Raw genomic sequence first — 144179 nt, forward strand, 5'->3', positions numbered from 1 at the left:
AAGAAGCTGAAAATGCAGAAAAGAAACAAGACAAGAATGCAGACAAGAACCGAGCTATGACAGTGCATGTTTATGCAAGAAGTACTGTTCCATTAAGCATCGTGCAGGATGTAGCAAGAAGTAACGTTCCACTAAACAATACAATGTTATTGACCAATGAACATTCTGCAAAAGATGCTGAACTTATCAACTAGGCAGAGGATATTGTTACATCAAAAGAAGCAGCAGAAGCACATGATCAAGTTAACCACGCAGAACTTAAAGGTGGAGACATGGATGAGGAATCCACTGCACAATATTTTCTTAATATTGCCAAGCAGGGAGATCTGTCGCCAAGGCTTATTGAACTAGTAAAATCTACAGCAAAGGGAAAAAAGAAACAGTCAAAAGAGACTTCTACTGTCCCAGTTAGTGGAGTACAAACAAGGAGAACACTGTCCAAATCCCAAAACATTTAATGGATGCCATTTTATGGAATGTCAGGTCAGTAAACACAATGCAAGCATTTGAAAGGCTGATTACAATGCACAGAGAACATTATTTTGAGTTCATAGGAATCTTTGAGCCTATGCAACAGTCTCACAAAATGGAGAGGTATAGAGCAAGAATTGGTTTGGCACAGGCTGTGGTGAATGTGTCGAACAAGATTTGGGCTTTTATTGATGAAATTTTTGAGGTTACTATTTTATATAACATGACTCAACAGCTGACTTTGAGATTAATGCACTCTGAAACACATGTTGAGCTCATCCTTACACTAGTCTATGCCAAATGTGATCGCACTGAAAGAATAGAACTATGGGATACGTTGTATGCAATGACATCAGATATGACAACACCTTGGCTAGTTGGAGGCGACTTTAATGTGATATGGGATGAGGAAGAGAAATATGGGGGATTGCTAGTTTCCCTCATTGAAGTAGATGACTTCAGACACTGCATTAATACCTGCAACTTGACAGACTTGGGTTTTAAAGGAAATATATTTACATGGTGGAATGGAAGATCAGAGGAGGACTGCATTTTTAAAAGATTGGACAGATGTTTTGGCAATAATGAATTGCAACAGACCTTTCCTGGATTGGAGATAACTCACCTATCCAAAATCGGGTCTGATCATTGCCTAATGCTGTTGAAATGTGATATAGAAACTCCTCCAATTAAGAAGTCATTCAGATTTCTTAACTTCTGGACAAAGCATAAAGACTTCAAAGATGTAGTAAAAGAGAATTGGAATGCTGATTTTAGTGCTAACCCTTTCTGCATTTTTAACTACAAGTTAAAGAAGCTTAAACAAGCACTATCTACCTGGAGAAGAGCTACATATGGGGATATATTCCAGAAGATTGCAAGCCTTGAGGAGGTGGTCTTGGTTCATGAAAGACAATTTGAAGTCAATCCTACAAAGATGAATAGACAAAGATTACAACAGGTCCAAGCTGAAATGATTAAATATCTTGCAATAGAAGAAGAATTCTGGAAACAAAAAGCAGGCATGTTATGGTTCAAAGATGGCGATAGAAATACTAAATTCTTCCATGCTCAAGTTAATGGGAGAAGGAAGAGACTGAAATTATTAAGGATCCAGAATAGCCTTGGTAACTGGATTGAAGAAGATCACTTAATAGAAGAAGAAGCAGTAAAGTTCTACAAGGATCAATTTACAGAGAGTGCAGTTCCAAATGATTTTGATATTCTAAATCATGTACCTTCAGTGGTAGATAGTGATCAACATGAAATACTGATGGCTTTGCCTTCCAATGAAGAAGTGAAGAGAGCAATTATGGGGTTGAATGGGGACTCAACTGGTGGACCGGATGGATTCACTGGAGCCTTTTACCAAACATGCTGGGAAATTATTGAAGAAGATGTAGTCCGCATGGTCAAGGATTTCTTTTGCAGTCAGCAGTTGCCAAAGAGTGTGACACACACAAACCTGGTTTTATTACCAAAGAAAAAAGAAGTTACGACCTTTGCGGACATGAGACTAATCAGTCTTAGCAACTTTGCTCACAAGATTTTCTCTAGGGTTATTCATGAGAGGTTGGTTGAATTTACCAAACATAATCTCAGAGGAACATGCAGGTTTTGTGAAGGGCAGAAGCATAGTTGAGAACGTGCTGCTAACTCAAGAAATCATTAAGGATGTCAGGTTGAGAACAAAAGCAGGTCCAAACGTTGTGATTAAGCTTGATATGACAAAAGCTTACGATAGGTTTTCATGGCTATTCCTGACCAAAATACTAAGGAAAATGGGATTTCCTGAAGCTTTTATTGGCTTGATCTTTGATTTGATTGGGAACAATTGGTACTCTATTCTTATAAATGGTCAGCCTAATGGATTTCTTCAAATCATCGAGGGGAGTTAAACAGGGTGACCCTTTGTCACCAACTCTATTCATTCTAGCAGCAGAAGCACTTTCTCGGGGATTGAATTCACTACACACTAACCTGTATTTCTGTGGATTTGGAATGCCAAAATGGAGCCCGAAAATAAATCATCTATCATACGCTGATGATACGATCATTTTCTGCTCATCTGATGAAATTTCATTGAGACTTGTCATGGAGGTTTTGCAAGCTTATGAATCATCATCTGGTCAACTGGTGAATAAAGCCAAATCTATACCTGCATCATTTAATGGATAATGAGGTGATTAACAAGGTGGAAAGGATTACATGCATAAGAAGACAAGGTTTCCCTATGACCTATCTCGGATGTCCTATTTTTTATGCAAGAAGAAGGGGAAACTATTACCAGGGATTAATCACCAAGGTTATGGACAAACTGCAGTCATGGAAAGGCAAACTCCTATCTGTAGGAGGCAGAGCGGTTTTGATCGCAAATGTCCTGCAGAGTATCCTAATTCATATGTTGTCAGCAGTTAATCCACCAAGTTATGTGATCAACAAATTACATAGCATTTTTGTCAAGTTTGACTGGAACAGCAATGTGGGAGGAAGCACTAGACATTGGGCGTCTTGGACTAACCTTTGTATGCCTTATGAGGATGGAGGCATAGGTTTCAGGTCCCTACAAGATGTATCCAAGGCACTGTTCTGCAAATTGTGGTGGAATTCCAGGACAAAGCCCATTTTGTGGAGTGCATTTATTAGTCAAAAGTACTGCAAGAAACTAAATGCAGTAATTGTACCTTGGAAAGGTGGATCCCATGCATGGAGAAAAATGCTAGAATGTAGGGACTTGATTGAGCATCAAATCGACTGGAAACTGAGAATGGGATCAGCTCTATTCTGGTTCGACAATTGGACTGAGATGGAGCCTTATATTTTCAAGTACCTGCAGAGTTTGGTATCGATGAGGATATTCATAATGTCAATGATATGGTTGAAAATGGTATGTGGAATGTGGATAAAATGTTTGAGAGCCTACCTAAAGATTTGGCACACCACATTGTGCAGAATATTAGACCACCAACTGATAGTTCATAGTTAGATACTCCTTTCTGGATGCTTGAAACAAGGGGACATTTTACAGTAAAGTCTGCATGGGATTACGTGCGAAGAAGAGCCAACCCAAGATTAGCTTACAAGATGATATGGGTAAAAGGTTTACCTTTCAAGATATCCTTCTTCCTGTGGAAGGTGTGGAAAGCCAAACTGCCACTTGATGATTTCTTGCGTAAACTAGGATACTCTATGCCATCTAAATGTTGGTGTTGTGCTGATCCTAAGGAAGAGTCATTACTACATCTGTTCTTCACATCCAATGCAACTAGAAGTGTTTGGACTTACTTCCTGAGGAGAGCAGGAATTGCATTAGATGGGTTGCCATTACATCAAGCAATTACAAAGTGTTGGACAGCACCAGTTGTACCTAGATTGAAGCTCGTATTACAAGCTTTACCTGCATGCATTGTATGGGAACTTTGGAAGAGAAGAAATAGTTTGAAATATGGAGAAGCAGTGTCAGTGAGCAGAGTTATTTACCAGGTGTCGTCTACTGTGCAAGCACTAGTCCAACTGAAAAAGCCTGGACTACGTGTGCCTTAGAAGTGGCTGGACTTACTAACAATGATGGAGCAATACACACCTCGACTGAAATATGATAAATTTTTATGGGAATTTCCTTCAAGAGGATGGATCAAAGTGAATACGGATGGAGCATGTAGAGGGAACCCAGGCAGGAGTTCAATTGGTTTCTGCATAAGGGATGAGGTAGGTGATTTGATATATGTAGAAGGAAGAGAGATTTCTGAAGGAACCAACAATGAATCAGAAGCGGTAGCTATTGTGGAGGCATTGAAGATGTGCAATTTTTTTAATTATTTCCAGATATGGCTGCAGACAGATTCTATGCTATTAAAGAACATTATAGAGGAATCATGGAAGCCTCCTTGGTATATTACTGAACATGTAGAGGAGATTTTAAGATTGAAGGAACAAAGTATCATCAAGGTCACACACATATTCAGATAAGGGAATACATTAGCGGAACACCTTGCCAATTATGCTCTATATGAAGGAAATACTGAATGCCATGGTTTCTGGGATATGGACTCAAAAGGAAGGAGGATTATTAACGAAGATAAGATGCAATATCCTTACATAAGAGTGAAGGTTGCAAGGAATTAGGAGGAAAAAGGGAAGGATCAAAGCCAAAAAGGAGATAAATATGGAGTGGAACAAAGGCAAAATGAGGAGGAGAAACGGACTGGACTTAACTGATCAGCAGGGTCGAATCCTATGGGAAGAGATCTTGATGATCTTCTGTTATACTAACATTTGGTGTTTTTGTGCAGGAAATGGTAATGTGGAAATGACTTATCATGATTGTCAATTTCAATGGGTGGTATTAGTACATGGTACTCAATCCCTTGAAAGAGATATCATGATATACACAAGCAGGGAACAAAGGAACAGAATGCCCAACTCTTTTACATGGGGCAGTGAAGTTGAGTCTAATGCACAAGTTGTGATACCCCCTCAAGTATCACAATGCTTATGGCATTCACTTTTGCAACATTTAGAGACAACATCTAATAAAGAACAAAAGCACTACAATAATCGAGCACAAAAGGAATGGCCTAAGGCATTGGAAACAAATTCAGCATAGGGTGCAAGCGTGCATTCAATTCCTTGGATATACAACAACCTTGGTGTAAAAATGTTTAATTTCGAGGATAATTTGAACATTAAACAAAAACAAATGCAGCGTTTATTAGATTGGAGTGATGCTGAGCTTAAGCTTTTGACAAGATGCTAAAGGCATTGGAAACACAACAAGCATGTGGAGCTCGCATGAATTCGAGAAAAACTGGAAACAAAGGCCGATGCAGTTTTTGATTTTTAAATGCACGAATGGTTCATCCGAGAGATGGAATGCACGCATGCTTCTATCATTTTTAAATGAAAGAATGCTTCTAGCTGATTGGATATCTAGTGTCTTATGCACGCCTGTTTCCTTGGAAAATGCAGATTACATATGCAAATGTCACGACACTCTATGCATATTTTTTAATGAACTTTCAATTGGTGGTATTAATGCCATGCATTCATTCCAATGGAAGGGATTTAAAAATAGGCAAAAACAGTACAATGCATCGTGTGCTTCACTGTTTAATACATTGCACGATGCATCATGGGCAACAACAATACTGTGCGTCGTGGGTATTTTTAATACAGTGCACAATTTAGCTTTTCATTCGAAGTGCTATTGTCCAATTTTTAATTCTTTTTTACAAGCCTGCGATTTGGAGCTTGCCTATGGAAGGAAACACGAGGCACGTATGGATGCTGGCAGTTTTCAAAACCAAAGCAGCGGGGCAGTGCTTTCTTTGGAGGACATTTTAATTTCCAACAGGGATGCACGCCTGTTTTCACATGGAAATGCACGCTGGAAATGTAAAACATGCTAAACAAGAATGCTTTGGACATTTGAGCATGCACTTGATTTGCACAATTCGAGAAAAGCTGGATTACAGCATGTGCGACCACAGGGATGCAATTTAAGGCAGATTATGTCCAACAGTTACTACTGAAAGTAACTCGAGTGTAGTCATACACGTAGATGAAATGCAGTATACTATGACTGGATGCACGCCTGCAACGTTTGCGACTAACTTGGGAATAGGATTACGCCTGTTAATGGCTGCAATTGTTCTTTTGAATGCAGGCATGATTTCGAGAAGCAGGATCTTGAGAAAATTTCAGCTCTGTTTTCGACAAAAGCTGTAATTAAATAAGGGCCAGTGATTAAACAATGGTCAGTGCTCACATTTTCAGCGCAGGAACAGGAAGGGGATCGAAGGAAAATAGTATACGCGTGGGATGTGGTGCTGGAGCAAAGTGCTAGAGAATACACATGCTCATTGCTACTGTGACAGTGAGCATTAGAGGAGATTTGGGGAATGGGGCATCACATGGTAATCTTCAGTTTGTAAGCACTAACGAAGGCCTGGAGATTCGACACTGGATTAGCGTCTTCTACTGACAAAGCTCCGATGGGATGGCAATCAAAACAAAGGTTTCTATCAACCTGGGAAGAATTTGTTGAGCAAAGTGGTTGCGGAGATACTAATCAGTGGACTAGCTTTTAATTTGGCAAATTTTATCAGTAATAGGTTTAATTCATGGGCTAATTTTACTATACAATGATTAGTAATACTTGTGATATCAATTTTGAGTGATCTACTCAATTTTGATAATAGGGTACATGTATTTTACAAAGATTATGTTTTACATTTCGTAGGACATCAAGACATTTGTATTTCTTATTTTTATATATATAAAATCTAGCCCTAGGTGCATGCCTAGCAGATTGCCAAAAAAAATAAAAAAATAATAAGACATATGAAAATTCAAGAACATAGGTACTTCTATTCATATATGGAATTTGTGCATTTGCACGTTTCGTTCGTGTCGTATGGATCGTGTCAAAAGAAACAAGAGATAGCCTTAACATACCTGAAGTAGGGAAAATCTATATGATATTCTTGAGAAAAATTGTATCGGGATTTCTTTGAATTAGCATATCACGTTGGACCATCTTTATAACTTGAGTGATCCTTGCAAGGGTACACTGCCCAGGTAGGTAATTTCCACCCAAATACACCATGTAGTTGGCCAAAAGTTCCCATGACCATCGTAATTAAAAGGACTTCAAGTACATTGCCTTTGTTAACCAATTAATGGCTAACGCCCCTTTCATTTCTGATTTTGCAAATATTTGAGTGCCAAGGTTTTATTCGCAAGCTTTTGTGACAAATTTAAGCAATTTTCTCTTGGTTTACATAATTATCCTTGTAAGCCACCAATTCCTCTACACATGCCACATGTATATATAAGTGAATAGTCATCAAGTGGGCTTTATGTGGCTGCCACATCATGTTTAATTATCCAAAAGATTATCTACTTATTAGTTAACTGGGTAATGTCCTGTTACCCAATAATTAATCAATTACCCGCATAATTTAAAAATTATCTCAACTTAATTAAATATTACTCTCTTTTAACATATCTTGTACACCTTACTATCATGGCCATGTAGTACCTTGTATGCCACTAGTCCATAAATATCAAATATTTTAGCTCGTGCCGTATTTTATTCCAAAATGCCAAACTTTGACAAAATTCGTTTTCTTAGACTTGATCCCCCTTTCACCTTCATGAATGTATTAATCACTTGTGAAATAGCATAATCTTTATAATCCCCAAATAATCTTTTCCTTGGACTGATATCAATTACCTTACAACAAATTCTACGTAAAATACTGCAGGATGCAACATCGTCGTTACTTATTACTGCGAAGCGTAACATCACCATAATGTAATACTACAGGGTGCAACACTGTCGTAACTTATTACTGTGATGCGTAATATCACCGTAATGTAATACTATCAGGTACAACACTGTTTTAACTTAATACTGTAGGATGTAACATCAATCGTAATATATTACTGCAGAGGGTAACACCATCGTAACATATTACTGCAGAGCATAACATCGTCGTTATATAATACTGCAGGACGTAATATGGACGTAATATTGCACGGCATAACAGTATCGTATGGATCATGCCAAAAAGAAGAAGAGATAGCCTTAACATATCTGAATCACAAAACCCAAGTTATTCTTATTTTGGAGTACTTGACATAGCCCAGACCTAGCATCCTCCATGCCGTTTTGAATAGTTCTGCTACTAAAACATCTTTGCTTTTAGGATAAGCAGTACTATTTTACTTCTAGTTTGTCGGTTTATTTTCCATCAAGTCTGAGCTTAGTGCTGGAATAATTGGGGAGGTTCCTAATGAAGCTGCATCGGCATATATAGTTGCTACTTGTGGGCGGTATTAAGTTTCAGATAGTTTGATTTTCTGTTACATATACGTATAAAAAGAGATGGAGACTCATTCATATCTTTGTGGTTACTGTTCACATATGTTTTCCTTTCGGTTTCGAGTACTCTGTAATTGCAGAGCTTCATAAATGTTGATTTTTGTTGGTTACCTTTTGATGTCTTAAGCAAGTCATCAGACTGATGTGTTTCAAATGTCCATAAGAAAGATAGAAGATAGATACATGATAGAGGTCTTAAATGTGCCACTTTTTAAAATGATTCAAGAGTCACATAATTGGGCTTTGAGCTCTTCCACCTTGCTGTCACATATTTTTTTTGGGGGGGGGGGGGAATTAGCTTATCCACTTATTAGGTAATTAGGTAATGTCCCATTACCCGTTAATTAGCCAATTATCCGCATAATTACGAATTGTTTCAAATTACTTAAATTCTACTTATTTTTAATACACTTTATACATTCTACTATCATGGTCATATGGTACCACATAAAATAAATATATTTACTATTACTTTTATTAAAATATCCATGTAAAAATACATATATTTTCTCAACTTATAATTTTCCTAATCTTATATAAAGAATAGAAATTCTCGTACGCTTAATTCTTAAAATGGTAAAAAAGATAGTCTTCTTTTCTTGTGAGAAAATAATTTCTATCTTTACAATAAAGAAAATCGTATAAACTTTCTTATATTATGTGTAGAATTCATCATATCCGGAAATAGTAATAATGGTAACTATCTAAAATTATAGTTATAAAACTTTTAGAAAAAATGTTCCACTCAATATAAATACTATATCAAAATGTATCTAATGGTATCAAGGTTGTTATACTTACGGGGTCTTATAATAACATAGTGACAAATCCTCTATAATCTCATGGATGGTCTTAATTCTTTGAAGCTCATATGGAGTACTACGACTTATCCTAATATTTAAGTACGGGATGTAAAAGAACGTGCTAAGAGGAGGTTCCGCCGTTGGTTCCTCGCCGGCCGGCTGTGATGTAGAAATAGTTTCTTTTTTTGGGGAACTGTTTTTGAAGTTTTCGTCATTTTCTTTTAAATAGAAGGTAAAAGATGAAATAGGGGAAGTTAAAGGGATTCACTTGATGGTTTGGAATGAAGACGAGCAAAAGTTCTTACAAAGATCTCAAGAAGTCGGGATACAAGTGCTAGAAAATGTAGAGATTTCTAAGGAACAAGAGTAGAGAAGGTTTGGATAAAAAGTTTAAATGAATGAAGAAGGGGGTATTTATGGTTTCCACACGACGGTTCAAATCCAGAAGTGGCCGAGCAACAACTGACAAGCATTTAATGTCATTAAAACGTGATTGACGAGACGTTTCGTTCATTTTGTCGTTTCTGACGCGGAGTATCAAGGTGAGAATCGGAAACTCATACCGTTTCTCGTCGTTTTCTCTCCGAATAATGAGGAGACTATGTGCATATGGTCAAAATCGGGCTCGTCCACTACATGACAGATCGAGCTCGGAATGTGAGGGATTGAAGATCGACCCCGAGTCCCATCGAACCAGAACATGAGGTCAGGATGTCCGTCCTCGAGAACAATGAGTCTATGATCCCGAAATCGAAATGACAGAAGGCCAAAATATCTGTGACCAGTCGAATATTACGGCAGGAATCTCGGCACGTATCAATAAATAATCGGTAAATCAGCAAATCAGGAAATTTTTACCTTTCATAGAATTGTACATAAAGTAGGACTCCCCTACTATATAAAGGGAGTCTGATTACTTGTAAAACACGTTGAAACAATCATTCAGAAGCAATATACTGTTATTTTCTCTTTAAGTTCTTATTCAACTGTGTCTTGACATTGATGGTAGTGCATTCTGTTCAAGGGTGGCCCGCCCCAAGGCTGTATCTGTTCAATTCGTGTGGTTTGAATTTACTTGATCATAGTTTGTTTCAGTTGCAATTTAACTTATCGTTTTGTGTCAATTTAATCCACGTATCCTTAAAACCACCTATAAATTTAATTGTTATCCGATTTTGAGGGTAAACAATATATATTTAATTAATTTATTTTATTTTATCATTACAAAGGATTGAAAATTTATAGACTTCAATTTTGTTCGGGACTTATGCTATTTAAATAAAGACTCAACGAATCAAGAGCACATGTCTTTTGATTTTTTTGTTTGAGATTAACGCACGAGTCAATTTCACGAAATAAACGGGCCAAAATGAAATTTTTTATTTGGAATTTTTTTATTCCTACACACTATTTGAAACCTTATTACGAAAAATATTCATGTTTTGGTATTTACCCGACCTAAACATATTTTAGTTACAAAATATATACAATCCACCTTAAAAGACTCCCAATCTATTATTTGTGCCTTCAATCAAGGTATTTAGTTACACACTTTTTCTTTTTTCTCTCCTCTCTTCTCTATCCCCTATTCTCTCCAAATTAAACTTATATTTAGGGATTTAGAGAATCTAATCCCTCATATCTTCCTCCCATATATTCTAGGTTAAAAATATTTGTTTTATAGAAAATATGCTTGTCTTTCTCCTTTTATTCCGTCTCCATCGTAGCCTGAGTAAAACGTGATTAGTTAAGCCAAAGGACGAACAAACATATACGATTGCTTGAGCTGAATTAAATTTTTCTGGGAATAGAAAGAAACCATTTACATTGGAACTAAATACCACGGAGAGATGGAACTCTCCATTGTGAATGTTTCCTAGCAAACATATGTATTGAGACAGACAACTGAACGGCATATAACATTGCTTCGTCATTAGTTTTTTGTTTTTTTAAAAAAATAAATTAAAATTGCAATTCAAAAATCAACTTAGAGTAATATCAAACGTATTTTTTTGTCATATAAAAAGATGAATGAATACAATTGAAAATGTTGGTCAGGGACTGCACAGATTAAACTAAAAGTGACAAATAACTTAATAGAGGAAGTAGAGAAAAATATATAGTGGGCGCTTGGACATAAAAATTGTAAAACTCCAGAAAAAAATGATTTTTTTTTCAAGCAATGTATCTACAACTTATCTCAACTTTCATACATTATTTCTATTCAGTTATACTACAATATCATACAATTTAAATATAATTTTTATACAATTTTTATACAATATGTTTTTTGTATCTAATTTATACATAGTAAAAATAAATTTCATACAACAAATTATATATTATACAACTTATCTACAACTTATCTACAACTTTCATACATTATTTCTACCAAGTTATATACAACTACAATATTATACAACTTAAATATAATTTTTATACAATATTATTCAACTTTCATACAATATTTAAATAAAAAATTTATATTATAAATAACAGAATACAATTTTTCTATAATTTTACTACAACTTTACTATAATTTCTGCAGTATAATGTATGTCATGTCGTCGTCTTCTTCTTCTTCTTCTTTTAATATGAAATTCAGCCAAAATCAGGTTTAATCTTCACCAAAACACCCTCAAAATTGAGATATAAACTTCAAACCATATTCTCAATTGTTTGCAACAACATCCAATCCGAACAAATAATGATTTTTGAAAACCCAAATTCGAATTCAAAGCTTTAAAGCTTTTTAATGGCTGTCAATGGTGGAATTACTACTGTCTTTTCCTTGGCTTTACATTACTGGAATTATGGATTGAGAGATAGAGAGACATAAAGAGAATTCCTAATTATTTGCAACAACACCCAATTCAAATAAATAATATTTTTTGAAAACCCAAATTCGAATTCAAAGCTTCAAAGTTTTTTAATGACTATCAATGGTGGAATTGCTGCTCTCTTGTGCAAGATACGTGGAGAAGGGGGTAAGATGTGAAGAGAGAAACATGGAGGGGAGAGTGAGATACAGAGAGAGAGAAACGTGGGGGAGTGAGAGTGATTGTAGGAATTGATTAATTATCCTTAAATCCTAAAAATGTATATAATTGGTAATTTTGTATATAGGAGGTAATTAAAGTGAAACTTAAGCAGGGAGGATAATAAAATTTCCAATAGAATATAAGTATATAAAAATTTCTTTTTTATTTTGTCTCGTACAAGTAATACTAATTGTAAAAGTCATCTTTTTTGTATTACAATTTTATGGACCCAAATTTTTATGAACAAAAAAATGTAAGATTGGGCAGTGGACAGCGCAGCAATCTGGTAAGAACACTCTAAACGACGGCGTTCTCTCCTAGCAAAATGCTACTGTCCCAACGATCCAGCCTCGCCGTCGAACTCTATATAAACTCCTCCTTTTTCTTGTCAACCTTTTCCCCTGTTTTCTCAACCGTTGTAACCGATCCAATTCGCCATGAAATATCTCCAGAAGAATCTTTGAGAAAAATCCTACCTCAAAAACCCTAATCTTCTCTATCTCATCTCAATTCCTCTATTTGCTTATCACATGAATCGACTTATACAAGTACGCGTTTGACTGTGTAACTTTTAACTATGGAAGACAAAGACACAGAGCTGCTGTGTAAAGTCAGCGCGAACCATCTTTTCTTAGCTCAATTCGAGCCATTCCGAGCCACTCTACGGAGTCTTCGTGCTCGGAATCCTGAACTCTCTAGAGCAATTCTTCAAACAATTGTTGCGCATGGCGGAAGATTAGATTCGATTATCTGGTCCCGCTCTTGCTCTTCTCCTGCACTCCTCGCTTTCCTCTGCACCATTGAGCTCCTCCATTTTAATGAACCTACTTCCCAACTTTGGTCTTTTGATGCCGCTACTCTTAAATTAAGGGCTGAATTCTGTTTGTACTTACAAACTGTGATTTCAAGGGTTTCAGAAAGCATCTCGAGTTCAAAATTGGACGAAGAAGCTGTTGAAAATGTAGATTTAAATGGAGATGGTTCGGGTATTAATGAAGATTTGAAGGGTTTAAGTGAAAGTTTGAGGGTTTTGGTGAAAATTGCTGATGTTGGTTTGAGGCGCTTGAGGCCGGATTTGATTGAAATGGATGACACGGTAGAAAGTGAGGGAAATTCAGGGGGAGATATTATAGTGGAAGAAGAGGAAATGACGTGTTTGAGGAAGCTATTTTTGGAAAATGCAGATATCTTTGATGTTTTGTCTCTAAATATAGAGAAACAAGTTGGTTGGGTTGAGAATGAGGATTCGGGTATGGCAATCACAGTCAGGACAGTAGTGAAGCATAAGGAGGTTGAGGATAGGGTGCTTAAATCACTGCAAAAGTCCATTCAAATTGCACATTTGGATGCTATGAGGGACTGCCTAATGAATAATGATGTGGATGGAGCTGTTTCTCATATTCGATTTCTACATTTGGATTATGGGGTCGATGAGGAGGAGTATCGGTATGTAGAATCATGGTTTTACATCCTTATCAAAAAGTTCATAACTTAAATTTATTTGCTTAATATCATTGTAAATAAATTGTTAAGTGACTCTTACCTGTGATTTGTAAGTTCATTGTTCCATGGATTGCTGAAATATGAAATATGTAGTTGGGTATTAGGAGTTACTCCGCACGAAAGTGAAGCATAAATTTCTCGATAAAGTAATAATTTTCACTAAAAGTAGGGCAATACACGCCCATGTTTGAAAAGTATATCAAACAAGTAGAAAACCTTACAAAAAGCTACAATTTTCTACAATAGACACCCAATCTTCTTTACATATGGGAACCTCATGGGTGCACCAAAAAGAAATAAGGGATAAGAGATTATACTTCATCAGAAGCATTCCTATTATGCTCTTTCCATACGGTCCACATAAGTGCTAGAGGAGCTCATCCCATGCTCTGTCACGTCCTTATGAAAGTGAAGCATAATTTTAATAGATTTGTGGGAAGTTATTACTATCTTAGACCCTAGGCCGACTTTCACTGGGATCAAGGAGTAAAATGTTTGCATGGATTATTGTTTTCAGTTTGACTGATAGAACTTATTATAATAATAGTTTGTATCTGTTATCATTCTAAAAAAAAGAGGTTAAAATAAAAGTTAATATTGACATGTCAATAATTTGGACGAAAACCTTGGAAGACTAGGGTTCCAATCCTACAAGTAGCAAGGTTGTCTCATAGTCACCACTTGTCAATCGTTTCAAGCTTCCAAAACAAGCAGAAAAAAAGAGGTGAAAATGTTGCGTGATTTCTTCCTATCTACCGAAGTCTTGGTAGGCCAGGCTACCCGATACCTGAGCTTGTGGGAGGTAGCAAGTACCTGGTGAAATAGTGGAGGTGCATACATGTTTTCTAGGACAACATAGTTGTAACAAGAAAAAAGGTAACGACATCAAATTTGAAATTAGTACATAGTGGTACACTTTATATTAATTTGCATTGTTAAGGAGAATATTCATTCTTAAATTTCTTTTTTAAGAGAATACAGTTTTCCATTTTAAGGCAAAAGTCATATTTTTGAATTGGTCTAAAGTAGAAAGCTGGTCCAATAAAATGAGAAGAAGGGAGTTTCCATTTCCAAATAATGAGAAGAAGGGAGTTATACTTACAGTCAAAATGAAACAAGAGAGGTGGAGACTTTGCATATGCTTTATGAAGCTACTTACCTTATTGAAGGGCAGTAGGGCGTGGAAATATTAGTTTGATTAAGATTACTTCATTACTGCGGATTGTTTTGTAAAGGCTGCCTTCAGACAAAGGAGTTTTCTATTTACGATGACGGTAGTTTCTAAACCGATCGCGGACCTTAACTATTCCAAAGGACAGCTTGCTCACATTTTAATATGAAGAGTTCCTAAGAGTTCCATTTTTATTACAACTACGGTTCTTTTTAATGTTTTCTGTCATGCCACTGAATTTTAGGATTGAGTAGGTGATTCATATTGGTTAATGGACATGACCATATGTTTTTTCTCGAATATTATTAGTTCTGTCCTCAGCTAATGCAGATCAACATGTTGCTTTTTCCTGATGGATGGTCAACTTTCTTTTCATGTACCAGAATAAAATGCAAATATGCAATATATTCTATTTCTGCCATCATGTGGATGGAGAACATTGGAAAAGTTAATTTTTTGACCACCTTACAAAATGACTGAATGGGCAGTGTTGGACGTGCTTGTGATATAGGAAGGAGCAAAATGTGTTACTTTTTGGTGTTCAATTTATATCCTGTGCTGTTCTTGTCTCTGTTTCGTTATTCTATTCTTGTTCTCTGTTATCTAGCATGGTTTCAAGAGATCTACTCAGGAGGGTGTTACCTGGGAAGGACGATTATGGAGATGCTTGGTTCGAGATGCGAGACAAATTCTTATCAGTTTATGGGGAAGCACTTTCATCTCGTTGTACACCTCTTGTTAAGATGATACAGGTGGAGATGATATTTCTTACTGAAAGTACAGTCGATTCTGAATATTGATTTTTCATGTGGAATTCTCACATAATTTTTTTACAGCCTGCAATATCTGAGATAGTGTAGTTAAATGTTGTTTTGCTTTTGATAGTTGCTTAGTAAAGTGCTTCCTTTTTAAATCTTTGCTTGATTGCGCCCAAGGGTGTCACATAGCGGTCAATGAAGCTGGAATGGACCACGGGAGACTGAGGTTCAAATTTTCAACAGAGACAGAAAATACTAGTTGTTTTATCCTCATCTTCCTAACTTTGGCGGACAGACGTTTCCCAATGCATGTGTTGGTGGGAGGTAACATGCAACCAGTGGATTAGCCGATATGTGCGAAAGCTGGCCGAACACCACCGGAAAAAAATAATCTTTGCTTGGTTATGTCCCCATAATTACTCTTTTCCTAAAAAGTTGACCTTGCCCCCATTTTAGGTTGTTCCAAAAAATTGACATCTTTCCTTAGATGAAAATTTTGTCTCTTTCTACCAGTTCGATTTAATAGAAGCTAACTACTAATTATATTTTTTCAACCCTATCAACTAACTGTTCTACTATGTTTACATTTGAAACCATTGCTTTATATACTTTCAAGATTAAATATAGGAGTGATAGTTATTCAAATTTTAACTCTTATACATGCATTGTTCATTAGATTGGAGGAGTAATTTAGACGGCTTGCAATGTTTTAGAAGGATTAAATGCTCTTTCTTGAATTTGGGAAGAGGGTATTATAATTTTCGCAGGAAAAGGTGATTCTTTCTACTAGCAAATAGAAAGGTTTACAGAAAAAAAGACAACATATCGTCAATAACAAAATCTAGAACCCATAATCAGGTGAATGACTGTGCTGTGTTTTGGCCAGAAATGTTGAAACTGAAGCTTTACGCAAATCTTTGTTTCCAAAAATTGATTGTATCACCATTGCTTGCTTTAAATCTCTTTTTCCAAAAATTGATTCTAGCACCATTGCATGCATTACCTCTAAAATTCCTGAAAAAATCTTCCTACACTTTTGTTATAATACCTCAGAAATGCGACAAAGTGATCTGACTGGTCTCCCACTACTATTTGAACTCCATACTTTTTCAATTTCCCGTGTAGAGCTTTATCGAAAATCCTAAAAGCTCTAGTCCCTAGGATCCCAAATTTCATAGCTGATGTTATTTTTTTCTAATTAGCACAAGCTTTGGGTGAGCGAGGAGGTCATGGGGTTCCCACATGTATGGATTTGGATTCCTAAGTGCCTTGAACGGCGTTCTTTCCTTGTTTGACAACAATGAGGGCGATTTGAATGTGGAAAACTTGAGGAATAGGATGATTACACATGTTAGCTAGTGCTTTATGTACATATATTCATGCAAAAATGTGGATCACCTCTTATTTCTTTATCAGGTGACTTCGCCATTGTGATGGGTTGTCTTGAACTGGTTTGGGGTGCAGTGAATGATGTCACATTTAGTGTTGGATGTGCTACCTATCTGAGCCTTTAGGAGAAAGCAGGGAAGACATAAGGCATGACATGTTTACCCACTAATCATCAAGTGGATCCTGTGGAAGGACAAAAATAGAACTTTTTGGGGAATCGAAGATGACTTTGAACCTATAAGGAATAACCTATTATTCTTAGTTAGCCTTTGGTGCACCCATGAAGTTCCTATTTGTATTGAAGATTGAGTGTCTTTTGTAGAGAATCATAATTTTGTGTAGGCCTCTAATTTTTTGGTATATTGCTTGTATTTTTTCAAGTCAATAAACTTGTTTGCCCTATCAAAAGATATGTTTTTTCCTCCTGATTAATGATATTGTACTCCTTTCACCTTCCCACTCGTGTTCAACATGAAATTCCCTTACAAAATTTCTATCTTTTTTGCTATTGAGATCACTATGCATTTTGAAGACATATAACGAGTAGAAATATAACATAGTTCTTCTAATTTGTGTCTCGTTCTCCCCTTATAATAAGTGTTTCGTTTGGCACCTTACTAACTTCTTGTCAATTCTTTCAACCATTGGATTCCATGCAACACAGTCCTTGGAAGTTGCACCTAAAGGTAGTCCTACATAAGTCAGTCGAAGGGAGCTAAGCTTACAATCGAGGAATTCTACTAATGGTTCCGTATTATCCACCTTGCTTGTTGGATTTATGTCAAATTTCTTCGTATTTATCCTAAAAGCCAAACTGGTTAAAAATCTCACACTATGCTTTTCAGATGATGGTGTTGATCTTCCTTGTCATCACGTAACACATATATCATCCACAATTCAAGTTGAGACACTTTTTCAACATCGGCCCCCAGATATGGCTTGTTGTTATTTCAGTTTCCCACTTCCGTAATAGCTAACTTCTGCAACTTCTGCAGAAATCCATATCTTAAATTAGCATAGAATTGGAATCTTGCCCCTATTTTAAGACTTAATATAAAGATTCTTGGGGGCCATGTTGATCTCCAGCTTTAGAATTCCTTACACAGATTCCCCACTTACCTTAATAGATCTAGACACCAAATCAAAGTAAATAGGTAGCCAACCAAGCTCACCAGCACTACCCCCTTCACAGTGAGGCTACTGATTCGCCATGCTTGAATGTGTATTCCAGCCTTTGTCCCTAACATAGAAGTCTGTTAGCTTCCGCTTCCGATGATAATTGTATAGCGAGACGGTATCACCAAACATTGGCATCCTCAGGTTGTCACCTTTCATTCTCACTCACCTATAGCTTTCGGTGACCCTGTTGAGGAAGTTCTTCCTCTTGTGTGATTCTCCTAGTATTGTCTGACCTTGCTTTCTTGCCTAAAACACTATGTTGCAGTGTTATTAAAAGCCATCAATTTGTTGCTTAAACTGATGCAGTATGGAAAGCAGAGAGTTATAGCCTCGTGGTTGAAGCGACGCACCTCATAGGTGAAGCGATGTGCTTTGGGGCGTAAGGTGCAAAATGATCCATAAAAGCAGTTGATTCTTTTGAATTTGATTTTCCGAAGATAAAGAAAGAAGGAAAAAGAGGAAAAAATGGGTCTTTTTCCATCTGAATACTAGGACTTTCCTCACATACTTCTTCTCATGTATGGTTGTGGTGTTCTTATTATCGTCATTGTCTTCTTCTTATTCTCGAGTTTATAATGCCTATTCTTTGCTGCTTCTGTTCTCTGGTTTCCCCCCCTTTTCTTTTAATTCATTTCTTTCTTCTTTTACTTCTCCTAGTGTGTGAGTCCTCTAGTACGGCTTGTGGTTCTAGCTTCTTTTTTGCGTCTCCTTCTATTACCTTAATACAGCATCAAAGTAATTTAGTAGCAAACAAAATGCTGTAAAACTAATTCTTTTATGTGGTTGATTTATTGGAAATCGAAAATTATTTTTTGACTGACGGTATGTTTTTTGGGCCTCATTGGAGTTACACTTGATTATGCTTAGATTAATATTGTTGTTATTAGTAATTTTTAATTGTATTTAATGTTATAACGTTACATTCATACATTTATACTAGTATTTTTGTATTTTCCATAAAATTAAGAAGTGTACCCTTTCTTGCTTTTCATTTAAAGCCCCATGAGTCTTTTCATTTTTTTGTGCTCTTCGTTTTTAAAACCACTGCTATGTTGGGAACTACCGTCTACAAACTTCTATATTTTTGTATGATCTCATCTTTGTCTGAGCGAAGATCTAAATCGAAGCTAGCTTTGGGCGGATAACCCACATACTTATTTTTGAGAATACACACTTATACGCCCTTAATAAGTGGAACTGAATGTTGATTTCTGGAGTATTTACAGGTCATTCATGATGAAATGCTCTTGGAAGAGATTGAGAGTCTCAAAGCTTCTGAAAGTGAGCAGATTCCTCTTCCTCTTCAGCGTCTCAAAGTTTTTGTCCGAGAACTGAATTCTGAGACGACTTTAAACAACAGAAATTCATTGCTGGAGACTGTTATTACTTCTTGTATGAGAGAAATGTACCATTATGCTCGTGTTCGTGGCTTGCATGTACTGGAATGTATCATGGATACTGCCCTGTCTGCTGTGAGAAAGGAGGAACTGCAAGAAGCCAGTGATGTACTGTTCACAATTACACCTTCTGCGTTTTATATGCAAAATCCCATATATAAGCTAGAGATTCATTTGCTTTGAGAATAAGAAGTCACATTCTGATACTTCTCTTTAAAAGAAAAAAAAGAATGGCACATTCTGATGTTAACTCACTTGTTACTTCATTTTTAATTGACAATGAATTGCATTACTAACTTCTATCCTTTTTACCTTTTTTTGAATAAAAAATTTGTTGTATCCTTTTCTATATAGATTCTTTTGCTGTTGCCCCGACTTCAGCCTCTTGTAGCCGTCCTCGGTTGGGATCTTTTGTCTGGTAAAACGGGTTTAAGAAGGAAACTGATGCAGCTTCTGTGGACAAGTAAATCACAAGCTCTTCGCCTGGAAGACTCTCCACATTATGGAAATAGATCAAATGAGGTAGTTCCCATGCTTCTGTCATGATAGAGATGGGGCAGACTGCATTTTTTTTCTTTTCCTTTCCTGTCTAATGTTATTCCTCTGCAAGTTATGTCATGTTCTTTCATGAGCAGATAGATTTGTAGGTTTTTACTTAAAACTACCTTTACTTTGGCAGGTGTCTTGCATCGAACATCTCTGTGATCTCCTGTGTTATCAGCTTGATCTTGCTTCTTTTGTAGCATGCGCGAATTCTGGCAAGTCATGGAGTTTGAAGTCCTCGCTACTGTTGTCTGGTAAAGAGTTTATGCAACAAGGAAATGAAGATGTGCAATGGGATCCCTTTGTTGAAAATTTTGTGCTAGAAAGATTATCTGTACAGAGTCCTTTGCGGGTAAACTCTATGCTGTCCTTCCACAGTAGAACATTACTGTTTGCACTGCTGATGTGTTTCGCGGATTTTTGGTTTCGTTTTATTTTTGGAAGAGAAGTATCTTTTGTAGAAAGAATTTTTAATACTAGTTGAAGGTAAGAAGCTTACTTTCATCCTTTCTCTAGCCGAGGGTTTATTGGAAACAACCTCTCTGCCCTTCCAGAGTAGGGGTAAGGCTGCGTACATCTTACCCTCTTCAGACCCCACTTGTGGGAAATCACTGGGTTTGTTGTTGTTTAGTTGAAGGTAAGTAGCTTATTTTATGTCCCACTTGTTTCTGATAAGGTATTTAATGTCCCACTTGTTCAGTGGTTCAATTCTATATAGTTTTCCTTTTCTTTTTTATAAATATGTTTTGATTACAAATTTGGCTTTAGTTTCATTGAAATGCATTTGCATTTACTCGGTACCTTACTTGCCTGCTCATTGAATCTGAGGTTGCATCTGCAGGTAGTGTGTATGGATTGTATGATACTATTACGAAAGAAGATGATCAAGTTAAGACGTCGCCTCTCTTCTTAATATAATATTATCCTCAAATTCTAAGATTCATTAAAAAAATTCTAAAGATTCATTAAAATTTGAGTGGTCATAGTCTGTCCACAGATGGGATAGAAGAGTGCTAACAACTGGTACATCTTCACATCCCCAATAAAAGGATCATCACATTGCCTAAATTCACCAGAAAAAAAAGAACTGCGAGTAGAACCAATCCAAGAGCCAGAAAATTTTAAGTTTAAGATCAGCAAACAATATTTTTGGTAGATTATTGCACAAATTACTTCTCTCCTCTCTCTCTCTCTCTCTCTCTCTCCCTCCCTCTCCCATCTCTTTGCTTCTGTTATGACTTTGCTTTTCATATATCTTAAAATGGTATCTTTCTTACACCTGCTACATATTTGGCTGATATAATTCTTTTCTTTTGCTTTGATAGTATTTGAGATTTGTAATTCTTTTCCATCTTCTAGGTATTATTTGATGTGGTTCCAAGCATTAAGTTTCAAGATGCTATTGAACTGATTAGCATGCAGCCAATTACTTCCAATCTAGCAGCCTGGAGGAGGTGTGGTGACTCATTCTTTTGCAATGTGTTGTATGACTTAGGTTCAGTTCTACGTTTACATCATGCATGTAGATACTTTAGATTCGGCTGAATAATAGGGCACCAAGCATAACTTTGAAGAGATAGCTGCTTCTTTATTCATTCATTTTTTTTATAAAGTAATTATAGAGCTGCTGTGCTTGTGTGTCGCTGCATTACTACTGGGCAGATGGAGCTTGTATTAATGTCCTTAATGTTACAACATGATTATTTTTTTTAAAAGGGTTACAACATGATTATTTAAAATGTTACATTTTGTTCTTAGTCTGGGATCGAACTTCTAATGGCTAAAATGTGTACGGAGAAAGTAGGTTAACTTACTGCATATGTTTTCCTTTTATTCCATTTGTACTTTGGTAGGATGGAGGACATTGAATTCATGCACATGCGTTATGCTTTGGAGTCTGCTGTCCTTGCACTTGGAGAGATGGAAAAGAATATCGGTGAGGGAGTAGGAAATGGCCAATTCAATTTTTGCTACCTGAAAGATCTGAAGAATCATCTTGATGCCATCAACAACATTTTCCGCAAGGTGTCTACTATCTGAAAATTTCTCATGTAGTTGTCTGTCTGTTCTTGTTCTTGCTCTGTCCTTGTCTTCTGTATTCTTAATTCAGTTAATGCAAGTTGACTTTATAGTTTGACTCACACATTACCTCGTCAGTAAAGTCCACATCAATAAGTTGGTATATAACTTTTAAACTTCAAAATCTCATTAAAAAAGTAAAGAAAAATGTGAAAATATAATGCTTATCTTTGATTTGTGCACAGTTCTGCTTTCCGATGTTCAAATGGTTCACTAGGACACTTGCTAACTGCTTACTGTCTCTATTAGGCTGTCATGTATACCAAATAGGTGATGTCAGCACATGTCAACAGGGGAGTGGCTATCACCCCTCAATCAAGAGCCCCTTATAAATTGAGCTAAGCTGAAACATGAATCATGTGATATCTTTTCGTTATCCTTTTGTCTGGCAGTACGCAAGTTTTGTAATTTAAAGAAGGTAAAGTGAAAGCTTTAGAAAACTTGGATTGCAAATGATAGAAGAAGAATGAGCTACAAATATGCTGGATTATCATGAACAGTGTCTGTATGGTTGGAAATGAGGACAAATGAGCAGTAGAAAGAGAAACCTCTGAAATTCCTTGGTCCTCTGCCTTTCTATGTTATGAACTCAGGAAAAACTAGACATTCCTAGGATATTTGACCAATCCAACAATTGGGAGGAGAATGAGGGGAATCCAATATAGTTGTGGGTTCTATAGGGAAAGAGGAGAAAAATGGTTCCACTGAAAAGCTGTGCCATTCTACCTCCTGAGGATTTGTTATGTATATTCGTTGATGTCATCCCCCAAAATCCCAAGGAGACCTGCCGGCACCCATTAATTCCCGTCGGACGAATCCATAATGCCTAGTATGTCAATAAGCTACATTTGCAAAAGGACATTCATTCACACATCACATTGTTCCATGCAATTGTTTTTTTCCGATCAATTAATAAATTTCATTAAAAAATGGCAAGAAAATAGTCTTTATACAAGAAGTGTACCAAAAAGCAAAAACCTTACAAAAAGAAATGGTTTTTTACGAATGACACTCACTTTTAAAAGAAATGGTTTTCTACGGATGACACTCATTCTTCTATACATATAAGAACCTCGCGAGTGATCCAAAAAGAAATAAAGGATAAGAACTATTCCTCAAGTGTACAAAATCCTTTTCTACTCCATCGGAAACTCTCCTATTTCTCTCTCTCTCCCTCTCTATACGGTTCAAGTAAGTGCTAGAGGAGCAACATCTAATGCCCTGCTTCTTCTCTTCTTCTAAAGGTCCAATTAAACATTATTTCTTTCACCGTGCCCGACATCACCCACTCAATTTTGAATTATCTCTGGATTTTACACCACAAGCAAGATGCAATTGACGATGTAAAAGGTGGTGATTCTCATCTCACCTGAGTTTTACACATGAAACACCAATTGACACAAGTAATATTCCTCTTCCTCAAATTTTCTGCCGTCAAAGATCACTCCTCGCAGCTAGCCAAGTGAAAAAACACACTTTCTTTGGTACCCTAGGATCCATACTGAGATATGTGGAAAAACTGACTCCTCCTTAAACAGAAGCCTCTCGTAATAGGATCATTTATAAGAAAACAATCTTTGAGGAAGAGTCCTTACTCCAGAGTCCAGACTTAAAAATATACATCATTCAACTATCCCATAATACATCACAGGATCATCATGGGCCTTTTAAGACTTTACTAATTTGGGGGCTCTCAACCACTTCCACCAACACTGCCATATGATCAAATCATGCAATGCTTCATTCATCGCACTAATTCCTAAGAAGAAAGGAGCTATGGAGTTGAGAGACTAGGCTAATTAGCCTCATAGGAAGTGTGTACAAAATTATCTCAAAGCTTCTAGCAGAGAGATTGAAGAAGATTATTGGCAAGGTGGTCTCTTCCCATCAAAATGCCTTCATAAAACACAGGCAAATCACAGATGCCTCACTGATTGCCAATGAAACCCTTGACTGGAGGATTAAAAGCCGTGAACCTGGTGTGATGTGCAAGCTTGACATAGAAAAGGCATTCGACCAGCTAAACTGGTCCTATCTCATCTCTATTCTTAGGAAAATGGGATTCAGAGACAGATGGATAAGATGGATTAGATTCAGCATCTCAACTCTGAAATACTCAGTGACAGTCAATAGGGGTCCAGTGGGTTTCTTCTCTCCTCAAAAAGGGATCAGGCAAGGAGATTCCCTCTCCCCTTTTTTGTTCATTATAGCAATGGAAGGACTGAGCAAAATGTTGGATAAGGCCAATCAATTGCAGTGGATTCAGGGCTTCAAAGTGGGTACTAACATCGGAAACTCGGTCACAGTGTCACATTTGCTATATGCTGATGATACACTCATCTTTTGTGAGCCTGCTACATCACAACTTCCGTATTTGAATTTGACACTTCTCCTCTTTGAAGCACTATCAGGTCTGCATATCAAAATGTCGAAAAGTGTCATGTACCTGGTCAATGATGTGCCTAACCTAGAAGAAATGTCCAACATTATGGGTTGTACAATTGGGTCATTTCCCACCACCTATCTAGGTCTCCCTCTTGGTGCCAAATACAAGAACGCTGAAATCTGGAATGGGATCATTGGAAAGTTTGAAAAGAGATTGGCAGCTTGGCAGATGCAGTATCTCTCCATGGGAGGGAGACTAACTCTCATCAATAGTGTCCTTGATAGCATCCCCACTTACTACATGTCATTATTTCCCATCCCTAGCAAGGTTCTTAAGAAACTAGAGAAGATCAGGCTAGACTTTCTCTGGGAAGGAAACAACAGCTCCCACAAATACCATCTCGTCAAGTGGTCCAAAGTCACACAATCAAAAAGCAATAGAGGGCTGGGTATTAGAGACTTGGCCTCGCACAACAAAAGTCTGCTCATGAAATGGCTATGGAGGTTCGGTACAGATGAGTCAAGCCTTTGGAAAGAAGTAATTCTTGCTAAACATGGTAGAAGGGACAACTGGAGAACAAAATACATCTACGTCATCTCATGGGGTTGGCCCTTGGCAGCACATCAGCAAGTTGGGAAATGAATTCTTTGAGCAAGTATCTTTCAGGGTTGGGAATGGTTTGAACATTAGTTTCTGGAAGGATAAATGGTTAAACAATATTCCCCTCATGGAGGTCTACCCAAATTTATCCCAGATTGCCCAAGATAAGAATTCCTCTATTGCTCAAAACAGATGTGGAAATAATTGGAATGTATTATTCAGAAGATGTGTTCAAGATTGGGAGTTAGATAGTGTGTTAGAATTACTAGCTAGTTTGGAGAGGTGCACCATTGATGAAACCAAAGCTGACAGACTAAGTTGGGGAGACAACAAACTTTTCACTGTGAAGGAATGCTACCAGTTTTTAAGTTCTCAGAGTCAGATAATTGATTCCTGGCCGTGGAAGCAAATCTGGAAGACCAAAATGCCTACAAAGGTCATCTGCTTCAGCTGGATTGCGCTTAAGAAAGCATGTTTAACACAAGACAATCTCAACAGACGGGGTTTTAAATTGGTAAATAGATGCTATATGTGTCAAAGCAGCTCCGAGTCGGTCAACCATCTGTTTTTGCATTGTAGAGTGGCCAACGAACTATGGAATATGTTCTATTCTCTCTTTGGCATTCAATGGGTCATGCCACGGCATGTTGGTGAAGCATATGCAAGCTGGAGCCTATGGAGAGTTGAAAAGACCATCAAGAAAATCTGGGTGATGATCCCTGCAGTTATTTTTTGGTGCTTATGGAATGAAAGGAATCATAGATGTTTTGATGGAATCTCAACTCCAACTCACTCTCTTAAAGCTAGATGTCTGATTAACCTTTTTTGCTGGACTAACTTAACTCATGTAATTAGCTTTGATCAATTTTTTGATTTTGTTAGTTCCCTGATGTTTTGATGTAAAGGGGCTAACAAACTAGTATTGTTTTGCTCTACTGCTTCTGTTCTTTTGTAACTTTGCATCTTCTTGATGCCTTTTATTAATGAAACACCTTACTTCATCCAAAGAAAAAAGGTTTTAAGTAATATTTCAATCAAATTAGAATTCCACTCATAATCACCTAGACCGGGTAGTGGGATTACCTCTTGACGACAAATTTTGAAATTTTCAACTTTTAAGCTTCTAGAGAGAGATGAAGATCCTAGGCAAAATCCTTGGATTTGGATGTTAGGGCTAGCATGTAGGAGCGCCAAATAACCCCAATACTCAGAAATGCACTTACCTTGGTGGTTGGTGCCCTGCGCTTTCTGAGGCTGGCCTTTCTCCAGCTTAGATGCAACAGGTTTTCAGCTCATTTGGGCTGAACATTAACATCAGTTACATGAGGTTGTGGCAAAATTAAGAATATTGGAGAATATTAGCGGAATACCAGGAACGCAGACTCGGTATTGTATTGCTTTTATGTTGAAATTAAGGTGAGGATGTGGTCATACAGAGGTAGAAGAGCAATATGCTAAGTTGAGGGAGCATATTATGTCACAGTGAGGTTGCTGACCCATTAGTTTCCTGTTCATTTTTTTAATTATATCTTAAATTGTTATTCTGGAGATTGCTAAGTTTGACAGAAGTATTTTGGAGAAGCTACATGCTAGCCTCAGAAATATTTTTCTCCCAGTTGAGTGAAGGTGGTACTGAAAACAAACAACTTCCATTGAATGATTTGTGATACTATTGCAATGACAGAAGTTTTCTTTTGTGTGGACTGTGGTTTGATTTTTGATCTCCAAAGTTGGAGGAATGATTTCTGAAGTTTGCTATTTCCGTCTTGCCCCTTGCATTTGTTTTATTAGTCTTTGTATTACTTACAGCAAAGGGCTTTTTTCCCCCATGCAATCACAGATACTGATGGTGAACATTATCATCTCTCTTCTGCATATGGATGGCCTTTCTCTCAATTTGACACCTTGTGCTTCATCAAGCAGCTCATCTGAATCATCGAATATATCGAGGGGGCAACAATTGGAGGATGCAACTCATGATGGGCGAAATAAGACCGTTGTAATGTTTATAGGGCAACTATTAGATATATTGCGGCAATATCTACCATCATCAAACTCAGAGAAGGAGAATAACGGGGAAGTAAATATGTCTGCTGGTATCAAAGAAGCCATAGAATGGAGAATTATGAATGCCAAAAGATTTATTGAGGATTGGGAATGGCGTTTGTCAATTTTGCAGTGCCTTCTGCCATTCTCTGAAAGACAGTGGAGATGGAGGGAGGCTCTTACGATATTACGTGCAGCCCCATCCAAACTGCTAAACCTGTAAGTACTAATGTTTCTACTTTGTCGTTTTAATGCATATAATTTAGAAATGCCCTTTTGTTTCCAGACAACTGAGTCAAAAACCTTAGAAAAAGTTTTGTTCTAGCTGTCCTCACTGTATGCCTTCTCTTATTTCATTTTTGATTATTGGGAATGCATTATAAAATTTTTCTCAGAAAGAGTGTACCTCTCTATCAATTTACTACTACCTAGAAATATTTAGGGTTGAAGGTAGCTCTTTCTAAATCTGTGTCTCTTGTTTACAGGCCAGTAGTTGTATCTCTTGTTGCCTTCAGAGTTCTTGGCGTGCCTGCATTATATCTAATCTTAAATGTTTTTCCTTTTAGATAATGGTTAAACATTTTAATTTTTATGCTGGAAAGATAATTTGAATCTTAGTTTTGATTTTACAGCAATGGGTTGAATTTATCCGTTTGATGCTCTGGCAGAATTGTCATGTCAATGTAGGGTTGTATCGCACTGGGATGATATCGTTACCATATTGCCTTAACCTTTTTCCTGTTTTTGGGGATATCTCTTATCCTCCACCTCAGTTAATTTCTATCCTTGCATTGTGAGTCCCCATCCCCTTAGTTTCCACTGTTGCCTTTCCTGCTGGGCCTCTAGTGTTAACCCTTACCTTTCAGCCCTTAGTTCAGTCGAACATCAACTTGCCTATCTCAGCTCTCTCCCTCCCATTGTAAGTCTCCTCCATTCTTTCCCATGTTATAATCATTAAGGAATTTAGCGTTCTAGAGATTTGGTCATATTCAGTTATATAGCGTCACACATTGGATATAACGTACAAAGTGGCCTATAATAGTCTTGTACTATATATTGCTTGTATGTAGGAACTTTTCGCATGATTAATGATATTAGCCTTATAACAAAAATAATCTTGTGCCTTTCCAACCATTGCCTTGAAGTTGCGGTTGGATTCTTAGAGTATTTCATACGATATCAGAGTCAAATATTTGACACACTTATATTTGACTGGGTTAATAGTATCTCGTATCTATTATGAAGAGGCATCCAAAGGGATTTATAGATGTCTTCAGCATCCCAATCATTGTTTTTTAAAGTTTTCATTTGGATATTTAGATTCTTCGACATGTCATTTTGCCATTATCATTACATTTAGAACCCAAGTTAAGTTTGTGTACCAAATTCGGGTTTGGACTAGTTTGCATCCTAAAATTCGTTATAGATATACCCGTCCTAGGAAAGAGTTGAGGAGTACAATCTGATGCCATTGCAACTTTGTTTCCATTGCTTTCCCTTGTACATATAAATCAGGACTACGGGGTTAAGTGCTAAATTAGGTTATCAAGCTGCTCCTTAACCTGCACTCTTATCACCTACAGATGTGAGGCCAATTTTTGGCTTAAGCAATATATTTTTAATTGTGTTGATGCAGCTGTATGCAAAGGGCAAAGTATGATATTGGAGAAGAGGCTGTCAACCGTTTCTCTTTGCCTCCAGAAGACAAAGCTACACTAGAGCTGGCTGAATGGGTAGATAGCGCCTTTGGAAGAGCATCTGTATGTTCCTTATCTGCTGATTGTATGTGTATCATATCCCGTGCTGGAACTTCTATGTATTTTACATATATTTTCTAGTTTGTCCCTAAAATTGGATATAGTTGGTGGCTAGTTTTTTCTTTTACAATAATTCTGTGATACTGTTAGCTACTGGTTTTCATGTTTTTGGACTGCTGTATTTTGATTTTGTGGGTCTTTAAATCTGGGCCAGAAATGATAAAATTAAGTCTCTTGGTTCTTCAATATCCTTTAGCTGGATTTGCATAAGAAAGAATCAAAGAGAAACTCAGAAAATATGGGAGCTTGAACTTCTGATATTTTGAAATAAGGGTAAGTGCTTATCATATAAGGGAATGGGGGCTGGCAAGTTGATGAAATGAATGTTATAAATCCATTGCTATTCTGATCTCCTTGAGTAGACAGGAATGCTTGTCTCTAAGCTGATTGGTTCTCCTTTCAAAAACTCTTAGCCCAGAGAAAAGCTCACGTAACGTGTAAATAGGTAAAGTGGGTGGCACAAGACTATTTGTATGTTGAAAGATCTAATCTCAGACCCATTCTAATATTATTGTACATATTCAAAGTTTTTATTAGAGCTCGGCATGGCTTAGTTGGAGTACTTGAGACAAGTGTTGACATGGTTCCACGTGGTGTCTGGTCTAAAAATCCTTCTTAGAGAGAATGCAAAATCATCCTAGTTGGTGAGGTGGAAAATATAGAGGCATTAGCACAAATTTGGAATTGCAAGGTGGGGGCGCTTCCTACTACTTTTCGAATTACCACTTGGAGCATCTTATAGCGACCAAACTGTTTGGAACCCGGTGATTGATAGCGTTGAAAGAAGACTTGCGGGTTGGCAAAGGAGATACCTATTCAAAGGAGGAAAGGAAGTGTTAATAAAGAATACCCTTTCGAGTATTCTTACATATTTCATGTCTTTGTTAAATGCTCCATTTCGTATGGGACACTTCTAGCGGGGAAAGGAAATTTAACTTGGTAAATGGGAGACTGTCACAACACCAAAGTGCTGGGGTGGGCTTGGGATCAAAGATTTGAAAGCCTTTAACAGGGCATTAATGGTTATTGGTTGCGTAGATTACGGATAGATGAGAATGCACTTTGAAGGCGGGTGATTGTGGAGAAATATGGGGTTTTTGATGGGGGTGGAGGGCTAAAGATATCACACTCCCTCATGGATGCGGGCTTTGGAAGAATACCTTGAAGGGGTGGGATGAGGCTTTTTGGGTTATGTATCATTCAGGGTAGGTGATGGGAGTAGGGTAAGTTTTTAGAGACACACAAAGGTGGCGTGGGAACAACAATTTGAGTATCACATTTCCAAATATGTACAGGATTTCATGCCAAAAGGAGATGTCAGTTCAACAAATACAATGGCTACAAGGTGGAGAAGTCCATGGGAGTTGAGGTCTCAGAGGAACTTGCTCTATTGGTAGGTCACAAAATTTCATAGTTTAATTGAGAAGCTTCACAAACAAAGTTTTCTGCTGGCTAGCCATGATGTATGGAAATGGGGAGCAGGGAATAATTGTGTCTTTTCTGTCAAGTCCTAAGCTTCTGGTCTGGGAGGAGTACACTTTTCAGTATCTTTTGGTATGGATTCCTAGGGTTCCGAGAAAGGTTGTTTCACCTGGCTAGCTATGAGGGGGCTGTTATTGTTGTTAACTGGCATTTAGTTGGATTTTCCATATCTGTGTGAATAATTGCTGTCTTTGAATGAAGAAATCGAACTAATGTTAGACGCGTAAGAAGAAACAGGAAGTTGGACGTTAGCTTTCTGAGCTTAGGCCTTAGTTGTGGCATGACTTATTACCAGTCTCCTTTTAGATTATTTAATAATGATCAGAGACTTAGGAGCAGTTTTGTGAGCTTAAGGTTCTTGATATGATACGCTCTTCCTGTGATGGACATCTTGTAAGCTCCTGTTGTTTAGATTTTAAAGGATTGACTATGTTTTCGTTTTGGATAATGGGAAAGAAGTATCCTGACTGGTGCTTCATATGGTTTCAGAATCAGCTGCAATATTAACTACAACAACACTTTGGTGAATACTGATTGATATGAACAGATTTTAATTAAACAGGATTCTCTACAATGCAGGCTTTCTTTTTTATCAAAGTGCAAAAATATTTGCTTTGATGCATTGCTCCTCTAAGATAATCCTAAATGTTGCTGCACGGTGTTAGTGTGTTTATAGAATGAGGATGGTTGTCTAGTAAGTGAACTCATTTTATGGGTAGCAGAGACAACTTTCAGATTGTAGACATTCTAAATATATTTGTCATTATCTTTTGTCAGGTTGAAGATGCTGTTTCCCGTGCTGCTGATGGGACTTCCCCGGTTCAAGAACTGGATTTCTCGTCTTTACGTGCTCAGTTAGGTCCTCTACCAGCTGTAAGACACCATGTTCATCCTCTCGGTGTCTTTTCCCTCATTTTGATGTTTCTATGCATGTCAGCATGGCCACTCGTTTTCTCATGGATGAATTTGTAGACTGACATGTTTACCTTTTCTTTTAAGATTCTCCTGTGCATTGATATAGCTGCAACTTCTGCAAAATCTTCAAACATATCCTGGAAGCTGTTAAGTCAGGTATGTGTCACAACTGTGCTTGGAATTGCATAGTACGATTCATCGCAATTCTATGATTGCTTTTATTCTAGTTCTATCATCATTTGTGTCTTTGCCATATCTTCTTTCTTGATTTGGATTGTCCTTCTTTCTAATCACAATATGATCATGGAGTGCCTTAACTAATGAACATTGAACATCCGGTTCACCAATTGCTCATAATGTCTGGTGATCCTTTGTCTTGACATTAAGTATTTGGATTTAACTGTTTTGTTGCATATTGCGGGTGTGATTGATTTAAATAGATCGTGGTATGCTGTTCAGTTTCTTTTTGATTGATGATTGTGAGAAGAACAAGATTTTGCTTCTACGAGTTCTTGAATCAAGGTGAAGGTTCGATCGGAAGGAAATTGAGTCCTTTTGCTAGCCTTCTGCACATGTAGAAGAAGTTGATGTATCATAAGTTGCTACAGGTCTACTCCTTGAAATTGAAGCTTATAAATCTGAAAGACCTACCTTTTGTTGTAGCTTTGGCTCTTGGATGACTATTTCCTTCACAAAGCGACGAAAAACACTTCCAGATGGCTCGTGTGAATTCCGAATAATCACCAAGCTTGAGCTTTTTCCAGAGAAACTTCTACGTGAACCACCCCCCACTTTCAACCACAAAAATTTTAGGAAAAGTGGCTAGTGATGCTTGAAAGTTCATAAAGCTGATAACAACAATGTGATAAGAAGAACATACAAGATTTCATAAAGTTGGTTATTACAGGACGTTTCAGGGAAGCCAAAATCAGGCTTTAGGTTTATGATCAGGAGCGGTATGTGCTGCTGATGATAATGACTAGATATCAGCTTTTCTTTTAGTTACTGATAGTTAATCTTAAGGCTGAATAATATTCATGAGTAATAAAAGGAGAGAGAAAGGAGGAGTGGAAGAAGATATGCTACTAACCTGGAAGAAGAGCTGTATTAGTATGGTATCCTAAGTTTTATTCATATCCCACCAATGTGCAATGTACAATAATGCCCTTAATGGAAAATTTTATACAGAAGAAAAAAAAAGAAAAAACCTCAGCGCACTCGGGTTCGGGTGTCCGATACGGGTGCAGATCTAGAGATTGGATAATTCATGATCTAAATTTTAAGATTGGGGGCACGAGTCGAGGTATGGATACGGGTGCGGGATTCATCTATATCAAAAAATAGAGCTATAAAAATATTCCTAAATTATGTGACATTACGTGGAGAACTTACATGTAGCTTGTAGAGTGCAGCAATTCAATCTTTTATTCTCAAGTTGTAGGTAGGCACTGAAATCTACAGTAGTTTTTGTCTTGAGAAATCAAAATGCCAATTCTAATATCTACTTTCTCCGTATTTGTGGTAAAAGAACCCAATGTTGATTGACCATATCCGGTACGTATCCCACATCCATACTAGTGTTGGTGTCGTGTCGACACGGGTGTTGCACCACAAATGAAGAGTCCGTGCAACTTTGTTAAGCACTCCTCAAGTTGGTGTCTTATGTGCCAAAGCTTTTCTGGAGTACTATGAAACAAGTAACTTGCTACTCTCATAGCTAGGACGCGACCAAGCTCTAGTTTTGATGAAGGGTCTGTGAAGTAATTCTGCAGCCTATTTCTCCTGTATAAAGTTTCATCAACTTCATGCTTTGTTCTTATCGTGTTGGACTGGAATCTGTGTATATCAATCGTTGCCTTTTTATCACTATTCTGTCCCATAGGATAATCAAATTTAAAGTGAAATCTTTTAACCCTCAATCACAACCATGGATGGCATGGCCCATTGTTTGAACTGCTTTAGCTCTTGACAGTCAATAGTAGCTTTTCCTTGCACCAGCATTACCAAATCCCCACTTACTATTGTAAGATATATGAGCTAGATTGCTATTAGTAAGAGAGGGCAGAGCTATATGGGTGTAAGCCACAGTCCTCATATGATCAAAATTAGATAACAATAGAACTTATTTGGGTGATCCTTTCAAACTAAGAATGCAATAAACTATTACCATGTAGAATTTTAAGATTGTGCATAAGAGGCTTCTGTCCCAACGGGAGATCAGGATGTGCGTGAGATAAATCAATCTCCAGCTTGTCTTTGATATCTACCTCTGTTGAAATAAATAAACATATATTTTCCTATGTTTTCCACATTCCTGTTCCTGAGCTGAAGTTTATAGCTTCAATATTGATGTTATTTATGGTTAAAGTTGAACTTTGGGGTATGCAGGCTCAAGTTATATTGTCCGAGATTTACCCTGGTAATTCCCCTAAAATTGGGTCAACCTACTGGGATCAGATTCGTGAAGTGGCAATGATATCTGTAATCAAGCGCGTTCTTAAGCGTCTGCAGGAACAACTGGAACAGGTGAGTGGAGTTGCATTAGTTGGTGAATTCTCGATTCCTTGATTTACTTGTACTGTAACTATAATCTTGGTTTAAGTATGGTGTGTGCGCTATATGGCTACGTTTCCCTTCTATTAAATGCCAAATGTCTCTTATTTAGCCAAATGTTTTTTCAGCACATGAAGATTAAGTATGGAGTAGCACTTAATATTTTTCTTCTTTCTCGATTTCTTTTACTTTTTTATAGATCTGTTTGCTATATGTTTGTCTCCGTGGTTTGATTTGGCGTAATTGGTAAAGTTGTTGTCATGTGACCAGGAGGTCACGGGTTCGAGCCGTGGAAACAACCTCTTGTAGAAATGCAGGGTAAACCGTGTACAATAGACCCTTGTGGTCCGATCCTTCCTGAACCCCGCGCATAGCGGGAGCTTAGTGCACCGAGTTGCCCTTGTTGTGTCTGTTTTTGAATTGATAACTTTTGTATATATTAATAACATCATCAGTACATAGGTTGTACTGAAAACCAAATTTACAAGTAGGTGGTAAGTAGATGTGCTGGTGTGCAACTAGCAAGATCCTAGTATGTCTACGATTGTCAATGTATCTTCTGTGTAAATCTGTTTACACCAAAAACAAAAAAGAAGAATACAATTGAGTTTGATCTTCTGTACTGGGTTGCTTCTATCTTCAAAACATCTAGCATTCCTTTCCCTCCAAACTGTCCACAAGATACAAGCCGGGACAGTCCTCCATCTATCTCTGTTAGTTACTTCAGCACCAACTTCTTCCCAACTATAAAGAACTTCATTAATCCTGCATGGCATTGTCCATGAAATACCCCTAAAACTAATAAAGATTTTCCATAGTTGGTCTGTTATCTTGCAATGTAGAAATAAATGGCTAACAGTCTCAGCGTTTTCCCCACATAGGAAACATCTTGAATACAGAGAAATTCCTCTTTTTATGAGATTATCCTGGGTTAATACAACCTCCTTTGCTAGTAGTCAAGAGAACATGCTACCTTATATGGAATCTTTGTTCTCCATATATGCTTTCATGGCCAAGCATCTATATGAAGATCATTTTGATTCAAAATCTTATATGCATCCTTCACCTGATAGGCCCCTCTGTTGTGCCTCTGCCACCAAAGTGAATCCACCCCTTCCTGTAATCCTTTAAATGCTTCCAACTCTTTGTAGAGGTCAGCTAATCTTGTTATCTCCCAGTCATTCAACTGTCTTCTAAGAGTGAGTTCCCATCCTTGATAACTCCACATATTAGCTACTGTCCTACGCTGGTTTTGTGCCAAACCAAACATATCGGGGTATCTTTCCTTTAGGCATCCATGTCCCAACAAATTATCATTCCAGAATGATGTGTTGCTTCCATTGTTCACTCTTATGGAAGAGTGAATCTTCATTATAGGCCAAAGTTCTCTGATGGATTTCCACACATTAACTCCATATGATGTGCTGACTTTGTTTGACACCCAGTTATTTTCCTCACCGTACTTAGCTTTGATCACTTTGCTCCATAAAGTTTGAGGTTCTTGAGAATATTTCCATAGCCATTTCATTCTAAGAGCCTTGCTTTGATTCTTCAAATTTCTTATTCCTAAACCACCTTGTTTTTTTTTGGCCATTATGAGGGTCTTCCATTTAACTAAATGGAAGACCTTTTCCTCCTTATTCCCTTGCCAAAGGAAGGATCTTCTGAGTTTGTCTAGTCTCTGTATGATTCCGGCAGGAATTGGGAACAAAGACATCGTGTAAGTAGGAAGTGAGTCTAATGCTGAGTTGATTAAAACTAGCCTACCCCCCATTGATAGGTATTGCGATTTCCATCTTGATAGCTTCTTCTCACACTTTTCAATAATTGAATTCCAGATCTCTTTTTATTGTATTTGTGAGAAGGCACGAGAGAAAATATAACATATTGATGTGTGTCTAATGCAATACAAGATGTGCTAATTTATAGCTACTCTATACAAAGGGCATACTACACCTATTCCAATGTGGGACAACTACATATCTATATCTAACACTTCCCCTCAAGCCGGAGCATACAAATCATATGTACCGAGCTTGTTACATATATAACCAATGCGAGGACCGGTGAGGGAATTGGTGAAAATATCTGCAAGTTGATCATTCGACCTCACAAATTTCGTAGTAATATCTCTTGAAAGTATCTCCTCTCTTACGAAGTGACAATCAATTTCAACGTGTTTAGTTCTCTCATGAAACACCAGATTTGATGCAATATGAAGGGCAGCTTGATTGTCGCACACAAGTTCCATCTGACTGATTTCACTAAATTTCAACTCCTTGAGCAATTGTTTGGTTTAGAATAGTTCACATGTTGCCATAGCCATTGCTCGATATTTTGCTTCTGCACTAGACCGAGCAACTACATTCTGTTTCTTGCTTTTCCAGGACACCAAATTCCTCCTACTAAAACACAATATCCAGACGTCGAACGTCTATCAGAAGGTGATCCTGCCCAATCAGCATCTGAGTACCCAACGATCTGCTCATGACCTCGATCCTTAAATAGTAATCCTTTGCCTGGAGCCGATTTTATATACCGGATAATGCGGACGACTGCATCCCAGTGACTATCACAGGGAGAATTCATAAACTGACTTACAACACTCACAGGATAAGAAATGTCGGGTCTAGTCACTGTGAGATAATTTAATTTACCAACCAGCCGCCTATAGCTTGTAGGATCGCTAAGCGGCTCCCCCTGTCCTGGCAGAAGTTTAGAATTCGGATCCATCAGAGTGTCAACATGTCTGCAACCTATCATCCCTGTCTCCTCAAGAATGTCTAAAGCATATTTCCTTTGAGAAATAACAATACCTGAGCTAGATTGAGCAACCTCAATACCTAGAAAGTACTTCAATCTGCCTAGATCCTTAGTTTGAAAATGCTGGAAGAGATGCTTCTTCAAATTAGTAATACCATCCTGATCATTGCCAGTAATAATAATATCATTAACATAGACTATCAGATAAATACATAGACTTGAAGCAGAGTTCTGATAAAACAGAGTGATCAACTTCACTACGAGTCATGCTAAACTCCTAGATAACCGCGCTGAACTTACTAAACCAGGCTCGAGGAGACTGCTTAAGACCATAAAGTGACCGACGCAAGCGACATACAAGGCTACGAGACTCCCTCTGAGCAACAAAACCAGGTGGTTGCTCCATATAAACCTCATCCACAAGATCACCGTGAAGAAAGGCATTCTTAATGTCCAGCTGGTAGAGGGGCTAATGACGAACCGCAGCCATGGATATAAAATGGCGGACTGATGCCACTTTAGCCACAGGAGAGAAGGTATCAGTGTAATCGAGCCCAAATATCTGAGTATATCCTTTGGCAACAAGACAGGCCTTAAGTCGATCAATCTGGCCATCGGGACCAACTTTGATTGCATAAACCCAACGACAACCAACAGTAGATTTACCTGAAGGAAGAAGAACAAGCTCCCAAGTACCACTTGTATGTAAAGCAGACATCTCGTCACTCATAGCCTGTCACCATCCTGGATGAGACAACGGTTCACCTGTAGACTTAGGGATGGAAACCGAGGACAAAGAAGATATAAAAGCATAATGGGGAGATGACAGACGATGATAACTCAAACCAACATAATGAGGATTAGGGTTAAGTGTGGTCCGTATACCTTTTCGAAGTGCAATCGGTGTACTAGGAGCAGGGTCCGCAGTAGAAGCAGGGTCAGGTGCAGGACGAGAACCAGTTGGGCCTGATGTAGGGCGCAGACGACGATGATAAGTCAAGAGTGGTGTTCCTGCAACTGGGGAACTAGGAGGAACAACACTAGACTCCTCAATGGTTAGTATGGGTGAAACCTCTATGTTCGAAGGTGGAGGAGGAGCTATAGGAAACTCCTCAAAGGTCGGTATAGGTAAGACCTCAGATATATCATGGTGGTCAGCAGAAGCAAAGAAAGGTTTAGACTCAAAAAATGTGACGTCAGCTGACATAAGGTACCTACGAAGATCAGGTGAATAACAATGATATCCCTTCTGAACACGAGAATAGCCAAGAAAGACACACTTGATAGCACGAGGAGCTAACTTATCTTTCCCAGGGGCTAAGTTATGAACAAAACATATGCTCCCAAAAACACGAGGTGGAAGAGGGTATAAGGCTGACTGGGGAAACAATACTGAATGCGGAATCTGATCCTTGATGGGAGATGAAGACATCCTATTAATCAAATAACAAGCTGTGAGAACTGCATCGCCCCAAAAACGCAATGGAACACGAGATTGAATTAGAAGTGTGCGAGCAGTCTCAATAAGGTGCCTATTCTTTCTCTCTGCAACCCCATTTTGCTGAGGGGTACAAGGACAAAATGTCTGATGAATAATTCCATGGGAAGTCATAAACTGCTGAAACTGAGAAGATACATATTCTAAGGCATTATCACTGCGAAAAATGCGAATAGAGACACCAAATTGATTTTTTATTTCAGCACAAAAACTCTTGGAATATAGAGAATAACTCAGAACGATCTTTCATTAAGAAAAACCAAGTACATATTGAGTAATCATCAATGAAACTAACAAAATAACGAAATCCCAAGGTTGAACTGACTCTACTAGGACCCCATATATCAGAATGAACTAAGGAGAAAACAGACTCTGCATGACTCTTAACACTACGCGGAAAGGAAGCTCGGGTATGTTTCCCAAGCTGACACGACTCACAATCTAATGTAGACAAACTGGATAAACTAGGCACCATCTTCTGAAGTTTGGATAAACTTGGATGTCCTAAAGGATAGTGGATTAGGTCCGGAATTGCAAGGGGAACAATTTGTCCCGAAGAGTCGTCGCCAAAAAATGGCCGGAAGGTGGCCCACGCGACGTCGGAACTTCGCCGGAAAATTTTCTTCCGGTGGCGAGTGGCGGCGCATGGAGGGTATTCTGACGGAGATTTTTTTATGGGTTGGTTGCCGGAGCCTGATCTACTTCGTGGTGGTGTTGGTTTTTGCACAACACTGACGAAAAATGGCTTTTTTTACTTGCGGCAGACCTGCCGGAAAAAGGCTTCCGGTCAACTGATTTTCCTTCCCGGAGTCGCTGGAATTTATGCACAGCGATAAATCTCTCACGATTGCTCTGATACCATGTGAGAAGGCACGGGAGAAAATATGATATATTGATATTGTGTGTCTAATGCAATACAAGATGTGCTAATTTATAGCTACTCTATACAAAGGGCATACTACACCTATTCCAATGTGGGACAACTACATATCTATATCTAACAGTATTGCGATGTAAGTAGGTATTGTGTCTGCCTCTTTTTCACTTTTACCTTTGAGCCGGGGGGTCTATCAGGCACAACCTCTCTACCTTCACAAGGTAGGGATAAGGTCTGCCTATACTCTACCTTCCCAGACCCGACTTTATGGGATTACACTAAGTTTGTTGTTGTAGTTGTTGTTGTAGTAGACCCCATAAACTTCACCACACCATTCATTGCAAACCTGGCAAACTACAAGTTTTCACTAGCTTGAGATATTGTAAATGGACGGAGAAGTTCCACAAAAGGGGCTAACTGCACCAATTTTTTTTGCTTCCAAAAGATGATTTTGGCTCAATTCCCTGCTCTCAATTTCATATTTCTTTAGAATTATTTCCACCCTTTTATTATACTCTTCCCTAGCGCCACCGTAATGGTTTTATGGTCTGGTTTGTTCCCCTAACTCTGTCTGCCTCCACAGTGCTTGCTCGTCCACCAAAACTTTGTCACCATTTTCCTAATAAGGCTTTATTAGAAACTCTTAAATCCCTAATCGCAAGACTTCTATCTTCATTGATCTAAATGATTGACAAGAAGGTACTTTTTCACGTCCAACCTGTCCGATCGTATTTGTATCTTCTCCAATCTTTGTGCCAGCTGATATGTGTAGTAGTGACATGTAGTATGCTAGAATACAGACAACATGCTCTTTATCAGTATCCTTTTCCTATCTTTGATAAATCTCTCTTTTATCATCCAGCAAGCCTCTTTTAAAACTTCTCAACTACCAGGTTTCATATTGTACTGCCCTTGTTTGTTGCACCCAAAAGGAAAACCCCATTAAATTACTGGAAGAGAGCCAACCTTACAGTTAAGAGCCTCTGCCTAATGATTTTCTTTTCCATTAGAATTATCTTTAATTTCTTAGATTTGTCCTCAATCTTGAAACCGCTTGAAACCTTAACAATTTGGCCTTAGATGGTGAAGCTGGTTCGTCTCTGCATCATTACAACACAGGTGTATCATCCACAAAGAGAAAACGAGTAAAAAATGAGACACCTGTAAACTATCTTGCAAATGGGACACCACTATCTTGTCTTTCTCTCCTTGCTGTGAATCCACTCAAATATCTTCCCATGCTGCTCCATCATTTGCTTAGTGCTTCTCTGACACAAATGAGCAACATGGGTGATGGAGGATCGCCTTGTCATAGGACCGTTGTTCTCTCGAAGAAAGTGGAATTTCCACTGACCTCAATTGAAAACTTCATTGTAGATATACAAATACAGATCCACTATCCACTCTTCTCCTTACCCTATTCTCTCCAGAAAAGTGTCTGGAAAGCCACATTCTAAAATAAAAAAGTGTCCGGAAAGCCACAGTTAACAGGTTGTAGGCCTTCTCCAGGTCTAATTTGCATTATAGATCCCATTCCCACCCCTTATCCTGGATGCAACTGACTTGTTCGCAACCAGTGCCTGCACCTAATATTTCTGCCTTCCACAAAAGTGTTCTGAAACGTTGACATCATGTTATCTAATTTTTAAATTTTAAAGGAGAGCAGCCACCTTATAGGTAAAGTCTTTGATGTTCACAACTCTTGCCTTCTTTAGTGACAACAAATGAAAGATGCGCTAAGGCTCTTTCAGATTTGCCAATATCAGTTTTTGCTCTTTTCTCATAAGTTTCTTGATAGCATTAAAGAAGGAATACACTTGAAAGTGCACAAAGCTCGAATTATGTAGTGCATTTACTTTTTGAGAAAGAGAATTGCTCCAGCATAAGTTTTGGACACTAGTTTTCGTGATTCTATATGTTGCATCGTTGTAGGATTATTTAGTAATAGCTTTAACCATTTTTAAAGAGATCCGCCGAGATTCATTTTATAGTTACTTTACTTTTCTTGTAACCTGAGGACACCTTGTCTCCACCTCTCTGTTGCTTTCCTCATTTTTTTATGCTACTAATTATTTCTCTTCCTTATACACAGCTTTTATCAAATTTGTGCTACGCCCGAGTAAAAAAATATCATCAGAATGCTTGATGTAGCATCTCTGGTTTGGGTCAATGGTAGTCCCCTTTTCCGTGCTTCAGAATACTAATATCGAGTTAATAATTGGAAAACCTGTCTGACAATTTCAGGATAAGCCTCCAGCTCTTCAAGACATTTTAACTGGAGAAATGATCCTTTTATCCTCAAAGGATTTTCACCGGCAAGGCCATAAGGAACGTGCACTAGCCATGCTGCATCAAATGATTGAAGATGCTCATATGGGGAAGAGACAGTTTCTTAGTGGTTAGTTTTTGCTTCTTTATCCTCTCTTTATGACATCTATTGTTGGTAGTTGCAAGTTTTGCGCTGTTAGAGATAACTATGTAATTGTCCCACATTGGAATAGGAGTAGTATCCCCTTTGTATAGAGTAGCTATAAATAGCACCTCTTGTATTGCATCACATACAATATCAATATATCATATTTTCTCCCGTGCCTTCTCACATGGTATCAGAGCTATCGTGAGAGATTTATCGCTGTGCATAAATTCCAGCGATTCCGGGAAGTAAAATCAGTCATCGAAACCCTTTTTTTCCGGCGACTTTCAAAGTTGTTTTGCGTCTGCTTTGTCTCGGTCAGTGTTGTGCACAAAATCCAACACTACCACAAGAGTAGTCACTGTCCGGCGACCAAATCCTAGTGAAAATCTCCGGCGGTACTGTAGCTGTCCAAAGAAAATTCTCCGGCGAAGTTCCAACGTTGCGTGGGCCACCTTCCGGCCATTTTTTGGCGACGACTCTTCAAGACAGATTGTTTCCCTTGCAATTCCGAGCCTACCCATCCAGGTTACACCAAATTCCGACCACTTTTTTATTTTTCCGGCGTGAATAGTGATTTCAAAAAGTTGACTTCCGGCCATTTTTTGAAAAAGTTCCTTCAGAACAGTTGGGTCTTCTGGTAATTCCGATCCTATCCCTACTGTTTTTATTTCATTCCGACCACTTTGAATATTTTCCGACTGCAACAGTAACTTTCCAACTGCTACAGTAGTTTACTATTCTGGTTCAGTGTTCCTTACTCTATTTTCAGTGGATTACAGTTGATTATTTCTCTTATTTGGTAATAATTTACAAGATGTCTTTGGGAATTGATGTTTTTGGGTCTAAAAGCATGAGTTCTGGAAACTCTAATGTTATGATTACCTCGGAACCTTTAATGGGAGGTTCAAACTACTTAGCTTGGGCTTCATCTGTCGAGTTGTGGTGTAAAGGTCAAGGTGTGCAAGATCATCTGATTAAACAGTCTAGCGAAGGAGATGAAAAGGCGATAGCGCTTTGGGCAAAAATTGATGCTCAATTATGTAGCATCTTGTGGCGTTCTATTGATTCTAAGTTGATGCCTTTGTTTCGGCCATTCCAGACATGTTATTTGGTTTGGGCAAAGGCTCGTACGTTATACACTAATGATATATCTCGCTTCTATGATGTGATATCACGGATGACAAACTTAAAGAAGCAAGAATTAGATATGTCTACTTACTTGGGTCAGGTACAGGCAGTCATGGAGGAATTTGAGACATTGATGCCAGTTTCTGCTAGTGTGTCAAAACAACAAGAGCAGCGACAGAAAATGTTTCTAGTTCTTACACTCGCTGGACTTCCTCATGATCTTGATTCAGTACGAGACCAGATTTTGGCGAGTCCGACTGTCCCTACAGTTGATGAATTATTCTCTCGATTACTTCGCCTTGCTGCAGCACCAAGTCACCCAGTGATTTCATCACAGATACTTGATTCCTCTGTTCTTGCATCCCAGACAGTGGATGTTCGAGCATCTCAAGCTATGGAGAATAGACGAGGAGGCGGTCGTTTTGGGAGATCTAGACCCAAGTGTTCTTATTGTCACAAACTTGGACACACTCGCGAAATGTGTTATTCCTTAAATGGCCGTCCACCCAAAAATGCCTACGTTGCTCAGAGCGAGACTACAGGTAACCAGGGCTTTTCTGTATCTAAAGAAGAATATAATGAGCTCCTTCAGTATCGAGCAAGTAAGCAAACATCTCCACAAGTAGCCTCAGTTGCCCAGACTGACACTCCTATTGCTGGTAATTCTTTTGCTTGTGTTTCCCAGTCTAGTACTCTTGGACCATGGGTCATGGACTCAGGCGCTTCTGATCATATCTCTGGTAATAAATCACTTTTGTCGAATATTGTATATTCACAGTCTCTTCCTACTGTTACTTTAGCCAATGGATGTCAAACTAAGGCACAAGGAGTTGGACAAGCCAACCCATTGTCTTCTATCACCCTAGATTCCGTTCTTTATGTTCCTGGTTGTCCTTTTAGTCTTGCATCTGTTAGTCGTTTGACTCGTGCCCTCAATTGTGGTATATATTTTATTGATGATTCTTTTATTATGCAGGACCGCAGTACGGGACGGACAATTGGTACAGGTCGTGAATCAGAAGGTCTTTACTACCTTAACTCGCTCAGTCCTTCCACAACATGTCTAGTTACAGATCCTCCAGATCTAATCCACAGACGTTTAGGACATCCGAGTTTATCCAAACTTCAAAAGATGGTGCCTAGTTTATCCAGTTTGTCTAGATTAGATTGTGAGTCGTGTCAGCTTGGGAAACATACCCGAGCTTCCTTTACGCGTAGTGTTGAGAGTCATGCAGAGTCTGTTTTCTCCTTGGTTCATTCTGATATATGGGGTCCTAGTAGAGTCAGTTCAACCTTGGGATTTCGTTATTTTGTTAGCTTTATTGATGATTACTCAAGATGTACTTGGCTTTTCTTAATGAAAGATCGTTCTGAGTTATTCTCTATATTCCAGAGTTTTTGTGCTGAAATCAAAAACCAATTTGGTGTCTCTATCCGCATTTTTCGCAGTGATAATGCCTTAGAATATGTATCTTCTCAGTTTCAGCAGTTTATGTCTTCTCATGGAATTATTCATCAGACATCTTGTCCTTATACCCCTCAGCAAAATGGGGTTGCAGAAAGAAAGAATAGGCACCTTATTGAGACTGCTCGCACACTTCTAATTGAGTCTCGTGTTCCGCTGCGTTTTTGGGGCGATGCAGTTCTCACAGCTTGTTATTTGATTAATAGGATGCCTTCATCTCCCATCAAGGGTCAGATTCCACATTCAATATTGTTTCCCCAGTCAGCCTTATACCCTCTTCCACCTCGGGTTTTTGGGAGCACATGTTTTGTTCATAACTTAGCCCCGGGGAAAGATAAGTTAGCTCCTCGTGCTCTCAAGTGTGTCTTCCTTGGTTATTCTCGTGTTCAGAAGGGATATCGTTGTTATTCACCTGATCTTCATAGGTACCTTATGTCAGCTGACGTCACATTTTTCGAGTCTAAACCTTTCTTCACAACTGATGTCACTTCTGCTGACCACCATGACATATCTGAGGTCTTACCTATACCGACTTTTGAGGAGTTTAGTAATCCTCCTCCACCTTCAACCACAGAGGTTTCACCCATACCAACTTTTGATGAGTCCAGTGTTATCCCTCCTAGTTCCCCAGCCACAGGAACACCACTCTTGACTTATCATCGTCGTTCGCGCCCTACATCAGGCCCATCTGGTTCTCGTCCTGCACCTGACACGGCTCCTACTGCGCATCCTACTCCTAGTACACCGTTGCACTTCGAAAAGGTATACGGACCACACTAAACCCTAATCCTCATTATGTTGGTTTGAGTTATCATCGTCTGTCATCTCCCCATTATGCTTTTATATCTTCATTGTCCTCGGTTTCCATCCCTAAGTCTACAGGTGAAGCATTGTCTCATCCAGGATGGCGACAGGCTATGAGTGACGAGATGTCTGCTTTACATACAAGTGGTACATGGGAGCTTGTTCCTCTTCCTTCAGGTAAATCTACCGTTGGTTGTCGTTGGGTTTATGCAGTCAAAGTTGGTCCCGATGGCCAGATTGATCGACTTAAGGCACGTCTTGTTGCCAAAGGATACACTCAAATATTTGGGCTAGATTACAGTGATACCTTCTCTCCAGTGGCTAAAGTGGCATCAGTTCGCCTTTTTCTATCCATGGCTGCAGTTCGTCATTGGCCCCTCTATCAGTTGGACATTAAGAATGCCTTTCTTCATGGTGATCTTGAGGATGAGGTTTATATGGAGCAACCACCTGGTTTTATTGCTCAGGGGGAGTCTCGTGGCCTTGTATGTCGCTTGCGTCGGTCACTTTATGGTCTAAAGCAGTCTCCTCGAGCCTGGTTTGGTAAGTTCAGCACGGTTATCCAGGAGTTTGGCATGACTCGTAGTGAAGCTGATCACTCTGTGTTTTATTGCCACTCTGCTTCAAGTCTATGTATTTATCTGGTAGTCTATGTTGATGATATTGTTATTACGGGCAATGATCAGGATGGTATTACTAATCTGAAGCAGCATCTCTTCCAGCACTTTCAAACTAAGGATCTAGGCAGATTGAAGTACTTTCTAGGTATTGAGGTTGCTCAATCTAGCTCAGGTATTGTTATTTCTCAAAGGAAATATGTGTTAGACATTCTTGAGGAAACAGGGATGACAGGTTGCAGACCTGTTGACACGCCGATGGATCCGAATTCTAAACTTCTGCCTGGACAGGGGGAGCCGCTTAGCGATCCTGCAAGCTATAGGCGGCTGGTTGGTAAATTAAATTATCTCACAGTGACTAGGCCCGACATTTCTTATCCTGTGAGTGTTGTAAGTCAGTTTATGAATTCTCCCTGTGATAGTCATTGGGATGCAGTTGTCCGCATTATCCGGTATATAAAATCGGCTCCAGGTAAAGGATTACTGTTTGAGGATCGAGGTCATGAGCAGATCGTTGGGTACTCGGATGCTGATTGGGCAGGATCACCTTCTGATAGACGTTCTACGTCTGGATATTGTGTTTTAGTAGGAGGAAATTTGGTGTCCTGGAAAAGTAAGAAACAGAATGTAGTTGCTCGGTCTAGTGCAGAAGCAGAATACCGAGCAATGGCTATGGCAACATGTGAACTAGTCTGGACCAAACAATTGCTCAAGGAGTTGAAATTTGGTGAAATCAGTCGGATGGAACTTGTGTGCGATAATCAAGCTGCACTTCATATTGCATCAAATCCGGTGTTTCATGAGAGAACTAAACACATTGAAATTGATTGTCACTTCGTCAGAGAAAAGATACTCTCAGGAGATATTACTACGAAGTTTGTGAGATCGAATGATCAACTTGCAGATATTTTCACCAAGTCCCTCACTAGTCCTCGCATTGATTATATATGTAACAAGCTCGGTACATATGATTTATATGCTCCGGCTTGAGGGGGAGTGTTAGAGATAGCTATGTAATTGTCCCACATTGGAATAGGAGTAGTATCCCCTTTGTATAGAGTAGCTATAAATAGCACCTCTTGTATTGCATCACATACAATATCAATATATCATATTTTCTCCCGTGCCTTCTCACATGCGCGTTGGAGAATTAAATAGAATGAGTGGTGAGGCTATCTTATTGTTTCTCTCCCTTCATTTTCTTCCTCCTCTTCGTGTGCGTTTCGTCTCTATCTCTCCCTCTTTATTGCTTCTACTTTTTTGATGTAATTGCATGTTTCAATTATGTTTTATTCTTGAATGTTTAGCGAGATCCTTATGGATTTTTCTGTATGCGTGTACTTACTCTCTCTAAAGTCATGCATATGAATTTTTGGTGCTTTGGAAAAATTTAGGTAAGCTCCACAATTTGGCAAGAGCTTTAGCAGATGAAGAAACAGAGAGGGAACAGGTTAAGGAGGATGGTTCACGTTCTGACAGGAAAGGATTGTTACTGTACAGCAGAAATGGTATTATTGGGCTTGGGTTGAAAACCTTGAAGCAGCTTCCGATAACTTCAGCAGCTGGTGACAACAATATACCTTCTGGTGGCTATGATGTCAAGGAAACTGGAAAGAGATTATTCGGGACGTTCAGCTCCAGAATGACCACATTTCTATCACAATTTGTTCTCTACCTTGCTGCCATTGGGGACATTGTTGATGGGACTGATACCACTCATGACTTCAACTACTTCTCACTAGTGTATGAATGGCCTAAAGACGTAAGCTTTCTTTTTCCATCTTTTATTACCATTGCGGGGAACTGTGTGAACTGGCAAAAAACGTGAAAGTCTAGTAACAAATTTTGTTGTAGAACCCTGGATTTGAATTTTATTAGTATCTCACATTCTTTAGAGGTAACATTTATGGTATTTAGCTAAGCAATACCGCTCCTCTTGCAAAGAAGATAGCTGATTGAGAGAGGATAAAGTTAAAGACAGGGGAAGCAACATGCTTGGTCTAGAATATTGCATTAGAGCTTTCTTGCTCTCACAAAATATTTGCTAAGATGATATTATTCTTATTTCTTTTTGGTCTTAACTTGCTCACTTTTCTGTTCATCACTTTGCTCGCAGCTTTTAACTCGTCTAGTGTTTGAGCAAGGCAGTACCGATGCAGCTGAAAAGGCAGCAGAAATTATGAATGCTGATTTTGTTCATGAAGTGATTTCTGCTTGTGTGCCTCCAGTTTATCCTCCAAGATATGGTCATGGTTGGGCTTGCATCCCAGTAATTCCTACATACACTGAGAATAACTCTGAAAATAGAGTAATATCCCCTTCATGCAGAGAGGCCAAGCCTGGGTCTTTCACCCCTTCCTCAGGGGATGTTGAATTACCTCTTTATCCTCTCCAATTGGATATAGTGAAGCATCTCATCAAATTATCCCCAGTTAGAGCTGTATTAGCGTGTGTCTTTGGAAGTTCTATACTTTATCGTGGCAGGGATACTACTGTATCTAGATCTCTGAAAAGTTGCTCGTTACAAACTCCTGATGCTGATAGGTTATTCTTTGAGTTCGCTCTTGACCAATCTGAGAGGTTCGTAACACACTAAATTGAGTTTGTAAAATGGATCACTAATATATGTGACATATGCGGATACTTTTTTGCTTTTATCTTTTTGGTCAGTTTCTTGTTATGACTTCCTGAGCAGGTTCCCTACCCTGAATCGCTGGATACAGATGCAGACCAATCTTCATCGAGTCTCAGAATTTGCGATAATGGCTGATCACACAACGAGGGATGGCAAAGATGTACCTGAATGCAAAACTGCTATGAAGCGATTTCGTGATCATGATAGTGATGCTGAATCTGAAGTTGATGAACTTGCTGGTAGCAATAATATATCAACAAATGCCCAGGAGATCAAGAAAGAAGTGGGAGGATCTTCTGATCCATGCCATGATTCCCTAAAATCCGAAAGTTCTGATTGTACTACAGTTTTTCTTTCTTTTGATTGCGAGAATGAAGGCCCATATGAGAAAGCCGTGGAACGGTACTCCATCTCCTTTACTTTTGTTTTGATGATTGTTGTTCATATAAAGTTGGTCTTGCTTGTGTCAGCCATAGTGTTTTCGCTGATCTAACCTGCTTGTCTTGTGGGCTTCGCTTGCACTGGACAATAATCATGAAGAAATTAGTATACGTATCTTGTTTGGGGAGCTGAAACTTGGTCTCATCCCCCATGAGCCAGCATATCAGTGGCTGAACTTTAGGTATTGGGTACAGGTCTGGAAAACAATGATCATTTGCAGCAGAAGTGTAGAAGAAATCTGATATAGAACATTAAAATATGAACTGCTAATATCTTCTGGGCTAAGGAGCAAGAAGATCCTTAAGAATTTTGCTAGTAGAGGAAATAACAGATCTCATGTACGAATCTTCTATAGGCTATTTGTTTTTTCGATGAGGTAAATAATCTCATGAACGTGTGGGGAAACCCCTGTATGAGAAGTATACGAAAAGTAGAGAACTTGTACAAAAATATAAAAAAGTGGCTTAATCATCTAAGGCTACTTCTCAAATGTACGAAGTCATTCCAACACCACTCAAATGCTCTCCTATTTCTCTCTTTCCCCAGACCCCACTTGTGGGATTCCATTGGGTTGTTGTTGTTGTTGTCATATTACCCCTGTAAGAGCTAAAGGGGGAATATCCTATGCGATGGATCTTCTCTTCCTTCTCGTATATGCTATGTGGCTATGCCTCCTTGACAGTCTTGGCATCAGCCACTGTACTCCAAACTCCATTCGTTACCACCCACCACAAGCGTGCTGTTACTTTACAATGCAATAAGAGATGATTCACTTCTTCTCCCGTACATATGCAAATGTGGCACCAACTGGCATAAATGATCATCCTTTCCGTCAGGTTCTTTGCTGAAATGTTGCTCCTCTAGCTGCTAACCATGATGATCCTTCTCTAGGCTGTTTGTAGGAGATACGTGAAACTTATTTCCTAATATAGCATAAAGACAAATCTCCTTGTGGTGAAGCATAAGTTATGCACATACCTCTAGATTGAAGACAATGGGAGATTGTCAATGTTGGAGATACGGGAGAATATGTATTATGCTTCCTTGGAAATTGTTAGTTTCATTGTATAAATAGTAGTAAATAACCCTAATCCCATATGTATTACCAGATTTTTAATACTTATTAGTTGAGTACCAACAGGTTTCTTTTCCTGCAAAAGGAGTGGAGACAAGGGGATCCTCTTTCTTCTTTCCTATTTCTATAGGTGATGGAAGCTCTCAGCTTGATGATAGATTTGGTGGTGAAGGTGGTTGAAGCCTGAAGGTATTGGAACAAGTCAAGTACGCAGTAACCCACATCTTCTATGCAGATGATACACCCATTGTTGTTGATTGTGAAATAATGCTGGGGAAATATTTAACGATCCGTTTTTTGAGAAGAAAAATAGTACTATCTTCTTAAGTTGTTGCGGATCACATTAACCTGGTCAACAACAACATTATTTGTGTCAATGCTGGATAGGTAGTGGATGAGCTAGCTGGTTTCTGAAGTTTAACAGTGTGGAAGCGTATAATTGAAAGGTGTGAAAGGAAACTAGGCCATTGGAAGAAGCCATATCCTTCATTTGGAAGAAGGTCGACACCGGTAAATAGTGTAATATAGTCTATTAGATGGGATCCATAAATATCTAACGTCACTTGTCCCAACTCCTGCCAAAGTTGAGAAACAACTGGACACATTGAGATGTAATTTTTTTTGGCTCGGAAACTATAAAGAAGGAATATACATTTGGTCGGATGGTCTCTAATGACTAAAGCAAGAAGTAGTAGAGGGTTAGGAATGAGGAACCTAAGGTTTCATAGACATCAACAACAAACCCAGTGTAATCCCAATATCCCACAAGTGGGATCTGGGGAACCTGCCGTTTCATAAAAAGAATATTTTGTTCAAATAGCTGGGGAGCTTCTATACATAAAATACAACCTGTGGCAGGAGGTATCAAATCCAATTGTGGGATGAAGGACAACTGTGTCTTTTTTTGCACTGTAGGATAACAGAACAACTTTGGAGGATTTTCATTAACTTGAAAGGAATCATGTGGGTAATGTCAAGGAGTATTGTTGAGGTTCTAGAATTCTGGAACAGACTCAGTAGCTCCCCAATCAGAAAGAGAAACCAAAGATGTTTTGTAGATAGACATAGTACTATCCAGAAAATGAAAATGCATTGTTTAGCTCTTTTTTTTGGTGTAAGCAAGAGTACATGGAAGATCCAGAATCTTTACACTATTTGGGTGATCACTGCTTCCACCCCCCCCCCCCCCCCAAAAAAAAAAAAAAGAACAGAAAGAAGTGGGGGTTTTGTCTAACACATGACAACTTGCAGAGGAAAGGGTTCAGCCAGTGTTATAAATAGTGCTCGCTACCGCGCTAAAAGCGTGTAGCGACGCGAGGCGAGACAGTGTCGCCATTTCTGGGCTGTTGCGCTGCGAAGAAGAAAAGCGAGCGCCTCTGCCTTTGTAGCGAGAGGCGCTGCGCTGCGAGAAGCGATTTGAGGCGTCGCTATTTGAAAATAACGCAAGAAAAGGCATCTGTTTATACTAAAACAACAAAATTAGGGCTTGGGTGAAATCACTTCTTACGAGCAGCGACCCCTTCTTCTCCAGTTCTCCTTCAGCGACAAAATTAGGGCTTGGGTTCACATCTTCTTCTTCTTCCATCGTCAGCTATCAGCGACCCCTTCTTCACCAGGTATGTTTCTTTCTTTTCTTCTTCTTCTACTTTCTTCTTCTTCTGGTCGACCACCATTGCTGTTCTTCTTTTTTCTTTTTCTTCTTCTTTCAGCTCTGTTTTTCTTTCTTCCATCATCTCTTTCAGCTCTGTTTTTCTTCTTCTTTCTTTGCTCTGTTTTTGGGTTCTTTGCTCTGTTTCTTCCATCATCTCTTTCAGCTCTGTTTTTTCAATTTGTTGCTCTGTTTTTCAAAATCGAGCAGAGGCAGTAGCTTTATTTTTTTTTTGTTGCTCTGTTTTTCAAAATCGAGCAGAGGCAGTAGTCTATGACTATCTATTGAGTCTTTAATTTTTGAATGATATATTTATTAATATATTATTGTTATTGAGTTTTTAGTTATATGTATATAATATTTTATGTTTTTGTATAAATTGTCGCTTCACATCAAAAAGGCGAGCGCTTTGCTGCGCGCCTCTCGCCTCAGTGAAGCGGACCCTCGTCGCTATTTGTCGCCGCACGCTATCCAAAACACTGGGTTCAGCTGAGTAGTGCATCCTTTCACAGCAAAAATAACACTAAATCAGTGAAGCACCTACTCCTGCAATGTAAATACATATACTCCATCCATTTCAATTTTAATGTGAACCTATTTGATTGGGCACGGAGTTTAAGAAAAAAGAGAAGACTTTTGAACTTGTAGTGTAGAATGAGGCACATATATTTTGTAGGGCTATAAATCATTGCATAAAGGTAAATTGTCTCCAAATATGGAAAGGGGTCCTTTTTGGCATGGACTAAAAAGGAAATAGGTTCATATAAAATTGAAAGGGAGGGGTAGTAGATATTGTTTATGTTGTTAAACTTATTTGGAATTATTAGATGATGCCTGGGATAGTGTTATAAATAGCGCTCGCCTCAGCGCTAATATCGTGAGGCAAGGCGATGCGAGCAACCTGCGCTATTTCGGCTCTGTTGCGTTGCGATTGTAAAAGGCAAGTGCCTCTGCCTTTGTAGCAAGAGGCGCTGTGAGGCGAGCTGTGGCGTCGCTTTTTGAAAAAAAAGAAAGAAAAAGGCACAAACATTAAAAGAAAAGACCAGCGACTTAAAACATTAGGGCTTGCAGTGATTTCACGTTTCTTTCTTCTTCAACCTTCAAACAACAGAGCAGCCAAGTCCACCCAACCCAGGTAAGCTTCTCTTCTTCTTCGATTTCCTTTCTTCTTCTTTCTTTCTTTCTTGCTTTTCTTTCTTCTTTCTATTTTTTTTGCTCTGTTTTTTGTCGAGCAACAGTGCAGAACAGAGAGTCTGTTGCTCTGTTTTGTTTTCGTTTTTCTTCTTCTTCTTCTGATCTTCTCTTCTTCTTTCTATTTTTTTTGCTCTATTTTTTGTCGAGCAACAGTGCAGCAAAAAACAGAACAGAGAGTCTGTTTATGCTCTTTTTTTTGTTTTTGTTTTTCTTCTTCTTCTTCTTCGGATCTTCTTTTTTTTTTTTGTTGCTCTGTTTTTGATTGAGCAGCAGTACTGCACCCTGTTTTTGGGGGCAGTGAACTTCAAACTTGAAATTTCCTCCTTTTTCAGTTATAGAGTAGAATTAATTGCATATTGCGAATTGGTATATTTATTAATATATTATTGTTATTGAGTTTTTAGTTATATAGCTAATATTTTATTTTGTTGTATAAATTGTCGCTTCACATCAAAAAGGCGAGCGCTTCGTTGCGCGCCTCTCACTCAGTGAAGCGGGCCCTCGTCGCTATTTGTCGCCGCACGCTATCCAAAACATTGGCCTGGGAAGTTGGTGGATAGAGTAAGCAGCTGGTAGGGACAGAGGTGAAAAAGAGTCGGAGAAAGCTATGCAATGTCATTACTCTGTAGTTTTTGCACATTTTTGGAGTGAAATAACCATATATGTTTTGAGGATAGAACTTTATCCTTATCTTTGCGTAACTCAAATACTTGGAGAATATGTACCTTTGGTGTCTGGAGAGTATGTAGAAGATCCTGAAATTGCTGGTGAATTCGAGTCCCTGCACACTTGAGAGGGAGAATTTCACACTCACTGTTGTGCTGACCAAGTACCTTGTTGGTGACACTTACTGTTAATAAAGGACTTACATTACATTTTAAAAAAAGGAGGGTTTTCTGTCTAAATGGTGTTGTATTTCTGCTTGCTTAAGCAGTTCATTAGTTGAAATGAATATTAGCCACTGAAACCACCTACCTCTTCCTAACAACTGTATTTTGGTTTCATTAACTCACCTTCAATAATTCATAGGGACCTGCATCCCTTAGAGGGTGTTCTAGTTCACAAAACCTCTTTGGTTTAAGTTGATTTGTTCTTTTTGCAAATTTCTTTATCTTGTATCTTATCTCCTTGTTTTCTGTTCATCCTTTTCTGCGGTCTGTCTATAATTCCTTCCCGTAAGTGCTATGTTCACACTGCAGTTGTTGCAATTCCTGGTTACTATTTTCTCTTTCATTATTGAAAACGATATATAGTGCAAGTTATATGCATCTTTACAGTGGCTACCGGGAAGAGTGTAGGCTCACCTTTCACATTTTTTATGTCAACAGGTTGATTGATGAAGGAAAATTGATGGATGCTCTTGCCATTTCTGATCGTTTCTTGCAAATTGGAGCCTCAGATCGGTTGCTTCAGTTACTAGTTGAACGCGGAGAGGAAAATATATTGTCCGGACAGTCTCAAGGTTACTCTGGCAACCATAATTGGAGCCATAGCTGGCAGTACTGTCTGCGTTTGAAGGATAAACAACTGGCAGCTAGACTTGCACTCAAGTATGTCTATAAGTCTCTTTTTCTTCTGTTGAGTTCTTTATTATGTGTACAATGGAAGTGATTTGGATGTGGGTTCATGCATCACTCCTCACCCTTGCAAACACTGGAGCTACAATTGGTTGGTTTTGCATGTTCCTGCTGACTCCAGGGTACTCACCAAGCTATCACTTGCTGAACTTTTGAAACACACCAGTGAGAGATGGAGGGTAAAGTGGAGAAAAGGAAAATGATTTCCCTTTTTTGACTCTATATATCTAGATTCTAAACTACAACCTTCCCAACCCAAATGTAAACTGTAAGAATGGTTTCTTTGGCATCCCAGAATTGTGGCCAGCCCCTGTAATTCTTGTACTAAGTTAAAAGGGATTAGTCTACTTTTGGACCAATTTACATGAAGTCCAGGCACAACTTCAAAGACACTTAGGATCACCCTTAGGTACTTAATCCACCCACCTTAGGTTCACAAAAAATGAGGGTGTCATCAGCATACAAGAGATGTGAAATAGTCAAAGTATTTTCTTGCCCTCTGTTCACCTTGAATCCTTGATCCACCTTTTCATTTACTGCCAAATTATCATTCTTTTGAGACCTTCCTTAAATAAGAAGAATGAAAATGGAGTTGGATCTCCTTTTCTTAGATCCCTTTGAGTTGGAAAGAAACCCTATCCATTAGTTAGAATGGAGAATCTAACTGTGCTGATGCAAAACCATACCAATCGCTGCCATTTCTTTTCAAAACCTAATTCATTATGCACATTTTGCAAAAAACCCAAGGTTACATGACCATAAGCTTTTCCACTGTCAAGCTTACACGTGATCCCTGGTTTCTCTCCTTTGTGGAATCAAGGCATTCATTTGCTATTAACATAGCTTCCATTATTTGTGTTTTACAAAAGCCATGGTGTTCTGGAAATTAACTTAGGCATTATCTTCTTCAATCTTATTGTAACCGATTTGGCAATAATCTTGTTGAAAAGCTTCCAATAAACTTATGGCTGTGAAGTCCTTAAGTTCTCTGGCAGCCTTCTTTTTAGGAATTAGTGGAATGTTTGTAGCACTGGAGCTCTTTTCTGACTTTCATGTTGATGGATGTGTTCATTGGCCCTGATAATATCTTCTTCCAAAGTTGACCAACATTTTTGAAAGAACCACATTGTGTACCCATCCGACCCTCGTGCTTTGTCACTAGCACACTTTTTAACCACATCAAGGACCTCTTCTTCATCAAAAGGCCTTTGTAATCAGTTGTCTTTCTCACTGATCTTTGTGGCATCTCCCATGTTGAGTGATGGAGGTCCAATATTTAGTCTCAGTGTAGAGTTTTTCATTAATTCTAACATTTCTTTCTTCATCTCTTTTGATTCCTCCATTGTGCTATTTACTTCTATTTTCTCTATGTGGTTGTATCTCCTGTGGGCCTGGCCATCTTCTGAAAGAATTTAGTGTTCCTATCCCATTGTTTTTGCCATAAGAATCTTGAGTTTTCTCTCAAGGAGATTTCCTTTGGCTTTGCAGTTTCCTCCATCCCCATTTTAATGATTGGTTTTTCTACCAATTCATCCTCAGTCGATCCCCATTTTCCATTTTTTTATCAGTGTCTCGTATCTGCCTAACAGCTCAGATTTGCCTCTTATCTAATTTCTGACAGTTTCTCCAATCCATTTCTTCAATTTCGACTTTGGTAATTTTTGTTCCAAATGTAATGTGGACTACCCTTGACCATAAAAGAAGACCACCATGTTAAAATAACTTCAAAACCCTCTTTTTTCTAGCCGTCCGTTTTTGGATTTAAAATAGCTAATAGTTCTTTCCCATTCCATTGTAGAAGTAGGGGAGTATGATCCGAGGAAAGTTTGGGCAGTGTAATTATTTTATAAATCTGAATTCCTCATCCCATTCTACTAAGAACATGATCCTATCAATTCTAGATGCAACTGTGGAGTTATCCCTTAGAGTTATGTAAAAAAACTACCAGAGAGTGGTGGACTAATTAGCCCAAGTTCCTTAATTTGTTCCAAAAAAGACCACATATCTCTGGTTCTTCTAGTTCTAGTATTATTTTTATTCTCTCCCACATATGTTGTAAGTTTGAAATCCCCACTAGTAACCCATGGGCCGTGGCTTAAACCTCTGGCTGTAGCCATTTCCAGCCATATATCTTCTCTTCCCTTCCCTCTGTTAGGACCGTAAATCCCTATACGTCAGTTGAAATTCTCGAATAGGCTTTCAGAAAGCATAGTGGAGCTGTAAAACCCTATAACAGCTAGCATACCTTTGCACTATCTTTTATCCCATAGAACTAAGATGATTCCCTTGCTTCCTTTACCTCTAAGTGTGCATAACCATCCCATCTTACCATAGAAGTGGAGATTAATTCAGCTTCACGATTCCTCAAAATTTAACAACCTCCCTTAAATTTTTCACTAATTTCCCCATAATTGACATTGAACTCTTGGTCTTTGAGTTCATTTTTCACACCTTTTAGCTTACTCAATTAACCATGGTGCTTTTTGGAGACCTTTAAGTCTCTTGGTGTCAATTTTGGTGAATAACTGTATTGCCTCCCTTTCAAATCTTTCAAAATTCAACCCCATCTGCTTGCTCCCAAGTCCAATTCGTGATTTCTGCTCCACAGCTTGTTGGGTTGAAGGTTCGGCCGTTGCTGGTTCTGTTAATAGAGGCCCAAAAGGATTGAGCTTATTAATAATGGAAAGCTTTTCTTGTTGAGGGCCTCGGGCCCTTTTATTTCGGAATGGAGCACGTGTCTTGCATCTAGTATTGGGATTGAATTCAAAATTCGAATTCCACACTTGCCCATTCACATGATTTCTAGTACCCAATGGTATGTCTATTGAACTGTGGTGGTCTCGAAACAAGGTTCATCATCTTCATTATCTCGGAGGACAACATTAGATTGATAAGCTCCCATTTTCCAACAAACTCTTATGGTGCTCTCTACCCAATGGTGATATAAACTCTAGTTCCCTCGAATCCACCATGACTGATCTCGTAATACGATCTGATAGTCCCCTAACCCAGCAGAGGTGGTTTTCCTAGGTTTCTCCTCTGTTTCCTAGCACCCGCCACACTATTCCCTTACTTTGAAAACCCTATCAGATTGTAGATGTAGTGGCATGTCCAGTAACCTGACCCATATCCATTTTGGCTCAAAGTGCTCTGAGATGCAACCTACTTCTGGTGATCACGAATGTAAATTTAGACCCTTATATTTCCCACTCCAACTCCCATTAAAGATCCTTTTTGCCTCCTTTGATGGTAGTTCAAAAATAAACTTTACGCCATTCGTTTCAAAGACCCTGCAACTATTGTGAATCTGAGTTCATTGCATGTTGACATCTCCTGTGTTGCCCTTCAGATCTTCCATCACACAATTTTGTAGAGGCTCCATTGTCTGATTTATACAGCTTTAGTCTCCAATAGTCTTTTGGCTGTGGGTTTCAGTTTCACACTTATTTCTTCTTCGACCATCTTCTTGTTTTCATTGCTTCATCAAAGCTCCCTTGTTACTTCCCTTTGAGGAGTTGGGCCTTTCCTGTGAACCTTTAAATTTTGTGTGCAACATCCACCCGTCCTGTATTCTCCAGTCACCTTGCCTTGCACAGATAGCCATAAACCTACCATGAATTTTGAAGTTTTGAACCACTGAGTCTTCATATAGTTGATCCATCTGAGTCCATCTTTTAACCTCATTGCCATGACAGTCCAACATGCAATCATCATACGACAGGTCCATAGTAGCATCTTTGTGTTGATTGTCAGTTTTCTGATGAAGTTCTTTCTCCTCTTCATCCATTCATACTAGATGCCCTAGCTGATGCAATTTCAGTAATATCGAAAGATTTCGACTCCACGATGAAGAGTAACTTCCTTGACATATTGGACGGAATGAGTTTTAAGCCAATAATTCTAATCAATGATTGATAAAACACAAACCTGAAATCAAGGATTAACAGAACTTTCTGGAAAAAGTAACCTAACTCGAAATCTAGGAGAAAAGTTGGACTTTCTATCTCCAAGTCTGCCAACTTTACCCGGATATTTGTCTCTTTTCTTTGCCTCTCTAAAGTGAGATACCCTTGCTATGTAAAATTACTGTAGTGTAGTCAATATTCTTCTTTTATTTTTTTTGTTTGGGGGGGTGGGGGTTAAATTCACCTTGTATTTGTGGTGAGGTTCGGCATAGACCTTTACCAGTATTTTAAAAGTGAATTGGGGGGGGGGGGGGTAATGGCATACCTCCACAGAACCTTTGTCAAGAGCAGACATGCCCTCTGCTTTACATTTTCATTTTGTCTACAAAAGGTGATTCAGTGAGAAGCTTCTTTAATTTTTGGCATATCTTGGTATTTTAACAGATAATTTAGTTTTATTAATTGATTTATTTATTTTTAAACTCAGACTATCACACAGATTAGGTTTGCTCTGGAAGTTTGATATTTAGAAAGCTCAGCTCTATTTTTTTGTGTACTCCAGATATTTGCATAGATGGGAACTGGATGCTGCTTTGGATGTTCTCACTATGTGCAGCTGCCACTTGCTTGGAAATGATCCTATTAAAGATAATGTATGCCCGTACTGCGGTTGTGTAATCTTACACTTGTTGCTATTTCTAGGCATTATTTTTTGTATCTGATTTATCTATATGTACTTGGATTTGCCTTGGAATGCTAACTTTATATCTGTTTTCTTGATGCATTGATGGTACAACTAGGTTGTTCAGATGAGACAAGCTCTCCAGAGGTACAGCCATATATTAAGTGCAGATAACCGCTTCCACAGCTGGCTAGAGGTTATTATTAGCTCATTCCTTGCTTATTATTAGTTAGATTTTAGGAAACTGTAAGATTATAATCTTGTTCGTGTTTCTAGAGCTCTTCTTTTTCTCTCCCCGTGTTTGTTTTCACTTATGTTGCTCGGACTCTCCAAAACTGTTGCTGCACCTATGTCGGATCCTCCAAAAATGCACTAAATTTGGAGGATCCGACACGCACCCAACAACATTTTTGAAGAGTCCGAGTAACATAGGTTTTCACCTTTTCATCTCATGTGAAGCATTTCTTTTGAATTTTTAGGTGGAGTCCGAGTGTAAAGAAGATCCTGAGGGTCTTGCCCTTAGACTAGCTGAGAAGGGAGCTGTTTCTGCTGCTTTAGAAGTGGCTGAAAGTGAAGGGCTATCTATTGAACTGCGCAGAGAGCTGCAGGGGCGTCAACTTGTGAAGCTTCTAACAGCAGATCCTTTAAACGGTGGAGGCCCTGCAGAAGCTTCACGTTTTCTTTCTTCTTTACGTGACACTGCAGATGCTTTACCTGTTGCAATGAGTGCAATGCAGCTTTTGCCCAACCTACGATCAAAACAGCTTCTTGTAATGACGTTTCCTCCTATAACATTTCTTTATCAGAGTTGCTCTGAAATTGATTGCTATCAGCCTTTAAAAGTTCTCCTTGCAAATAATTCAGTTTTTTAGTTTATTTTATTTTTGTTTCTCTGAAGGTTCACTTTTTCCTGAAAAGAAGGGATAATAATTTATCAGAGTCGGAAGTTTCCAGGCTCAACTCCTGGGCTTTAGGGTTACGTGTTCTGGCTGCTTTGCCATTACCATTGCAGCAAAAATGCTCTCCCCTACACGAGCACCCTCATTTGATTCTAGAAGTTTTGCTGATGAGAAAACAACTTCAATCTGCATCTCTGGTAATAAGTTGCAAGTGTAGAGAAGGTTATTTTTTTCATTTTTGTCATTATCTTTGACGTGGTCTTGGTTTTTTTCTTGCAGATACTTAAGGAATTCCCTTCCTTGAGAGACAACAATATGATTCTTATATATGCTGCCAAAGCTATCGCTGTCAGCATTAGTTCTCCTTCCAGGGATCCGAGGATTTCAATTTTGACTCCAAGAGCAAGACAGAAGACAAAAATGGGAACACCTACAAGGTCATCATTCACTAGTAGCCTTAGTAATTTTCAAAAAGAGGCCCGCAGAGCATTTTCTTGGGTCCAAACTGGAGACAAAGGTGCATCAAAGGATACACATAGGAAGAGAAAGAGCTCTGGTGTAATGCAATCTGAGAGAGTGGCGTGGGAGCCAACTACTTCCATTCAGGAAGACCGTGTTACATTATTTTCTGCAGATGGGCAAGAACGGCTGCCTGCTGTTGCTATTGCTGAGATGTGGATGCTCACAGGTGACCCCAAGAAGGATGAAGCTGTCCGTTCATCGCATCGATATGAAAGTATCCCGGATATTACTCTTTTCAAGGTATGGTTATTTTCTCTAATCAGTATGTTTCTGCTGGACCGCACCTGGCACAAGTTTTGAGGTGGTTCTTTTGCCTCTATTAACTGAAAAGCTATTGATTCTGATTTTTCATAGGCGGAAAAGAATTGTTGCATTGCTAATTGTTTTTTGTCGCACCTAGAATTAAATACTTCCTTTTAATTTCCGCAGTAGCAAATTTACTCTTCTCTGCATTAGAAAGTTTCTTTTTTGAGAATGGTGTTATTCAGGTAATCAATCCATATGCTAGTAAGGTAATTATATAATTAAATACATAATTTCCTAAGGTATCATATATAAACTATATGATTATTATATTATTTTCCTTATTCAAGTACAATGAGTATAGCAAACTCAAAGTGGGGGAAACCAACTTGGGTTTGCTTATTTTGAAAATATAAAAAGTTGATGCCTAAATCTCGCTGGAATAGTGCACAATTACGAAAAGAAAAACGGCGCTGGAATTCCTTCCTCCGGAAATCAGTTGGTAATGGTAGAGCGAAAGAAAGTGCTTTTTGCACTATTCACGAAAAGGAATCTATTCTCAATCACCAAAAAGAATATGGTCTTGCACATCTCAGAACATCATCTGTAACTTCAATTGGCAGAACAATAACAAGAAATTTAACGTTTAGAGGAGTGCGTTGGCCCCGTTAAAAGTAGCAGCGCCGATCACCAGAGAGATGATCGGTACTTGAACGATCCTAGAGAAAGGAGAGGTGCTTGAATGGTCATATAGAGATAAGGGCACCGGTTGCCGAAGACAGGAGCATCATCGGGCACTTAAAGGAAGAATAAAAGAAGAAAACATTGGCCAGACGGGCAGTACACATTGGCCGATACTGCCCGCCGGTAACGGAAGCTATTTGAGTCTCTACCAAGATTGTAGAGAAGTGTGTGATCATCTCATCTAATAGCTTAAGCTGTAAGAAAGAACACACTTCTATTCATTTAATTATTTCTTCAATAATGTGTAATACTGAGCATTTCTAATTTTATGTGTCTGGTAAACATGACTATTTGATCGGGTAATTTCTCATTGTCTAAGTATTGTTGTTATAAGTAGATAGTTGGAGAGAAAGAATGAGTGGTTGCATAATTCATGCTGATCTTAAATGGCTGATGTGAATTTTGGATTGGGATGGTTTGACGTGCAGGACGTTAATATTTTCATGACACTACCCCTCTTTATTGCAAAATGTGAGCCCTATGTCATGAAAGCAGAATTTACGCCTTGAATTGCACACGTTCTGTTTTTTCTCTTGTGGGTATTAAGCGATACCTTTCTGGCCTGGAGTTTGAGATTGTCCGAATAAGAGACTTAGTTTTTTCTGTATCTATGCTTTCAGGAATTGCTCTTATTCTAATTATGTTCTGCACTCTAAAACATGCTAATTTGACTGTTCCTTTTCTTTTCTTTCTGAAATTCTTAATATTTTTACTTTGGATTTAAGGCACTGCTTTCAATGTGTTCGGATGAGAGTGCATCTGCCAAAGGTGCTTTGGACTTGTGTGTTGGCCAGATGAAAAGTGTATTAAGCTCCCTACAGTTACCTGAGAATGCAACAATGGAAACTATTGGCCGAGCATATCATGCCACAGAAACTTTTGTTCAGGTATCTACTCTGCATTCAATGTAAGACTAAATGAAAATATTCATGAAATAGTGCAGTAATATGTTGAGTTTTGATCTTGTAGGGCCTGCTTTTCGCAAAATCCCTCCTTAGAAAGCTTTCTGGGGGCACTGACTTGTCAAGTAGTTCAGAAAGAAGTAAGGATGCTGATGATGCATCTTCTGATGCTGCAAGCTCTAGTGTGGGTAGTCAGTCGACTGATGAGCTGTCTGAAGTACTGGCACAAGCTGAGACGTGGCTAGGACGTGCTGAATTGCTGCAAAGTCTTTTGGGTTCCGGAATAGCTGCGTCACTGGATGATATTGCTGATAAAGAGTCATCTGAGCGACTTCGGAATAGATTAACTCTAGATGAAAGATACAGCATGGCTGTCTACACTTGCAAGAAGTGTAAGGTAGTATGGAAGATAAATTTTTTATGTGCATGATTGTCCTCTTTGCACCATAAAGTAAATTCTAATTGGCAACTTACTCTCAGATTGATGTTTTTCCTGTGTGGAATGCATGGGGTCATGCTCTGATTAGGATGGAGCGCTATGCACAAGCTCGTGTGAAATTTAAGTATGTAGGAATAATATTATTTCCTACTTTTTGTCAACCACCAACAAAACCCTTTTTTTGAATTCTCGTCTCTGTACTGTTCTTACCATTTGACAATTTCTAGGCAAGCACTTCAATTGTACAAGGGTGATGCTGCAACTGTTATAATGGAGATAATTGGCACCATTGAAGGAGGTCCACCGGTAGATGTTTCATCTGTTCGGTCCATGTAAGATAGTAAATATTTTTGTCTGTATATATTGGTGACTTAATATGAGGAAGACATGAGATATCTTATCTGCAAATGCTGGTCCTGTTCTTTCTTTTATGCATGCAGTTGGATCTCCTCTTCTTCTTAGGTTATTTTAAAGTAGCATCATTTAGGGGCTAGTGCTATATTTATAAGATGTCATTGTTAAATAATGTCCTAGATTTATTGTGCAAGGGGTTCTAAGGGATTTATAATGCCCGAGCTACTCCACCCATTGCCTTAAAAGTATTGGGGTTGGATGCTGAGATTTTTCACATTGGTAGGCTGATTTCACATCTTTTCTCTATACCGACTCTTGTCTTTCTGGACTCCTCTCTCAACACAATCCATCGAGCTGCTTTGTGCCTCTCTCTGAGTTCAGCTCATCGAGCGATTAACTCTGTTCTAGAACCACTCCTTAGTTTGTCGAGTCTTTTCATTCTGGTCCAAGCTCACTCCTTAACCGTCAGCCCCTTGAGCCGCTGTAGTCTTCTCACAAAAAAAAAAAGGTCTTCATTCCACGTGTAAACCATTGAATCAGGTTACACATGCATGAGGGTGTTAAAAACATGTCCTACATGGATTATGTATGGTTCTAAAGGGATTTATAACGTCCTGAGCTACTCTACCAATGGTCTTAAGGATTCTGGTTGGATGATCAGACTCTTTTAAAGCCACATCTTATGAGAGATAGTATTTAAATCCAACATCAAATTTGGTTTAAACGTAATTTTTTCTTCGATGATATTCTAGGTTTTTTAATAGTATGTCTTCTGTTATTTGGGCTGTGCATTTAGGAGAAAGATCATTTGCTGCCACCATGGAGCAACCAACAACAACAACATACCCAGTCTTATTCGTGGGGTCTGGGGAGGGTAGTGTGTACGCAGACCTTACCTCTACCTTGTGAGGATATAGAGGTTGTTTCCAATAGACCCTCGGCTCAGGAAAGTATGAGCACCACATTAATGAAAATATAGACAAGAAGGGACAGTACCAAAAAGCCATATAAAAGCAGAATAAAAACAACAAGGTAATAAGGTAATCCACAATGAAAGAAAACAATGGTTAGTCATAAAAACCTACTGCCCACATAAAGCGAGACTATGTGCCAATACTACTGTTATGAACACTCTAGATTACCTACTCTACTACCTTAATCCTCGACCTCCATACCTTCCTATCAAGGGTCATGTCCTCGGTCAGCTGAAGCCGCGCCATGTCTTGCCTAATCACATCTCCCCACCTTTTCTTTGGCCTACCTTTACCTCTCCGTAGGCCCTCCAATGTCAACCTCACACCTCCTCACGGGGCATTTATGCTCCTCCTCCTCACATGACCAAACCACCTAAGCCGCGCTTCCCGCATCTTGTCCTTAATAGGAGCCACACCCACCTTGTCGCGAATAACGTCATTTATGATCCTATCTAACTTGGTGTGCCCACACATCCATCTCCACATCCTCATCTTTGTTGCCTTCATCTTCTGGACATGAGCGATCTTGACTGGCCATCACTCAGCCCCATACAACGTTGGTCTGACCACCACTCTGTAGAACTTACCCTTAAGTTTCGGTGGCACCTTCTTGTCACATAAAACACCGGAAGCGAGTCTCCATTTCATCCATCCCGCTCCAATACGATGTGTGACATCTTCATCAATCTCCCAATCCCCCTGAATAATAGACCCAATGTACTTAAAACTCCCTCTCCTAGGGATGACCTGCGAGTCCAGCCTCACCTTCCCTTCCCCCCTTGAGTCTTGCCACTGAACTTACACTCAAGTATTCTCTCTTGGTCCTGCTCAACTTAAAACCTTTAGATTCCAGGGTCTGCCTCCATACCTCTAATTGCACGTTCACACAGTCTCGCGTCTCGTCAGTCAATACAATATCATCTGCAAAAATAGCATGCTCCCCGGCACCTCCCCTTGGATGTCCATCACTAGCGCAAACAAAAAAAGGGTGAGTACCGACCCCTGATGCAACCCCATCATAACCGGAAAATGATCCGAGTCCCCACCCACCGTCCTCACTCAGGTCTTTACTCCATCATACATGTCCTTAATCAGCCTAACATAGGCAACAAGTACACCTCTAGCCTCCAAATATCTCCACAAAACCTCCCTCGGAACTTTATCGTACGCCTTTTCTAAGTCAATGAACACCATATGCAAGTCCTTTCTCTCCCTATACTGCTCCATCAATCTCCTAACAAGGTGGATGGCTTCTGTAGGCGAACGCCCCGGCATAAACCCAAACTGGTTCTCGGAAATACACCCTTTTCCTCACCCTTAGCTCTACCACTCTCTCCCAGACTTTCATAGTATGGCTAAGCAGCTTGATACCCCGATAGTTATTGCAATTTTGGATATCACCCTTGTTCTTGTATACAGGAACCATCGTGCTCCACCTCCACTCTTCGGGCATCTTCTTCGTTCTAAAAATGACATTAAATAACCTAGTGAGCCACTCCAAGCCTGCCTTGCCTGCATTCTTCCAAAACTCCACTGGGATTTCATCCGGCCCGGTCGCTTTGCCCCTACTCATCTTACGCATAGTCCCCTCAACTTCATCAACTCTAATCCGCCTACAATACCCAAAGTCACAACGACTCCCGGAGAGTTCCAAATCACCCCGAACAATGCTCCTGTGCCCCTCCTCGTTCAAGAGACTATGGAAGTAGGTCTGCCATCTCCGACGGATAAGCCCCTCATCTAACAAAACTCTACCTTCTTCGTCCTTGATGCACTTCACTTGGTCCAAGTCACGCGCCTTTCTTTCTCGCGCCTTGGCTAACCTGAACAACCTCTTATCCCCACCTCGGTCCTCGAGTTCCTCTTACTAATGACTAAAAGCTGCATTCTTGGCCGCTGGAACTGCTCGTTTTGCCTCTTTCTTAGCCAACTTATAATGCTCCCTATTCGCCCTCTTCTCCTTTTCGTCTACATTTTCCGCTAGCTTCAGATACGCTGCTTTCTTGGTTTCTACTTTTCCTTGCACCTCTCGATTCCACTTCCAGACTCCCTTGTGACCACCAGAGTAACCCTTTGAGACCCCTAATACCTCACCCGCGACTTCCCTAACGCACTGCGCAGGTATGGTCCACATAGCGCTTGCGTCCCCACTACTCCTCCAATCCCCCATAGTCACCAGCTTGACCCCCAGCTCCTGCGCTTTAGCTTCCGTCAAGGCTCCCCACTTGATCCTATGTTGGCTATACATCGCCCTCTTCCTCCTCTTCCTCATGATCTCAAGGTCCATGACTAGGAGCCTATGAAGGGTCGAGAGGTTCTCACTTTGGATGACCTTGCAATCCGTGCAAATACCTCTATCGGACTTCATGCAGAGTAAATAATCAATCTGAGTCTCGGCCACCGAACTCTGGAAGGTGACCAAGTGCTCCCTCTTCTTCGGGAAACTCGAGTTTGCTAAACCACCATGGAGCAACCTTTTACTTTTTTTATATTTATAAATCCTTTTCTTTTGTATTTTTCTTTTCTTTTTCTGCTGGGGAAGAGGTACGGTGGTAGTTCATGTTTCTATTTTACTTGGCGAACTTAGAATTCCACCTAGAATACCAAACTTCTGAATTGTTTGGCTGTTAAACTTTTGCAATTTTAGTGCACTTTCTTCTAGTCTGTTACATTATACCGAATTTTAATCTTCTGTTCTCCAGCGGCTGGTGCCGGATTGATGTTGATTGTTAGTCATTTTGTGTTTGAATAGTATCTGGTTTTCTTCCTGTTTTGACAGTCTACTAACTGGTTTCTGGCATAGGGTACAGTAGATTTTGTAGACCATGTGATTGGAAGAATGAATTTTAAGTGGTTTGGAGTTGCTTTTGGCCCTCTCGGCTGTTGTTATGTATTTTGTTTTCTCATTGCAACTTCCATCACCTCTCTTTTGAGCAACGCTATTCTTTCTAGCGTAACTTTGTCAATAATGTAAAGGTCTTCTCTTTGGTCACTCTTACTGAGATAAACAAAAAATGCTTCATCCGGCTCATTTCTCTATTGGGATGTTTAGCTTCTCAATTAAGGTTAAATTCTCATCTTGGTTTTTCTGACAACAATGCAAGGTATGAGCATTTGGCTCGAAGTGCACCAGCCATTTTAGATGATTCTCTCTCTGCTGATTCCTATCTCAATGTCTTATACATGCCATCCACTTTTCCTCGGTCAGAGAGATCCAGGAGATCTCAAGAAGCCTTGAATGACAGTTCTTCCAACAATACACACTTCGAAGATGGACCCAAGAGCAACTTGGACAGTGTTAGATATCTTGAATGCATCAATTATTTTCAAGAAGTAAGTCTCTTTTTACCTAGAACAGGTACACTTTGGGATTACTCTACTTTTTTTCCAAGATCCTCTACCCAATTGTTATCTCGATAAGCATGCTTGAAGCATCTGTATCAGTGTTATATCAGAGTATTAGTTGTAGCAAATTGATCTTTGGTTATTCCCATTGGAACAATTGATTGAGCTTTGCATCAGTCTGAACTATAGTTTTCCCTTCATTATCTTGCATGAATGTGCACTATATATAGTTAATTAGTCAAAGAATGCATTGCGTCTCTTCGTGTGTCAGGTATGAAGGCTGGGTTCTTTATCTTTTTTCTATATCTTAATTTTTTTCACACCAGGCTTCTTTATCTTTTAATTAAGAAGCTTGGAGTTTGTAAATTACAAATGACAAGTGAGTATAAGCTTTCAACTAGGATGCTTTAAATCTCTTGATACTGATTAATGTGATTGGAAAAAGAATTTTTAGAAAGAAATCATTTCCATAAAATAAATTCATGTCGACCTTATAAAAAAAAATTACATCTCTTTTTCTGTTTTCCCCTTTTGTTTTGTTTTCCAAGAAATAAAGAAGAATTATAATCCTTGTGCACATAAAACTTAAGATTGTAAAAGGCAATGAAGTTTTACACTTTTACCAATGTTTGATGCTTCCAGAAAATAACTTATATTCTATTTTTCGGACGTATGAATTATTGCCCCTTTTAATGATATTTAAGCTTCCATTTATGATTGTCTTTAGGAAACATGGGGCATAGTTTGTTGACTATTGAACTCCAACTTAGAGCTCCTTCCACTCTAAAATACTGAGTGCTTATTTGGAGACTTCCATTATCAAAGTCAAAACCCTTTTTTTTTATTGCTTTTGGTGCAATAGTCAAAACCCATTAAAGAAGCCAAAGACATAAGTTTTTTAAATATAATTTTTCACATTTTTGTGTTTCTTCCTGGCTTTTCTTAGTTGTCCTGGGTTGACTTTCGGGGAGTTTGAGAGAGAATAGCGTCCAAAATATTATTATATTGAGTTTGGTAAAGGAGCTATTGAAATAATAGTTAGAAATGAAGGAAACTAAAGAAGTTTGTTTTGAAAAAAATTCACATTAATTCTGAAATGATATAAAGTTAAATATAGTTTATACTAACTTAAGTTATTGGAGGGTCAAAATTAGTTTTCAGGATCAGTGGAATACTCCCAATTTATGTGGGACCATTTGGATTTCGAAAGTCAAATGAATTTTTCTTTGACCACTATTTTTTCATATGCCTTTTAGATATTTGAATTGTTAATTATTGTGACTTAGAGTACTTTTTACGTAGTTTTGAAATATTTAAATTTTATTTCAAAAAATTTAGAGATTTTATGTCCGAATTCATGGTCAAAATTAAGAACTTTGACTCTCTGTCATCTGCAAATATGAGATGAATCAGATTCAACCCTTTACGCATAGGATGGAATCTAAAGTCAGGGAGTTGGCACTTCTTGCTCATAACTTAGGAGAAAATATTCCATGACACGGACAAATAAGAGGGGGGAAATTGGCCCCCTCCTCACTTCAAAGTAGCCATGTCCCTCTCCATTCACCTTCATTGAAAACTTTGTGGAGGTAATAAATATCATAACTAGCTAGATAAACGTTTAGGTAATCCAAAACCTGTCAGCATTTCTTCAATGATCTCCCACCTAACCATATCATAAGCCATCCTCAAAACAATGTTCATCATGCATCTAGGAGATGTTTTCCTATTGTAATACCTTAGTAGGTCATTGACAAATCAGATTATTGTGCACCAATGACCTTCCTTGAACAAATTCAGCTTGAGTATCAGCCACTAAGGAAGGAAGAACATCCTTCATTTGTTTTTTGTTTTGTTTTGAGAATGGTAACCTGTGTAAAGATTGTGCTGAAAGCCAAAATGAGAAGGTTACATCAGTTCACCAGAAAAGAATGAGGGTTAAAAACAAAAACCAAATGTCTTTGTTCTTCTTACAAGGAATCTAACCATCTAGAATTGCCTCCGAATCCTCTATGTATTCAGATTTACACCAAAAACTGAAAAGAAGTATACTATTCTTCTTGATTTTCTGTAAAGGGCTGCTTGTATCTTCAAAACATCTTGAATTTCTCTCCTTCCATATTGTTCACAAATGCTTGCTGGGACAATTTTCCATCTGTCTTTGTTCATGGTATAGGTTCTACCTTTGTTCCAGTATGTCAACACATTAAAAGTTCTTCCAGGCATTACTCATCTGATTCCTCTGAGACTAATGAATAAGTCCCATAGCTGGCTAGTAATTCTACAATGTAAAAACATATGGTTGATTATCTTTGCTTCCTGTCCACACAAGGAGCATTTTGAACAGAGTTGGAATCCCCTCCGTATGAGATTATCCTGAGTCAAAATAGCTTCTCTTGCTACTAAGCAAGTGAAACAGGCCACCTTGTATGGCACATTGACTTTCCGGATATGTTTCCAAGGCCAAAACGTGAGCTGAGATCTTACCTGGTTCAGATCTTTGTAAGCTGAGCTAATCGTATAGTTGCCACTACAATGGCTTTGCCATCTAAGTGTATCTTCTCCCTCATGCAGCCCATTGCTCTGTTCCAAAGTAGTAAAAAACTCGATTATCCTTGGTATTTCCCAATCTTGAAGTAATCTTCTGAAAGTTGGATTCCATTCATGTGTGGACCAAACCTCCCTTAGAGTGGCCTCCTGTTGTAGAGTCAAACCATATAGATCAGGGAACATCACCATTAGACTCATTTCCCAATCAATTATCCTTCCAGAACAAAATTTTACCATCTTTCATATTAAACTTCACTCTGCCTTTGAGATGTAGCCACAAATTCCTAATAGATTTCCACAGACTAATACCCTAAGGAGTTGTCACTTCGCTAGTCAGCAGAACCCTTCTTTGCCTTACTTTGTTTTTATCACAGTGCTCCATAAAGCATGTTCTTCTCTTGTGAATCTCCATGACCATTTCATTAACAGACATTTGTTTTGTTTTTCCAAGTTTCTGATTCCCAGCCCCCCTTCTCTTTTGCTGATGGTCAAGTTTTTCCATTTAACCAAATGAATGTCTCTATTCTCTTTATTTCCCTGCCATAGAAAATTCCTTCTCAATGCGTCTAACCTCTTTTCCACACTAACAGGTAGGGGAAAAAAGGACATCATATAGATAGGGAGTACATCCAAAAGAGTATTAAATCACCCTGCCTCCCAGAGAAAGATACTGAGATTTAAGATAGCATTTTTCTCCCTCTCTAGATTGCCATGAGTATTCAGGCTCCAGCCTCTCAATTTGCTTTTGAGCGCTTTCAGCTTTCTTGCTAAAATATAGTCTGGTCTTCCCGTAATATCAAAAGAGGTCCACCAAATCTTTACTCTATCACTGAAACCTTCAGTCTCCCGCCACCAATTTTCAAACTTGAAATAAGATTTGGTTGTCTCCCAGTTACCACAATTTAAAACTAGTGGAGAGGTCTGAAACAACTCTGGTAGGATTTCTATATTTCTGAACATATCATCCCAATCCTTTGTCACCAGGAACCTGTCAATCCTATATTCCCCCAAACCATGTGTAGTTGCCCCCTTCCCATTCCCATTGTGGTACGATCAACTCCATATCATCAATATACTCTGAGAATTCTGACATTGGTTTGGTGATTCATGTTAGATAGTTATGTAAATAACCCTAATCCCATATGGAATATAAGTAGAATATGTATTGTGTATAGTTATAAATAGGGCTATTGTAAAACACGTAATAGAAGATGAATAATATTTTTCTCGTGCTTTCTCACATGGTATCAGAACATACGTGAGAGATTCATCGATGTGCAAAAATACCAGCAACTCCAGGAAGAAAAAAACCCCGTCATCGTGCAAATTCGGTGGTTGTCCGACGTCAGTTCCTTTTCTGTTGGTATTGTTCGAAAACCAACACCATAACAAGGTTTGTTAGATAGTTAGGTAAATAACCCTAATCCCATATGGAATAGGAGTAGAATATGTATAGTGTATAGTTATAAATAAGGCTATTGCAAAACACTTAATAGAAGATAAATAATATTTTTCTCGTGCTTTCTCACGTGGTATCAGAACGTACGTGAGAGATTTATCGATGTGCAAAAATACCAGCGACTCCAGGAAGAAAAAAACCTCGTCATTGTGCGAATTCCGGTGGCTGTCCGGCGTCAGTTCCTTTTCTGTTGGTATTGTGCGAAAACCAACACCACCACAAGGTTAAGACTCCTCTGGCTAGCAAAACCCTGCCAGAATCTCCGGCAACAGACGTCACACGCGCTGACACGCGCCGTCAAAAGCTACAGTTCTGCCGGCACGTGCAGGCCTTTCCAGCTATTTTCCCGCAAAACTTTGAGGACAGTTTGGTCGCAAGGTGTTTCCGAGCCTACCAATCCAGGTTACACCAAATTCTGACAACTTTTTTATTTTCCGGCAAGTAAACAGTGTTCCAGAGGAACAATGCTTTTTCTTGTGTGAATAGTGTTTTCCCAAAGAAAAAAAATCTCCAACTTAACTTGTTCTGATTTGGCATTCCAAGGTTAACCATACAACCTTTAGTCAAGAATTTGAGAGATTGGTTGTAGCAAAATGGGATCCAATACTATGAATAGTTGGATGGTTTCTCTACCGGATTATATTGAGTTCTTTCAGTATAAAGCATGTAAACAGACATCTTTAGAGATAGCTTCCGCTGTTCAATCAGGTAATAGCGTGACTTGTGTCTCCCAATCTCTTCCAACAGTAACAATGGCCAACGGGTCTCAAACCATGGCAACTGAAATAGGTCAAGCAAGTCCACTTCCTTCCTTACTTTCAGATTCAGTTCTTTATGTTCCGGTAGTCCTTTTAATCTCATAGCCGTTAATCGCATAGCCAAATTACTTAAATGCTCTTTTTTATTTCTTGATGACTTTTCTTTAATATAGGAACGGGTGTGAATCAAATGAACTTTATACCTTATCCTTGCTAAATCACATGGACTCACATCTTGTCTTCTTTCAATAACTTATTCTGTTACCGATTCACCAGATTTATCACATAAATGGTTGGGACATCCCACTTTGTAAAAACTTCAAAATATGGTACCTGGTTTATCCACTTGTTCACTCTAGAGTGTGATTCATGTCAACTCAGTAAGCATACTCGTTCCCATTTCCCTCGGTGTCCTAATAATCGAGCAGAGTCACCTTTCACTTTAGTCCATTCAGATGTTTGAGGTCCTAGTCGGGTCAGTTCTACCTTGGGATTCCGCTACTTTGTCAGTTTTATTGATGATTATTCAAGGTGCACTTGGATATTTTTGATAAAAATCGATTTGAGTTGTTTTCTATTTTCCAGACTTTCTACACTGATAATCAAAATCAATTTGGGGTTTCTATCCACACATTTCGTACTGATAATGCCCTAGTGTATTTGTCTTACCCATTTCAGCAGTTTATGAACTCTCGTGGGATTATTCATCAAACATCTTGTCCGTACACATTTCAACAAAATGGGGTAGCTGAAAGAAAGAATAAACATCTCATTGAAATTGCTCGTACCCTACTCATACAATCTCATGTTCCGTTGCATTTTTTGGGGATGCAGTTGTTACATCTTGTTATCTTATTAATCGTATGCCATCCTCAGCTATCCAAAATCAAGTTCCATTCGCTGTCTTGTTTCCCCCCTCACCTTTGTTCTCTTTTCCACCCCATGTCTTTGGGAGCACTTGTTTTGTTCATAACCTTACTCCAGGAAAAGATAAGTTAGCTCCTCGTGCTCTTAAATGCGTATTTCTGGGTACTCGAGAACGCAAAAGGGATATCGATACTATTCACCTGATCTCCAGCAGTACCTTATGTCTGCTGATGTTACCTTCTTTGAAACCCAATCATACTTTACGGGTCCAAGTGATCACTTAGATATTTCTGAGGTTCTACTAGTTCCATCTTTTGGAGATTCAGTCACTATCTCCCATTATGTATTTGTATCATCTTTGTCCTCTGTTTTTATCCCTAAGTCTATAGGTGAAGCATTGTCTCATTCAGGATGGCGACATGTTATGATTGACGAGATGTCTGCTTTACATATGAGTGGTACTTGGGAGATTGTTCCTCTTCCTTCGGGTAAATCTACTGTTGGTTGTCGTTGGGTTTATGCAGTCAATGTTGATCCGGATGGCCAGGTTGATCGACTTAAGATTCGTCTTGTTGCCAAAGGGTAGACTCAGATATTTGGGCTCGATTGTTGTGATAGTGGCTAAAATAGCATCAGTCCGCCTTTTTCTATCCATGGTTGTTGTTCACCATTGGTCTCTCTATCAGTTGGACATTAAGAATGCTTTTCTTCACGGTGACCTTGCGGATGAGGTTTATACGGAGCTACCATCTCGTTTTGTTGCTCAGGGGGAGTCTAGTGGCCTTGTATGTCGGTTGCGTCAGTCCCTCTATGGTCTAAAGCAATCTCATCGAGCATGGTTTGGTAAGTTCAGTTCAATTATTCAGGAGTTTGTCATGACTCGTAGTGAAACTGATCATTCTGTGTTTTATCGACATTCTATTTCAAATCTATGTATGTATCTGGTGGTTTTTGTTGATGGTATTGTTATTTCCAGCAATGACCAGATGGTATTACTAAGTTCAGCACTTTCAGACTAAGGATCTGCGCAGATTAAAGTATTTTCTGGGTATTGAGGTCGCTCAGTCTAGCTCAGGTATTGTGATCTCACAACGGAAGTATGCCTTAGACATTTGTCACGACCCAAACCGATGGGCCGGGACGGGTACCCGGTACCTTACTCAACTGAGTACCAACGTAACGTATCTTTCTTAATACATCATCATATACACATGCATACGGGCCTAATAGGCCAACATGATCCTTTATAAACTCAAAACATAGGCCGACAAGGCCGTACAATCTTTTATGTACACGACATATGTCTACAAGCCTCTAAGAATACATAAATGTCATAAGGGTCGGGACAGAGTCCCGCCATACCAAACAATACACGTCTAAATCATACTAACCAAGCGAGCAACTCCGAAGCAAATGGAGCGCACCAACATCTTTCGCTGAGCTGATAGCCTACTTGGAGGGCTCTCGACCTGTCTATCGGGACCTGCGGGCATGAAACGCAGCATCCCCAGGCAAAAGGGACGTCAGTGCGAATAACGTACTGAGTATGTAAGGCACATAAATAAATACATGAGAGATATGGAAGACATATAGAGTACATGACTCAACCTGTAAGTCTGAATAACTTTGTAAATCATAAAGTACTTTTAACGTCATGCATATGCGTATGAATGTCATGTCCTGCATAGGTACATATTTCATAATATCATCAGCCTCAGAGGGCATCCCATCATATCATATCGGTCACTGTGGGCAAAATCATCATCGTATGCCAGCTGATCAGGTGGTGGTGCGTATATTACGCCATAACCTTTCCCATATCCCATATACATATATACATACATATATACGCGTATATAACGCCGTTTGAATCATACTTACATATATATGCGTATATAACGCCGTTTGAATCATATTTCGGCCACTGTGGGCAACATCATCATCACATACCAGCTGATCAGGTGGTGGTGCGTATATAACGCCGTAACCTTTTCCCATTCCATATACATATATTTACGTATATACGCGTATATAATGCCATCTGGTCATGGGTCAATGCACATGAATGCAATGCATGAAAAGTACGTCAATAAAGTCATTCGGAAGGTCATAAGACCACTTTGCCTCTTGAGCAATATCATAAAGTAACATCTTTTCAGCTTTCGTATTTTTCTGAGACCCATGAACAGATGATAAAATATTATGACACATGAGAATTAAAGAACATAGATATTTCTATTACTTCTATGAGTAGGGTCACTTATGGAATTTGTGCATTTGCACGTTTCGTTCATATCGTGTGGATCATGCCAAAAGAAAGAAGGGATAGCCTTTACATACCTAGAGTAGGGAAAATTCGTGTAATATTCTTGTCTCAATTCGGTGACTGTTCGGGAAAAAAAATTGGAGGCCATCCTAGAGACATTGCTATTACTTCTGTTGCTCGTTCTGATGCAATCACCCATGATGTTGATCATTCCAATGAAATCGTCACCTCCAAGAGCAATTCGACCATTTTTTTAATGACTTCTCAAGCAAACCATTTTTCCAAAAGCTACTATTTAGATAAGAAAAGAAAGAGCTTGCTAGTTGTTTCTTCTTGTATGTATACATGCATAAATACAGAAGATATGAACCTCTCACCACTTCAAGTTAGTGTACACCATTAATCAGCAATTCCCATTGTCAAAAACGTATTTCACAAAGTATGATACAAGACTAAAAACACTAACTCTTCAAAGGATAATTAACTTTTGCCACGTGGTATCCTACATAGCCACCTAAGAAAATAAGATCCTTAGTCATTTCTTGAATTGTGGCTTTTTGCCACGTGTAATTCGTATCCACTTATTGGTTAACTGGGTAATGTCTTGTTACCCGGTAATTAATCAATTACCCGCATAATTTAAAAATTACCACAAATTATTTAAAGTATTACTCACTTTCCACATACCTTATATACCATACTAGCATGGCCATGTAGTATCTTGTATGACACTAGTCCATAAATACCGGGTATTTTAGTTCGGTCTGTATTTTACCCCAAAATGCCAAATTTCGACAAAATTTATGTTCTTCGATATTACTTACCCTCTTACCTTCACAACACTTATTTATTGCTTGCTATAAATAACGTAAGTACGTTAACGTCAAGATATCTCATCCCCGAGTCTTACATCGGTTAACTGAAAACGAAATTTTAACGTACAATACTTCAAGGTGAAACATCGTCGTAACTTAATACTGTGAAACGCGACATCACCGTAATGTAATACTGCTGGACGTGACATCTCACTTCCGGGCTCTCATTAATTTATTTATGGCGTACTTTCATGTACGAAAATATGGGGTGTAACATCATTCGCCCCTTTGGAACATTCGTCCTCGAATGTTGACTGATGTGCTTATCGTTCTCATATCCCACAACTCTTGCGAATACTTTAGTAGTCCTCTTGACCGTTATGTGAATAAGTCCAAAGGCCAGGGTATTCCTCCCCTTTAGGTCTCTTTCTCACGCCATGACTTGCGATCAAATTCCTTCCAATCTCATAACTGTTTCTACCTCCCATCATGCAGTTTCTACGATACTGACCTTGTAAGTGTGCTTATGCGACTCTCCTCTCCTTTTTCCTCCAGTTTTTTTAGCCAATCCTGAAGTTCTTCGCTTTTTGTCAAACTTACGAATATTGTTATCTCTTATTTTATAGACGTGGTTATCCGTTCGTATGACTTTACAGCATCTACATAGGTCATACTATACCATAACTCTTACCTCGACTTCTCGTTACTGAGGTCTGCTACCAAATCCCAGGTTACTTTCATTACTTATCCTATACGTATAAATCTATGTCCTCTAATGCTTCCACATTACTGTTCATCTGAAGAATGACAACCTAATCTCTTCTCATACTTTATAACTTTTATCCATCCATTGTTGATTCACCTCAATTTTGATCCATAATCCACCCCTGATAACTTAACTTTTTATGTAATATTGCTGCTAGGATTCACGTTTTATCGGGGAACATCTGAAATGATTAGATTGATCTACCTAGGACGATACCCTGCTTTCATAACCGTATCTCATGCCATCCCAATGTGATTTACCTTGCGTGAGTATTTTAATCCTGTCCAATTCATGAGATCCTTTTCTGTTATTTGTTTGACCATTACTCAATCGAAGGCCCAAACGTCATTTTTCATTTTTTTTTCTATAATAATTACACCCTCATTCTATTAACAGGGCAACATTCCATCTCTTCTGAATGTTATTAGTCTTAGACTCCTTTGAGTTTATTCAGGCTATACTGAACTTTTTATAACTTAGAGAAACCATTAGCTTTCTTGTTTTCATGGGTTTTAATCACGAGGACTTATCCGTTCTCGTTACCCTTTTACTTGCCTTTCCTCATCCTTACTCATGTTTCGTTAAAACTTTGTCACTCTACCATACTTAAGCTTGCAACCTATAAATATCCATTTATAATACTCGCAACTTTCCTTCAACTTGCTTGCATTTCCTTGTGTTATTTCTCTTGTACATCTGATATTAAGAGTGGTTCTGTCATGTTCTCAAGCACAACTTCTATAATTTTTCTAGGTCCAATAATCAAACTCCTGATTTACTTAGGTGATGTAATTCTTTAGTTTCCTCATCCTTCTGATCAGCCTTTACATAGGCTTAAGCTATCTTCCGATCCGTGGATCATGGTATCAGTTATTACCTTAGCCTTTCATGGGCATTATGGAATATCCATGATAGAATCTTCTAACAATTCAATCATTTGTCTATGCCCTGGGCTCAATTCTTTCTTTTAACTTATACCGGAGTCTTGTATGGCTGTATGATTATCGACAAATATGTTGCCTGGATAATGTTCCAAAATCTTGAGTGTATCCATATCGTACTAACTCTGGGTCATTGATCAAATAATTCTTTCGTTCCGCCTTAGCTTTATTTCAACGTAAGCTATTAGTTTTCCTGGTCTTTCTGCCCCCTTGTTGTATCCATACTTAGCTTATCTTAGTGCCCATACTTGCCAGAATTTTCATACAACTCCTATGATCTCGAATATTACTTCGGATTTTACTCCCTGTTCATTAGCCACTGTAGGTACCACTTTCTTAGGGAGTGCATACAATGTTATTTTGAGACTGTTGTCACACAACCATTTCCTCTTTAGGTCGTTGTACACAGGTTTAGGCCTTCTTCCTTATTTCCTCAGCTATTCTTTCGTCGTAGTACTTAGGTAAGACCCTCTGACTCTTGTAAAGATGCGAGCTTATTATATCATGTTCCCGATAGAATTTTTGATGTTCGTGCTCACTTGTAATTATCCTTAGTTACTTACCTCCATACTCATCTGCTCCTACGACTGCTTCTGAACTGAAGTTTTGTCTGTCTTCCCAGTGGAATTGTCTTTTACTTCCGTAACACTCATACGATACCTTTAACTACCCCAACTCCTATTTAAATATTTCTCAAGTATTATAATGATATTCTCCGAGGCTGAATTCTCCATGTTGGGTTCTACTATGTTTATCTTACACGATCTGATGACTCGTCTGTAACCTCCTGTTTAGCCATAACTGGGATCTTCCTAACCAATTACTAAATACTCCTTGGCCCATTCACATATCAATATTCCTTGTAATCTTTCTTGGGTTATTTCCTTTGTCATAACTTACGTCTCGTACTGACTCCGTATTTATTAATAACAGCTCGAGCAGGAACCTTTACTTCCTCTCCTTGACGTCGTGCTTGCACAATATTCTTGAATCGTACCGTATCTATAAGATTTGGATAAGTGCCATCGCATTCCTCTTTCATTTATCGCATTCTTCCTTTACCATTCCATAGTCACTAGAACCATTTAATTCTGACTTAATGCCACATCACTCCATATTCCCCCTTTAGGGGTGTACTAAAAGCTGAAGCCACGATGATCTACCTATAGATGTTTTACCTTTTCATCTATGGCGTCGTTTCTCAACATCAATGATCCTTACTCGCCTTGCGGCAATCTTTGTGTACCAAGGATGACAAATCCCCTTACTCGCGAGGGTGACACTTAGCGTAACTGGAACATACAATTTATTAATCTTAACTTTATTCACATTGCTTGCTTTAGGGAAGCGTCTTCCTGAATGACCTTCAAAGGTTATTCTTCTGTCGTCCATTCTATTATTGCCGGAATGCAATCTGAAATTTTTGTGATGCCAACCATTATCAAATCAATCAGTCCCTATTTCATGTTTAGTTTATCTTGTTCACCAATCCATGCTGGCTTCTATTACTCTGGGGTCTAACTTTTCCTTTTGGTAATTGCGTCAGAGTTGCGAACTTATTTCTCGACGTGAGGATATGACTTTATGGCCTATATTCTTTCATTGTCTCAAGGCCTGTCATCTTTTGTCTTTCCCTTCACTTGACTGTAAATTCTGTAATACTGTCATCATTTTTTTTGACCTACCGTTATCATCCGTGTATCATATCTTACTCATAATGCTTCCTTATCTCTCTTCTCATTACTTTGCTAATATTTCTGCATATCCCTTTTCTTGTGAAAATTTAAATACGACATTCTTTCGCTTTTAGCTTCCCTTTGCTCCATCCAATGGCTCTTTAGGTTGCTTAACGTTCTCTCTTTACTAGGGACGCGAGCCACACTAAGGTAATATTTATCCCTTCAAGGCTTATAGTACGTGTCTTTGTAGTACTCATATCTGGTTGCACTATTTTAGAGTGCACCATCTAGGTGTCTCATAAAGAGATCTATTAGCACATTTGTAATATCCTTCAGAAATATCAACAGATGCTATCAATTCATCCATCATATCTTCTTATACTACTTTTGTTAACCCCCATAGGGCATATCTGGAAGGGGTGCGACAAATTGTATATACCTCTATTACTATTGAATATAACTCAAAAAGCTTATGTTCCTCTGCCTCAATTATTAATGTTGTTAACCTTTATTAACTGGGCGCCTCGTACCCTTCTTCATTTTGCTTCTTTTGCTTATTGAAACTTGTATTTATCTTCTTAATCTCTCATTGTCTTTCACCATAAAGATGGATAGGCACTCTTACCTTAAGGCTTCTTATCAGGAAGCTTACACCTTTCAGTATACCCATGATCTGCTAAAGACCTCACATTTATTTATCGTAGGCATCATACAAAAATCCAATTCCTCTGACTTAGCTTTTCCACAACAATCTCTCTTTCCAACCTACTTTTCGGATATAGGTATCGTCTTATTATGAATAAAAAAAATTAAGAATTTGAATTCTTATAAGTGAGCTCTACCACATGATCTAGAGTAAGAAGAAAGAGTGACAATCCTAAATGCCCTGTAGCCTCCTGCTTATAAGTGTGGTGCACGACACACCCATAAACAAGACTCTACTAGACACGGCTTGTAGACTCCCTAGGACAGAACTACTCTGATACCACTTTTGTCACGACCCAAACCGATGGGCCGGGACGGGTACCCGGTACCTTACTCAACTGAGTACCAACGTAACGTATCTTTCTTAATACATCATCATATACACATGCATACGGGCCTAATAGGCCAACATGATCCTTTATAAACTCAAAACATAGGCCGACAAGGCCGTACAATCTTTTATGTACACGACATATGTCTACAAGCCTCTAAGAATACATAAATGTCATAAGGGTCGGGACAGAGTCTCGCCATACCAAACAATACACGTCTAAATCATACTAACCAAGCGAGCAACTCCGAAGCAAATGGAGCGCACTAACATCTTTCGCTGAGCTGATGGCCTACTTGGAGGGCTCTCGACCTGTCTATCGGGACCTGCGGGCATGAAACGCAGCATCCCCAGGCAAAAGGGACGTCAGTGCGAATAACGTACTGAGTATGTAAGGCACATAAATAAATACATGAGAGATATGGAAGACATATAGAGTACATGACTCAACCTGTAAGTCTGAATAACTTTGTAAATCATAAAGTACTTTTAACGTCATGCATATGCGTATGAATGTCATGTCCTGCATAGGTACATATTTCATAATATCATCAGCCTCTGAGGGCATCCCATCATATCATATCGGTCACTGTGGGAAAAATCATCATCGTATACCAGCTGATCAGGTGGTGGTGCGTATTTAACGCCATAACCTTTCCCATATCCCATATACATATATACATACATATATACGCGTATATAACGCCGTTTGAATCATACTTACATATATATGCGTATATAACGCCGTTTGAATCATACTTCGGCCACTGTGGGCAAAATCATCATCGTATACCAGCTGATCAGGTGGTGGTGCGTATATAACGCCATAACCTTTCCCATATCCCATATACATACATATATACGCGTATATAACGCCGTTTGAATCATACTTCGGCCACTGTGGGCAACATCATCATCACATACCGGCTGATCAGGTGGTGGTGCGTATATAACGCCGTAACCTTTTCCCATTCCATATACATATATTTACGTATATACGCGTATATAATGTCATCTGGTCATGGGTCAATGCAATGCATGAAAAGTACGTCAATAAAGTCATTCGGAAGGTCATAAGACCACTTTGCCTCTTGAGCAATATCATAAAGTAACATCTTTTCAGCTCTCGTATTTTTCTAAGACCCATGAACAGATGATAAAATATTATGACACATGAGAATTAAAGAACATAGATATTTCTATTACTTCTATGAGTAGAGTAACTTATGGAATTTATGCATTTGCACGTTTCGTTCATATCGTGTGGATCATGCCAAAAGAAAGAAGGGATAGCCTTAACATACCTAGAGTAGGGAAAATTTCTGTAATATTCTTGTCTCAATTCGGTGGCTGTTCGGGAAAAAAAATTGGAGGCCATCCTAGCGGCATTGCTATTACTTCTGTTGCTCGTTCTGATGCAATCGCCCATGATGTTTATCATTCCAATGAAATCGTCACCTCCAAGAGCAATTCGACCATTTTTTTAATGACTTCTCAAGCAAACCATTTTTCCAAAAGCTACTATTTAGATAAGAAAAGAAAGAGCTTGCTAGTTGTTTCTTCTTGTATGTATACATGCATAAATACAGAAGATATGAACCTCTCACCACTTCAAGTTAGTGTACACCATTAATCAGCAATTCCCATTGTCAAAAACGTATTTCACAAAGTATGATACAAGACTAAAAACACTAACTCTTCAAAGGATAATTAACTTTTGCCACGTGGTATCCTACATAGCCACCTAAGAAAATAAGATCCTTAGTCATTTCTTGAATTGTGGCTTTTTGCCACGTGTAATTCCTATCCACTTATTGGTTAACTGGGTAATGTCTTGTTACCCGGTAATTAATCAATTACCCGCATAATTTAAAAGTTACCACAAATTATTTAAAGTATTACTCACTTTCCACATACCTTATATACCATACTAGCATGGCCATGTAGTATCTTGTATGACACTAGTCCATAAATACCGGGTATTTTAGTTCGGGCTGTATTTTACCCCAAAATGCCAAATTTCGACAAAATTTATTTTCTCCGATATTACTTACCCTCTTACCTTCACAACACTTATTTATTGCTTGCTATAAATAACGTAAGTACGTTAACGTCAAGATGATCTCATCCCCGAGTCTTACATCGGTTAACTGAAAACGAAATTTTAACGTACAATACTTCAAGGTGAAACATCGTCGTAACTTAATACTGTGAAACGCGACATCATCGTAATGTAATACTGCTGGACGTGACATCTCACTTCCGGGCTCTCATTAATTTATTTATGGCGTACTTTCACGTACGAAAATATGGGGTGTAACAACATTGTTGAGGAGACAAGAATGATAGGCTGAAGACCTGTTGACACTCCTATGAATCCGAATTCTAAACTTCTACCAGGACAGGGGGAGCTGCTTAGCGATCCTGCGAGATATAGGCGGCTGGTTGATAAATTAAATTACTTCACAGTGTCTAGACCTGACATTTCCTTTCTTGTGAGTATGGTGAGTCAGTTTATGGATTCGCCATGTGATAGTCATTAGGATGCAGTTGTCCGCATTCTTCGGTATATAAAATCGGCTCCAGGCAAAAGATTACTATTTGAAGATCGAGGCCATGAGCAAATTGTTGGATAATCAGATGTTGACCGGGCAGATCACCTTTTGATAGACGTTCTATTGGATATTGTATTTTAGTAGGAGGTATTTTGGTATCTTGGAAGAGCAAGAAACAGAATGTGGTTACTCAGTCTAGTGTAGGAGCAGAATATCGAACAATGGTTGTGGCAACATGTGGGCTAGTTTGGATCAAACATTTGCTCAAGAAGTTGAAATTTAGTGAGATCAGCAAGATGGAACTTGTATGTGATAATCAAGCTGCCCTTCATATCGCATCAAATCCTGTGTTCCATGAGAGAACTAAAGATTGACTCTCACTTCGTCAGAGAAAAGATATTCTCAGGAGATATTGCTACAAAGTTTGTGAAGTCGAATGATCAACTTGCAGATATTTTCACCAAGTCCACTGGTCCTCGTATTAGTTACATATGTAACTAGATCGGTACATATGATTTGTATGAACCGGCTTGAGGGTGAGTGTTAGATAGTTATGTAAAAAACCCTAGTCCCACATGGAATACGAGTAGAATATGTATTGTGTATAGTTATAAATAGGCTATTGTAAAACACTTAATGGAAGATAAATAATATTTTTCCCGTGCTTTCTCACACTTCTAACACAATTCCTCTTCTCAGAGGGGAATCTAACTATATGAAAATCACCAGCTAAAACCAGTGTTGTTAAAGACGCGCTTAAGCCCTGAAGCGAGGCTCAAAACACGTTGAGCGCTTCGCCTCGCTTTGTGGGCGCTTTAGTGTCGCATCAAAGCTCTAAGGCATACTTTTCCTTGCCAATGAATGTAATCTTGAAAAGGCGATCTTAAACAATTGATATTTCACTTTATCGTTAATGTTTTTTCAATTTCTTTTTTCATATATTTGTTATTCATGCTTATAATGATTAGTCTAGGAGACTTCATGCATATTTTTACTTTTTCTCCCGTTGCGCCTTTTTTCATTAAAGCCCACGTTTTATTTGTGCTTTGCGCTTAAAGCCCCAATGGACCTTAGAGCTTTTTTGCGCTTTTCGCCTTTGATAACACTGGCTAAAACCCATGGTCCATTGAATAGTCCCCTAGCAGCCCCAATCTCCCACCACACCTCTTGCCTTTCTTTGTCACAGTTAGGGGCATAAACTCCTGTTAAGTTCCAATTAAGGTCTTGCAGTTGAGAAACAAATTTGCAGGTTAGGGTAAATGCTCCAGTAGCCACAATCTTCCCCTCCCAAACTTTGCTGTCCCACATAATTAGGATACCCCCTCTAGTTCCACCAGGCTCCAATTGTGCAAATTTGACTCTCCTATTCCCCCATAATTGTTTGACTTTATCTGTAATATCCCCTACTAATTTTGTCTCTTGAAAACAAAAAATATCAGCCTTCCATTTAAGGATCAGGTTGTTTATCACCCTTCTCCTATCCATGTGGTTCAGCCCCCTCACATTCCATGATAGAATTTAATATTCATTAATCCACATTGATCTCTTCTCTCCCTCTGTTTTTGGTTCCATTACTTTTGAATTTCATGTCAATAACCAGCCCTTTCAATTCTTGCATGCCTTTCTTTTTAGGAGTAGCAGCAATTGAAAATTATGCCTTGTGTCTCTTTACTTGCCTACTGTTGTCGATTTTCATGAACATGCCATTGCCTCCTTTTCGCACCCCTGGAAATCAATCCCAAATTGCTTGCTTAGTTTGATCACATTCTGATAGACCCATAATGATGTGTCCAGTTCCCCTCTATCTCCTCCCCTGTTGTGTGTATTTTTAGAGGTTCAGCTTCCTCAACCTGCCAGATGTCTATTTCTGCTGTCTTCATTATTTGCATGCCCCTACTTATAAATATGTATTGTATTGAGTCAGTGTATGTATACAAATATACCATCATACTTGACATCTTGAAAAAAGATTATGTAATGATAACATTCTTTCATCGAATATTTCGTTAGTTATAGAAACAATTGTTTCATGTTCTTCTAACTAGTGAAAAAATGTATAGCATGGTAGAAAAGGTCAACATTTGGGCTCTTGCTAGAATAGGAAGCATATTTTGGAAATCGGATGGGAGGAGTATTGTCTTCAGAGATTGAATGAGTTGTTTCCTTCCTCTTGGACGAGAGCACAACCTAAATGTTGAGATGCTTGCTATGCATGGCTCTTCCCTCCGTCACCACCTTGCTCAATTTTTTTCTTCATCCTTCCATATTGTTCTTCTGCTTATTGATCTTGCAAATCTTCATTTTTTCCATGTAGAGCAGTGAGGCTTGCTTGATATCTGTATAACCACTGATGTAGTACACTTTGAAATGCAGTATGCTCGTCAACATCTGCTTGATTTCATGTTTCGACATGGGCATTACAAGGATGCTTGCTTGTTATTTTTCCCTCCCAATTCTGTTCCTCCACCTCCTCAACCATCTTCAGGCGTTGTTACTTCATCTTCTTCCCCTCAACGACAAGATCCTTTGGCAACAGATTATGGGACCCTTGATCTATTGTGTGATTTGTGCACTGCTTATGGAGCCATGCCTGTTTTGGAGGAAGTACTGTCAGGAAGAACTTCAAATATAACATCGCAGGATCCATCGGTGAACAAACATACAACTGCAGCACTTTCTCGCATCTGTAATTATTGCGAAACTCACAAGCATTTCAATTATTTATACAAGTTTCAGGTATTATTCATTATCTTTTGCTTTGAACTCTTTCATTTGGAAATATGAAGTAAATGGTGACCCTGTTGTCGAGGCTGATGTTAAATTTCTTTACATGTGCCTCTGGAATTATAGACCTTTAATTGATGTAGATAAAATTAACAGGCTAGTGAAATGAATCCATTTCATCAGATACACTTGACGAAAGATTGACTAAGAGTGGACTGCCTCTCTGATCTGACTTATTAGGCTGTAACCCAGTTTTAAGAAATGCTTCAGCTTTTAAGCAAAAACATTTTGCTAATTTCTTTAGATTTCATGTATAGGTTCCGGTAGTGCTGGTTTCTTAGTTTAGGTGCTTTGGTAAACCTCAAGAAGCTCAATCTTTCTGTTTCTCCACAAGCTTCACTCCAGAATTTGATCGTATTCTCTGATAGGTTGCCCTAGTCGATTTGCTTCCATTTTCTGTATATACTAATGCCATATGTCCGTCCTGTGTATTTTAAAATTGCATGATGATCAGGTAACAAAGAAGGATCATGTGGCAGCTGGGCTTTGTTGCATACAATTGTTTATGAATTCTACTTCTCAAGAAGAAGCTATAAGACACTTGGAGAATGCCAAGGTCAGTCCATTTTAAGAATTTGTTCTGCTGCACATCTGCTTTATAGATGGTGTTTATGGTCATCAATGAATTATTGGTTTTACTAAGCGCAGGAGCTGTGCTCTCTTTTCTCTGTCCTAGTTGTCAAACCAAGTTTAGATGCTTAGGGAAGCCAAAAAATACTGGCAAGGTGCTATTTTATAAGCAGCGTGCTTCTAATGCAAGGAATGCAGACCTGAATAATGGCTGGTTACTCCTTGAATTGGACCATTCTTGAAATAGAATTCCTAACTTTTTTACTATATTTGCAACTTCGAGATTCAAAATTTATATGTGAAAAATGATAATTCTTAATTGATGGAATCAATTGAAGCACTTATTTGTTAGTTCTAAATATAGCAGACAGTTTCATTGGTCTAATTTGGGACCTTAGAATGGATTTTGACTCTATATGACAAACATATCAAGAAAAAGAATAAGAAAGCGTCCATAGATTTATTTGTGCCCTCTGAAGAGTTGTATGAGGTGAACGTTTCACATATGGTTATGTGATAGCGATGGATGCAGTGATGCTATCATAGACTATGATTATCTAACAGTTAAAGTATAGTTGATATAGCGGAATGTCAAAATATGATTTGGTGGTGAAATTTGCCTGAAATTCTAGGATAGTCGCAAAAAATCCGGCTTAATTTATTTCCTTATGTTTTGACACTTATATTTCCACAGAAAGACCTTATCAGGATCCTAATAATATCTAATTGCGTATATAAAAAATTGGTTAATAATGAATTCTTATTAGGAATGAATTTATGAAAATTCTTGTAGCAAAAAGTTGATTGCTTGGTCAAATAAAATATGTGTCTGTTGTATGTGTGTATATATAGTTATTTATTATATTATTTGTATATTACATTAATTAGAGTGTATTAGTTTTTATGTCAGATAAGTTAGTATCAGCAATATGGTCTTACTAAGACTTCTTTAGAAAAATCTTATCCGCCTATATCTTATCTCTATAGTATATCTGTATCTATATTATATAAAAGCAGAAATTACATGGATATAAATAAGTATAGATTATGGTATTTATACATCAGCCGAACAAAAAATTGTATATATGCATGGGTAAGTAGTTTGAGATGATTGATGCTCAACATAGATGACACAGGATATATATAACCTGACAGTTCACTGGCACCTCAATTGCTTTGTAAACATATTTCTTCTTCTTGTGAATTATCACAAATTGTTTTCTCTTTTGCTATTTCTTTATTGCATTTCCAGCAGATATGCTGTTTCCATATTCTTTATCTGCATCTTTTGATCATCCCCTCTTTCCCTATGCAAGGATTGCTTTCACCTTCTGTGGGGTTTTAGTTGCTAACTTGTGCTGTAACTCCTGTGTGGTCTGCTTATTCTTCATTTGTGATGTAGATGCATTTTGAGGAAGGCTTGTCAGCGCGACATAAAGCAGGAGAGTCTACTAAGCTTATTACCAAGGGCATCCGAGGAAAAAGTGCCTCTGAGAAACTAACTGAAGAAGGACTTGTCAAATTTTCTGCTAGAGTTGCTATTCAGGTAAGCATGGGATGCTAATAAACTGAGATTGGAAATATCTTCACCTGTCAGCCAAATGCAGTTAGGTGCATACCATTGTTGCTTCTTTCATTTTTGATGTTCTGTTTTCAGAACCTTATTCTCTGTTATCCGAGAGCTGATGCTCTGAAAGATAGCCCTTTTAATTTCCCACATAACTTCTGTCAGAATCCAGAATAACGGGAGGTTCTTCTCAGAAAAGCAAGATGTTTGAATCCTGCATTTCATTTCTTACCTCTATCGATAGCATGTAACTCTCGTTCATTACTAGGAAAATTCCTTCTGTCAAAATGAGCCATTTACTGATTAGAGAGGATGGAGGAAACAGGATTTATAAATGACTTCTGACATCAGATCTAATGATAATGCTTCTAACGTCATTCAGTATGTGGATTGGACATGATCATTAGCACTCATAAGGGTTTGATGCTTAAGTTGTTTCACGTCTATCTTGAGTTCATGATTGTTTATGCTTCCTGATTTGCAGATAGATGTTGTCAAATGCTTTAATGATGCAGAAGGACCACAGTGGAAACATTCACTTTTTGGGAATCCAAATGATCCTGAAACTTTCAGGTGTGTTAGTCTTGGGTTTTTGTGCGTGTGTTTTCAATGAAATGTTACCAAGCTCAAAAAAAATGAAGAAAAAGAAAAAGAAGTTTTTCTGGGACACTAACCAAAATTTCAATGTTCAGCGTAGGGGTTCTATACTCGGACTCTGGTAGAAGAGAAAAAGAAGTGTTGGAAAATATTTTGCTTGAAAATAGCTGGAATAGGTGGTGCCACAGGAACGGTTACTAGAAAGATGCAAGAACACTAAATTATGACAAGGGAAAAACTTTAACCACGCAGGACTATTTAGGTTTCCTATAAAGATGGTTGAGGTTCTAATTCCATGTAAAATGAGAATTCTTTTTGTATGGAGTGTGAAAAATGTACAACAGGGCTCTTATATAGGAGTTTAGTCTACATGAGGTTTATAGAGGAGTTTAGACTACATGAGGTGATGAAACTTTAGACTACATGAAATAAAGGAAGTTATTACTTTAGAAAGATTACATAAATACCAAATACTATTAAATAATAACAGACTTGGGAAGAATTTTTATATTATTGACTTAGATATATACTAATGTATATATTTAACATTGCCAACATTATCCCTCATGACTAGATAATTTATATTTGTTGAAATGCAGGAGGAGGTGTGAAATTGCAGAGACTCTTGCTGAGAGGAATTTCGACTTGGCTTTCCAGGTGATCCATGGGTTCAACCTTCCAGGTAGTTCATGTACTTTCAACTTTCTTCAAAACTTTTCCAGGGTATGCTCCCGTAGTAGAACTTACTATTGGTTTATGCTCAACTGTTTCAGCTGTTGACATATATGCTGGTGTTGCTGCATCACTTGCTGAGAGAAAGAGGGGAAGCCAACTCACAGAGTTCTTTAGGAACATTAAAGGCACCATTGATGATGATGATTGGGATCAGGTATTTTTATGAATGCAGTTGTCTTCAATGTGTGTTGCTTTGTCTATTCCGCAACAGATGATTGACCTGTCTTTCCCCCTTTTCTTTTTTATAACTCATTTCTTAAGGAATGCTCGTATTTGGGAGGGTCAACTATAATAAAGTGTGTGTGGGGTTGGGGGCATAGATACTACACTGGTGTACTATTTATTTTGTTGTTAAGGTGACATGTATCAAGTCTACTCCACTTCTCCCGGTTCAACTGTTATATTTTAAAACAGCTTTAACTAGCACCCACAATGGTAACATATTTCAATGATCTTATGCTTCATGATTGTTTAACAGTCACTAAGCCAAGTACTAAAGCTCGGAATTGATAACCTCCTCTGATCGTTCTGTCATAAGAACATCCCAAGAAGCCTCCCAGTAGAATTGCATAAGAACATCCCAAGAAGCCAAACGTTAATGGATTCTATTATTTTTCCAGCAATATAATCTGATTTTTAAGGATAGTAGTATTTCTATCTAAACTTAGTTTTGTACTGCTTGGTTTCTATTTACACTAGTTTTTAATGATCTGATGGCATATTTAACGGATTCTATTATTTTTTAGGTTTTGGGAGCAGCCATCAATGTGTATGCAAACAAGCACAAAGAGCGACCTGACCGCCTGATTGACATGTTGACTAGTAGCCACAGGTCAGTTTATTTAAGAAAGTTGTACTTCCATCAGGATGCAAGTTAGACTCTTTCAAAAACAGGGCAGTATATTTTCTACTATTGCATCTACTCTAAATTTGAACGCTTGTATGAAGAACTCGGAGGTAGAGGAGGGGATAAGAAGTTGTACAGGCTAGCCAAGGTGCGAGAGAGGAAGGCCCGTGACTTGGACCAAGTGAAGTGCATCAAGGACGAGGACGACAGAGTTTTGTTGGATGAGGCACGTATTCGACGTAGATGGCAGACTTACTTCCATAAACTCTTAAACGAAGAGGGGGATAGGAACATTGAGCTAGGCAACTTAGAACACTCTGAGTGTTGTCGGGACTTTGGGTATTGTAGGCGTATAAGAGTCGAGAAGGTTGAGGGGGCTATGCGTAAGATGAGCAGGGGGAGAGCGACCGCCCTAACAAGATCCCGGTGGAATTTTGGAAGAGCATGGGTAGGGCGGGCTTGGAGTGTCTTACTGGGTTATTTAATGTCATTTTTAGGCCGAAGAAGTTGGCCGAAGAATGGAGATGGAGTATGATGGTTCCGCTGTGTAAGAACAGGGGTGATATCCAAAGTTGCAACAACTACCAAGGCATCAAGTTACTAAGCCATACTATGAAAGTCTGGGAGAGGATGGTGGAGCTGAGGTTGAAGAGGGTTGTGGATATTTCTGAAAAACAGTTTGGATTTATGCCAGGACGCTCGACTATGGAAGCTATTCACCTTGTTAGGAGGCTGATGAAGCAGTATAGGGAGAGGAAGAGGGATTTACATATGGTATTCATCGACCTAGAGAAGTCTTCTGATAAAGTACCAAGGGAGGTTCTATGGAGATGCTTGGAGGCTAGAGGTGTTCATGTTGCTTACATTAGGGTTATTAAGGACATGTATGATGGAGTTAAGACTCGAGTGAGGACCGTGGGAGGAGACTCGGAACACTTACCGGTTATAATGGGGTTGCACCAGGGGGGTCAGCCCTCAATCCATTTTTATTTGCTTAGCAATCAACGTGCTGACGCGCCACATACAAGGAGAGGTACCGTGGTGCATGTTATTTGCAGATGACATTGTTCTGATTGACGAGACACGAGGTGGTGTTAACGAGAGGATAGAGATTTGGAGGCAGACTCTGGAGTCTAAAGTTTTCAAGTTGAGCAGGACCAAGACAGAATACTTGGAGTGCAAGTTCAGTGGGACGACTTAGGCGGTGGACGAAGAAGTGAGGCTTGACTCTCAAGTCATCCCTAGGAGAGAGTTTTAAATACCTTGGGTCAGTTATACAAGGGAATGGAGAGATCAGCAAGGATGTTACGCATCATATTGGGGCGGGATGGATGAAATGGAGACTCGTTTTAGGTGTTTTGTGTGATAAGAATGTGTCACCTAAACTTAAAGGCAAGTTTTATAGAGAGGTGGTAAGACCGACTATGTTATATGCGGTGGAGTTTTGGCCAGTCAAGGACTCCCTTGTCCAAAAAATGAAGGTGGCTGAAATGCGGATGTTGAGATGGATGTGCGGGCATACCATGCTAGATAGAATTAGAAATGAAGTTATTCGGGACAAGGTGGGCGTGGTCCCTGTGGAGGACAAGACGCGGGAGACGAGATTTAGATGGTTCGGGCATGTGAAGAGTAGAGGCACGAATGCACCGGTGAGGAGGTGTGAGAGGTTGGCCCTAGAGGGCATAAGGAGAGGTAGAGGTAGGCTGAAGAAGTATTGGGGAGAGGTGATTAGACAAGATATGGCGTTGCTTCAGCTCACTGAGGACATGACAATGGATAGGAATGTGTGGAGATTGAGGATAAAGGTAAAGGGTTAGTATAGGTCGCCTAGCGTTGTCCTTGTCTGTAACAGTAGATTTAGTACATGAGTTAGCATTATTTATGTATTTTTGTATTCCTTGACTCCTGTGTTTACTTGTCGTTGCTTTCATCCCGGCCTTCTGATTACAATACTCAGTTCTAATTTTGTATCTTTGTATTTTTGCTTCGGTTTTCTAATTGGTGTGCTTGTTGATGCTCTTTTTTTTTTTCCTAAGCCGAGGATCTTCCGAAAACAGCCTCTCTATCTTCTTGAAGGTGGGGGTAAGGCCGAAGTACGTTCTATCCTCCCCATACCCCACTTGTGGGATTACACTGGGTTTGTTGTTGTTGTTGTTGTTGCATCTACTCTAAATCTTAAGGAATTAAAGTCTGGAGATTATCCAGACCATTGAGGATGAGATCACGGGTGATGTAAAGTTGCATCTTGTATGCTGCAAAAGTTCGGAAAAATTTACTTAGCATTGCACATGATGACTTCAATATGCAGATGAATAATATCAGGTCAACAACAAAATATTTTCATGTGCATACGTAAAATAAATAATGTGAAGTGTATGTTCTCTAACAGATCAAGCAACTAATAGGTTAAGCTTTTTAGATGAGACGGTCTGCACAATTCAATAATATCCTTTTAATTTCTATGCTCTTAATTTAAAAACTAGCTGGTAAACTTTGAGTGCCTCCTCATTTTTTAGCTTGGCTTTCCCAGGAAAGTACTTGCTTGTGTTGTCTGCGGGCGTCTCAAAAGTGCATTCCAAATTGCATCCAGAAGTGGAAGTGTGGCTGATGTTCAGTATGTTGCACATCAGGTTCGTTATGATCATGAACTTCAGAGGTTAAATATCTTTTCCAATCGACGTATTTATATTTCAAGGAATGCACATGCGTGATAATGTTTTAACCGCTTTCCGTTCATATACTGAGGGCCCGTTTGCTGGAAAGCTCGTCATATTGGTTTAAGGTATTCTAAACTAATGCAACGACTTCTTAACCGATGCCAAAGATAAATATGTAAATGTTTTAGGTGATTAATTTGATGGTACTGATATATTGTCTCTTTTCGTCTTCTTGAGCCGAGGGTCTTTCGGAAACAGCCTCTCTACTCCCTCGGGGTAGGGGTAAGGTCTGTGTACACACTGCCCTCCCTAGATCCCACTAGTGGAATTTTACTGGGTCGTTGTTGTTGTTGTTGTTTTGGGTGATTAATATTTAGAACCTTAATAACCAAATTAGGAATGTCAACTTGAGAGCTGAAAACAACCATGTACCTCAGCTGGTTATTTTGGCTCTTTGATATCCTCAGCGTGTTTATACCTTCAGCTATGGTAAATAATTTGAAGGTGGTTAATCTTTAATGGAAAATTTGTTCTGTAAACACTCCGGTCCTGCTTTTTTTTTTTTTTTTTTTCCGACGTACTTATCAAGTTAGTCTCTACCTCTACAAGATGTTTCTGCAGCCAGTATCCAGCATGTGGGGTTCCATGGAATAGCAGATTTCTGAACTTTTGAATCTGTTTTTTCATAGGTATAGATCAGGAAATATATGGTTTTGGTGTGTTTGACGTTTGTCTCCTTAGTTATGCCTTTGAGAAACTGGAAGAATAGAGTAGATACCATTTGATTCGACCTTTATGAAATGCGTACCTATATTTTTATGAGGTTTACTGGAATTTGAATATGGTACTTTTAGGCGTTTTTTAGGCGCGAAGATGTTTCTTTTCTTTCCTTTTTTACTATTATATTTTGTAGGATAGGGGTCCTGACTAAGTTTACCACTTCTTTGCTGATTTCTCTTTCTGTCTTTGAGTCTCAACGCAGGCATTACATGCTAATGCACTTCCAGTTCTTGATATGTGCAAACAATGGCTCGCTCAGTACATGTAGTCTGGGTTCTAGAATGTGAAGTTGGTTTGGAGTGGTTGCGGCTTACTATGCAGAAATTTTGTTTTCTGCGGCATAATGTAAGGTCATTGTCAAAGATATGCTGGTTGCTTTGTTTCAGATTGGCAACGTAGCTTGCTCAATGGCACAATCACTTTAGGAGTGTGTGTCTGGTTTCACATTTGGGATGTAGCTTTGCTCATCGTTGTGGTTTCAAATTTCTCATCCAGGTTACCCAGTGTGCATGCAGTCAGTTAACGTTATCACCATTTTAACGAGTACGGCGAGGTGTAATCCGTCCTCTGACGCGCTGCCGCATGAGCATCTCAAGTCCCTTTGATCAAAGCATGAAGCGAAATTCCTATATATATTCTGATGTCAAGGATTGAACTACATATTTGAAGTTGCTCAAAGCTGGGAAGTTGCAGGAGTCTGGATTTGTGGTTGATATTTCTTAGGTTCGATTTTTTCATCTGTATATAAAGGAACATATAAAGAGTGGGCATCCATTTTTATTAGGTTGGGGTCCAACTCCCTCAAACTCCTTTTTTTTTTATTTGTTTGAGGGGCCATTGTGCCTTTTCAATTAACTTTTTGGAACCATAATATGTATATCCTTTAGATTTGAAGAGAGCTTTGAAAAATGGTTTCTTTTTGGGGTGGTTCTGCAAATCATTGTACCAAAAATTCTGGACTGATATATATTCTCTTTCGTTAATCTGTTTCATTATTTTTATTGAATGTTTTTAGTCACGTTGACGTTTCATGTGAAAACTAGGAAGAGACTATCTTTTTGCTGGATGAGACAAGTGAATATGCTGTTATAATATTACTTATGTTTATACGATACTCTTTCAAGTAAAGTTTGTTCCTAATAAGTACCTTCCTACATTTACACTCCTTTAGTTAACATGTAGGGTTAACTCATTTACCCGTGTTATTAACTGAACTAGGGTAAATGCGAACGATGTGCTAATGGCAGTGGATACAAACTATAATAAAGGGGGAACTTGAGCAACTTCGAACAGTACCACAAAAAAAATGGATTTCTTCTCTTAATGACATAGTTTTCTGCTGAATATTGCAGTATGATATTGTTAAACGTCAAATCAAATTCATCCACCACTAATTGATTTCATCCAGACCAATCGCATTTTTATTCTCATAGTCAGTTCGTTTGAATTAATATTAGAGTTGCAACCTTATAGTTGCAGTTTCACTTTGCATCGTTTAAGTGTATATTTCCAATCTATTAGAAGCACTTTTCATCTTCTCCTAATCTCCTTTGTTATTGATGGACTAATCTTAACCTAAATTTCTCCTTTAAAGGAGGATATATCAAAATCGTTATGTTGTTGTACATTAGAATTTTTTCTTGTTACATTGAATTTCTTTTGCAGAATTCTAACTTTAATCTATATCTATCTATCTATATCTATATTATTATAAAAACACGAATAATTTGTGCAAAATATTGAACGACTAAAATATCTTTTATGCTCTTAAATATTTGTATAATTTCAGGATCTAATTGTAATTAAATTACTCAATGATGGAATCTTTTTCGATTTAAACTACACATGCATCGACCCTATAAAGTTGGTCCTACTTGAATTAGAAAAGCATATTCATAGTTTTCTTTTAAAAATTAAGGTGTCTAACGTAATGTACTACATAGATTGATTTTAACTTGTGATCAAATTTTAAATGATTTACCGGTTCATAAAGCTTAAAAGAAAAACTATAACACTTATTATTGGTACAAATTTTTCCCTATATCTAATTCCCAATTGAGAACGTATATATTTATATCTACAACTGTCTATTTTTATCTATATATAAGTACTTATGAAAGTACGGCTAGAAAGCAAAATGTTGATGGACTAAAATTGATTGACCTTCTTGCCTTTCATAACATATATTTGTACAAAAAAAATAAATCCATGTTGGTTGATAAAATTATCGTATTTGGGACTATCTAATTAATATATTGGATACCGAAGTCAATTAATAATACATGTTTAGAATTTTTAATATCCTTCTCTTAGTTGAACAAGAACTAGTGTCCGATTTCAATAGTTAGCTATTTCAAATGCGATGTCATATCAGTTTTGAAGTTTCAAGTGTATACTAATTACACATGGATAAGAACACTTTAAACCGCATGTTCCTTAATCTAGATATAAAACTTTTCATTAGCATGCTGCATAATGCATATTTCAAACGTTTCTTGGAGCACACTAAAATTCCCTTTTTTATATAAAAAAAAAAATTAACTTTTTAATGTTAGGATTCGATATGCAGATGCAAATTGCCTATCTTTTGGTTGCAGATGATCCTATTGAAATTTTTCCTATCTTTACTTGAAGACCATTGATCTCAGGTAATTTCAAAATTTCTCTCCTTATCTCACACAAGTTATAGTAAGCATGAATAGATTTCGATTTACAGGGTTATCTTTAGTAGTTTCAAAATTTAACTATTGGTACTATATAATGTACTTAATTAGTGATGCCACAAGGTGGAAACTATATATGTTGATGTTTTATTGTAGGAAAAGCGACAAATCTCTTTTTTTACGGTATAAGTGAATAGGGAAGGAACTACAATTTCCGATTTGTGGCATCTTTTGAGTTTCAATTTGGGTATTGTTCTTTACGTCCTGGTGGGATTTTAGATGGTGAATTGGTGATTAAATTCTACGAGAGTTTGTTCAAAAAAATTAATTTAAACCATCTATTTAATTATGAAAGAACAGATATAAATGAGAATAATGTAGGAAACTGATTCATAATAATATTTAATTTTCTTGTGACCAATCAACTACAAATAGGGATAGCACTACTGGACCAGAGTGCAATTATTTGGTTTTACCATACGTATATTTGTGTTATGTATCAAAAAAACGCATCATTTTTATTTGGTAAACTGAATTAATTATTTTTTTATAAATATAATTGACTAAAGATCGGTAGCATAGAGACTAGTTGTCTAAAAAGTAGTGATAAATAGCAACATTTTCTCTTTCCCTATTCACCTTCCCAAAAACAAAAGAGAAAATTATTTGGAGAAGACTAGAGTTATATATAGTTATATATATATATATTTAATACAGTAGTAGTATTTCTAAACGTGTGTTGCACGTTGTATCTCATTAATTAATAGTACTATAAAATTTGTATACTGAATATTTCCCTAAGCATTTTAGAGACATGAGATTAGGGTTGTGCACGGGTCGGGTCGGGTCGGATTTAACACATTTATATCAGATCAGATTTTAAAGTTTGTGTCACTACCCTAAATCCGAACCCGGTCGTGATGGCGCCTCTTGTGAAGACAAGGACAGCCAATTAAACTCAATTCACTTTTAAAACAGTTAAACAAAATAAAAGCGGTCTAAAACATGATTTAATAATACTAAGTAACAGATAATATTAATAAAATGCGGAAGTACAACCCAACACAACTCTAACCAGGGTGTCACAAGTCACGAGCATCTAACAACGCTGAATACTCAATTGTAACTACAGAGCTTAGTACTGAACTAAGGACATAAATGAAAAGAGATAGGGAGGAGCTCCGGGCTGCGAATGCCAACGGCTACCTAAAAACTCCTCGAAGGATCCACCTGAAGCTGGAATGATCAGCACTCGGGAGCGGGACCAGCTACGCTTGAATCTGCACACAGGGTGCAGGGAGTAAAGTGAGTACTCCAACTCAGTGAGTAACAAATGTAAATAACGACTGAAAGTAAGAATACGTGTAAGGCATAAGGCATTCTATAATGAAGCAGTAAAACCATTTTAAAACAGCAAACCAGTGAAAAGTTAAGAGAAAATCCTTTTTCAACAAATAACAGGTAATTGACAGACAGTTAAGGTAAAGTAAACAAATAGAAGTTCGCCCCTCGGGCACAATATCAACAAATCCGCCCTCGGGCAATATCTCAGAACGATACCAGCCCCTCGGGCCCAATCTCACATCACAATAAGTACCCACGCTCACTGGGGGTGTGCAGACTCCTGGAGGGACCCCTTACGGCTCAAACGCAATAACAAGCCATCTCGTTGCATCAAAACTAGGCTCTCGGCCTCATATCAATCAAGCCACCTCGTGGCGTACATATCTTAGGCCCTCGGCCTCAAATCAGTATCAATGTTTCCTCACGACATAGGCCTTCGGCCTTACTCAGTCAAAAATACTCACAAGCCCCTTTGGCAATAGTAAAACAGTGTTTCTCAACCCAAACATCATTTAAAATATCATTTAAGTCTTAAAACTGAGTAAACATGGCTGAGTATGAAAACAGTGGAAAATAACATGACTGAGTTCAAGTATAAAGTCAAAACAGTGAGGAAATATCAATAAAAATCCCCGAAGGGTTCGAATAGTTGGAACGAAGCCCAAATATGGCATTCAGCCCAAATAATGATGATAGCAAATAGATTTCAGTTAAATACGTAGTAAAAATCATCAATCGGGACGGACCAAGTCATAATCCCCAATGGTGCACGACCCCACGCTCGTCATCAAGCTTGTGTCTCACCTCAATATAGCACTACAATGTGCAATCCGGGATTTCAAACCCTCAGAACATCATTTACAATCACTACTCACCTCGAACCGGCTAAATCTCTAGCTCGCGATTCCTTTGCCCCTCAAATCGGCCTCCACTCGCATCGAATCTATCCAAAATTAGAACGAGTACATCAAAATATGCTAAGGGAACGAAACCCAAGCAAAAATAATCAAAATACTACACAAATCCCGAAATTACCAAAACCCGACCCCCGGACTCACGTCTCGGAATTCAAAATTTTTTACACCAATAGATTCCTTATCTCCTCACGAGTTCATACATATCAAAAGTTCTCAAATCCGACTCCAAATGGTCCTTCAAATCCCCAATCAAAAGTCTAAATTTCCAAGCCCTAGTTCTTCAACTTTTGGCTTAATTTTCATGATTTTCTAGGTGGAATTCACATAACGAGTTTTAAGTCCAAGAATCTTACCTCCAAGTGATTCCCCTTGAATCCCTCTTCAATTTCCTTCAAAAAGCTCCAAAAACGACCAACAATGGAAGAAATAAACTCAACCCTCACGGACAAGACGAGTTTAAAAACCTTCTGCCCAGGCATTAATTCCTTCTTCGCGAATGCGGTCAAACCCTCGCGTTCGCGAAGCACAAATTTACATTGACCAATTTTCCTCTTACGCGAACGCAACATGACCCTCGCGAATGCGATTCTTTGACAAAACAAACTTTCGCGAACGCATTCCATCCATCGCGAACGCGATAGGTTAATTCCACTGAAGCTCAGCCTCTCGATTCCTTCTATGCGAACGCGACTACACGCCCGCGAACGCGATGCACCATCTTGCAGCCCTTCGCGAAAGCATAACCTGCCTCGCGAACGCGAAGGCAAAATTTCCACCTCCCTCAGGTCCTCTCGCGAACGCGAAAAAGTAAATACCTGCAACTGCTGAACCTGCAATTTCTGCAACTTTCTTAACTTCAAAATGATCCGATTGACCACCTGAAACTCACCCGAGGCCCCCGGGACCTCAATCAAAGGCACAAACACATCCTAATACCTTATTCAAACTTATTCCAATCATCAAAACACCTCGAATAACATCAAATCACCCAAAACACATCGGATTCAAGCCAAACGTTTCTAAAATCTTCCGAAATCCGCTTTTGATCAAAAACCCAACCAAACCACGTCCGAATGACCTGAAATTTTGCACACACATCCCAAATGACACAACGGAGCTACTGCAACTCTCAGAATTCCATTCTGACCCCTATATCAAAATCTCGCCTATCAACCGGAAATCGCCAAAATATCAACTTCGCCTATTCAAGCCTAAATCAACTCCGAACCTCCAAAACTCATTCCAATCACACTCCTAAGTCATAAATCACCTCCCGAAGCTAACCAAACCATCGAAACTCATATCCGAGCCCTCTAATACATAAGTCAACATCCGATTGACTTTTCCAACTTAAACTTCCTTAAAAGAGATTAAGTGTCTCAAATCTTACCAAAATCATTCCGGATTCGATCCGACCAACCCGATACCACAAAACATGGATAACGAAACATAAAGAAGAAGAAATGGGAGAAATAGAGTGGTAACTCATGAGACGACTGGTCGGGTCGTCACATCATCCTCAACTTAAACAAACGTTCGTCCTCAAACGAGTCAAGAATCATACCTGAAGCCTCAAATAAGTGAGGATATCTGCTCCACATCTCCCGTTCGGTCTCCCAGGTAGCCTCTTCCACGGGCCAACCTCTCCACTGCACCTTCACTGAAGCTATATTCTTTGACCTTAACTTCTGAACCTGACGATCCAAAATAGCTACTGGCTCCACATCATAGGTCAAATCATCATCCAACTGAACCGTGCTGAAATCCAGAACATGAGACGGATCCCCAATATACTTTAGGAGCATAGAAACATGAAATACCGGAAGCACACTCGACAAGCTGGGTGGCATAGCAAGCTCATAAGCCACCTCCCCAATCCTCCGAAGCACCTCAAAAGGCCCAATAAATTGCGGACTCAACTTCCATTTCTTCTCAAATCTCATAACACCCTTCATGGGTGAAACCTTCAACATAACCTTCTCGCCAACCATGTAGGACACATCTCGAACCTTCTTATCAGCATAACTCTTTTGCCTCGACTGCTCTTAAGCCTCTCCCGAATCACCTTTACCTTTTCCAAAGCATCCTGCGCCAAATCAGTCCCCAATAGCCTAGCCTCACCGGGCTCGAACCAACCAACTGGAGATCTATACCGTCTCCCATACAAAGCCTCATATAGGGCCATCTGAATACTCGACTGGTAGCTGTTGTTATAAGCAAACTCTGTAAGCGGTAGAAACTCATCCCATGACCCTCTAAAATCGATGACACAAGCACGCAACATGTCCTCCAATATCTGAATAGTGCACTCGGACTACCCGTCCGTCTGAGGATGAAAAGTTGTGCTCAACTCCACCTGAGTACCCAACTCTCTCTCCACGGTCCTCCAAAATTGCGAAGTAAACTGATTACCTCTATCTGAAATGATGGAAACCGGAATACCATACAAGTGGACTATCTCTCGGATATAGATCCCTGCCAACTGCTCTAAAGAATAGATAGTACATACAAGAATGAAGTTCACGGACTTGGTCAGCCGATCCACAATCACCCAAATAACATCGAATTCTTCATAGTCCGTGGAAGTCAAACAACAAAGTCCATTGTGATCCTCTCCCACTTCCACTCTAGAATATCCATCTGCTGAAGCAAGCCACCCGGTCTCTGATGCTCATATTTCACCTGCTGACAATTGAGACACGTGGTATCGAGGTTCGATTTATTTGGAAAAGAGTTCAATCTTAGGGGAGATCATTCGAATGGTTGAATTGATGACTTCGCTTCGATCTCTTCGACTGAACCTAAAGGAGACTTCGATCATTCAACTTTAGCATATGAAGGAGGAATCATGTCACTTGGAATTTCGAAAAGTGAATCCTCTCTTTCAGATCCTGGCCTTGGTAGAACTTGTCTTTGATTGGGATTTTGATTGAAAAGAAGTTAGGCCGCTTCCTCATGTGCCTAAGAAGCCGAAGCAATCTGGATTGAAACCAATTCAACATTTTCCTACTCAATCTTCTTTATAGAAATAGCACTCGATCAAAGGGGAGCATAAGCAAGTTCAGTGGTAGACCCCAATGAGCACGTTACTGCTTACACTTGCGCAGTGAAGGGAAACGACATAAAGGACGACGAGATCGAATCCGTTTTACTGAAAAAGTTCGGGGAAACATTCTCGAAGGGGGCCATGATGTGGTATCACAACCTAGCTCATAACTCCATAGACTCATTTGCCATGCTAGCAGATTCCTTCATAAAGGCACATGCCGATGCCATCAAAGTAGCAACAAGGAAATTTGACATCTTCAAGATCAAGCAGAGGGAGAATGAAATGCTACGAGAGTTCATATCTCGCTTTCAAATGGAACGGATGGAACTACCGCCAATCTCCAATGGCTGGGCAGTACATGCCTTTACTCAAGATCTGAATGAGTGAAGCTCGATGGCTTCTAAGCAACTGTAATAGAACCTGGTCGAATATCCCGCCGTAACCTGGTTGGACGTTCACAATCGATATCAATCAAAAATCAGGGCCGAGGACAACCAACTAGGAGCCCCCTCGGGATTGGTATACCCAAGCAGACTTTTGGCGAATGAGTCAAAACAAAATAAGGAAAGGTACCAGCCATACACCGACGATAGGAGAAACGCCCTGAGGCGTAACATACCTCGAAATGATCGAAGGATATACTGAGGTCAAAACCCTCGGGGATTCGTCAACAGAGCCGGATTCAACAGGAACATGGGCCAGCAGAAGCACCTCTCTTGTCGGAGTATAACTTCAATGTAGATGTATCAGACATCGTGTTCGTCATCAGTAAAATCAGAGACGCCAGGTGGCCCACGCCTATGCAATCAGATCCTTCGCAAAGAAATCATAACTTAGTTTGTGACGGCCATAGGATCGAGAATTGCCACCAGCTCCGAGTGGAAGTAGCCAGACTACTCAATAAAGGTAACCTCCGAGAATTCCTCAGCGATCAAGCCAAAAACCAATTTCGGGAAAGAGAAGCGGCCAAGAAGAACGAAGCGAATGAGCCACAACACGTCATCCATATGATCTTGGGAGGCATCGATGCCCCACAAGAGCCCATGATGAGAAGAACAAAAATATCCATGACCAGAGAAAAGCGAACTCGGGATTACATACCCGAGGACGCCCTCACATTCAATGATGAGTATATCGAGACCTTGTCTCAGCCCCACAACGACACACTGGTAATCTCTATTCTTGTAAATACATTTCAGATTAAACGTGTACTTGTGGATCCAGGAAACTCGGCCAACATTATCAGCTCGAGGGTGGTAGAGCATCTTGTACTGCTTGACCAAATCGTACCCACCTCTCGAGTCCTCAACGGATTCAACATGGCGAGCGAAACAACAAAAGGGGAAATCACCCTTCCAGTCAATGTGGCCGGCACAATCCAAAATGCCAAATTCCATGTCATCGAGGGAGACATGAGGTAAAATGCCTTGCTCGAAAAGCTGTGGTACACTGCATGAGAGTAGTACCTTCCACCCTCCATCAGATGATGAAATTCCCCACAAAGGATGGGATTAAGATCGTCTACGGGGAACAGTATTCGACAAAAGAAATGTTTGCGGTACACGATGTGGCCCCGACACCGGCACCTCCACCTTCGAGGGAGTCGAAGGATAAGCAAACAGTAAAATAACAATAACAAACTACACTCCCGGCCATCCCGACTAAACAAAGTAGGGGACTGTATCGCATCCTCGTCACAAGAACCTAAAATATATCAAGGCTCGAAACATCGCCGGCGCATCATACGCTAAGGTATGATCGTTTCCTTTCTTTTTCAATTATATTCTACACTGACCAAGTACAATTACCCGATCAAAACGGCCAAAACACTCTCCAACTCGAAAACCTTAGGTTTCAAAAGCATGCATTGCACTTTTTTCCTTCGACCGGGTTTTTATCCCGAAAAGGGTTTTACTGGCAAGGTTTTTAACGAGGCAACATCCATATGTTACCTAAGGAATACTCAACAAGTATTCAAGGCTTCCTTTGCAATCAACCTCGAATATTGGGAGGCATCCCCCCGGGAGGTCACCTACTCGGTGTTGATACCCAATTTTTCCTTATATTTTTAATACATATATATACACTTTCAAAATAGCATATATGCATATATAGGCATGCATAAGCATTTTTATATTTTTTTATATAATTTTAAAGGCTTCAAATTAATTTATTTCTTCCCTTTTCACTTATAAAATTTTCAATAATTATCCTTCAAATTATATTTTGTGGTGATTTAGTCATCTAAATTCTATATTTATGTCAAAATATTGTTTAAATATTTTAGTTCATTTTTTACAATTGCATTTGTATTTTTTAAGCTAATTTGCATATATTTGCAATACTAGCCCTATTAAGGCATAATTACATTGTTGATGCATAAAATGGTCTTTTATATTTTTAAAATGTTAAACAACTATTTTAATCATTTTAATGCATGAAATATTTTTTGTAAATCATTTTATTATTTTTTTATAAATTATATAGTACTGAAAATGACTATTTAAAATCTAGCATAATTTTATTTCAATTTTAGCCCAAACCCAACCCCAAAATCAGCCCAATTTTTTAAACCTAAATCTACCCAGGCCTAATACCCACCTGCCCAACCCAAATACCCGGCCAAATCTTGGTCGTTGATCATTTTGATCAACGGTGCAGGTTTCCCCCTTCCTTAGTTAAACCATCATATACCCCAAAACCCTAATTCATTTCCCACCTTATACCATCGTCACCTAATCCTCTCTACTCTCAAACGCTCTCACCCTAACCCTAATCCACAATCTCACTAACCCCCCATCTATGGCTATCTCCAATGACCTCTCACCACCTCTCAGGGCTCCAATGCCTCTCTCATGTCATGCTTGCCATCTCTAAGGCCCTCAAGGGACCAGGGCTATGTCGACTTGCATCTAGGGTTCATCTCTCACCTGTTCCAGGCCATTTCGGTGTGATTTAGAGTGAGATCGTCCTATATTAGCCACGATCTATGGGTTTCTAAACAGGTTCCTTCATCTCCGTATGGTTCTCTTCGAAACCCTAATTTCTTTTCTAAAAGCCTCCTAGATCTGTACATATCTAAGGTGATTTTAGTTTGTTTCCTGTGAGTTTTACAATAGCCTTGAGATTCTTTACAATAATCGTATGATTTCAAGTGATTTTCATCTTTTTCTAAAATTAGGGTTTCCGGAGTTTCTTTTTAAAGTTTGTTCAATGTTCTTTGTGTTTAAACTTCTGCTTCTCATACATTTTTTGACTGATTTTATGAACCTGCTACAACCCTAGCCCGTTTGTACTGAAAACTCTAATTTTTTGGGGTTCTTCATTTGATTTCTGGATATTGGTACATCTGATCGTGTTCTTGTCTTGGGTTCTTGTGACTTCTCGTGATTTTCTTGTCCTAATATGCTTCTACTAAATTTTCCTAGTTCAAACTTTCCTTGATATTATGTTCTTGTGTTCATACTGACCATTCATGCAAGACTTGTATACTTCTCCTCGAATCAGTGTTGTTCAACTTTTGTTTTGTTAAAATTATGTATCGATTCCTGATTATTCATGCTTTACCTCATTTTATATGCTAAGCATGTTGATTCTTCCATGACTTTCTTTTTGACTGAACCCTTGATTATTCTGAATCACTTAATCCCTGGTTTAATTTGAACACTTCCCTTTAAACGTTTAACTCTTACTTCTTTACTCAATTTGATTGAATTTGCCTGCCTTAATTGTTTTTCCCGTTTATATTCCGTTGATTATTACTAATTTGTTTCCCCAATTAAATTGTTGTGCACTTACCCCAAATTACCTATTCTATACCTAAACTTTACTTTATTCTTTTCCTTAAATACTTATTATATTTTATCGTTGATTGAACTGTCCCTTGATTAAGGGAGGATCTTGCTGATTTACATGTGACTTCCTTGATTTTGCTACTAATTGATCTCTTACCTTATTTGTTGAGTTTTCGATTACTATATAAACCCCCCTTATTTTAAGTTCAGAATAAGAAGACTAGTTCAAAACCTCCCTCTTATACTTAAAGCTTTCTGCTATTTTCTGTTACTTGCTACTTCTATTGAACTAGCCGGCTGTAAGCCAAGGCTAGTTATTGTACTACACTGCTCTATACTTTGTGTCTGCTCTCCTTAACTGGTATGTTCTGATTTAATTACAAGTTCAAAACTCTATGTGTTCTCTTACTGCATTAGTTTACTGATTCCTGTCTATCACTTGGCTTTTTTATATGTAACTAGCATGCTTAAATCCTGGGTTCACTTAGCATATATGAGCACCACCTACTCAACTTATGATTAATATGTCTGATGACTTGTCTATTGCTTTCTCTAGCATGTCTCAATTTGACTCTACTCCATGTATGATTGTCTGTCTGTTTGTTTACCCAATTCCTGATAGTAATCTACTTTGCTAGGTTACTTACTACTCCCTAATTACTTCTGAACCTATGTTCAATTCTGCCTAGTATAACTATGTTCTCACTGTTTGTTCTATGGTTGTGTGATTAACTCCTAAATCCCATAAAGAACTCTGATAAAAAGAAACTTCTGTTCTCTTGTTGTTACATTAATATGTTCTATGTGTCCCCAATTCCCATACTCCCTGAGTGAAATCTGTGTCTGAATGGTGTTGTTTAAACTGTTTGTTTATTTCTCACAAATTCACTATTTTCAAAATTGTTTTATTACTAATCAATTCCTATTTTCCATAAAACTTCTTTACTTAATTGAGCCCTTTTCAACACTGTTTTTTCATATCAAAATCATTTCACAATTTGGTCAAGCACTCTCACATTACTCCTAGAGTATTAGGTTCTGCCCATCTGGCATGTGTACTGCCTTGAGATCCTTAAGATCACTCTGAACTCTGGCATGTCGGAGCTGGCACTTCCACACTGCACTTAAACTAGTTATGGTTGAGAAAAGGTCTAGGTGTGAGCACTGCCTGGGATCCTTGAGATCCTTAGGGAACTTTGACACACCTAGACATGATACTGTCTATGGAACTTTGGCATTTGAGGCTATTGGAGGCTTGGGAAGTCATTTGGGCCTGCTTTAGGCTCCATATAGTTAACTTCTTCTTTTTCTTTATTTGTTTATGTAATTTATTCAGCTGGTCTGTAATAATTATTTGTAAACAACATTGGGGTGATTAGTGAAAAAGGGGTGGGTAGTTATATCTATTGGGTAATTCGGGTAGATACCATACCTATAGGATTGTGTTAATGCACTTGCTATGTTTGCCTTACTTTCACAATATTAGAAATCATGTCTATAGGATTTAAATGACTTTATAATTAGAAATCATACTTATAGGATCTAAATGGCTTTATAATTAGATATCATGCCTAGAGAGTGTAAAGTGATTAAGTTCAGTTTCTGCCACAACATGTATTTTCATTTGTTTCACTAGAAATCATGCCTATAAGTTCCAACATCAACTCTTAACAATTAGATACCATGCCTATAAAAATTAAAATCAGAAATTCTGCCTATAGAACTTAAAATCAATTTAGTTAAACAAATCAGTTTAATCCATGTTAGTTCCTTTTGAACTGGTTTAATCAATTGTCCGCTTCTTTAATGAGTTTTCAAGCACTGCCTTAATTTACTACCACTAGAAAACATGTCTATAGGTTCTCAAGTATCCGTTTAAAACTGTTTGCTGTTTTAGTGCATCAATGTAGATATCATGCTCTTAGGACATCACTATTCTGCGTTTAGGCAAGCCTATAGGGCGATTTAAATTCTGCAACTCTGAAACTATGCTTTGGTTATTTAAAGCTATCCAGATTTAACAGGTTTAAATCAGTAGGCAAGCCAAATAGGATTTTGAAACTTTGTCCTAATTCAATACTGTGTAATCCCTGCTCACCTAGATATCATGTTCTAGGATTTTCTCTTAAAGCACCTGACTATTGTTTGAAGGCGTGCATTTACTTGTTATATTTGTGGAGGTAACCATGGGCCTATAACTTGTTCCCTTTAAATGCAGTCCTAACTGTTCTTGATTGACGTCTAGACTTTTTATCCTTTTAAAAACCTTAGGATGGTCTAGAACTGTCCAAAAATAGAGGTCCTAAAATACCTCCAGGGCCACGAGGAAGTGACGGGTAGTGCACGCATAGGACACTTTTAAGGTTGCTAGAACGCTTTAGGCTATGACCAAGGGGGGGGAATTGGGTAGAAAGGGATATGATGACTACGCTCTAATGTCACGTGTAGCCCCTTATTGAGGAGTATTTACCGGGCATTGTGTGGGGTGATCCTGTAGGCTAACCAACCTAGGACCCCTTTTCCCAATTTCTCGATGTTTAAACTTTTCTCCTTTATATGCAACTTGTTCAAATTCTTTATCTTATTATTTGAGTCATACAATGTCCAAACCGCTTTTATATGCAATTATGTGTTTCAACTACTTATTTGTCTAATTCATAAGTATAAGTTCGGTCGGGACCCACCATTGTGGACCGAGAAGGGTTCCTAATACCTTCCCCTCAAGGTTATTTCGAGGCCTTACCCTAATCTCTGGTAATGCAAACTAGTCTAAGAGTAAATCGCTCTAGGTGCCCTAACACACCATAATCTGTTAGGTGGCGACTCTTCAAATACCCAAATCCCAAAAGAAAATGAGTTATTACCCCTATGAACGTCGGAACCCGGACTTTCTCCATGGAGAAAAAAAGGGGGTGCGACACTCGGAGAAAGCCAAGACGCATCAAGTGGGTCTCGATAGGAAGATAATGTACCGGGTCAAACGGTCGAACGAACCGTGTTCGTATAGAACAACTGAGCCCTTAAACAGCAGAGATATGTATACTTACACCAAGTAATCAAAGAATACTTCACAAAAGCATTTTGCGTGTCAAGAAAGCTCGACATTTTTTTTTGCAAAAAACAGCTTCAAAGCCAAAAGACGACCTGAACACTCGGGGACTGGCATCAAGAACTCACAACAACGCGACCCCCGGGTCGGAGCTTCGAGCTCGTAAGCCCTCAATGAGGCAACATCAAGATCACAAAAAGGCTCTAAAGCCAAAATACGACCCAAACACTCGGGGACTGGCATCAAAAACTCAAATGACCTCCGAGTTGGAAATTCCAAAATTGTAAGCCCTCAATGAGGCAATACCAAGTTTACAAGTAATGGCTGTCGAGTCAAGAAACCCTCGACGACTCGGGGACTGTTGTCAAGCACCATCTCCATCAACATATCAAAACTCGAGTCCGTAAGGCCACATGCGGGCAGCCTCGGTCTTGTAAGACCTATATAAGGCAACAACAATATTTGTAAGACCTCAAGCAAGGCATGAACCATACTTGTACCAAGTATCCAAAACTGTAAGACCTCAAAGGCATGAAAAACTTGTAAGACCTTACTAAAGGCATCAACCTAATCTTAAAGTTTCGGCTATATATCGAACTTGTAAGACCCCTAAAAAGGCATACCCTCGATATAAATGCCGAAACTACTTCACTGGGGACTTAAAGGCTCCGGCCAAACACAGATGACTCCGGTCACCAGGCTGTACCAGCCAAACTAACGCGACTTGGGGACGCCCGACCGTCGCAATAAATCATAGGCCTTCAATTACTCCGAATATACTTCGAAAAGAATCGGTTAAATAGGATACCCTCGATATAGGCAAAAGAGCTTCGACCATGTCAACTCCTAAACACCGGCTTCGAGATACTCAGCCTCCGAGCCAAACCTCCCGAGGTGCTCGATCATCGCCATATAATGACTCACAATCGAGGTTTTTTATTAAACCGTCAAAGAGCCAGGCAAACACTATAACAAAAAATCCTTATCGAGGGAAAAATAAAGGCTATATAAAAGGTCGCATCAACCCAAGGCGTAAGAGCCATTGTCTCCAGCCCACATATATAAAAGGTCGTACCAACCCAACGCGTAAGAGCCTAAGGGCCAACTAGCAATTCAAAAACTTGAGGGTCGAATGAGCTCGAGTCGTAACCCAATTCAGAGATTGAACCCAAAACAGTTAACTAAATATGCCTAAGGGCAAAAACGTAAGAGCCATTGTCGCTAGCTCACATACACTAAAAGGTCGCATCGACAAAAGCTTAAGAGCCATTGTCGCCAGCCCACATACACTAAAAGGTCACATCGACCAAAAGCGTAAGAGCCATTATCGCCAGCCCACATACACTAAAAGGTCGCATCGACCAAAAGTGTAAGAGCCACTGTCGCTAGCCTAAAATTTGACAACTTGAGGGTCAAATAAGCTCGAGTTAATGCCCGACTCGGGGACTGAGCCCAAAATAGTTGGCCTAAATACAAAAGCGTGTAAAAGCATACAGTCCAGCCCAACAAACCTCAAGACCATACCGTGTATCTAAGGGTTCTTCTCAACTCAAAGACCGGTTCATCTGGCTAAAATCAAGACAAAAAGAAATATAGAAGAAACAAAACCGCAAGGTTTCCTCCTTATACATACATGCAAAAAAACACAAGCTCCATTTACAACATACTTCAAAAGTACTATCTACAGAATCGGAAAGCAAAATCTATATCCCCCCCGGGGGCTATGGCTCGTTCGCCTCATCTTCGCTATCCTCGGTGTAGGACAGAAGCAACCGAGCACCACGCTCGTCTACCCTCGCCTACGTCAACACTTCCAAGAGGTCAAATCCCCGAGCACGGATCTCCTCGAGGGTTTTCCTCCGAGACTTACATCGAGTGTATTTTTTGCTCCTATCTTTGCGGTCAAGGATCTTTCTCAGCTTAGCTTGAGCATCAGCAACGTCCTTCAAATAGACCGCCACTTTCTGGTCAGCCTTAGCTCGGCTCATTACAGCTCTAGCTCGGGCATCCACAACCTCAGCCATTATCTTCGAGAGCTTAGTCTCAAGCTTCGCAATCGTATCTTTTCAAACCGAGCTATTATCACGAGCTAAGCGAAGTTGAACCTCAAGGGCGGAAGCCTTAGCCAGAGCACCCTCCTCTGTCAAAACCTAAGCATCCACCTGAGCCTTTAACTCATCATACTTGCACTTGGCTCGGCCAACCTCATCTCGAAGGCACTCCAAGCCCTCCGTCTTTTGCTGCAACTGAAATAAACAAAGCATTAGCTCCGGGATCTAGAAGGAGGAATGCCCGCTCGCTCGGGACAAAAACTACCTGCTCCTTCAAGTAGCTCTCATAATTCGAGCCCCGACTCGCCTCATACCGTAAGTATGCCAATTCGACTTCCCTTTCATCGCAAAGGAGCCTCAGGGATTTCTCCTCATCCAGAGCTTTCCGCAGCCTGGCCTCATGACGAAGTAGCTTGAACTTAAGCTTGTCGAAGGCTTGCAAAAGAAAACTCAGTAAGGAAGGGAAGGCGCGAAACTCGAAAGGCCTATGCCAAAAAACTCACCATAGAGGGAAGCCGCTGTGCTTCCTCAAAGGTCAAGCACACATATGCTAACCTAGTTCTCTCAGCTCCACAAAAGTCGACCTCGACTGAGACATAATCGCTCGGTGCATATGATTCTGGGTTTCGAGTATCCCTCAAAGTACCTCCGACGGAAAAAGAAGACGATAGCGGAGGATAAGCCGCCTCTCCAAAACCAGAAATCACGGGCGCAGCAGGCTCAATCAATACTTGCACTCCAGGCCCCGGCTCCAGGTTCGCCTTACTTCGAGCGCCATCGCTCTGTGAAGGTATCTCTTGCATATTGTTATCATTCTTTAACCCAGAAGCTAGCGACACCTCTTCCCCTCCCCCCCCCCAAGGGGACACGGCCTCGCCGCAGAAAGCTCCCCAATGCCTACAATAACAGGGTTAGCATGCAGAAAGAGAAAGTGCTCTTTCAACTAAAAGAAGGGAACAGACCACACGACACATACCGTGGTATTTTGCCTCCCACCTATCCTTAGATAAAGCTCGCCACCTACGCTCATTGTAAGTCGAGTGGATTGCCAGCTTCCGAACCCAATCCGGCAGATCGAGAACCTCGCCCGGCATCCACGAAATCGCTGCAGAAAAAGAAGAGAAGGCACACTTACGGAACATCCCTTCGCCATAATTGAAGAACTGTGAAGGCACGAGTGAACCACTTACGTGTATAATTCCATTCCTCAGGGAATGGCATGAACTCCACGGGGATAATATATGCAGTTCGTACTCGGGCGAATTGACTCATCCACTCCCGACCCCCGCCTTCATCATCGACAAAAAAAGACATAGTAGACTGGCATCGTAAGGTTAGCAAACCTCGATAATGAAAGGGCCGGTATAGTCTGATAAGATGGCTAAGCGTGAATTCAAGCCCTACCTTCTCCGCAAAGAACCTCACCATCAACACTATCTGCCAAAATGACGGGTGAACCTGGGCCAAGGTAACCCGATACTTTCGACAGAAGTCAAACACAACCCTATCAAGGGGGTCCAGCATGAAGGGATATGTGAACACATTCATAAAGCCCTAGGCACGATCCGTAATACCCTCATCGGGGAAGGTACCTGCAGTACCACCTTTTCCCCCAATCCATAGTATTTTCTCACCAACTTAAGGTGTCCCTCTCCTATCGAAGAAGTGAACTCCAAGGTATGCTCCCGTTGGTCCTGAGCATCGGGGCACTTTTCTGGTGAAAAGCCCCCTCTCGAAGCAGAATGCTCCGAGCCAACAAGGCGAGAACCGGGGGCCGGAACTCCCTCCTCCCTTCCAAAAGGATCCTGGTGTAGCAGTAATAACTACATCACAATTGGAGAACTGGGGCAGGAATTTAGACCAGAGCGTCAATACCGAAATAATGAAAAGCCTAACGCAGGAAAAAAGGTTAACTCCTCAAAATGGTGAAATCTCTGAAAGGGCGAAAGCAGACTTATATATGGAAAAAGCGGCAATGATCCACCTGCCCCAGAGGCCTATTAAAATGTTGGCTGAAATCACTTTGGGAAGATGTGCCGGCAGGGTTGCCTCGATCACTTTACAGTCGTGTTGCCAATTTGACAAGCATCATACGACGTTTCGGGATCAGGTACTCCCGCACCAAACAAGTCCCGAGGTGGTACCCGACCTCGAGGACCACCATCAAAAAGAAGTTAGGCTCCAGGAAGCCTTTGGCATCATCTCCAGTCCCGAGATGGTACCCAATCTGGAGGACCTCCATCAAAAAGAAGTTAGGCTCCAAGAAGCCTTTGGCATCATCACCAGTCCCGAAGTGGTACCTGACCTCGAGGACCTCCATCAAAAAGAAGTTAGGCTCCAGGAAGCCTTTGGCATCATCACCAGTCCCGAGGTGGTACCCGACCTCGAGGACCTCCATCAAAAAGAAGTTAGGCTCGAGGAAGCCTTTGGCATTATCACTAGTCCCGAGGTGGTACCCGACCTCGAAGACCTCCATAAAAAAGAAGTTAGGCTTAAGGATACCCGACCTCGAGGACCTCCATCAAAAAGAAGTTAGGCTCCAAGAATTCTTTGGCATCATCACCAGTCCCGAGGTGGTAACCGACCTCGAGGACCTCCATAAAAAAGAAGTTAGGATCCAGGAAGCCTTTGGCATCATCGCCAATCCCGAGATGGTACCCGATCTCGAGGACCTCCATCAAAAAGAGGTTAGGCTCCAGGAAGCCTTTTAGCATCGTCGCCAGACCCAAGATGGTACCCGATCTCGGGGATCTCTCCAAGGGGCCGTCGATGTCATTATAAGATTCGAGATGGTACCCGGTTTCGAAGGCTCCTCTCAAGGAGAAAAATAAGCACTTAAAAATCTACTCGTATGGGCTTGGCCTCATGATACCATCTAAACCTGGGCAGTCCATCATCTGGGATCTATCTACAACACCATAAGGCTATGTACACTAAGTTTCCAGATGGCCCGAGTTAACCCTCACTCGGGGACTGCTCTCGAAAGCCTGAAGGCAATCTCCATTCTCGAGCTTTTGAGCGAATCCCCCCTCGAAGGTTATCGCAGGGTCTAAAGGCTAAATCTCGATTTAGGGGTTCGAAGCCTCACTCTCATTCAACTCGAAGTCAGGGTTCCGACGACCCGAGTTTATCAGTCCAACCCGAGCTCGATATTTGCATCGACCGATAGGGCCATGCACTTAGATTCTACACAAGCATAGATAAATAGAAAATAGTGTGCATTAGGGATAAATTAAAGGAACATTTTTTCATTCATAAACATTCGATTACAAAAGCCCACGATGGGTCCTTACATATGATTACGAAAGCCCGCAAGGGGTCCTTACACAGAAACCAAGAAGCAAAAAAGGTACATATGCAAGAAAAGCCTAGAGTCTAATCTCTACTAGGAGGTTCATCCTCGATGGCAGTATCTTCGAGTGCCATCTCCTCGGGTATGCATCCTCGGCGGCAGCGTCTTCGACCACCACCTCCTCAGGGGCTCATCTCGGTCCTCCAAAAGGAAATCTCCAAGGGAGAAGACGAAGAAGAGGAAAGGGAAAAGATGAAGATGAGGAAAGTGAAGGGACAGAAAAGGATGAAAAAATGCCATAGCCCGCCAAAAAGCAATGGCTTTCACCAGGCCAGGAGGATCACGACCCAGTAGAAGACTTGGCGGGCGTCAGCCTCACTTGCACGGCTACTTTGAGTCCATTTTTTGGGAAATTGCGCCATGCAAGCTACCAGCCAGAGGTACCACTTTGCCCCACAGAGAGCAAAAGGGGTGAAGTGCCACACCAGGCCGGGAAAGGAAGGTGAGCAACGGTGTATAGTCCGAACACCCTCGTGATCAGTGGTGTATAGTCCAAATACCTTCCCAAGATAGAAGAGATCGGCCTCCCTATCTCCCCGTCTCGAGCCAACGGCGGCGGCAGTAACAACAATAAGAAGTTGGTGTAATTTTGCTCGACAAGGAGGGGCACCGGGAAAAGGACACGGTATAACTGATGAGAACGCCACCAAGCAACTTTAAGGTCGTGGGCCTCAGGCATGGGAAACGACAGTGTATGGGGATGGAAGGAAGAAATGAGAGAAAGGCTGATTGAAGAACACTTGAATAAGGAATTGGTTCCAAAAAGCCCCCATTTATAGAGAAAGGGCAGAGTAACCGGCGGGCACAATCAATACTCTTTTGAAAAATGCAACTAACGGCGCCATCAATGTCCTTGAAAGACGTATCGGAAGGCTTAATTAATGCATTTTTGGGAACTGAATCGGCGGCAATATTATCGCCTAGAAGGACGAGGATCGACTGTGCATTGAAAGACGTTAAAAAGACAAGTTAGCAGGACGTCTCGGTTGCCATAAAAGCCTATCATGAGTATGACACCATCAATATAACATTATCGTGGGAAATTCGGAAAGATGGTTATCAAGGTCATTTCTTGTCGTTCTACTCTAAGAAACGCGGGGACTATCTGTATATGGTAAAATCGGAGGGTCCAATTTTTCATCGTTAGGACACCTCGAAGGCTCGAAATCACGGTCGATTTTCATCCCTCGAGGGCCATCGACACTCAACCTCGGAACCGTATGAGGCTGACGGTTACGGGAAGAAAATGGGGAGTTCCCAAGGCGTGAAACTGGAGCCAACAAGATCTGTCAGGCTAGTCTAAGCCCGTATCTTGGCATTAGTTAGGTGTTCCATCTCCATATCTTTGTAATAAATGCACTTGTACTATGTTGGGATTCCCCCTCTTATATAAAGGGGATCTGTATCATTTTGCAAACATCTGTTGCTCCAAACTAAATATACAAGAACATTTTCTTTGCTCTCTAACATATTCTCTTGATCTTATTACTTCATTTATTGTTCGTACTTATTGTGATTCTATTCATTGTTCATCATTTATTGCTTATTATTGGCCACAAAGAGCCACCCTTGATCCATTTGTTACTGTTATTCGCCATCGACCGCCTTCGATAGCTCCCAGCCAAGCTTCAGACTCGACCTCGAGGCCCTCGAATAGGCAAGCTCGAGGCCCCAACTAACAGCGATTCAGTATGATTAACACCTCGTTCTTAAGCTCTTATTTCGTTTCTAAGTCTTTCACATAGCATCTACTGCCTAACAACTAGCATAAAAATAGATCACGTATTTTTAGAACTACTAAATCAAATTTAATTGTTATTACCATTTTTACGGTAAACAAGTAGCTTGGAGGAAGATGTAAAGGAAGTACTGACTATCCGAAATTAAATTATAGTATTTATACATGCCCTAATAATTTTGGATCGAATCGGATCAGATTAAAATATATCAATCTGAATCCAATCCGAAATCCGAAATTTTAATAAACACAATCGGAAATCCAATCCAATCTGAAATCCGAAATTGAATGGATCAGTTCGGATTTCAGATATCCGATCCGAATGAACAGCCCTACATGAGATGCCATCAACTTGCATTATGGTGATGTCAGTGTTATACAAAAATTATGTAATATAACTATAATACCTTCTATATAATATTTTATAATACTTAGAAGTTTGAAGTTAACTAACTATAATAATCCTACTTTTGGCTAAATTTACATTACTATGAATGCCCGCAATTTTGTATTGTAAATATTGGAATTGTCTTCTTTTGGGGGTAAAAATTTGGAAATTGTTCATTTAGAGCAATTTATGAACTCATTCTACTGATCAATAGTTTTTTAATTGTTGAAAATAAATAGGTTGCTACAAAAAATATAGGTAGTGTAAAGAAAAGTAATATAGAGTGAAAGTATATCTACAAAATATTAAGTTCAATACAGTAACTTTGTTTCTCATATGAAATCATTTGAATTATTATCTTCTTATGATGCTCCCTAAATCAAAAATACAAATAAAACGATAAATAATCTATATTTATCTATATTATAAAAGCACGAAGGCCCTTAGTGAAATGTCGTTCGCCTTTTTTACCCTTTAAAACATAGCGTTCACATTAGACAATATAGTAATTTAAGTATTTTATTAATATTTAATAAAAATTTAACAATCTTGGAATGTTAACGAGATTATTTGGTAAATTTTTGCCACAATTATTTGTTATTAATTTTGCTTTAATTATTTAATATAATGTTTCTTCACGTTTCTTACATAGGAAAGTTAATAAAAAAGTTTCCCTAAACTTTCGCTTCCCTATGACTTCGTTTGTTTGCCTTAATTATTTGGTAAAACTTGTCTTCATGTTTCTTTCACAAGGAAAGTAAATAAAAAGAATTTCCTGCACTTTCGCTACTTGGTTCACTCTCATTAAATGACCGTATGTCTATTGGACTTTGGTTAAATTCCCTTTATTCTTTGGAGTAGTAAATATTTGGTAATTTTTTCTTACACTAGAATAGTTAATAACGTTTTTTCTTAAACTTTTACTACTTTGTTCAACTTTAAATAAATGACTTTATTTGTCATTAAATTATCTAAACTAGGAAATTTTGTAGTTAGATTCTCCACGAGCATATAATTCCTTTTATGTATCAATTTGTGTACCAAAATATTTTTATAAAAAACCTACAATGTCATAATTTAATTGTCAAACTTCGCCCTATTCCAACACCATAATTTCAAATTTTGTATCTTTTACTAATATCAACATATTTTATTACTTCATATTTTGCAAGTACGTTTGCATGCACCAGATTTTATTGTTGCATCAACAATTTATCTTTATTGTTGCATCAACAAATTGTTATTATATAATTTTTGTTTCATGTTTTGGACGTGGCTAATTTCACATCTCACATAATTTACAAATTTAATACATATTATCGAACAATTGCAATTCATCACAAAAATCGATTAGACATTTGATCTAAGTCTTATTACTTAAATTAGTATTTTTTTTCTTTGCTATATGATAAATAATACTTATTGCTATGCCAGCTCAAGTTGCTTGTTTTAAAAAAAAAATTAAAATTAGACTATCTTCTTTAATTCTGTGTAATATTAATACTACATGATTTGCATTATTTGCAATTGACATGCTTGAATCACTTAGATTTCAACAATTACATCTGTTCAGGTAAACAATCTTCCTTATATCATAAAAATAATCAATTATTGAATTAGTCACTTTGATAACTTATAAAACTCTTATGCATGCTTTATTTTAGGTACACTTGAATGGCCAGTGAAAAGGAATTGTCAACCAGTATGTCCCAATTAATAGTCTAAGAGTATCTGATTCGTGTTGGGTAATACGAGTGTTAGTGTTTGGGAGTGGAATAGTAAAAGAGTTCAACAATAAAACAAATCAAGGTACCCGAAAAATTGTGACATTAGTTAATGAATAGGTAATTTTTATTTTGTATCAATATTTTATTTCATGTCTTTTCATATTATAGTTTTAACCATCAGATTAGCTTAAAGTGAAACTTTTTACCGGGAACAAAAATTCACGCTATACTTTTCAATGGTTATATTGAGAAGTGGGAAAATTATTTACAACAAAATAAGATTTGTTACATCATAAACGGACACATCAATAGTGCCAATCCTAATTTCCAATCATCGCACAAGGAGCTTGAGATTGGATTTAAGGTGAAAACTTTAGTTGAAGAAAGCAATACTCACTTGTTGACCATTGGTTTTTCAAATAATTTTATTTCATTCGATGAGGCATCAAAGTGCACCAATCGAATAAATTTTGGTAAGTTATTTAGATTTCATCCATTAATCTTTCACTAAATATATAAATAATATTTTATTTCTGTTCGCCTTATTAATTTTTTGATAATATACATTACAACATCCAAGCTTCGTTGTACCACTCAATTTAGTGTCTACACGCTGAATACAACTATTTCTTTAATGTAATAATTTTTTTGCATCGTCAATTGCTATTATACTTAATTCATTCTTATTCAATTAAATATGCACTATTTTAGACATTTTACCATTTAAATATTTGTTACATCTTCAGTTACCTTTATACGTAATTCATTCTTATTCTACCTAATTAAAATACGCTCTTTTGTGCATAACGCATAATACACGTGCAACGCACGTATAAATAATCTATATCTATACTATATTAAAAGCACGAAGGTCATCAGCGAAATATCGTTCGTCTTTTTTACCCTTTAAAAATAAACTTTACATTAGACAAAATTATAATTTAGTTATTATCCTAATATATAGGACTTTAAAATTAATTTATTTTTTTTATTATTAAATATTTCCTTATTTTAACTATGTAAGAAGTCCTAATATTAAGGACTCTAAGGTAGGTATTATTTGGGGAAATAGAAGTAATATTACGTCTCTTTTCCTTGTGTATCCGACAACAAATTTCAACAGAAATACGTTTCACATTCATTCTTCTTATATTGGGGAACTTATAATTCTAATAAGATATACTACTAAAAGTAAGAGATTTGGTACCTAATTAATTATATATTTTAATTATTAATATAGTTTTTAAATATAACACAAAATTGATAAAGAAAATAATATATTGTTCGAATAGCAAAAACGTTTGAAAATAAATATATGTTCTATTATTTGCACGTGTACCTATATCAATAAATATATAATTTTTAATAATTATGTAAATATTATTAAATGATATAGTTGAGTTATTGAAAAAATATTAAAAAATATAAGTTCCTAAAAATAATGAATATTAATCTCACTAAGCTAGCTCAGTAAAATTATTGACAGAGCTAGCTTAGTGAGATTAACATTCGTTATTTTTAGGAACTTATAATTTTTACTATTTATTCAATAAGTCAAACACAATATTTAATGATATTTATGTAATTTTTAAAATTAAATATATACTAATATAGGTACACGCACAATGCGCGTACCCTAAGACTAGTCTATATCTATATCTATACTATATTAAAAGCACGAAGGCTCTTAGCGAAATGTCGTTCGCCTTTTTTACCTTTCAAAATATATTATATATTGGATAAAATAGTAATTTAAGTTATTTGCCTTCAATTTAGGGCTTAAAAATTAATTATATTTTGTTTATTAAATACTTCCTTGTTTAAAATAGGTATGAATCCTAATTTATAGGACTTACTTTTATCACGTTTGGTTTTCCATTTATTTTATTAATAAGAGATAATGTGCTTATTATATTTTCAATTCTAGATTATTTAATAATATACCTACAATAAAAAATTTAAAACTAATGTTTTTTTTTCATTTTAAACTTGATTTTTATAAGCAAAAAAGAAAATCTGAAGTCCCTCCAAATTAATGTTAATTATTATATAAAAATACTTTATTTAATTATTTTTATAATTTTTAGAAGTTTAAAATTAATAAAACTTTTATTTATTAATTTATTTTATTATTTGGACTAAAATTTCTAATACTTAGAAATTTAAAATATTAAAATTTTACTTTATATAGATCATTCACTTAAATTATGCGAGATTCCTTATACACCGGACTACCTTTTTTTTTTGTTCTAATTCTAAGTCATTCTCTAGAGTTAATATGTCATGGAAAAGTCTTCTTTCAATTATAAATTTTCTCACAAGCTTACTTTAGTATCCTTTTAAATGTATTTTTTTCTTGCTATTTAATTTGATTTTGTGATCATATGAAAGTCGTAGATTATTAGTTGCCTGATAATATATATATATATATATATATATATATATATATATATATATATATATATATATATATATATATATATATATATTGGTACTAACTGATTATATATTTTAAGCTATCATTCAACACTATTTAGGTTTTTAAGGATTTGTTCTGGCTGAAACTGAAAAGGAAGCATGATAACTTGTGAAAATAAAGTCATAAGGTTTTTAAGGGAGAAATTCAAAAATAGTCAGATTTACAACTGGTCGTTCAAAAATAGCCCAGTTTCAAAAGTAATCGAAATTTAGCCACTTTTTATGTAAAGATAAATCTGAGCGAAAATACTGTTCAAAACCTGAAAAATACGTCAGTATATTATGCTGGAGTTCCAGCATAAGTATACTGGAACTCCAGCATATTATACTGGAGTTCCAAGATAAGTATGCCGAAACTCCAGCATAATATGATGGAGTTCCAACATAAGTACACTAGAACTCCAGCATAATATATTGGAGTTCCAGCAAGTATACCGGTCCAGTATAATATACTGGAGTTTGGAGCACCGGTGCTCCAATCTCCAGTATATTATACTGGAGCCAGCGAAGTATACTGGTTCAGCATAATATGCTGGAGTTCATACACAGGGACCGAACTTCAGTATATTATGCTGGACCGGTCTCTGTTGTAGCAAAATAGTGGCTATTTTTCATTGACTTGGTAAACGCTGGCTATTTTTGAATGACCAGTATGAAAACTGGCTATACCGTGCTATTTTTACGGTTTTTAAGGACTTGTTCTTGCTGAAACTGAAAAAGGAAGCATGATAACTTGTGAAATTAAAGTTATAATATTATTAAACTGAAATAAATTTTAAGTTGAATAATTGACTTATGATTGAGGATTTTTACGAGAGCTTCTTTATTTATTTAGTTATTATGTACATTTAACATATATAATTATCTTTAGGAAGTTATACTTTTATTTTATTATTTAAACACAAATTTTAAATAAATTAGTACTCATTGAGATAGAATACACGCGCATCGTGTGTACCTTGAGACTAGTTATATTAAAAGCATGAAGGTCTTTAGCGAAATGTCGTTCGCCTTTTTTACCCTTTAAAAATAATTTCACACAAGGCAAATAGTCATTTAATTATTTTCCTATTATTAGGAATAGTTATTCTTCTAATATTTATGAATTCAAAATCAACAAAATTTTATGTATAACGTTTTTCCTTATTTGAGCTATGTAATTTAACAGATTCGTAAAATAAATTTTAATAACAATTTTAACTGAGTAAGTCTCTAGATATTTTAGGTAAAAGTTTCGACTACTTCATTACTTAAGTTAAGGACACATTATATAAAGGGGAAAAAGATTGTACTTTAGGTATAAATTGATATGGTAATTAATCGTATAGGCATCAATTAATGAGTATACATTTATAGATTAAACAAAAATTCCTAAATATTTTAGGTCAAAATTTTCATAACTTTTCAACTCCTTTATGTCTAGGAGTATTTATTTCAAGTTGCTGAGTTACATGATTGCGTTAACCAGTCATTCTTTTGAAAGTTTTCCCCTCTATTTATACTAGTATTAGTACCCGCACGGTGTGCGGACAAATTATTTCAAATTGCGATGTATATTATTTGAATCATGTATAAATAACCTTAAAATATATATCTCTCAGATAAAATTTATATAACATGAGAATTTAATTATGAAGCAGGATATGAAATTATTGATCAAATCTCGTAGTAGACAACCAATCTTTTTAACATATATTTGTAGCAACCTAACTCCTTGATTTTAGTACTTGCATTTCGTTCCGTTGTCGATACTAAAGAATACTAAACATGTCATATTGTGATCTGTCTTGTTCGAGCACATTAGATCATATTATTTTAACAAAATTTTTACAATCACTTTATTTTTATCAGGAAGTCAAATATGTCTTATTCATCACATCATTTTTACGTAAATTCTTTTTTTTGTTCTTTTCTTATAGTTATTGTATTATTTAATATTTAATATTATTATACCATCATATAATTTTTTGTTAGCTTATAATTAAATTAATGTCTTGCTTATTATCCTTTTAATAGTATGTGATAAAAATAAATGTTTTATTCTCGAAATTTGATATATTGTTATGCTTTTATCCTCTTATTCATAATATTTTAATCATTTAAATTTGTCAGTAATATTTTTAAAAATAATTAATTATTTTATTTTATCTATATTAAAATTAATTTAAAGTATAAGTATCCTCACACTACCTTTATTTTCTTTTTAATATACATTCTCTTTCTTACTATAAATGTTAATTAATTTTATATTAATATTTTAGCTATAACCAAAATAATGTCATATTTTGTTTTAAATTGTAACTTTTAATTAGTCTAAAATATTAATACATAAGTTATTTCATTATCATGTTCCAAATGTATTGAGTTCGCTTCTAATTAATTTTGTATTAGATGCAGTTAAATGTTCTTTCTTTTTTATCTATAAGATAAAATTTAATTTTAATTTTAATTTTCATTATTAAGATTACCAATATTAGAAATTTATTTTGTATTTTAAAAATTTATTTAATCATAGAAAAATATTTCTTAATTTTATGAACACATTATTTCTAAATCTTGTAAGAATATTTTTACTATAATTTTAATTATTTACGTAATATTTTTTTTAAAATAAATTTTATCTCAAACTCAAATAATTCTTATCATTTTATTTTCTAAACTGAACCACATTTTCAAAAAATTATGCTATGCATTCAAACTCAAACTAACTACACTCGATTCAGATATTAATCATAAGTCTAAAATATTAATACATAAGTTATTTGATTATCATGTTCCAAATATATTGAGTTCTCTTATAATTAATTTTGTATTAGATGTAGTTAAATTTTTGTTCTTTTTTAGCTATAAAATAAAATTTAATTTTTAATTTTCATTATTAAGATTACCAATATTAGAAATTTATTTTGTATTTTTAAAAATTTATTTAATCATAGAAAAAAATTCTTAATTTTTTTATCACATTATTTCTAAATATTGTAATAATATTTTTACTGTCATTTTAATTCTTTACATAATATTTTCAAAAAATAATCTCATCTCAAACCCAAATAATTCTTATCATTTTATTTTCTAAACTGGACCGTATTTTCAAATAATTATGCTATGCATTCAAACTCAAACTAACTGCACTCGATTCAGATATTAATCACAGAAAAATATTTTCTTAATTGTTTGAACATATTATATCTAAATGTTGTAGTAATATTTTCACTGTCATTTTACTTCTTTACATAATTTTTTTTTCTTTTTTAGTTTTAAGATACAAAATTTAATTTTTGTAAACTTACCTATATTAGAAATTTATTTTATAATTTAAAATTTTATTTTTATTATTATTTTATTTTTCATAAATAAGACTTCAATTCGTGGTATTATTCATAATTTGAGCATTCGCATCGTAGTTTTAAGAACTTTCTAATCTTAAATTCAAATAGTCTTTTCTTTTCATTTCTTATAGTAAATTTGTCACGACCCGGATTTCCCACCCTCAGGAGTCGTGATGGCGCCTACTCGTAGAAGCTAGGCAAGCCAGGATAATTTGGAAATCTTTAACTACTTTATTTTAAGCCTTTTAACAACTTGCATTAACCGGTGATAAACATTTAAAAATAGCGGAATATGAAATTAAATGGAAGACTTAGATGAATATAATCCCAAAATCGATACGAAAAGCCAACATATGTCTCTACCCAGAAACCGTTGTCACAATATCCACAGACTACTAAGAGTACTACATACAATAGTTTGAAGGAAAAATAATGTTGTTTGTCTCGGATACATGAGATAACACAACATAATAAAAGATAGAGGAGACGTCGGACCTGCGGACGCCTGCAAGGCTACCTCGGTGTCGGTGGACTGAAGGCTGGCTCCCCTACTGCTACTGATCAAGTGCCGCTCCGGTATCTGCACAGAGTACAGAGTGTAGTATCAGCACAACCGACCCCATGTACTGGTAAGTGTCTGGCCTAATCCCGGCGAGGTAGTGACGAGGCTAGGACCAGACTCCAGATAAACATGTGCAGTTGTATAATATACGTTGGAAAATAAACAGGAATGAACAGTTTAAAATGGGAGGGGTACATGCTTCGGGGAGCATATGAAGACCAACAGAAGCTTAATAAAATATGAAAGGATAGCTCAATATCCACAACGATACCATAACAATACTGTTGCGTGCAACCCGATCCAATATAATATCTGTTGCGGCGTGCAACCCGATCCAATATAATATCTATTGCGGCGTGCAATCCGATACAATATAATATCTATTGCGGCGTGCAACCCGATCCAATATAAAATCTATTGCGGCGTGCAACCCGATCCAATATAATATCTGTTGCGGGGTGCAACCCGTTCCAACTATACAGTCAACAATAATCATAATTAATCGTCCTGGCAAGGGACCAATACTAGACTACACTATCCCTGCAAGGGAACTCAGTAGTACATGTATATACGTCCCGGAAAGGGAGAATCAGTTATAACCAATCTTAACTCAACTCCTACTCATCTCAATTACCACCATTTCTCAATCATAAGTAGATTCCACGATAAACAAACTAAGTCTTTGCTCAATATCAAGGATTTACTCACTATTTCAACTCTAGTAACATTCAAGAATACAACAAGTATCAATTTAAGACTCACGGTCATGCTTAACACCAACGTATAGATACTCGTCACCATGCCTATATGTCGTACTCAACAAGAAGCAAATAGCAAATAGGACTCAACTCCTAATCCCTCAAGCTAAGGTTAGACCGAACACTTACCTCGATGCCTAGAACACAACTTAAGTTTCAATTATAGCTTTACCCCTTGATTCCACTGCCAATTCGCTCGTATCTAGCCACAAGTTACTTAATTACATCAATAAACGCTAAATGAATCAATTTGAATGCATGAAAATGAGTTTTCCAAAGATTTTACCCAAAAAATCAAAATCGCCCCCGGGCCCATGTGGTCAAAACCCGAGGTTCGAAACAAAACCCGATTAACCTTTCCCCCACGAACTCAAATATATAATTTGTTTTGAAATCGGACCTCAAATCGAGGTCCAAATCCCCAATTTTTGAAAAACCTAGGTTCTACCCAAAACACCCAATTTCCCCCATGAAAATGATTGATTTGAAGTTGAAATCATGTTACAAGATGTTAATGATTGAAGAAAACTAGTTAACAATGACTTACAATTGATTTGGAGAAGAAAAGTTGTTTGAAATATCGCCTCTTATGTTTTTGGGGTTTTCAAAAATGAAAAATGACTGAAAATCTCGTCTATTTATACTCCTCTCAGACCCCCTGTGCGGACCGCATAAAATGGTCTGCGGCTGCACATGCCTTCCTGAGGTCCAGTGCCTTGTGCGGACCGCACAAAGTCGACTGCGGCCGCACAGCAGCGCCCTGTGCGGACCGCACAAAGTCGACCGCGGCGGCACAACTTTTACTGCGCACCGCACAAGGTCGACCGCAGACCGCACTGGTGGGTTCAGAGGCCTGCAACTTCTCGTTTTAAGCCTAAAACATCCTGAAACCTACCCGAAACTCACCCGAGCCCTCGAAACTCCAAACCAAGTGTGCATACTAACTCAAAGACATCATATGGACCTACTCGTGCGATCACATCATCAAAATAACATGTAAAATCATGAATTAAACCTCAAAACTTAACATTTTCATCAAGAACTCTCTAAATCCATAACTCCTCAACCGGAAGTCCAATTCACGTCTAATAAACTCCGTTTTTCACCAAATTTCACAGAAATGTCTTAAATTATATATAAGACCTGTACCGGACACCGGAATCAAAATACGGGCCCGATACCATCATGTTCTAAGCAAATTTTATTTCAATTTTTCTTAAACAATTTCAGAAAATAATTTTTTTTAAAAAATTCATTTCTCGGGCTTGGGACCGCGGAATTCGATTCCGGGCATATGCCCAAGTCCCATATTTTCCTACGGACCCTCCGAGACTGTCAAATCATGGGTTCGGGTCCGTTTTACCCAAAAGGTTGACCGAAGTCAAATTAACTCATTTTATAACCAAATTTTATCATTTTTCACAGAATTTCATATTTAAGCTTTCCGGTTACGCGCCCGGACTGCGCACGCAAATTGAGGTGACTCTAAATGAGGTTTTCAAGGCCTCAGAACACAGAATTTAATTTAAAGCAAGTGATGACCTTTTGGGTCATCACATTCTCCACCTTTAAAACAATCGTTCGTCCTCGAACAGACAGAAGAAGGAAGTACCTGAGTCGAGGAAAAGATGGGGATAACGGCTCCGCATATTGGACTCGGACTCCCAGGTCGATGCCTCAGGAGGCTGACCTCTCCACTGAACACGAATATAAGGAAAACTCTTCGACCTCAACTGACGAACCTGCCGATCTAGAATGGCTACCGGCTCTTCCTCATAAGACAAGTCCTTGTCCAACTGGACAGTGCTGAAATCTAACACATGGGATGGATCGCCGTGATACTTTCGAAGCATGGACACATAAAACACTGGATGCACGGCTGATAAGCTCGGCGATAATGCAAGTCTATAAGCCACCTCTCCCACTCGATCAAGAATCTCAAACGGACCAATGAACCTAGGTCTAAGCTTGCCCTTCTTCCCAAATCTCATCACGCCCTTCATAGGCGACACTCGGAGCAATACCCGCTCACCGACCATAAAAGCCACATCTCCAACCTTGCGGTCTGCATAACTCTTTTGCCTGGACTGAGCTATATGAAGCCTATCCTGAATAATCTTGACCTTATCCAAGGCCTTCTGAACCAGATCTGTACCCAACAACTGAGCCTCTCCCGGCTCAAACCATCCAACCGGAGATCGACACCGTCTGGAGCCATAAGGAGCCACTTGGATACTCGACTGGTAGCAGTTGTTGTAGGCAAACTCTGCTAAAGGCAAGAACTGATCCCACGAACCTCCAAAGTTGATGACACAGGCTCAGAGCATATCTGCCAAAATCTGAATAGTCCGCTCTGACTGCCCGTCCGTCTGAGGATGAAATGTTGTACTCAACTCAACCTGAGTGCCCAACTCTCGTTGAAATGCTCCCCAGAAACGTGAGGTAAACTATGTACCTCGATCCGAAATGATAGACACAGGCACACCATGAAGACGAACAATCTCCCGGATATAGATCTCAGCTAACCTCTCGGATGAATATGAGACTGCCATAGGAATGAAATGCGCTGACTTGGTCGGCCTATCAACAATGACCCATACTACGTCGAACTTCTTCCGAGACTGCGGGAGTCCAACAACGAAATCCATAGTAACCCGCTCCCATTTCCACCCGGGAGTCTCAATCCTCTAAAATAAACCACCAGGCCTCTGATGCTCATACTTAACCTGTTGACAATTCAAACACCGAGCCACATATGCAACGATGTCTTTCTTCATTCTACGTCACCAATAATGCTGCCGCAAATCCTGATACATCTTCGCGGTGCCCGAATGAATAAAGTATCGGGAACTATGGGCCTCCTCTAAGATCAACTCTCGGAGCCCATCCACATTTGGCACACACACTCGACCCTGCAATCTCAAAACTCCATCATCATCTAGGGTAACCTGCTTGGCACCTCCGCGCTACACTGTGTCTCTAAGGAAACACAAATGAGGATCATCATACTGCCGATCGCGGATACGCTCCAATAACGAAGAACGAGCGACTGGGCAAGCTAGCACACGGCTGGGCTCAGAGACATCCAACCTCACGAACTGATTGGCTAAAGCCTGAACATCCAAAGCAAGCGGTCTCTCACCGACCGGAATATAAGCAAGACTGCCCATACTGGCTGACTTCCTACTCAACGCATCGGCCACCACATTGGCCTTTCCCGGATAATATAAGATAGTGATATCATAATCTTTCAACAACTCCAACCACCTCTTCTGTCTCAAATTCAACTCCTTTTGCTTGAAGAAATACTGAAGACTCTTGTGATCCGTGAACACCTCACATGCCACGCCATACAGATAATGACTCCAAATCTTCATTGCGTGAACTATGAAGGCCAACTCTAAATCATGAACTAGATAGTTCTTCTCATGAGTCTTCAACTTCCGCGAAGCATAGGCAATGACCTTGTCATCCTGCATGAACACTGCACCAAGCCCAACACGAGAAGCATCACAATAAACTGTATAAGGCCCTAAACTTGTGGGAAAAACCAACACCGATGTCGTAGTCAGAGCTGTCTTGAGCTTCTAAAAGCTCGCCTCACACTCGTCCGACCATCTGAACTAGGCACCCTTTTGGGTCAACCTGGTCATCGGGGCTGCGATAGATGAGAACCCCTCCATGAACCAACGATAGTAGCCTGCCAATCCTAAGAAACTCCGAATCTCTGTAGCTGATGCTGGTCTAGGCCAGTTCTTGACTGCCTCAATCTTCTTCGGATCAACCTGAATACCTTATGCTGATACAACATGACCAAGAAATGCAACTGAACTCAACCAGAACTCACACTTCGAGAACATAGCATATAGCTGACTATTCCTCAGAGTCTGAAGAACCACTCTAAGATGATGCTCGTGCTCCTCCCGGCTGTGGGAATATATCAAAATATCATCAATGAAGACTATCACGAACGAATCCAAATAAGGCTTGAACACTCGGTTCATCAAATACATAAAAGCTGCTGGGGCATTTGTCAACCCGAATGACATAACCAAGAACTTATAATGCCCGTACCGAGTGCGAAAAGTTGTCCTAGGGACATCGGATGCCCTAATCCTCAACTGATGGTAGCCATATCTCAAGTCAATCTTTGAAAATACCTTGGCACCCTGAAGCTGATCACACAAATCATCAATCCTTGACAATGGATACTTATGCTTGATCGTAACCTTGTTCAACTACCGGTAATCAATACACATTCTCATCGACCCATCCTTCTTCTTAATAAACAACACCGGCACACCCCAAGGCGAAGCACTGGGTCTAATGAAACCCTTCTCAAGCAAGTCTTGCAATTGTTCCTTCAACTCTTTCAACTCAGGCGGGGCCATACGATACGGCGTGATAGAAATAGGCTGAGTGCCCGGAGCCAAATCAATGCAAAATTCAATATCCTTGTCGGGTGGCATACCTGGCAAGTCTGAAGGGAATACCTCAGGAAACTCACGAACAACAGGCACAAAATCAATAGAGGGAACCTCAGCACTAGAATCACGAACATATGCCAAATAGTCCAAACACCCCTTCTCGACCATGCGCCGAGCCTTCACATAAGAGATAACACTACAGGTAGAATGACCAGGAGTCCCTCTCCACTATAAACGAGGCATACCTGGTAAAGCTAAGGTCACATTCTTGGCATGACAGTCCAAGATAGCGTGGTAAGGTGATAACCAGTCCATCCCCGATATAACATCGAAATTGACCATGTCTAAAAGCAACAAATCTAATTGAGTCTCAAGACCCCCAATCACTACCATACAAGAACGATGGACTCGATCGACCACAATAGAATCACCCACCGGTGTAGACACATAAACAGGATCACTCAAAGAATCACTAGGCATAACCAGATATGGTGCAAAATAAGAGGACATAAACGAGTACGTAGACCCTGGATCAAATAACACTGAAGCATCTCTATCATAAACCAGAATAGTACCTGTGATAACCGCATCTGAAGCCTCAGCCTTGGGCCTGGCTGGAAGATCATAACATCGAGGTTGGGTCCCACCACCCTGAACTACATCTCTGGGACGGCCTGCAGCTGGATGGCCTCCACCTCTAGTAGCCTGAGCTCCGCCTCTAGCACCTCTACCTCCACCTCTAGCAACTCTACCCCCACCTCTAGCTGGTTGGGCGGTCTGTGGAACACCTGGTGCCTGGACCATAGCACGGGAACCCTGCTGCTGCGACTGAGTATCCACTAACCTCGGACAAGTCCTCCTAATATGACCATACTCACCACACTCAAAACATCCACCTGAGTGTTGTGGTTGAGGAAACTGAGACTGACCCTAGCAACCCGAATGACTACCCCGAAAACTTTGGAGCGGCGGTGCACTGATAGGAGCTGGTGGTGCACTGTAGGACTGCTGATCAAAATACTGCATCTGCGGACCACGACTACTTGAAGCACCGTGAGAAACCTAAAGAGCTGACTGAAAGGGCCTAGGAGGATGGCATCTACCATATGAATCTGTACCTCCCGACGAGGCTCCACTGAATCTTCCCGAATGACGGGGCCTCATATCTGACCCATGAGCACCTCCCTGTGATAGGACCATCTCCACTCTCCTGGCCACATTAGCCGCCTCCTGAAAAGTGATCTCACTCCCAGCCTCCCTAGCCATCTGAAGATGAATCGGCTGAATAAAACCGTCAATAAACCTCCTCATCCTCTCTCTCTCGGTAGGAAGTATGACAAGAGCATGTCGAGCTAAGTCGATGAACCTGGTCTCATACTGGGTAACCGTCATGGAACCCTGTTGGAGATGCTCAAACTGCCTCCGATAGGCCTCTCTCTAAGTAATGGGGAGAAACTTCTCCAGAAACAACACTGTAAACTGCTCCCAAGTCAAAGATGGAGATCCGGCTGGCCTGGCCAAGCAATAATCCCTCCACCAAGTCTTGGCGGATCCAGACAAGCGAAATGTAGCAAAATCGACCTCATTAGTCTCAACAATACCCATGTTCCTGAGAACCTCGTGGCAGTTGTCTAGATAATCCTAGGGATCCTCAGTAGATGCACCGCTGAAAGTAGAAGTAAAGAGCTTGGTGAACCTATCCAACCTCCACAAAGCATCGGCAGACATAGATGCTCCATCACCGGTCTGAGCTACCATACCCGACTGAACTGCTCCAACTGGCTGAACCGCTGGAGTCTGAATTTGAGGAGCTAGTTGCTCCGGAGTGCGAGTAGCAGGAGTCTGGGCCCCTCTTCCAGCCTGAGAGACGGCTGGTGCTACAGGAAGCAAGCCCGCTCGGGAGACACTCTCCATGAGGCCCACTAATCGGACAAGACCATCCTGAAGGACTGGGGTAGTAATAAACCCCTCTGGGATCTAAGCTAGGCCCACCGGAACCGTTGGGGTCGGAACCTCCTCATCAAAATCAACCTGAGGCTCTATCACTAGTGCTGCTGCTCGGGGCTAACCTCTGCCCCTACCTCGGCCTCTAGCACAGCCTCGGCCTCACCCTCTGCCCCTCGTGGGAGCTGCTGCTAGGGATTCGGGATGCTGAGCGGTAGATGAGGAAGCGCGTGTTCTCGCCATCTGCGAAAAAATAGAGTAGAAATTCAATTAGCTTTGAGAAAAAAAACCGCACGACAGGAAATAACAAATGTGAAGTTTTCCTAACTCTATAGCCTCTGGGGGATAAATACAGACGTCTCTGTACCGATCCCTCAGACTCTACTGAGCTTGTCCGTGAATTGTGAGACTTATGTAACCTAGAGCTTTGATACCAACTTGTCATGACCCGGATTTCCCACCCCCGGGAGTCGTGATGACACCTACTCGTAGAAGCTAAGAAAACCAGGATAATTTGGAAATCTTTAAATACTTTATTTTAAGCCTTTTAACAACTTGCATTAACTGGTGATAAACATTTAAATAATAGCAGAAGATGAAATTAAACGGAAGACTTAGATGAATATAATCCCAAAATCGATACAAAAAGCCAACATATGTCTCTACCCAGAAACCAGTGTCATAATATCCACGGACTACTAAGAGTACTACATACAATAGTTTGAACGAAAAATAACGATGTTTGTCTCAGATACATGAGATAACAGAACATAATAAAAGATAGAGGAGACGTCGGGCCTGCAGACGCCTACAAGGCTACCTCGGTGTCTTGGTGGACTAAAGGCTGGCTCCCCTACTGCTGCTGATCAAGTGTCACTCTTGTATCTGCATAGAGTGCAGAGTGTAGTATCAGCACAACCGACCTTACTGGTAAGTGCCTGGCCTAACCCCGGCGAGGTAGTGACGAGACTAGGACCAGACTCTAGATAAACCTGTGCAGTTGTATAATATACGGCAAAAAATAAACAGGAATGAGCAGTTTAAAATGGGCAGGGGTACATGCTTCGGGGAACATATCAAGACCAACAAAAACTTAATAAAATATGAAAGGACATCTCAATATCTACAACGATACCATAATAATACTATTGCGGCGCGCAACTCGATCCCATGTCATTTAACGTTGTTGCGGCGTGTAACCTAATCCACATTTATATAGTTGTTGCGGCGTACAACCCGATCCAATATAATACCTGTTGCGGCATGCAACCTGATCCAATATTATATCTGTTGCAGCGTGCAACCCGTTCCAACTATACAGTCAACAATAATCATAATTAACCATCCCGGCAATCAACAATAGACTACACTATCCCGGCAAGGGAACTCATCAGTACAAGTATATACGTCCCGAAAAGGGAGAATCAGCTATAACCAATCTTAACTCAACTCCTACTCGTCTCAATTACCACCATTTCTCAATCATAAGTAGATTCCACAATAAACAAACTAAGTTTTTGCTCAATATCAAGGATTTACTCACTATTTCAACCATAGTAACATTCAAGAATACAACAAGTATCAATTTAAGACTCACGGTCATGCTTGACACCAACATATAGATACTCGTCACCATGCCTATAATTCGTACTCAACAAGAAGTAAATAGCAAATAGGACTCAACTCCTACTCCCTCAAGCTAAGGTTAGACCGAACACTTACCTCGATGCCTCGAACACAACTCAAGTTTCAGTTATAGCTTTACCCCTTGATTCCACCGCCAATTCGCTCGTATCTAGCCACAAGTTACTTAATTACATCAATACACGCTAAATGAATCAATTTGAATGCATGAAAATGAGTTTTCCAAAGTTTTTGCCCAAAAAGTCAAAATCGCCCCCGGGCCCATGTGGTCAAAACCCGAGGTTCGAACCAAAACCCGATTACCCATTCCCTCACGAACTCAAATATATAATTTGTTTTGAAATCGGATCTCAAATCGAGGTCCAAATCCTCAATTTTTGAAAAACCTAGGTTCTACTCAAAACACCCAATTTCCCTCATGAAAACCATTGATTTGAAGTTGAAATCATGTTACAAGATGTTAATGATTGAAGAAAACTAGTTAAAAATGACTTACAATTGATTTGGAGAAGAAAGGTTGTTTGAAAAATCGCCTCTTATGTTTTTGGGATTTTGACAAATGAAAAATGACTGAAAATCCCGTCTATTTATACTCCTCTCAGACCCCCTGTGCGGACCGCATAAAATGGTCTGCGGCTGCACAGGCCTTCCTGAGGTCCAGTGCCTTGTGCGGACCGCACAAAGTCGACTGCGGCCGCACAGCAGCGCCCTGTGCGGACCGCACAAAGTCGACCGCGGCGGCACAGCCTCCACCGCGCACCGCACAAGGTCGACCGCAGACCGCACTGGTGGGTTCAAAGGCCTGCAACTTCTCGTTTTAAGCCTAAAACATCCCGAAACCTACCCGAAACTCACCGAGCCCTCGAAACTCCAAACCAAGTGTGTATACTAACTCAAAGACATCATATGGACCTATTCCTGCGATCACATCATCAAAATAACATGTAAAATCATGAATTAAACCTCAAAACTTAACATTTTCATCAAGAACTCTCAAAGTCCATAACTCCTCAACCGGAAGTCCAATTCACGTCAAATCGAGGTGACTCTAAATGAGGTTTTTAAGGCCTCAGAATACAGAATTTAATTTAAAGTCTTATTACGTTTTCCTACAGAATTTCAAGGCCTTTAATGAGGTAACATAATTTTTCTATTTTTTTTAATCTAATATATAGTCTTATTACGTTTTATGTGGCTTTTCATTAACTCGTAACTTTATTTAATATCATTCTCAACTACTTTTCTTTAATAATATAAGATAAATATATAATTTTTTAATTATAAAATAAATATTTATTTTGTTTCAAAAATATTGCTCGAAAATTTTAAATTATTTAAAATTTAATAATATTTTTAAGTATTGTATATTTACTTTATTTTATTTTACAAACTTATGAATTATAAATGTCCTTACATTATCTCTAATTTATTTTTATTGTTCAATATTTTTAGTTTTTTTATTTTACTATTAGATTTGAGTTATGTGGACTTATATTATGACTTTTCTTATCATAATATAAAAAACTTTCTCATCTCAAATTTAAATAAGTTTTACACTTTTTCCTATGATAAAAAATCTTAGTTTTTTTCTATTTATTCTTTATTATTGATTTTAAACTATTCAATACCTAATATTATTACATTGTCATGTGAATTTTTATTAGCCTGTTTGAATTTAATATCTATTTTTACCACACACATGCTAATATAATATAGATAACAATTAAAATACTTTCTCATCTCAAATTCAAATAATTTTTATCATTCTATTTTTTTAATTGGACCATATTTTCAAAAAATTATGGTATGCTTTCAAACTTAAACTAACTAAACTCAATTCAAATATTAATCATAGAAAAATATTTTCTTAATTGTTTGAACACATTATATCTAAATGTCCTAGTAATATCTACGTATAAAATATTTGTTTGCACGATTTATCAATATTAATTTGAATTTATTTTTCTTGTTATTAAAATATTTTTTGCTGATTATTTAATTTTTCTCTTACCTTATAATTAATTTCTATACTTTATATAAGATCTTATTTTGCTACTTGAATTTAGTTAGTTTTTAAACTCAATAAATCTTTAATATCTTAAGTAATTTTTAGTTTTGTTTTATATTTTAACTTACTCCAAAGTATAAATAGTCATAGGTTATCTCAATTTATATATATATATATATATATATATATATATATATATATATATATATATATATATATATATATTCTATTATAATTTTTTACCTCTATATTTCTAGCTAACATAGAAGAAAATCTATGAGTGGATCAATATATAGATATAAATATAGATATAGATATAGGTATTGATACAAATATACATATAAATTTAAATATAGATATATAGATTAGATTTGTCTAGATCTATTTAGATTATGTATAAGATTCATTAAACTACCTCCATCAATTATGTTTCTATATATAATTTCTAATTATTAATGTTGTCCTAAAATTGCCAAGTGGCTTCATTTTAGCTTGCCACTTGGCTTAATCACAATGCATACTACTCTCCTTTTAATATAACTAGTATTAGTACCCGCGCAATGCGCGGTCAATATTACAGAAAATTAATTATTTTAAATTATGATTTGCATTTTTAGTGTAATTTAATTAATAGAATTCAAATTGCATCTTAATTATTAATACAATATTTCATTAATTAAATCTATATTGAATTAAAGCAAAATAAATCATATAGTCATCTTATAACTTTGTATTTCTTATTTTTATTATACTATCTATCATTTATTATTATTATATTATTATTATATTATTATTATTATTATTATTATTATTATTATTATTATTATTATATTAACACGTCACTTTGTTTAAAATCATTATCCACTACTCCTTTTAATATAGCATAAATATTTCTTACTTCTTAAAAATTACTATTAAAATATTATTCTACTGTTCATGATTTTTTTAATTTTTTAAAATTTTCAATAATATCTAGTATATTGTTTGCTCAGTTAATTTTATTTTTAAAATTAACTTAACGTGTAAATATTCTGATATTATCTCTATTCCCATCATGGTACATCTTTCTCTACTCTAATATTATAATTAACTTTTTCATTTTGAATTTTACATATAATCGAAATAATTTTATATTTAAAACTAAATTAATTATAATTTTTTCCTAAATATAAAAGATATGTCACTTTACAATTTATCATAAAACTATTGATATTCTTAATAATTGTTATTTTTATATTACATATTTACATTGCCATTAGCAAATGAAACTTTTAAATTTAAATTGTCATTCACTGTAATATTTAAATTAAATTATAATTTTGATTCATCCAAAATATAAGCAGATACGTTACTTTACTATTTTATCATAAAATTACTAATATTCTCAATTCAATTAGTGCCACTAACTGGAAAAGTTTCCTTCCAAGATTCCTAGTTCCATAACATACGAAAAATAAAACTCAAATTATTCATTTATGAAAAATACCTATCTTAGATAAGATGGCCACCTCCATTTATGTAATTTTGCTCAAATTCATTAAGAAATCTCATTGATTAGTTTTCTTTAAAAAAAAAAAAATTATCTTTCCATTATTAATTCAAAATTTTTATATAGATTTCATTAGATTTTTCCTAATTCTTATTAGGTTTATGATCTAAAAGTGCCAAATGATTTTTTTCTCAAAACACCACTTGACTTAATCACAATACTGACGATCCTCTGTCACGACCCCAATCCCCGGTCGTGATGGCGCCCAACACGATGCTAGGCAAGCCCGACCAATTCGTCACTCACAATTCCTTAAGTAGAATTCATTACCAATTAATAGAATTAAATGCCAAATTAACATGATTATAACTCTGTAGCAATAGATAAACAGTACGGAAAAATCCATAAAATATCACTATAAATCCCACCGATCTGGTGTCACGAGCCGAGAGCCTCTATTACTTGTCTGTGTAGCAACATATACATAGAGTTGTCTAGAATGCGGAAAATAAAGAGGATAAGGGGAGAAATCGGATCCTGCGGATGCCATGCAGCTACCTCGATGACTCCGAAATAAGTTGAACAGCAGCAGAAAGCCCAAACTATGCCTCCGAGATACCTGTATCTGCACACATGGTGCAGGGAGTAAAGTGAGTACTCCAACTCAGTGAGTAATAGCAATAAATAATGATTGACGGAAAGAAAACTCGTAAAAACACTACGCAGTTCTATATTTAAACGGTGAGAATATCAAAAACAGCAACTGAATGAAGAAGTCAGTTAAAAGTCCTTTAAACCAGTATTCATTTCATTTACTCCTCACGATAACCGAATTCATGTTTGTACTGCTGCGGCGTGCAGCCCGATCCACATAGTATACTGCTGCGGCGCGCAGCCCGATCCACATAGTATACTGCTGCGGCGCGCAGCCCAATCCATATATATATATATATATATATATATATATATATATATATATATATATATATATATATATATATATATATATATATATATATATATATATTGCTGCGGCGTGCAGCCCGATCCATAGCACTGTACTATACTCGTTGCGGCGTGCAACCCGATCCATATATATATATATATATATATATATATATATATATATACTGCTACGGCGTGCAGCCCGATCCAAGAATAGTCGACTGTGCTCACTGGGGGTGTGCAGACTCCGAAGGGGCTCATTCAGCCCAAGCGCTAAACTACTGCGGCGTGCAGTCCGACCCATATAATATACTACTGCGGCGTGCAGTCCGATCCATATAATATACTACTGCGGCGTGCAGTCCGATCCGCATAAAAATATATATTGTTGCGGCATGCAGCCCGATCCATAGCATATCAAATACCCTCACAATGGGGTTCTCGACCTCTCTCAGTCAATATAGACTTGGCCTCTCGGGCACACTAAGATAAGACGGGGTTCTCAACCCACACGTTACTCTCATTAGGATTTAACAATTTCTAAGCTGGTTCATATTATGTTTATCAGTTAAGAACATGACTGAGGGTATGATTTTGACAAGAAAAGTGAGGTCAACCAATACAAATGCCCCCTAAGGGTTCTACAGATCGGCACAAGGCCCCAAACATGGCAACTAGCCCATAATACAATGATATTAATTAAGTCTCAGTCAAAAGTACAGTAGAGTCATCAAACGGGAGTAGTAACAGACCCCACGCTCATCATACAGCGTGTGTCTCATCTCAACATAGCACCACGTTGTGCAAATCCGGGGTTTCAAACCCTCAGAACATCATTTATAACCATTACTCACCTCGAACTGGCTATCTCTCTAGCTCGCGACGCCTTTGCCCCTCAAATCGGCCTCCACGCGCGTCGAATCTAACCAAAATCAGACGAATACATCACAATATGCTAAGGGAACAATACTCAATCGAAAACAATCGAAAAATATCAATAATCATGAAGTTGGCACAAACCCGAGCCCCGGGCCCACGTCTCGAAACTCAAAATTTTTTATGTCATCGGGTTCCTTATCTCACCACGAGTCTATACATACAAAAATCTCTCAAATCAGACCACAAATGGCCCCTCAAATCCCAAATTTAGAATTTTAATTTCAAGCCCTAATTTCTTACAATTTGGCTATATTTTCATGAATTTCGAAGATGATTTCACAATATAATCATGTATTTAGTTCATAGAACTTACCTCCAATCACTTCCCGTCAAAACCCCTTCAATTCCCGTTCAAAAGCTCTCAAGGTTGCTCAAAAATGGAGGAAAAATGGGTTGGGTTCGCGGATGAAATGTTTTAACATTCTGCCCAGATCACTGTAGCTCCTTCTATGCGATCGCATTAGAGCCCATGCGATCGCATAACACAAATATTCTGCCCCTAGATTTAGCCCTATGCGATCGCATAGGCCTCTCTGCGATCGCATAGCACAAGGTCTTTACCCTGTACGATCGCATGCCTTCCACCGCGATCGCATAGCACAACCAAACAGCCCCTCGAATTCCTTCTATGCGATCGCATGACACCCTCTGCGATCGCATAGAACAAAAATACTGTGCAATTTTTCTGCTGCATTTTACAACTCCAAACTTCCCGTTAACCATCCGAAATCGCCCCGAGGCCCCCCGGGACCTCAACCAAATGCACCATCATATCTTAAAACATCATCCAAACTTTCTCCAATCATCAAAACATCTCGACTAACACTAAAACCATCGAATTACACCGAATTCAAGCCTAAGTTCTTTTAAAACTTCAAAAACACGCATTTGATCAAAAACCCGACCAAAACACCTCCGAATGATCTGAAATTTTGCACACACATCCAAAATCACCTAACGAAGCCACTGCAACTCCCGGAATTCCATTCCGACTCTCAGATCAAAATCTTACCTATCAATCGGAAATCGCCAAAATACTAACTTCGCCAATTCAAGCCTAATTCTACTCCGGACCTCTAAAATCAATTCCGATCACACTCCTAAGCCACATATCATCCCCCAAAGCTAACCGAATCACCGGAAATCACATCCGAGCCCTCTAACTCAATATTCAACACCTGGTTGACTTTTCCAAAACAAGCCTTCCTTAAAGAGACTAAGTGTCTTATTTCCTATCAAAACCAATCCGATTTAACTCTAACACACCGAATACCGACAACGAAACATGAAGAAGCATAAAATGGGGGAAACAGGGCGGTAACTCACATGACGACGGGTCGGGTCGTCACATTCTCCCCAACTTAAACAAACGCTCGTCCTCGAGCGGGTCAAGAAACATACCTGGGGCCTCAAACAGGTGAGGATATATGCTCCGCATCTCCCGCTCGGTCTCTCAAGTAGCCTCCTCCACGGGCCGACCTCTTCATTGCACCTTCACCAAAGCGATATCCTTTGATCTCAATCTCCGAACCTGATGACCCAAAATAGCCATTGTCTCAACATCGTAGGTCAAATCATCATCCAACTGGACCATGCTGAAGTCTAAAACATGAGACGGGTCCCCAACATACTTCCGGAGCATAGAAACATGGAATACCGGATGCACACTCGACATGCTGGGTGGCAAAGCAAGCTCATAAGCCACCTCCCCAATCTTCTGAAGCACCTCAAAAGGCCCAATGAACCGAGGACTCAACTTGCCTTTCTTCCCAAACCTCATAACACCCTTCATCGGAGAAACCTTCAGCAAGACCTTGTCACCAACCATATAGGACACATCTCGAACCTTCTAGTCTGCATAACTCTTCTGACGCGATTGCTCTTGTCACGACCCGGATTTCCCACCATTGGGTGTCGTGATGGCGCCTACTATCGTAGCTAGACAAGCCAAATATTTAAAACACCTTTCCTGCTTTCTTTCAAACAATATAATAAACGAGACCAAATCTAAGCGGAAGACTTTAAATCTAAAGCAACTGAAAACCAAAAGTGCGGAAGTTTGAACCAAAATGCTACCCAGAGTCTGGTGTCACTAGCTCACGGACTACTACAAAATACTACAATCAATGTCTGAAGGGAAAATACATCATGTTTGTCTGATACAAGATAAACAAACAAAAAAAAACATGAAAAGGGACTTCGGCCTGCGAACGCCAGCTAGGCTACCTCGAGAGTCCCTGGACTAAAGATAGATCCTAGAAGTCCTACTGCTGCGGTCCGTAAGCTGCTCCCTGATCTGTGCACCAAAAATGCACAGAGTGTAGCATCAGCACAACCGACCCCATGTGCTGGTAAGCGCCTGGCCTAACCCCGGCGAAGTAGTGATGAGGCTAGACAGTACCTACCACAATTAACCTATACAGATATATATACAAGTGCAAGAAAACAATAACAAGATAATACAAAGTAAAACTGGGAGGGTACATGCTATCGGGGAGCAATAGATAAAAATGAAATATCGGAAATAAACAGAAGAAACTTCGGTTCCCATGATATATATATATATATATATATATATATATATATATATATATATATATATATAAGTGGACGGCGTGCCACACGATCCCATAATATCATATATATAAGTGGACGGTGTGCCACACGATCCCATAATATCATATATAAGTGGACGGCGTGCCACACGATCCCATAATATCATATATAAGTGGACGGCGTGCCACACGATCCCATAATATCATATATAAGTGGACGGCGTGCCACACGATCCCATAATATAATATATAAGTGGACGACGTGCCACACGATCCCATAATGTCATATATAAGTGAACGGCGTGCCACACGATCCCATAATATCATATATAAGTGGACGGCGTGCCACACGATCCCATAATATCATATATAAATGGACGGTGTGCCACACGATCCCATAATATCATATATAAGTGGACGGCGTTCCACACGATCCCATAATATCATATATAAGTGGACGGCATGCCACACAATCCCATAATATCATATATAAGTGGACGGCGTGCCACACGATCCCATAATATCATATATAAGTGGACGGCGTGCCACACGATCCCATAATATAGTTCATAATATCTGACTTCATATAGTAGACCCCTTCAGGGGAGAATAACAACTCAATACCTTTAACCCGGCAAGGGTACAGCTAACAGCCCAAAATATCCCGACAAGGGAGAATATATATATCAGTCTACACATCCCGGCAAGGGAGTATTCACAACACATTCTCCTTTTAAATCATTCTTCCTCAACCGTTCACATTATATGAAACTTATCAAATAAACAAGGAGCTTGTGTCACATTATTCGAATTAAAAGCAATCAAGACTCACGGTCATGCTAGACTCCGGTGCATAGATAACCGTCACCATGCCTATACACCGTACTCCACATTAGCAAGTAGCAAATATCATCCTAATCCTATTCCCTCAAGCCAAAGTTAGAACAAACACTTACCTCGAATGCTCCAAACTCAACTCACGCTTCTAGTATAGCTTTACCTCTTGATTCCACCACCAATCCGCTCGAATCTAGTCATAAGTTACTTAATCACATTAATAATTACTAAATGAATCATCCCCAATGCATGAAAAATAGATTTTTCAAGGTTTTTCACAAAAACGTCAAAAATACCCCCGGACCCACGTGGTCGAAACTCGAGGTTCGGACCAAAACCCGGTTACCCATTCCCCCATGAATCCCAATATATGATTTGTTTTTAAATCGGACCCCAAATTGAGGTCCAACTTCTCAATTTGTAGAAAACCTAGGTTCTACCCAAAACACCCAATTTTCCCCATGAAAATCTTTGATTTGAAGTTGAAATTATGTTAAAAGATGTTAAGGAATAAAGAAATTAAGTTAGAAATCACTTACCAATCGTTTTGGGGAAGAAACGTTGTTGGGAAAATCGCCTCTTAGGTTTTGGGTTTTTGAAAAGTGGAAAATGACTGAGATTTTCCGAACTTGTATACCTTTCTGAGGACCTGGCACGGACCGCACAAAAATGTGTTGCGGCCGCGCCGAGTGGGAGAAAAATTGGGGCTTCTCTGAACACTTCCAGCGCGGACCGCACTGTTTTGGTGCACGGCCGCGCTGGTTGACCTGAAACCCTAGCCCTCAGACTCAGCCACGCGGACCGCACAGAAAGGCATCACGGCCGCACGGCTCCAGCGCGGACCGCACGGAAATGACCGCGGCTGCGCTGGTGTTTGCAACACCTGAACCTGCATTTTCTTAAGTCCAAGACCTCCCGGGCCCCATTCAAAACTCACCCGAGCCCTCGGGGCTCCAAACCAAACATGCACACAACCTTAAAAATATCTTACGGACTTACTCGTGCGATCAAATCGCCAAAATAACATCATATACATAGGATCAAGCCTCAAACACATGATTTTCTTTCTTCAACTTTCATAACTCAAATTCTCCATTTTTAGTCCGAAACACGTCATATGACGTCCGTTTTTAGCCAAACTTTACAGATAGTGCTTAACACATATTTAAGACTTGTACCGGGCGTCGTAACCAAAATACGAGCCCGATACCTATATTTTTCTAACCCCTTTTTCATTTCAAATTTTCATATCAAATTTCAGAAAAATAATTTCTTTCAAAAATTCATTTCTCGGGCTTGGGACCTCAGAATTTGATTCCGGGCACACGCCCAAGTCCCATATTTTTCTACGGACCCTCCGGGACCGTCGAATCATAGGTCCGGGTCCGTTTACCCAAAATGTTGACCGAAGTCAACATTATGCATATTAATACCAAAATTCATCAAATGTTTCACATAATTCACATATTCTAACATCAAAACTTTCCTGCTACGCGCCCGAACTACGCACGCCAATCGAGGCAACTAAAAGTGAGGTTTTCAATACCTCAAAAGTGCGGAACAAGGAAGAACTACGGTGATGACCCTTCGGGTCGTCACATTCTCCACCTCTAAAACAACCGTTCGTCCTCGAACGGACAAAGAAAGAAGTACCTGAGTCGGGAAATAAATGAAGATAACGGCTCCGCATATCGGACTCGGACTCCTAGGTCGATGCCTCAGGAGGCTGACCTCTCCACTGAACACGCACCGAAGGAAAACTCTTCGATCTCAGCTGTCGAACCTGCCGGTCTAGAATAGCCACCGGCTCCTCCTCATATGACAGATCCTTGTCCAATTGGATAGTGCTGAAATCCAACACGTGCAACGGATCTTCGTGATACTTCCGGAGCATAGATAAATGAAACACGGGATGCACAACTGACAAATTAGGTGCCAAGGCAAGTCTATAAGCCACCTCTCCCACACGATCAAGAATCTCAAATGGACCGATGAACCTAGGGCTGAGCTTGCCCTTCTTCCCAAATCTCATCACGCCCTTCATAGGCGATACACGGAGCAATACCCGCTCACCAACCATGAAAGCAACATCTCTGACCTTGCGGTCTGCATAACTCTTCTGTCTGGACTGAGCTGTACCAAGTCTATCCTGAATAATCTTGACCTTGTCCAAGGCTTCCTGAACCAGATCCGTACCCAATAATCGAGCCTCTCCCGGCTCAAACCATCCAACTGGAGACCGACATCGCCTACCATACAACGCCTCATACGGAGCCATCTGAATGCTGGACTGGTAGCTGTTGTTGTAGGCGAACTCTGCTAAAGGCAAAAACTGGTCCCACGAGCCTCCAAAATCAATGACACAGGCTCGGAGCATGTCCTCAAGAATCTGAATAGTCCTCTCGGACTGACCGTCCGTCTGGGGATGAAATGCTGTACTCAACTCAACCTGGGTGCCCAACTCTCGCTGAACCGCTCTCCAGAAATGCGAGGTAAACTGCGTACCCCGATCCGAAATGATAGATAGCGGCACCCCATGAAGGCGAACAATCTCCCTGATATAAATCTCGGCTAACCTTTCGGACGAATAGGTGGCTGCAACAGGAACAAAATGCGCTGACTTGGTCAGCCTATCAACAATGACCCAAACTGCATCAAACTTTTTCCGAGTCATCGGAAGTCTAGTAACGAAATCCATCGTAATCCTCTCCCACTTCCACTCGGGAAGTGCAATCCTCTGAAATAGACCACCAGGTCTTTGATGCTCGTACTTAACCTGCTGACAATTCAAACAC

General features: G+C 38.7%; 1 protein-coding gene across 6 annotated transcripts; it reads left to right on the forward strand.

Moving 5' to 3' along the window:
• The first annotated feature begins 12578 nt into the window (after positions 1 to 12578).
• Positions 12579 to 94415, forward strand: LOC104227948 (uncharacterized). 6 transcript variants are annotated; one of them, XR_011401513.1, is made up of 37 exons: positions 12579 to 13649; positions 15485 to 15629; positions 19430 to 19708; positions 19955 to 20122; positions 20280 to 20495; positions 21503 to 21597; positions 21997 to 22168; positions 27049 to 27473; positions 28891 to 29014; positions 31331 to 31426; positions 31553 to 31624; positions 33857 to 33994; positions 41404 to 41557; positions 46984 to 47351; positions 47706 to 48169; positions 48285 to 48626; positions 53911 to 54132; positions 58627 to 58717; positions 58865 to 58942; positions 59226 to 59516; positions 59645 to 59842; positions 59925 to 60407; positions 61880 to 62041; positions 62124 to 62453; positions 62537 to 62619; positions 62723 to 62827; positions 66928 to 67156; positions 85234 to 85596; positions 86099 to 86200; positions 87617 to 87760; positions 88266 to 88354; positions 88978 to 89060; positions 89152 to 89267; positions 89860 to 89945; positions 92491 to 92590; positions 93589 to 93747; positions 93893 to 94415. XR_011401513.1 is itself a non-coding variant. In XM_070153113.1 (36 exons), the coding sequence occupies exons 1-36, from the start codon at positions 12781 to 12783 to the stop codon at positions 93682 to 93684; spliced, it is 7578 nt and encodes a 2525-aa protein (XP_070009214.1). In that variant the 5' UTR covers positions 12579 to 12780; the 3' UTR covers positions 93685 to 94415. The 6 variants fall into 6 exon arrangements, 2 of the variants coding, with proteins under 2 accessions (XP_070009214.1, XP_070009215.1); XR_011401514.1 differs by having other exon boundaries at positions 93589 to 93742; XR_011401515.1 differs by having other exon boundaries at positions 12580 to 13649; positions 93600 to 93747.
• Positions 94416 to 144179: the final 49764 nt, after the last annotated feature.

The sequence above is a fragment of the Nicotiana sylvestris genome, chromosome 8 (genome assembly GCF_000393655.2).
Source record: "Nicotiana sylvestris chromosome 8, ASM39365v2, whole genome shotgun sequence".
In the NCBI taxonomy this organism is placed as follows: Eukaryota; Viridiplantae; Streptophyta; class Magnoliopsida; order Solanales; family Solanaceae; genus Nicotiana; species Nicotiana sylvestris.

Excerpts from the sequence above, each read along its gene's own strand:
- LOC104227948 (XM_070153113.1), top strand. The coding sequence starts at position 12,781 with ATGGAAGACAAAGACACAGAGCTGCTGTGTAAAGTCAGCGCGAACCAT. Across the intron at positions 58,718-58,864 it reads ATGATCCTATTAAAGATAAT|GTTGTTCAGATGAGACAAGC; the intron begins GTATGCCCGTAC and ends TGGTACAACTAG. Across the intron at positions 62,454-62,536 it reads ACACTTGCAAGAAGTGTAAG|ATTGATGTTTTTCCTGTGTG; the intron begins GTAGTATGGAAG and ends ACTTACTCTCAG.